The 140,676-nt window shown below is 34.5% G+C and overlaps 4 protein-coding genes and 2 pseudogenes across 11 annotated transcripts; 3 read left to right on the top strand and 3 right to left on the bottom strand.

The window, feature by feature from the left end:
- The first annotated feature begins 34,981 nt into the window (after nt 1-34,981).
- On the top strand, nt 34,982-63,775 carry LOC120163050 (nuclear exosome regulator NRDE2-like). Of its 2 annotated transcripts, XM_039173074.1 has the most exons (11): nt 34,982-35,545; nt 35,974-36,730; nt 47,674-48,292; nt 50,003-50,174; nt 52,172-52,532; nt 53,640-53,750; nt 54,480-54,831; nt 55,786-56,011; nt 56,470-56,691; nt 57,421-57,581; nt 63,765-63,775. In XM_039173074.1, exons 1-10 carry the CDS (start codon nt 35,049-35,051, stop codon nt 57,569-57,571), a joined length of 3,468 nt encoding a protein of 1,155 aa, XP_039029005.1. In that variant the 5' UTR covers nt 34,982-35,048; the 3' UTR covers nt 57,572-57,581; nt 63,765-63,775. The 2 variants fall into 2 exon arrangements, with proteins under 2 accessions (XP_039029005.1, XP_039029004.1); XM_039173073.1 differs by lacking the exon at nt 63,765-63,775 and having other exon boundaries at nt 57,421-57,707.
- LOC120163051 lies at nt 59,078-62,948 on the top strand. 2 transcript variants are annotated; one of them, XM_039173075.1, is made up of 4 exons: nt 59,078-59,287; nt 59,370-59,452; nt 62,611-62,666; nt 62,746-62,948. In XM_039173075.1, exons 1-4 carry the CDS (start codon nt 59,116-59,118, stop codon nt 62,822-62,824), a joined length of 390 nt encoding a protein of 129 aa, XP_039029006.1. In that variant the 5' UTR covers nt 59,078-59,115; the 3' UTR covers nt 62,825-62,948. The 2 variants fall into 2 exon arrangements, with proteins under 2 accessions (XP_039029006.1, XP_039029007.1); XM_039173076.1 differs by lacking the exon at nt 62,611-62,666 and having other exon boundaries at nt 62,746-62,829.
- A 4,775-nt stretch (nt 63,776-68,550) lies between the features above and the next one.
- On the top strand, nt 68,551-74,154 carry LOC120162982 (UV-B-induced protein At3g17800, chloroplastic-like). 3 transcript variants are annotated; one of them, XM_039173020.1, is made up of 4 exons: nt 68,551-68,708; nt 68,805-68,953; nt 69,379-69,674; nt 69,753-70,657. In XM_039173020.1, the coding sequence occupies exons 2-4, from the start codon at nt 68,813-68,815 to the stop codon at nt 70,573-70,575; spliced, it is 1,260 nt and encodes a 419-aa protein (XP_039028951.1). In that variant the 5' UTR covers nt 68,551-68,708; nt 68,805-68,812; the 3' UTR covers nt 70,576-70,657. The 3 variants fall into 3 exon arrangements, with proteins under 3 accessions (XP_039028951.1, XP_039028950.1, XP_039028949.1); XM_039173019.1 differs by lacking the exon at nt 68,551-68,708 and adding an exon at nt 74,141-74,154 and having other exon boundaries at nt 68,764-68,953; nt 69,753-70,584; XM_039173018.1 differs by lacking the exon at nt 68,551-68,708 and having other exon boundaries at nt 68,764-68,953.
- Nucleotides 71,625-75,987, bottom strand: LOC120162981 (protein FAR-RED ELONGATED HYPOCOTYL 3-like). 4 transcript variants are annotated; one of them, XM_039173015.1, is made up of 10 exons: nt 75,809-75,987; nt 75,286-75,331; nt 72,969-75,169; nt 72,810-72,866; nt 72,566-72,634; nt 72,425-72,490; nt 72,249-72,317; nt 72,121-72,162; nt 71,928-72,019; nt 71,625-71,816 (listed from the first exon to the last, which is right to left on the bottom strand). In XM_039173015.1, the coding sequence occupies exons 3-9, from the start codon at nt 75,123-75,125 to the stop codon at nt 71,963-71,965; spliced, it is 2,517 nt and encodes an 838-aa protein (XP_039028946.1). In that variant the 5' UTR covers nt 75,126-75,169; nt 75,286-75,331; nt 75,809-75,987; the 3' UTR covers nt 71,625-71,816; nt 71,928-71,962. The 4 variants fall into 4 exon arrangements, with proteins under 4 accessions (XP_039028946.1, XP_039028944.1, XP_039028948.1 ...); XM_039173013.1 differs by lacking the exon at nt 75,286-75,331 and having other exon boundaries at nt 72,969-75,177; XM_039173017.1 differs by lacking the exon at nt 75,286-75,331 and having other exon boundaries at nt 71,625-71,846; nt 71,941-72,019; nt 72,969-75,177.
- A 12,158-nt stretch (nt 75,988-88,145) lies between these two features.
- Nucleotides 88,146-91,264, bottom strand: LOC120162972 (annotated as a pseudogene).
- Nucleotides 91,265-116,804: 25,540 nt separating this feature from the next.
- Nucleotides 116,805-128,760, bottom strand: LOC120163187 (annotated as a pseudogene).
- Nucleotides 128,761-140,676: the final 11,916 nt, after the last annotated feature.

Genomic DNA, 140,676 nt, shown 5'->3' with positions numbered 1-140,676 from the left:
ATAAGTTATAGGAACTAATATGAATGATCTATATGATTACATAGGAATGTGAAATAGGTTATATGAAAGGTGACCATCCATGTTACATAGTATATGTGATCAATTATAAGAATCAGTATAATAGATTTATATGACTACATGAGAAGGGTGATGAGTTAAATAAGATTAGACTATAGAGTAATATGAGAATAATATATTAGTGAAGGGAATTGAGTATAAATGATGATACCAAACTATAAGATAAGTGTTATAGAGAAGAAATATACTTAAAGAAAACTATGGTATAGGAGTTATGTAAAATTAAACTAAATAAATAGATTAACTTAGTATACAAATAATATTAGATATGTGATATAAATTATATGTTATGGTATAAATAATTATGGGAATAAATGGAAAAGTGAGATAAGATAAGTATTTACTTATAGGATAATATGAGATTATATGAATATATTGTATAACTTTATGAGGAAGACTTAGGTGTTATATGATTTAGGTATGGAAATGATCTATGAGTAAGTAAATTACGTGAATATGTGACTATGTGTGAAATGGAGTAAACTAGGTAATTATAAGGTATGTGAATATAGGTATATAAGATAAGCCACATAACTATGAATTAAGTGAAATTAAGTGGTGGAAATGATATGACAGAAAGCTATAAGAGAATATGTTATGAGAAGATATAAGAACAAGTTATAAAATATGTGATATGTGAGTTTTATAAAGAAGTTCTACGTGCAAGTGATCTACGTGTATGTGTGATTTATATGGAAATGAACTACTTGACAACGTGTGATCTTATAAAAATGTAATAATGAGACTATGTGTATATATTTGAATATGTGATAACATAAATATTAGTTCATGTTATGTGTCACGAGAGCTAGAGGTATAGTTGGCATGCCAAGAGTCGAGGGTCTACGCGGTCCTTCGGGCATATATGTATTCTTGGGAACATGTATGAGGTCTTTTGAGACACATATTTGGTCATTAGCATATGTATATGATTCTTAAGGAATTTTCTACGTGGTCCTTAGGGACATCTTATATGGCACTTCGGTGCATTTTTACGAGGCACTACGGTGCAATTCTACGTGGCACTTCGGTGCATTTATACGAGCTGTGGTGACAACATTAGTGCACAACCTCTATAAACTCACATATCTATAGTTCTCACATGTGTACATGGGCTAATAAAAAGATAATTTTGAATACAACGTATGTAATATATACATATGATGTGTGATATGAATTGTACGATATGATATACGTGTGTTATGGGTGATTGCATCTGTTATATGATACACATGAATGTATGTTAATGTATATGTGAATGAATATAAATGACTTATATGATGATATAAGAATCTGTTATGAGATATAGAATATGAATGAAGAGACCATAGGAATAAAGAGATAAGAGATATAAAGGATAATAGTATAAGAGTATGATAAAGTTGTAAATGATGATATGTGTATATATGTAAATGTTTTATAAAAGAATATATGAGTTGGTATGAAGTGGATATATATGTATTTGTGTACTGGTGAATAATGTGTTAGACAATTTAGAAAAAATATATGAAATGTGCATATTAGGAATTAGTATGAAAATGATAGGTGTATATTTATGTGTGTATTATGCTTGTATATAATATGTTAGTAGAAATTGTTCATGCATGATCATGCATTAGAGTTCTATTATATGTTTTATGCCTCACTAAGTCATTGACTTAGCGTGTGAATGTTTCACACGTAGGTTCGGAGAAGAGGAAAAAGGGATCGAAGATAAACATGTCAGGTCAGCATCTCCTTCCTACAGTTCAGATCAGAAAAATCTTGAATTATATGTATTTTATTTTATGAAATGTAGTTGGCATGTAAGATAAAAGATTGGTGTCGAATACACTCTGATAAGTTTTGTAAAATCATATGTTTCATACAATAGAAATTATTTGGTTTATTAAAAATGTCAAACTGAATTTTTATTATATTTTGTCAAAGTAAATGTTTTGAAAAATCAATGTGACAACTCGGACTCGTATTCGGGTCGGGTACGGGTTGGGAGTGTTACATTTAATGGTATCAGAGCTAAGGTTTAGCCGATTCTAGGTTGAAACCGAAGGTAAAAGAGTTTTAAAGTTTGTACATGCCAACATAGAGTGAAAATTTTCTGATATGATAGTGTAAGGAGTATGATGTCTTGCTAATAGAATAAGATTAGTCTAATATAGTAGAAATCCGATCGTGAGAATTTTGAAGGAAAGTGAGAGGTAAACCTGATGGTGATAGCAATTCACTTGCCCTGGTCAGGAAGGATGAAGAGCGGACACATCAGGAAGTGCCTCGTAAGATCAAAGGTTGATTTCAGAAAGTTGAAATCATATTAGAATAGTAATAGAAGATCTTCATTGTTTTAAATCAGAAAAGTGATATAGATTAGTTTTGTTAGTACGTTGATAAGATAGAATATGGTGAACAAGTGTCACCATAAGAACGTTAAAAAGATCAAATGATGTGGTGAGTATTTGTAGAAGAGCTCAAGAATAAGTGCATCATTGATAAGTGTATAAAATATATGAAGATAGAGTTTATGAATTTGAAACAAGGGAATTATAACGTGTATGGATAAGACTGCATTTTAATAAGCTGAAGGAATTGTTGTTAGGCTAAATTAAATGAAAATGAGGTATGCAAGTGGTTTGTGAATAGTATATGCCTAGATGGAATGAGTGTTATAGTACTAAAGTTCTAAAGAGAGAGTTCAGAAGGATTAAGAAAATTGGTATTTTGGTTTCCAAATACAACCTTGGTTGGAATTAGCTCTATTCCATATCAAAGGATCAAATCTGATGAAAGATAGATACGCTTGAATAGTAGAGTCTGGTACTGGAAGATTAAATAAGGAGTTAAGAATGAATATGAAATTAAGTTTAGAAAGGAAAGTAATTGATTAGATTAAAAGTTCTGCTAGAAATTATGTAAAGTAAATTATTTTAAAAGGATCAATTGATATAGGTACTGTTTTGCAAGGGTTTAAGAATGGGTACATTTATGTTGATTTATAAGATAAAGGAAGTTGTAATGCTTGAGTTTGAACCCAGGAAATTTGCATTGTGAATGAGTAAGAATGTGAGTTGAATGAGTCAAATAAATTAATATTGAGTTAGTTTCGACTGGAAAGAGTGTATATGATTGGAAGAATTGTTGCTGACTGACAAGGTTAAGTTATGAATAATGTAGTTAAAAGATTAAAGATGATGTCAAGTAAAGCTAACAGAGTATGACGTAAAATTTATAAATGGTTATGTATTTGATTATGTAAATGTGATGTAGTGAAAGAGATAAGGAATAATATGTTTGAAGGAAGTTAAGGATATTGTATTGTGATTTGAACAAGGACTTTACAAATAATAAGATTTGTGCAAGGAGTGTTGATTATCAAAGTTATGAAGAGGTGATACAGATCAGTAATCGAGATGAGCATAAGTGATAGGAAAATAGTATATGAGCATGAAAAAAAAATATGATTTGTGTATAAGAAGATTTTGGTTTTGAATGAATAAAGGAATAATGAAATAAGGAAATGAAATGATAAAGTTTAAAGAATCAGATGTGATAAAGGTTATGTTTATTGGTCAAGCAGACTTAGTCAGAGAAATAAAGAATAATTTATATGTATTAAGGAAGTTTAAGAAGTAGTTAAGTGATGATGGAATGAAAGTTAGTTATTATTGCAAGGTAATTAAAGATTGATAAGGAATTTGATTGATTTATGATTGTGAGTTATAAGAACTGATGCTACTGGTTATATGATAAGTGATATGATAAGGATGTATAAAGGAAAAAGGTAGTTAAAGAACTAAAGGAATGAAATATTAAGTAAAGGAAACAACATAAAAACATTAGAATATATGTTCTTATTTTGTGTGCAGTGAAAATTCGAGGATAAATTTTCTTTAAAAGAGGGGAGATTTGTAACATCCCAAATCAGGGTCAGTGACTAAATTGCAAATTTTGAAAACTATGTGCTCGATTTTGAAACAAGTTAAAAGTTCAATGACTTAAATAGAAATAATTTCTTATTGGATTGGATGATAATTATGGAAATGTTGAAGGGTATAATAGTAATTTCACAAGAAATATTTATTTCATCCTTTATATAGGATATAACACGTGGAAATGAAGGGATACAAGGTTCCAGTTTCCAAAGTTCTCTTCTTCTCTTTTCTTCTTCACGTGTGGAAGCCAAGAGCAAAGGTAAGATTTCTTGTTGGTTGATATTTAGTTGAATTTAAGATTGGGTTATGATCATTAGATGATAGAAAAGCTTAAGGAAGGCTTAAGTTAGCTTTTAAACAAAGAATTAAAGAGTTATGGGAGATTAAAGATTTGGAGTTTTTGAATGAAATTTTGGAAAATAGTTGATAAGTAGAATTTGAAGTTAAATTTGACTTGTCAATAGTTGAATTAAGAGATTTGGAGTGATAGAATTAGATTTAGAACATATAGAAAATTTGGTATGATTCTTGAATGCTATGTGGAGGAGTGGATTTTTAAGTTAAAGAGGTATTGAATGAAAATTAATTGGTTTAAGTAAGTGTATGCAAGTTAAGGATACAAAAGGGATTGAAATATGAAGTGTTTGAGATAAAATGAAGTAATTTTCATACTGAAAATATGATTTCTGGGTTAGGGGTATCGTTACCCATTCAACAGGTACCAATACCCTCTTGAACGAAAAACTAACAGAATGCAATGAGGGTACCAATACCTTAAAAAGTGTATCGATACCCCCTAAAGGAAAAAGTGAATTATAGTTCCATAAATTAATTTAAGTTATTAATATCGAATTATAAGGTTTAGGCTTCTAATAATCGTCTTGGAAATTATATTTATGTAGATATTGAGCCTAAACAAGTTTCGGAACATTTGGCAAGTAAGATCGATCAAGGGAAAGATGAGAGATCGGTATTAACTAGTGAGGCCAGGTGAGTGCATACAAGTTAGTTTATGATGTTTAATGGACATAAGACTTGTGACGACTCTATTTCCTATATTAGAATGCATGAATTTATTATCATATGCATATGTTTGATTTGAGTATATGTGATTACAGCATGTGCTAAATGATTTGTGTGAATACATGTAGTGTGATAAGTTATAGGAACTAATATGAATGATCTATATTATTACATTGGAATGTGAAATAGGTTATATGATAGGTGACCATCCATGTTACATAGTATATGTGATCAATTATAAGAATCAATATAATAGATTTATATGACTACATGAGAAGGGTGATGAGTTAAATAAGATTAGACTATAGAGTAATATGAGAATAATATATTAGTGAAGGGAATTGAGTATAAATGATGATACCAAACTATAAGATAAGTGTTATAGAGAATAAATATACTTAAAGAAAAATATGGTATAAGAGTTATGTAAAATTAAACTAAATAAATAGATTAACTTAGTATACAAATAATATTATATATGTGATATAAATTATATGTTATGGTATAAATAATTATGGGAATAAATGAAAAAGTGATACAAGATAAGTATTTACTTACATGATAATATGATATTATATGAATATATAGTATAACTTTATGAGGAAGACTTAGGTGTTATATGATTTAGGTATGGAAATGATCTATGTGTAAGTAAATTACGTGAATATTTGACTATGTGTGAAATGGAGTAAACTAGGTAATTATAACGTATGTGAATATAGGTATATAAGATAAGCCATATAACTATGAATTAGGTGAAATTAAGTGGTGAGAATGATATGACAGAAAGCTATAAGAAAATATGTTATGAGAAGATATAAGAACAAGTTATAAGCTATGCAATATGTGAGTTTTATGAAGATGATCTACGTGCAAGTGATCTACGTGTATGTGTTATTTATATGGAAATGAACTACTTGAATACGCGTGATCTTATAAAAAATGTAATAATGAGACTATGTGTGTATATTTGAATTTGTGATAACATAAATATTAGTGCCATGTTATGTGTCACGAGAGCTAGAGGTATAGTTGGCATGCCAAGAGTCGAGGGTCTACGCGGTCCTTCGGGGCATATATGTATTATTTGGAATATGTATGAGGTCTTTTGAGACACATATTTGGTCCTTAGCATATGTATATGATTCTTAAGGAATTTTCTACGTGGTCCTTAAGGACATCTTTAACCACTCGAATCCTCTCGTTGAATCGAATCCTTAAGCCTAATTGGAGGAAAAGAGTACCCATGGTAGCATTTACAAAAATAAAACACGAGAAACTACTCGGCAAAACAAAATCAATAATCTTAATAAGAGAAAAAAACTCCACACCAATCATAGGACAACAAAGCACCTCAACAAACGTTAACTACTCGAATCCTCTTGCTGAATCGAATGGGAATTCCCAATCTCACTTCTTGTTTGGTTATGTTCACTAACACTTTGGGTCAAAAAGGAATCATGATATTGTTCTTTCCTAAGGAGCAAAACAACCTCTAGAGAAGGTTTATCAAAGCATAGCTCATCGATTGGCATCCCATGAGGCAAAGTTGCAAGGGGAGATGCTCTCATAGGTCTCGTTAAAAAACCTCTATAAGCCTAGTTGGAAGAAAATAGTACCTATGGTAGCATTTACAAGAATAAACCATGAGAAACTACTCGGTAAAACAAAACCAATAATCTAAATAAGAGCAAACAAACTCAACACAAACCGAGGACAAACAAAGCACCTCAACAAACTTTAACCACCCGAATCGTATGAGAATTTCCAGTCTCACTTCTTGCTTGGTTAGGTTCACTCACACTTTGGGTCAAAAAGGAATCATGATATTGTTGTTTTCTATGGAGAAAAACCACCTCAAGAGGAGGTTCCTCAAAGCATAGCTCATCGATTGAATTTCCATGAGACAAAGTTGCAAGTGTTTGTGCCCCTCATTCAAATTGCGACAGATAAAATTAATCTCCAAGTTGCATATTATTGTTGACAACTTTATCGAAATTGATTTTAATTGTCGACGAAATTACTTTATTTATTTTTACCTTTTGAGATCAAATTGTAAAAAGAAAAATAGAAAAAATAAAATAAGATTTTTTGTATAAATCAACACTAAAGAAATTCAGGACACATTTTCTTAAATTTATTATTTTATTTTACTTTTATTATTTTTATAATTTAGTCTAAAAAAAAGTAAAATCGTCGAGTAATGTGAATAATTTTACCAAATTAATTTCAACTACTAACGATTTACCTAGATACAATCAAAATGTCTCTAAACACTTAAATATTTCAAGTGTATTCCACATCCCTTCTTCTTTTTTATTAATTTTAGAGAAATATAAAATAATATATGTTCAAATATATCTCATACCCCTTGTATTCACAGTGTTTTTTATAATAAGAAAGGTCTCATTAAAAACCCGCTTCATATCCGTCAAGCAACAAGACTTAACGCAAATTGGAAAGAGGAAAAGAGCGCCTTAGAATTTTATTGCATAAGAAACAAGTACAATACGATTACAAGAACGCCAAAATTAGTGGGGCCCTACAACACTACGCAAAGATGCACTACAATTAAGCATAAAAATTACCCTACAGAAAACAACCTTCTAATAAGACTTAGCCCATAACACACTTAAACATAAACCTAAGCTGTCAAAAATTACCTAGAAACAAGACAACAAAAAATTAAATCCCCTCTACTTAACCAATCCCTAGTTTAGCGAATTTATCTACTTCCCAATTAACTGCTCTCACCACATGACGCACAATGACACCTTTATCTACCCCAATCTCTGCAATATCTTTTACTAAGGATAGGAACATCGGGGTGGAACTTAATAGATTTTTTATCCAATTAACTGCCACAAGACTACTTGTTTCCAAAATAAGCGTTCAGTTTACCGACAACCCCAAATCCAGAAATAAATTCAAGCCTCTTTTTATCGCTATCAACTCTGCCATAATAGGAGGTCCGGATACAATACCATCAGAGAATGAACCCAGCATCACTCATTTTTCATATCTAATCATCCCCCCAATGCCACCCTTCGACCACCATTTATACATCGCGCCGTCCACATTCTCTTTAACAAATCTTGACAGGGGAGGAGACCAAGTAACCGACTTTAAAGTCCTCTTAACGGAGCAAATCACACGATCAACTAACTCACGGTCCCCTACAAGGCTATCAAAGAAAATCATCAGATTTGGAAACTTCGAAGAAAACCAAGCTATCACTCTATACCTCGATAGAAAATATAGCATAACACAATCCAATTTCCCATTATTAAAAACAATATCATTTCTCATTTTCCAAATCGACCACAAAACGACTCATGGGATGAATCCCCAAACCCTTAATTTGGGTACAAGATCTGCCTAAACAGATAAAAAAACATATGACACTATGGAATTGCAAAGAAAACCTCCCACCAATGCAAAAAACTAGTCCATAACCCCAAGACACATTGCAAGAGAAGAAAAGATGGGAAATCGTTTCTTGAACCAACCCACAGAATGGACACAATGTGTCTTCTATACCTTGCACCCCACGTTTTATTAACTATACTTTGACAACAATTTTCTTGTGCACCACTTTCCAAACAAAAGATTCGACTCGAGGAGGAGCCACACCAGCCCAAACATTACTTCCCATTGAAAACAATCGACAACTCAACTAAGAAAAATTTTAAGGCAATGTTTCACTGAAAAGCACTTGATATGATCATCAATAGCAAAGACCCGGATAAGTACCCAAGTTACCCCATCACACGAGCAAGGGTTTAGGAGTTTCAAGCAGCCATATAGAGTATGTTCACATCATGTTTGGAACGTGATGAAGAAGGAATAATAAGGGAGGAACACTTTACTTTGCTTATGCATGAATTTGCATGAGAATTTAAAGTTTGCATAAAATTCATTGCATTTAATAAGTGTGATGTTCATTCAAGCATGTATTGCATTTAAATCATCTAGTTCATTCATCAAATTAGTTCATTTATTAGATTAAATCTTAATTGTTTTATGCATGTTTTCAATTAAATATTGAATAAAGTTCACCTTTGTGTCTAGGTGCATGAGAGAAGTTGAATGGTTTCATCATATGCAAGAATATTAGTCAGAATGTCTTCCAATTCTGGATGCAATAATTTGACATTATTCCTCTATCTCTTATCTTTCCAACACCTTTTGAATCACCTTAATCTGATATCGGGAGCTTGAGATATGATCGATTTATTGAAGACAGTGCAGGCTGGAATTGTTACGGGAATTTTATGCATGGATGATTTGGATGCGTTTGAGACAAGGGAGAGTCTTTTTAACTTCAGCCAAGTGACAAGCCATTGAAGGACTCTTAATTCACCTATTAAAGGCATTCATAGCTGATTATTATCATCTAAGTTCAAGGGTTGTTCATATTCTTCAAGGGAGCATGCAATGAAGGGTGATTTAATTCACTTATCAAGACAATTTTCAGCATGGAATAACAAGAGTCTTCCTCCCCTTGGACGAAATTAAGACCAAATTCAGCTTCAAATTGTATAGATTCATCCCAAAATGATCTAGAATATTCATCCAACTTTGAAGATAAGAGGACAAAGCATTCAAGTGCATTTTATTGCTAAATTGATGAGAATATTTTCATCTTTTGAGTCTTTTCATATGCTTCTTAGAAATACTATAAATAGGCACCTTTGGGATCATTTGTGGACACATTTTTGAATATATAAAACATCTTTGAGAGGTTGCTTTCATTCTTGTTCTCTTGTATAACTTTATCGGCTTCAAGATAGTCTTGTAGTCTTCATCCATTTCTTTTTGTTATAGCGTTGGTTCCTAGCTCATCTATAGCTAGTGGGTCATGTTCCATACCCTACCATTTCGATTCCATCTTTTATATTGTTGGTTCTTAGCTCCAAATAGTTAACGGGTCACAATCCGCTTTAACCTTACAATACTTACCACAAAACAACATTTGCCACGACAACACCATTCATACTTCACCATATATTTTCATTATCATTAAACCACAACAACCATCACTCTTCCATCACCTTCAAACAACTTCCTTATTCTTTTCATTCCACCATTTCAATTATTATTTCATATCATTTTCCTTCTTATGTTTATATTTATACAATTTTAGAGTTCAAGTTATCATTACAGGGTTTCTTACTAGAATCACGATCGGGCATTCTCATATATGACTCGAAACAAATAATCGAGATCATATCATTTGGCATCAGAGCTAGTCGATTCAGTAAGCGTGTCGTTTTTCTCTCTTCCGGGTTAGTAAAAAAAAGAAAGAAAGAAAAAAAAGTTTAAAGAGGGAGGGAGTAATTCTTTTTATCTTAAAAAATATTTACTTCATATTTATATTCAATTATTCAATTTTTACCTTTACTTGCCATCTCTTTTCCTTGTAGCCAATTTTCTTTCACTATCATTACTACCAAACCATAATTGTTTCAGCCGAAGTCCACTAGACCTTGTAAGCCTTGAGGAAGTTCCCAAAAGGACTTGAAATCAAAACACGAGTGGTAAAAGGCAAGAGTGATCATTAAGGGTAAAAGCCATCCCGAGTGAAACACGAGTGGGAGTGACTTTTCTTGGAGTGTTTGGTGAGGTTTTTTGTTGTGTGAGGTTATTTTTTATTATTAATTATGTCTCATCATTCGGGAGATAATTCTCAAGTTACAGGTATCATTGAACCAAACCTACAAATACAAGCCATGGTGCGTGAATTGACTAGGATTTTAAGGGAAGAGTTGGAACCTCTCCATGAACGTATTGACCGTATAGAAGAAGAGCATACTCAAGGATTTTAAGAGCAAGAATATGTCAATCAAGGAGAAAATGAAGAAGTGGAAAGACCAGAAGAAGATCGTGCATCACAACAAAGAATGGGAAATTAAGGTATAAGGCCCCAAAGGTTTCGTCCATTAATGGATGATAATCTTGTTAATATCAAGATTTCTATTCCACCATTCCAAGGCAAGACGGATCCCAAGGCTTACCTAGCATGGGAAAAATAAGGTAGAGCACATCTTCGGGTGCCATGATTATTCCAAACTCAAGAAGGTAAAACTCGTTGCCCTTGAGTTTATGGATTATGCACTAATATGGTGGGATCAATTGACATCAAGTAGGAGACGCAATGGAGAACATCCTATCATTACATGTGATGAAATAAAAGCAGTGATGTGAAGGCGATTTATTCCAACCCACTACAATCGGGAGTTATTCAACCGTCTTCAAAACCATTCACAAGGTAACCGAAGTGTTGAAGATTATCACAAAGAGATGGAGGTAGCCATGATTCGAGCCAACATCGATGAGGATCAAGAAGCCATAATGGCAAGATTCTTAACGGGACTTAATCCAGACATTGCGAACGTGGTTGAGTTGCAACATTATGTGGAGATGGATGACATGGTGCATATGGCTATGAAGGTGGAAAAATAACTCAAAAAGAAGGGTGCCACACGATCTTATTGGAGTGTAACTTCAAAATGGGGGCAAAGTTCATACAAGAAGACTCTTCCATTGTCATCCCATGAAAGATGAGGACCAATCAAAGGAAGTAAGCACATTGCCAAAACCAGCAAAGGTAAGACTGTCGCCACTCCAAATCGTTCTCGTGACATACAATGTTTTAAGTGTTTGGGGCGTTGACACATTGCAAGCCAATGTCCAAATCGCAACACCATGCTTCTTCGAGATGATGGAGAAGTTGAATCGGAATAAGAAGAGGATGAGAATGAAGATGCTACCATTGATATGGAAGAATTAGAGCATGCCGTGGAATGAGAGGTCCCTGTTGTCAAAAGGAGCCTAAACGTGCAATCCAATGGAGGAGATGAACAACGTGAAAATATCTTCCATACTCGCTGCCACATTGGAGGAAATGTATGCTTTGTTATTATTGATGGAGGTAGTTGCACTAATGTTACTAGTACCTTAATGGTAGATACACTTGGCTTGGCAACAACAAAGCATCCACAACCTTATAAACAGTAATGGCTCAACGATGGAGGAGAACTCAAGGTGACCAAGCAAGTTCGAATTGCTTTCTCCATAGGGAAGTACAAAGATGAAGTGTTATGTGATGTCGTACCAATTCACGTAAGCCATTTACTACTTGGAAGGCCTTGGTAATTTGATAGGCGAGTGATATGTTCGCTCTTTATGATTATTAAATATGGGTGTGGATATGTGGGCAAGTATACATAATCGAACAAGTAATACAGTGATAAGTTGAGTATCGTCTCCACAGGGATTAGAGGAAATCAAATAAGTTTGTCAAGGAACTTTACTCTATAACCTAAGTAAAGTTAGTGATGGTATGTACAAATGATAATGCTATGGCAAAATGAAATGAATGGTGTGGAAATGGAATGATGGTAATGTGGTAGCAAATGGATATGTCATGGCAAATTGGATAGTGTTGAATGCAAACAAATGGAAATGTCAAGGCAAAACAAAATGTAAATATAAGATTTAATTTATAGGACTTTGGCTTTCTCACACGACAAGCAACTATGGAAGTAAGTGGTAGGAGTCACTAAGGAAAATCTAAGTCTACTTCTCTGAATGGTCTTTCTTCTATGCCTAGTCTGCCCTACAGAGTCTACTAAGGTGCCCTATGCTATCTTTAGTAAGGGACTTGACAGATTAAAGATGCCCTGACAAAACCGATTGGCGTAAACCCCTGCAGTGATCCTATTGGTCCAGATAACAGGATATGTCTCAGCAATACCTTTTTACGGCAATATTAACATATAACCTATCGTTCATGCATAACTCCTTTTAGTCAAATGAAATCCTAGCCTTATCTCTAAGGTGGATTAGGCCTAGTTACTACCTAGAACCCTTTGTTTATGTAGTTCTTCCCTAGTTTCTCTCGAGCACTAAGGATATGTTACCTAGGTATTCTCTCAAACCCTAAGAATCTCCTAAGGAACGGCTACTCTCGTAGCTCCTATAACCTTAAGGCATTAAACTCCATAAACAAAACAGATTATAGCATAGAAAAATCAACCATTCATTGAAATAAAACTTAAACATCCAAAATGAACTCCCACCAAATAGGATTAGTTCATGGTGGGGTTCTAAATAAGCAAGCACAAAGCAAGTTTATCCGTTCCTTACAACCCAAATAATAAAATATGAAAGCAAAGAACTAAGGGAAGGAGAAAAAGCCTTCGACGTGCACTGCCGGAGCTTCCCTCGGCCAACACAAACTGCCCCCAGTGAACTAGCTCCTCTCGGATGTCTAGAACGCCACTCCCGCAGGCTTGTCACGGAGAAATGCCACGGCAAGTAGGATTGACGGAGAAAGATGAGACCTTCTCTCTCTAACTTTTTAAGCTAAAATCTGGGTGGAACCAAAGTCTTCATCAATGTGGTTTTATCCTCTATTTATAGGGGGAGAAATGCCATGGTTAAGTTACTTAGGAATCGGGCAGGACATGCTATAATACAGCCTGGGTAGCTGGCTGAGTGACCTGAAAAATCCCGTTGCAGGCGCCCAATGACAGACAGGATCTGCAGGGTCATGCGGTGTCATCAGCAGGACCGGCGGTTGCAGTGTTGATCCCTCCAGGTGGATCTTTGAGGTGGATTTCTCGGGCAGAGCTCACGGAAAGTCGGAGACAACTGCCTTCAAAAGTATCTTCTCGCACTTTAAGCGCTATCGAAATGCCAGCTGAACTTGGCAATTTCATTTTGCTCAGCAATCTCCTTATGTCACGGCATTTTCTTTCCCTTTCTCATTGCTTTCAATTCCTGCACATCATTAGACAAACACTTTCCCATAAGGTAGCACTGATGACAAATTAAAATACCGTGGCAAACCGAATTCTACCACATTCAACTAAATGCTTCTAAATGCATCTACATGGTCTTAAATGAGCTCTTAAACATTCAATAACTTAAGTGAAAAGGTCCCAAAATGTGACCTTTTACGGAGTTATCACACCCCCAAACTTAAGTTATTGCTTGTCCTCAAGCAATGGATAGTAATACAAGCAATGGATAGTAATAAGCAAAACAAAAATACCATGACAAGTTCAGAAGCAGAATAGTCTTATGGGATAAAATTTCAGCCCTCAACATATATGTCTTCAACATGCTAGACTAGGTTTGTGAAATCTAGTACTGTCCCCTAGGGCAAGATTCTTTTTGTGGGTGTATACGTGTTGTATCTAGACCATGCTTAACAAACTTAAAAATTTTATAAGCAAGCTTTCTTAATTTACCATCACATTTAGAAATTTTTACTCCCGCATTGCTTTCTTTTCTTTATTTCTACTACGAGAGGAGTCAACCCATCACTTTACCATCCCACACTCTAGGTGAAAGGGAGCATACCTTCCACCCCCGAGCTAGTCAGGTAGAGTCATCCCGTGACTACTTTTCTTCACTCATATGCCTTGGCATAGCGGAGTGTCCCTATAAAGATATACCGAGGCATTTATTCACAACTTCATTTTTTTCAAATTTTTTTCATTTTTAGTGGGTTTTTCATCATTCAAAATTTTATGCCACGACATTTTAAGAATTCTCTTATAAAAAATTTCTAAGTTTCTCAAGCATGGAAAACATACAATCATGTGTTCAAGGATTTCAAAGAAGCAAGTCCTAAAGTTAGCTCTATCATCCTCAACCAGTCATGTACATTCTATCATAGCCATCAAGATTCAACATCGTCGGGCATCCTTAACTAATTCCAAAAAACTATTCAAACCTTTAGTCATGTCATGGCATAATTATTTTACTACTACTATCATGCAATGATGCGAGAACCCTACTTCCCCCAAACTTGAGAGAAGCATTGTCTTCAATGCTTACTAAAACTAAGGAAAATAAACTACATACTATGAATGCAATGCAATGCAAGATACCTTGACTTCATGCGTGTGGTGGTGCAGCGTTCGTGCGACGAGTACGCTTTTTCAACTTGTCGGGCCTGGAATGTTCGAAGTCAGATGCGGGTGCGACTGGAGGTTGTATGGACCCTAACCATGCAAAGAAAAACAAAATAGTCAATTAAAAGGAATCTGGAAAAAAAGTAACAAAATAAATATTTATTTATGCACAGGAGTAAATCCCAAATGTAACGACATCCTCAATATGCTTAGCCAGTTTTGACATCATGCAAGAGAAGTGTAGATTTGTCGTGCTTGACTGGAGCACCAATGTAGACCAAAATGCCCCACACATATAATAGTTCTGCCTTCAAAATAGTTTGCGCTGGCATTTCGTGTCTTTCACATCTGATTTGTAGGACCTTTACAGTAGTCCTCTCTTCTTCAAAGTGCTCTTTTCCTGAAGCTGAATGATAATGGAATGAGATCTCTTTTTGCTCCTTTTTGTTGTGGCAACTTGAAATCATTTGGGCAGCAAATTCGTTAGAGAGGTCGAGGCCATCCTTATGCCAGTAGCCAACATCGTGTATGACCTTGTTCTTTCCTAGGCTAGTCAAGTAAGGAAGCAAAACAATACTAACGAGAAAATTGACAATATTAGCATGCCACAAAATTATAGCGGTAAATAATAATTTCTCATTAGGGAATTGTTTCTTAATCTATATTTCATTCCTTAGTTCTTTCACAATTTCTAGCCTAGAAAAATAAGCAGCTAATTGGGGTTTAGGATTAGTAAATTCAATAGGATTCAAAGGTTCAAATTTCATACCCAGTCTAGCTTTGGGTGAGCTAGACTTACTCATCTCCTTTGGAATATTCTCGAGCTCCTTCAAGTGATTATCAATGCATAAAAATTTGTTATGGCAAAATTCTGTAGCGTTTCTTTGGTCATCATCTTCTACTTATAGGAGTTTTTCTTTTGCCGTGGCAAAATTTTTCTTTTCTTCATTGGTTGCACTCTTCGAACCCTCATCATTGTTTTCCAACAAATATAAATCTTCTTGCACCTTCGGATCTTCGTGCACAATCTCATGATCGGGCTCTCTGAGTGTCTCCCCTCAAACTTAGCATATTTGTAGATTTTCATTCCACTCCTTAAGGTGAATGTACCATAATGTTCCCTGTCTTGAGCCTTAGTGACTTCAGTATCACTAGGTAGACTGCCATGTGGGCAAAAATGTAATGTCGTGGAAATTTGGCCAACATGACCCTCCAAGGCCCTCAAAGACAAGTTTTGACTTTGAAGCAAAGATTCTTGGCTTTTTATAGAGATCGCATGGTCATGCAACATGGTCTTCGTTGTTGCGATAAAATCTTGCATCGTGGCCTCCAAACAGCTTGTGTCAGATGAAGATGGTACTCCCTCGTTAGAATTATGCCATGGCATATTCGTTTGAAAACCCTGGGAGTCACTGAAGTTCTGCTGCCTAGCGGGCTGACTAGAGTTGCTGGTTCCTTGATTTCCCCACAAAAAGTTTGGATGTTGACGCCATCCAGGATTATATGTGTTAGAATAGGGGTTGTTGTTACCTCGATTGTAGTTACTCACATAGTTGATGGATTCTTGATTGATCAGGCACTCCCTCTCATTGTGATTGCCGTGACATAATAAACATGCTGAATTGGCTACCTTCACTTCTCTCACCTCACTTGGACTTTGTAAGTTCTTCAACATATTGGTGATAGCAGCAAGTTGGGCAAACACCGAATCCTTAGAATCTAGCTCAAAAGCTCCATGTGATTTTCGCCCAATGCCAAGCCTTGTAGATGAAAATTGGTAATCGTTGGTGGCAATCCTATCCAGAATGTCAAATGCCTCTACTGGTGATTTGTTAAGTAATGTCCCATTTGCCGAGGCATCTAGGATCATCCTCGTGGGGAGCATTAACTCCGTTATAGAATATCACAACTTGAGTCCAGTCGTGGAATCCATGATTGGGGAAATTGCGAAGCAAATTTTTCTATCGATCCCATCACTCATACATAGACTCTTCATCGCCTTGGTGAAAATATGCTATGGCATTTCTAAGATGGTTGTTCATATCGGGTTGATTATGCCATAGGAAATTTTTTTTGCACAAGTCAGCCCAAGACTTTATCGAGCTGGAAGGTAATCCATTGAGCCATGCCTTGGCGTGATCTTTTAAAGAATATGGAAATAACTTCAATTTTAGTACATCTTCATGCACACCTTGTTGTCAAAAGCAGTCACAAACCTCCAAAAATGCTCTAACATGTTGTCTTGCATCCTCATGAGGAGCACCACCGAATTGTCCAATAAAATCCAACATGTCGAACATAACCGGTTTGAGCTCAAAGTGGGCTGCCTGAATCATGGGTGCCATAATTTTGGGATTTAGATCGTCCATGATAGGGTTCAAATGATCTCGAATACTATGAGGCCTAGCTGTATTCCCAGCATTCGAAATTGCCTCGGTATTCTGATCTTCCACTTGACTCATTCCTTGATTTTCAATTTGGTACATCTTTGCTTGAGCACGTTGAGTATGTAAAATAAAAGCCTGAAAAAGACAAGGAAAATAACAAGTAAAACTATACAAAAAAAATTGAACAAGTAAAATAAAAATGCTATGACAAAACTAATTAACTTCCAGTTGTCAATCCCCGGCAACGGCGCCAAAAACTTGTCCGCTCTTTGTGAGTACTAAATATGGGTGCGGATATGTGTGCAAGTATACATAATCAAACAAGTAATACATTGATAAGTTGAGTAACGTCTCCAAAGGGATTGGAGGAAATCAAATAAGTTTGTCAAGGCACTTTACTCTGTCACCTAAGTAAAATTAGTGATGGTATGTACAAATGATAATGTTATGGCAAAATGAAATGACTGGTGTGGAAATGGAATGATGGTAATGTGGTAGCAAATGGATATGTCATGGCAAATTGGATAGTGTTGAATGCAAACAAATGGAAATGTCAAGGCAAAACAAAATGTAAATATAAGATTTAATTTATAGGACTTTGGCTTTCTCACACGACAAGCAACTATGAAGTGAGTGATAGGAGTCACTAAGGAAAATCTAAGTCTACTTCTCCGAATGGTCTTTCTTCTATGCCTAGTCTGCCCGACAGAGTCTACTAAGGTGCCCTATGCTATCTCTAGTAAGGGACTCGACAGATTAAAGATGCCCAGGCAAAACCGATTGGCATAAACCCTGCAGTGATCCTATTGGTCCAGATAACAGGATATGTCTCGGCAATACCTTTTTACGGCAACATTAACATCTAACCTATCGTTTATGCACAACTCCTTTTAGTCAAATGAAATCCTAGCCTTATCTCTAAGGTGGATTAGGCCTAGTTACTACCTAGAACCCTTTGTTTATGTAGTTCCTCCCTAGTTTCTCTCGAACACTAAGGATATGTTACCTAGGTATTCTCTCAAACCCTAAGAATCTCCTAAGGAACGGCTACTCTCGTAGCTCCTACAACCTTAAGGCATTAAACTCCATAAACAAAACAGATTATAGCATAGAAAAATCAACCATTCATTGAAATAAAACTTAAACATCCAAAATGAACTCCCACCAAATAGGATTAGTTCATGGTGGGGTTCGAAATAAGCAAGCACAAAGCAAGATTATCCGTTCCTTACAACCCAAATAACAAAATATGAAAGCAAAGAACTAAGGGGAGGAGAAAAAGCCTTCGATGTGCACTGTCGGAGCTTCCCTCGGCCAACACAAACTGCTCTCAGCGAACTAGCTCCTCTCAGATGCCTAGAACGCCACTCCCGCAGGCTTGTCACGGAGAAATGCCACGGCAAGTAGGATTGACGGAGAAAGATGAGACCTTCTCTCTCTAACATTTTAAGCTCAAATCTGGGTGGAACCAAAGTCTTCAACAATGTGGTTTTATCCTCTATTTATAGGGGAAAACAAATCATAGGACTTGGTGTTAACTTTCCTAGGAAACCCCATAACCATGGTTAAGTTTCTTGGGAATCGGGCAGGACAGGCTATAATACAGCCTGGGTAGTTAGCTGAGTGACCGGCATAATCCTGTTACAGGCGCCCAAGGACAAACATGATCTGCAGGGTCAGGTAGTGTCATCAGTAGGACCGACGGTTGCAGTGTTGATCCCTCCAGGTGGATCTTCGAGGTGGATTTCTCGGGCAGAGCTCACAGAAAGTCGGAGATAGTTGGCTTCAAAAATATCTTCTCGCACTTTAAGCGCTATCGAAATGCCAGTCGAACTTGGCAATTTCCTTTTGCTTAGCAATCTCCTTATGTCACAGCATTTTCTTTCCTTTTATCCTTGCTTTCAATTCCTGCACATCATTAGACAAACACCTTTCCATAAGGTAGCACTGATAACAAATTAAAATATCGTGGCAAACCGAATTCCACCACATGCAACTAAATTCTTCTAAATACATCTACATGGTCTTAAATGAGCTCTTAAAAATTCAATAACTTAAGTGAAAAGGTCCCAAAATGTGACCTTTTACGGATTTATCATGATCAATGATTGTTATACCAACATGTATACATTCACCCATGAGGCAAGGAAGATCACTTTAGTTCCACTTTTACCAAAGCAAATACATGAAGACCAAATTTAATTGAGAGGAAAATTTGAAAAAGCCAAAGAGAGAGAGACCAAAATGGAGGTGAAAGTAAAAGAGTGTGATCAAAATGAGGGAAGGAAAATTATCATTCTTTCTAAAGAGAGAGAGTTGAAAAAGTGTTTAATGACAGCAAAGGAAGCACTTGTGCTCATGTACAAGGAAAATTTTTTGAACACTAACTACCTTGATCAAAACTTGCCTGCTTTTGTTGTGTCTTTATTGCAGGAGTTTGATGACCTATTTTCGGAAGAAATACCAAGTGGGTTGCCACCTATTCGTGGCATAGAACATCAAATAGACTTTGTTCCTGGTGCAGTCATTCCAAACCGACCAGCATACCGAAGAAACCCCAAAAAAACTAAAGAATTACAAAGGCAAGTATCTGAGTTGATGGCAAAAGGCTACGTGAGGGAAAGCCTTAGCCCATGTGCTCTGCTGGTTCTACTTGTGCCAAAGAAGGATGGAACTTGGCACATGTGTGTAGAATGTCGAGCGGTAAACAAAATTACGGCAAAGTATCGTCACCCTATTCCTCTCTTAGATGACATGTTAGATAAGCTTAGCGGTTTTAACCTCTTTTCCAAGATTGATCTTAAGAGTGGTTACCACCAAATATGAATGCGAGAAGGTGATGAGTGAAAAACAACATTCAAAATGAAGCAAGGTCTTTATGAGTGGTTGGTTATGCCTTTTGGCTTAACTAATGCACCAAGCACATTTATGAGGTTCATGAATCATGTTCTTAGGCCATTCTTGGGTAAGTTTTGTGTTGTTTATTTTGACGACATTCTAATATATAGTAAAACCATGGAAGAACATATTCAACATTTGAGGTCAATTTTACTTATTTTGAGGAAGGAAAAACTGTTTGCTAATTTACAAAAATGTATATTTTGTGCTGACGGGGTTGTTTTCCTAGGTTTTGTTGTGAGTTCTGAAGGTTTGGAGGCTGACAAAGATAAGGTTAAAGCCATTGAAGAGTGGCCACGACCTACAAGCATTTCTTAAGTTAGAAGCTTCCATGGACTTGCAAGTTTTTATCAGAGATTCGTCTTAAACTTCAGCACCATAGTCGCCCCACTAACAAGTGTTATTAAGAAGAATTCTAAATTCTTTTGGGGGAAAGATCAAAAGAATTCATTTAATAGAATTAAAGATTGTTTAATACATGCCCCTTTACTTGCTCTTCGTGATTTTAATTTAACTTTTGAAATTGAATGTGATGCATCAGGTGTAGGAATTGGAGCAGTCTTGTCTCAAGGTGGATGTCCTATAGCCTATTTTAGTGAGAAATTAAGTGGAGCTATACTTAATTATCCTACCTATGACAAAGAGATGTATGCTCTTGTGAGGGCAATGGAAACATGGCAACACTACCTTTGGCCTAAGGATTTCATCATTCACACCGATCATGAGGCGTTGAAACATATTCGGGGGCAGCATAAACTCAATAAAAGGCATGCCAAATGGGTAGAATTTCTTGAAACTTTTCCATATGTTATCAAGTACAAGCAAGGTAAGGAGAATATAGTTGACGATGCATTGTCCCGAAGATATGTTCTTTTAAACACTTTGGAATCTAAGTTATTGGGTTTTACTTTTATTAAAGACTTATATGTTTCTGACTCTGATTTTGGGGAAATTTACAAAGCTTGTGATAAAGGAATGATTGATAAATACATTAAGCATGATGGTTTTCTATTCAAGGAAGGGAGACTATACATCCCTCAAGGTTCCATGCGAGAATTGCTCACTAAGGAAGCCCATGGAGGAGGATTAATGGAACATTTTCGGATATCAAAGACTTTGGCTATACTTCAAGAACATCTATATTGGCCCAAAATGAAATGAGATGTGGAAAGGTTATGTGAGCGTTGCATTACATGCAAGAAGGTAAAATCTAAAGTCATGCCACATGGACTTTACACACCACTACCCATACCAGAAGCACCATGGATGGATATTTCAATGGATTTTGTGCTAGGGCTTCAACGCACAAAGAACAACAAAGACTCCATATTTGTATTTGTTGATAGATTTTCCAAAATGGCTCATTTCATTCCCTGTGACAAAACTAATGATGCCTCACATATTGCTACTTTGTTTTTCAGGGAAATTTTAAGGCTACATGGTATACCAAGAACTATTGTGTCTGATCAGGATGTGAAGCTCTTAAGCCACTTTTAGAGAGCCCTATGGAGTAAGATTGGTACTAAGCTACTATTCTCCACCACTTACCACCCTCAAATGGATGGTCAAACTGAAGTGGTGAGTCGAGTACTTTCCATGTTACTTCGATCTATCATTCGGAAGAATTTGAGAACATGGGAGGAGAGTTTACCACATGTGGAGCTTGCATACAACCGTTCAATCCATACTACTATGGGGCGTACGCCTTTTGAAGTGGTGTATGGGTTCAATCCATTAACACCGATAGACTTGTTACCATTACCTGCTGATCAAATTGTGAATAAAGATGGACTTAACAAAGCTGAGTTTGTTAAGAAGCTTCATCAACAAGTAAGGGAGGACATTGAAAAACAAACTAAGCAATACGAGAAGCAAGCAAATAAGGGTCGTAAGCGAATCACTTTTGAGCCAGGTGATTGGTGTGGCTGCACATGAGGAAAGAAAGGTTTTTATCACAACAAAAGTCTAAATTAATGCCTCGGCGAGATGGACCATTCCAAATAGTCAAGAAGATCAATGACAACGCCTATCAATTAGATCTTCCAGGTGAGTTTAATGTCAATGCAACTTTCAACGTTGCTGACTTGTCTCCTTATGATATAGGTGACGATTTGGGGACAAATCGCCTTAAAGAGGGAGGGACTGATATGATCACCAATAGCAAAGACCCGGAGAAGTACCCAAGTGGCCCCATCACACTAGCAAGGGCTAAGGAGTTTCAAGCAGCCATGGAGAGTATGTTCACATCATGTTTGGAAAGTGATGAAGAAGGAATAATAAGGGAGGAACACTTTACTTTTCTTATGCATGAATTTGCATGAGAATTTAAAGTTTGCATAACATTCATTGCATGTAATAAGTGTGTTGTTCATTCAAGCATGTATTGCATTTAAATCATCTAGTTCATTCATCAAATTAGTTCATTATTAGATTAAATCTTAATTGTTTCATGCATGTTTTCAATTAAATATTGAATAAAGTTCACCTTTGTGTCTATGTGCATGAGAGAAGTTGAATGGTTTCATCATATGCAAGAATGTTAGTCAGAATGTCTTCCAATTCTGGATTATATACAGATGTGTTTGGTTCTAGAAATCAATTTGACATTATTCCTCTATCTCTTAGCTTTCCAACGCCTTTTGAATCACCTTAATCCGATATCGGGAGCTTGAGATATGATCGATTTATTGAAGACAGTGCAGGCTGGAATTATTACGGGAATTTTATGCATGGATGATTTGGATGAGTTTGAGACAAGGGAGAGTCTTTTCAACTTCATCCAAGTGACAAGCCATTGAAGGACTATTAATTCACCTATTAAAGGCATTCAAAGATGATTATTATCATCTAAGTTCAAGGGTTATTCATATTCTTCAAGGGAGCATGCAATGAAGGGTGATTTAATTCACTTATCAAGACAATTTTCAGCATGGAATAGCAAGAGTCTTCCTCCCCTTGGACGAAATTAAGGCCAAATTCAGCTTCAAAATGTCTAGATTCATCCCAAAATGATCTAGAATATTCATCCAACTTTGAAGATAAGAAGACAACGCATTCAAGTGCATTTTATTGCTAAATTGATGAGAATGCTTTCATCTTTTGAGTCTTTTCATATGCTTCTTAGAAATACTATAAATAGGCACCTTTGGGATCATTTGTGGACACATTTTTGAATATATAAAACATCTTTGAGAGGTTGCTTTCATTCTTGTTCTCTTGTAGAACTTTATCGGCTTCATGAAAGTCTTGTAGTCTTCATCCATTTCTTTTTGTTATAGCGTTGGTTTCTAGCTCATCTATAGCTAGTGGGTCACGTTCCATACCCTACCATTTCGATTCCATCTTTTATATTGTTGGTTCTTAGCTCCAAATAGCTAACGGGTCACAATCCGCTTTAACCTTAAAACACTTACCACGACAACACCATTCATACTTCACCATCTATTTTCATTATCATTAAACCACAACAACCATCACTCTTTCATCACCTTCAAACAACTTCCTCATTCTTTTCATTCCATCATTTCCATTATTATTTCATATCATTTTCCTTCTTATGTTTATTTTTATACAATTTCAGAGTTCAAGCTATCATTACGGGGTTTCTTACTAGAATCACGATCGAGCATTCTCATATATGACTCGAAACAAATAATCGAGATCATATCAGCACCCATCTCCTTCTTCTGTCCATACTAAACTATCATCAATTAAAGGCGTAGGATTTTTAGTTATACAACAAATCCATAAGCTCATTCTATTGCAACATCTCTCAATCAGCTAAGTATCTTCTCATGGCAATATCTCAAAAACAACCTGACGAGTTAACAGTCCTGAACTCTACAATATCCCCCTCCTTATTCTTTGATAGTATGAACAAACGAGGGAACCGAATCTTCAATGGAACTTTGTCCAACCAAGCATCGTGCCAGAACTTGATTGAGTCCTCCTTGCCCGCATTAAGTTGACAATTGCTCCATAAACATACTCCAAACTCATCTTCCAAGCAATAATTCTTCACAACCCCATTTCAAATCCAAGAAGCTTTAAAAGAGTTCAAACTATCCACCCTCATAGAATTCAGGTCAATATTATTTTTACAACAAATTACCCTTTTCCACCAGGAATTTTTCTCATTGGCAAACTTCTAAGTCCATTTACCCAATAAAGCTCTATTGATAAGATCGAGATTTGGAACCCCAAGTCCTCCCAAAGCCTTAGGCTTGCAAGCAGTCTCCCAACTTACCCAATGAATTCTATTTTTCGTTCCCGATTCCCCTCAAAGAAACCTTGCTATAATTGAATTAAGTCTTTTCAGAACACACCTCGGTAATCTGAAAATCGACATGAAGTATATTAGTAGAGAGCAAAGAACCGACTTTATCAACACAATTCTTCCAGCGATGGATAGTGTAGTTGTCTTCCACCCAGTCAATTTTTTATAAAACTTTTGAATAACCGGATCCCACAGAGAAACTGAATTTTCTTCGCCCCAAGTGGTAAACCCAAATAATCCGTTGTGAACAAACCCACAGAGTACCCAATAGCTGCAGCCCACTCACTTATTACATCGTTATTCACGTTAATACCAAATAATCTACTCTTCGAAAGATTTATCTGCAGACCCGACATCAACTCAAAAATCATAAGTACCATGCTCACATTTTCCAGTTCCCCAACTGAAGCATTACAAAAAAATTAACAGATCATCAATGAATTGAAAATGAGAAAGCTCAAAAGAATTTCCCTGGCTCCCAATCTGAAAACCTCTAATCAAGTCTAACCTCATAGCCTTTATCAACATCAAGCTCAATAGTTCACTAACCAAATTAAATAGAAGCGGAGAAAGAGAGCAACCCTGACGTAGACCCCTAGTGATCTGAAATTCATCTGAAGGAGAACCATTCACCAACACCGAGATGGTAGGTATATAAATGCGCATATTCATCCACGATCCCCACTTCTGACCAAATCTCATGCAATCCATTATTTTCAATAGTAAACTCCAATTAATTGAATCATACGCTCTTTTGAAGTCAACCTTAAACGCAACTCCTTAAGGCATTTTCTCCTCCAACAGTCAATCCCCTCATTTCCGATAATAGAGCAATCCGTAATTTGCTGACCTGGGATGAAAGCAAATTGGGAAGGGCCAACAACCACTTCCATGCATTGCCATAATCTCCTAGAAAGCACCTTTAACAAAATCTTGTACAATTCACCCACAAGGCTTATCGGTCTATAGTCTTCGATATTTTTTTGAACTGGACTTCTTTAAGATTAGGGTAATTTATCCCAACTTTTTCCTTTATAAAAATCACAGAAAAACTTCATCATGTCCTTTTTAAGATCCGGCCAAAACTTCTTGAAGAACCCCATTGTCAATCCATCCAGACTCGGTGCCTTGTTGCTATCGGAAGACGAAATTGCTTCCCATACTTCTTCCACGGAGAATGATCTTTCCATAAACGAATTTTGTTCCTCTGAAATCTTGGAAAAATTAAAATCCAATGCCTCAATCTCAATTGTAGGGTTCTTATTATATGTCTCTTTGAAGAAATTGATCACGTGCTCTTTAATATCGACAGACTCTGAAGTTAATTGAACCCTCACTTCCAGCTCTTTAATAGCATTCACCCTTCCTCTATTTGTTGCACACATGTGGAAAAATCTTGTGTTATGATCACCCTCTAAATTCCACTTGACTCGTGATTTCTGCAACCACACCGCCTCTTCTTTCTTGTATAATTCCTAGAGCTTCCTTCTAACCAAACCCAAAGATTCCATAGAGACATAAGTAAGACCTTGTTACATCCCCAGTTCTGAAACATGAATAAATTTCTCCAACTCCGAAATTGATCCTTGCATTTTACTATAAGTGCCTTTAGACTACTCATTCAATACCACTTTAGAGCTTTTAAGAATATTGTAAATCCATTTCCTTCTGTTGCCCAACCTTACTCGCTGCAATTCCTCTACCATTCTTTCCTTTAAACCCTCATCCTCTAGCATGTAATTAAATAATCTAAAAGGTTTCGGCCCCCAGTCCGTGCCTTTGCTTTCCAAACTAACTGCGTTGTGGTCCGATAATGATCTTATTAACAAACTCTGATTCAGATAAGAAATTACATATAAGAAGTTTGAATCAACTAGAAATCTATCTAGTCTGACGAAGGTTGGATTTTCCCTATTGTTACTTCAAGTGAAATTGCCCCCCGGCATTGGAAGATCATTCAAGCTAGCCTTCTGAACAAACTCATTAAAAATTCTCATAGATAACTTATTATGACCTCTTCCCGACTTCTCATCTTGAGTCAAATACGCATTAAAATCACATCCCAAACAAAAAGTACATTCCAATTGCAACACAAAAGCTAATAGCGACTCAAAGAATGATACTTTCTCTGAATCAACTGATGGCCCATACACAAAAATAAACCAGCATGACATAGAAAATTCTTTTAGATTACCTTTAACAACAATGAACCTCTCATACACATGATATTCCTCAACCTCCAATTTATTTTCATCCCAAAGCGTTATTAATCCTCATGCTGATGCAATCGTCGGAGAAACTACAAATCAATTCAAAAAATTCCCACCTAACCTCCTCCTTAAGGAAGGATTGATATTCTCCAACTTCGTTTCTTGAATGAACAATAGCGACTGCTTCCTCCCTTCTATAATGTTCCTCACTGCCCTAGACTTTTCTCTCATTCCCAATCATCTAACATTCCACGATATCATACTTAAACTCGATATAGAAATACATAATTAAAATACCACATTCCCTTAGACCTTCATATTCCACCCCTAACTACCTACCGTCAACCACATCTTTCACCTTGTCCATGAACGTTTTCTTCCCTCCTCAAGTTACACCTAATAATTTGCTTACTTCCTAACTTGCACGGATTTCTTTCACCTCATCTGAACAATCATCTGAAGACTTCGTTTTGTCCATCCGAGCCTCTCTCGAATTATTCCTCTCACTGTTTCTTCTATATACTCTCTTGAAAGATTTACCCCCGAATCTTCTATTTATCGCATTTTTTGTAATGTGCGACCACGATTTGGCGATAAACCCATTCCATTGGAACCAGCCCTTGACGGGGAAAATAGCTCATCACCAAATATTTCCAAACGCGAATCTTCTATGCTTCCTGAGTAATTCACATTTCTGCTTAGAGAGCCCAATGATTTGAACCTCATTTGAAACCACGATATGCTGGTTCTTCTTTACTAGTCCTTGAGCCAACATGTTGATTATTTTTGATACAGTTTCCAATCTGCTCATTAAACTCTTTATTCATACCTGATAGAGTTTGCATCGCTGACACTACACATATCTTTATCTTGTCTTTCTCCAACTCTACAGAATTGTCCCGTCTCGGGACCTCAGACTCAATAATTCTCGAAACAAAAGCCGCCACTCTACATGTCTGTGACTTTTGACTAGATGAAACATATATCTCCTTGGATATCTCTCCAACCTCCTGGGCTTTCCACTCCCTTAAAATCCCATCAACATTGCATTGGTTCTTCGGTGTATCTACAAACCATTCATCAGAAGAATCACCATCGCTCTCACCATTCCATACCTTTGAATGTTTGTTAGTCGACAATTCTACTTTAATTTTAATCACATACAATCTTTCATTGTAGTTAATAGAGATTATCTCCGGGATATCAAATGGGCTTCCCACCCGAATCACTATCTTCGCTACTCTGCAGTCTTGTTTCATCAATGTTTCCTTCTTAATCTATACTAACTCCCCCTACCAAGAGGCTAGACTAGAGAAGAATACCTCATTCCAACAATTTAAAGGAACTCCGATTAACAATACTTCACATAAAGCCAAAGGAACACCTCTTTCCGATGTGACTGGTCTCAACCAGTTGAACCAGTAGTTGAGCTCCAATGATTTTTCCTCCAGGGCTTTTAACATTTCCTCCTCCAACTGAAAGGACACTAAGCAAGAGTTTCTGGTGTAACCCCATCTGATAATGGTAGCGTTAATGTCATCACTATGTAAGGCTCTCTGGATTAATTACACATCATGATTCTGCTTATATATTCTGGTTAATGTCTTCTTTAACCAACTTATATCCTCTACCAGGATGTAAACATAAATTTGGACCTTATATGTAATACCTCAACCCGTACCCGACCCAGATACGAGTATGAGATGTCACATTAACTTTTAAAAATGATATTCTTACAAAATATCAAAACATTTGAACTCATTTTAAGAAAATACGATCATATATTATTGAATTGTGTTTGTTATAAAATTTTAAGGAAAAAATGTATTTATGAACAGTAAAATATAGTATGAATAATACCATATGAACAATATTGGACAGTACTGTGAACAGTAATGAACAATACAGTGAACAGTAATGAACAATATCTTGAATAGTACCCTAAATATTAAAATTTTCCAGATTGTCATAGGGGAACCGATTCCCCTGCTACAGGGAATCGATACCCTGCTACAGTACTTCCGTAAAGCATGTATAAAACTCATAAAATTTAAAACGTTCATCATTATACATTTACCATTTATAAAAATAAGTTTAAACATTACAAAATTTGTTCAGAGCATATCAGATTCAAATCTTTTATATTACATGCCAACTAAATTCTATATAACCAAATACAAGTAATTCAACTACATTTCTGATCTAATATTCGGTAAGGAGAATTAACCTGTCTTGTTCCTCTTTACTTCTCTTTTCGCTTTCCAAACCTACATGTGAAACAATCATACGTTAAGTCGATGACTTAATGAGACATATAAACATATAATGGAAACTATAAAACATTTCATAAAGAAATACACTTAAAATCATATAATTCATATCGAATGCATGAACATTTATTACGATCATATCATATAAAAACATATATCATTTCTGTAACATATACCCACATGCACATATATCCTTATCAACACGTTTAACATTTCATATTCATTATCATTAATCCTTATAATTTAACAATCTTATATATAACGTATAATGCATTAACCAAGCAATACACCATTACATAAATCTTGTGATCTATTCCATATAGCAAATCACATATACATATCATATTCAGTATACTTGTGTAGTCTCTTTATTATCCCATGTACACTGTTGAGAACTGAATGTATGTGAGTACATTGAGGTTGTGCACTAATGCTGTCACCACAGCTCGTATAAGTCCCATTGAGTGGCATATGAAATTTGTCTCGAAGGACCACTATATTATCCCGAATGACCGCTATATTGTCCCGAAGGACCGCGTAGACCCTCGACTCTTGGCATGCCAACTATACCTATAGCTCTCGTATCATATAACATGGGGCATTTTTCTTTTGCTTCATATATTCATGTACTCATATCATTGCTCTTATTATCACATATCACATGTGCGAATATTCACATAGTTTACTTTCATGTAATTCATGTTACTTTTCATATGAATTCATATTTATATGTCACATAGCTCATATCACTTTGCATGGATTCACATAAACATATATATCATTTAATCCATGTCTTATTATTATATTATCATATATATATATCATTTATGTTTCATCACTTAATCTCATATCATATAACATGCTCTATCCTCTTATGTTCACATGACATATAATGCATACAAATTATATTCACATATGCCTTTACTCATGAATTCATACATCATACAAATCATATCATCTCTTGTTCTCATATGTTTCCAATACATCACATATATCACTAGTGCATTTTCACGTAAACATGTAAATCATGTAGCATATAAGAATATATATCCATTTTTATATACTACTACACACATAATAATCACATAACATTTTAAAAGTTACTTCTTACCATAGTAACTCCATCATTGGCTCATCGCAAGCCAATGTTTGTTCAAGAACCTAATTACAAAATAAATTGCTCTCACCTTAGCCTTGCTTTGATTCAATCCTAATTCTTTGATTATTCCGGAACTTGTTTAGGCTCAATATCTACATAAATATTAGATTTCAAAACAATTATCAGAAGCCTAAACCTTAAACTTGATGTTAATAACTTAAGCCGGTTTAATGAACCAAATTTCCATTTTTTCTTTAGGGGGAATCGATACCCCCCAGAGAGTAATTGTTTCCTCTGCACAATCTGGAATTTTCGTTCAAGCCCAGAAAGCACTGTTCATTGCACGAAAATTCACTATTTCCACTTCAAATCTTCATGTTTCATTCACTTTTCTATTCTTAACTCAAATATACATACTTAAACTAATTTATATCCATTTAAATCATTTTTATCTTCCATATCTCATTATGATTCTTAATTTTAAGGATCATACCAAATTTTCAACATATTCTAATTTCAATTCTATCACTTCATATCTCTTAATTAAGCTGATGACAAGTCAAATTTAATTTCAAATTCAACTTATCAACTCTATTTCAAGATTTCACTCAAAAACTTCAAATCTTTAATCTTCTCTAACTCCTTTATCTTTTGATTTTAAGATAACTTAAGCTTAGTTATCATCTAATGATCAAAACCCAACCTTTAATTCAACAAATAATCAACAAAATAGAAAACTCACCTTTGCCTAGCTTCCACGGTTAGAGAAGAAGAAATGAAGAAAAAGATGAAATGTTTTCATCTCCCCACGTTTTATCTCCTATTAAAGGGGATAAAAATATCTTTCCTTGTCAATTGACCATTTTGCCATTTAATTCCTTGAATAATTACTAACAACTTTCCGAAAATATCTCCACATAAATCATTGAACTATTGAACTATTCTACTTTTATCCCCAAATTCCAAAATTTTATAATTTAATCACTAACTCGTAATTTGGGATGTTACATTAGAAGCTTATTCTCCCCTCTTTAACCTACTTACCACCCTTGCTGACAAACTCGTAATTCCCATCAATTTATCCCGATAAGAACTACCATCATGAAACTTATTATATAATTTATCTTTCTCATCAGATTTCAAAGTTTGAACCATCGTCTTCCTCTTTATATCATCCTCAGCATACCCATACAACTTCTTCCCAATTGTTGTTATAACACCCTCAACCCGTACCCGACCCAGATACGAGTATGAGGTGTCACATTGACTTTTCAAACTTTGACTATTGAAGAAAAAATAAAGAAAATTTAAAAACTTTCATTAAAATAAAAGCTGTTTATTTACATAAATTGACCAAAATAACCAAAATCGATCAAAGCATATTCAAATCAATCAATTAGTACATGCCAACTATATTTAGATTAACCAAACACATTTAAATCATTATTTTCTGATCTGAAACTTTGTAAGGAAAATGCTGACCTGTCTTGCTCCTCTTAGCTTCTCACTTTGCTTTCTAGAACCTACGTGTGAAACACTCACACGCTAAGTCTATGACTTAGTGAGGCATTAAACTTATAAGAGAAACTCTAACTTCTTAACCATGCATGAACATATCATACTATGCTATCACACAAAACAATATAACATTACGTATAATCAAATATACACAGAAACATACACTCATCATTTACTTCATTAATCTTATTTCACTATCCATATTATTATCATTTATATGTGTTGATCATATCCTCTTGAACCTAACCTTTTTAACCAACATATATCACAAAAGCATATTCTTCACATATATATTTATTGTTATATCTTTGTCTAGCCCATGTACATTTCTGAGAACTGTAGATATGTGAGTCTATGGAGGTTGTGCACTATGCTATCACCACAGCTCGTAAGGGGTCCCACTAGGGGCTATGAGATTTGTCTCGAATGACCTATGTATTGTATTTTTCCCGAAGACCACTCCTTAAGAACGATATATATATTCCAGTGGATCAAATCTGTCTCAAAAGACCCTGTAAATGTTCTAAAGGATACATATATATCCCGAAGGACCACGTAGACCCTCAACTCTTGGCATGCCAACTATACCTCTAGCTCTCTTTACACATAACATGGGCATTAACAACATATCATGTCACATATTCATATAATCACATAGTTCACTTTCACCTGTCTCTTATCTCTTGTGACCATATAATCACATCACTTTGTATTATATTTCACATATTTATATCACATAGTTCATATCACTTGCATAGTTTCTCATAAACATATATATCATATCTTATTCTTATATAATCCTGCATATCATCTATGGTCATTCCCTTAATCTCTTATATTCATATATCATATATGCATATTATTCATTATATAAACATATATTCATACAAGTCATATCATACCTACAACAACATATAATTCATAACAAACACATGTTCATGTTCATGAATTTATGCATAACACTATAGGAAATAGACTTGTCACAAGTCTTATTTCCATTTTATATCATATACGATCTAATATGCACTCACCTTGGCCTCACTTGCTATCAATTACTCCTATGGCTTTCTTTCTCTTCTAGATCAATTCTAATCTTTCAATTATTCCGAAACTTTCTCTCGATCAATATACACAATCATATATTTATACTATCAGTATACAATCGATATACTATAATCTATCACTGCTTAGACTAAGAGAAAAAAGCTAATTTCATCTTTAATGAAGGCATGCATCGATGCACTACCGGTGCATCGGTACACAAATCCCATTCGATGTTTGTATTTTAAACGGGTGCATCGATGCACTCCTTATGCATTGATGTACTATTGGCATTCGATGTTCAATATTTGAGAGTGCATCGATACACATCAAGATGCATCGATGCACACAACCCAGAATTTACATTTTACGCACAATTCACTCTCTTTCAGCTTAACTCTTCATCTTTCACCTTCATTAATATTCATAACTTTCATATACATACTTAAACTCATTTCTACTCTATAATCACTTTTTTAAACTCAAAATTCTATCTTCCATATGAAATCCAAGAATCATACTAAATTTTCTACTTGTTCTAAATTCAATTGCATCACTTCATATCCCTTAATTAAGTTGACAAGTCAAATTTGTCTTCCAATATGAGTAATGAACTTTATTCCAAGATTTCATTCAAGAACTCAAAATCTTTAATCTCTCATATATCTTTCATCTTGTTGTTTAAGAACAAATTAAGCTTTCCTTAAGCTTAATTATCATCTAGTGATCATAACCCAACCTCTAAATCAACAAATAATCAAGAAATCATAAACTTACCTTTGAGCTTGGAGATACGGGAGGAAGAAGAAGAAGAAGAGAGTTTCCAGATAACTCTTTCTTTTCCCCGACGTGATTCATTCTTATAAAAGGGGAAAAATATATTTCTTATCAAATGACCAATTTGCCCTTTAATTCATTCAATAATTACCAAACGACCTTCGACTATATTTCCAATAAGCCATTAAACTATTAAACTATTTTACTTTTATCACCAAATTTAAAAATTCTCATTTTAGTCACTGACCCAGATTTCGGGATGTTACAGTTGTTTTCTAATACTTCACCACCCTAACCACCACTCTCCTCCTATCAATCAGCGCATTGTCAACCTTTGTCACAACTTCCATAAGATCTTCATGACGTTCAAAGTGAACGAAAGCAAATGTTGAGTCCCTATATTTCGGTCTCCTATTGGCTCTAGGAATAAACACCTTAGTAACCTTACCATGAAGCTTGAATATTTCCCACAAAACACCCCTACTAACTCTTCTACTCAGATTATCGACAAAAGCAGACTAAGGGGCTCTAGTAGTAGGAGAACCCAAAAAAGAATTTTCGCTCATATTTTTTCCTTCGTCGTTTGTAATCTCTTCGTTACTAGTTTAGGTTGCTGGACGAAGCAAAAAATCCGACAGGGAAAAACCAGAGACGGCAGCAGTGTTCTGGAAATTTTCGAGCTAGTGAACAGTAACCTCCTGATACTTTATCTGGGTATGTCGAAAATTCCGACAGGGTATGATCGGAAATACCTAGAAAAAGTGGGAAAGAAATCGGCGGAGTAACTGGTCGTACACGTGCTCTCACGCGCCGACGCGTGATGAAGGTGCAAAAACTTATGGCGGCGCGTGTAAATCAAACGTTGGGCGTTCGGTGGCCGGAATTTCCAGATTCGACGATCAGTGCACAGACAACCTCTTGGTGTTGGCGGTGACGAGAGAGAGGTTTTCAAAAGTTGCTGTGTATAAAAAATACTCGAACTTCAACTGTAGATCTGCACCCAATGAAGGGTTTTCTTGCAAAACTAATCTCGAATTTAGAATCGCAGTGCCGAGACGATCTTCCCTGTGAAAAACGGCGACAAACGGAGGTCAGAATGTGACGGTGGACGGTGGGCAGCGAACGACAGATATCTTCTCCTTGACTCACTGTTGTTGGCGACTAACAATCGAGCTCGGAAATTTTGTGCATAACATGGTAAAGACGAGCATGAATGAACATGTTTCTTTTAATGTTACAATTAGAGTATAATTTGATTCTGAATTGCAGCATCTTGTATTCACAATGTTTGAACGATGTACCTCTAGGAGTAATAATAATTCATTTATTATCGAGATTATTTGGTTTGTGTTTATTAATGTAACTAATAAGAAAATAACAAAAAAGAGTATATAATTATATTATAAATTGAAAACTAAAAAAATGGTACCATTATAATTAAATAATTTTACTAAAATAAATATATTTTTTAAAAATAGTATACTGTATATAATTATATTCATGAATATATAAAGCAAGCCAACCAAAATGAATTTTATGATCCATTTAATCGAATTTTGTTTGTTTGTGAATGTTTAAAAGCATCGTGGAGGAGGTGACATGGAAGGAGAATAGGAATGGTAAATATGGATGGAAAGGGCGACGCAGTGGACGACCAACAAGACCCAAATCCCTCTCTGTTTCCTCTCTTTCCTGCTGCCGCTGTCCCCGCTTCTACAGTTGCTACTACTAGTAGCATCCCCCAATGGCTTTCCAACCCTAGCTTCAACGCCGACCTTTCCCTCATCAACGACGCCGTTTCCTCTCTTTCTCGCCCCCTCAACGTAGAAGAAGAAGAGGAGGAGGAAGAAGAGGAAAAAAGCAAAGCAGGCGGAGAATACCCACCATTTTACGAGCTACTTGAGGAGGAGGAAGAACAAGAAGATTCTGATGGAGCGAAGTACGACGAGAGGAAAAGGAAGAAAAGAAGTAAGAGGAGGAGCAAGAAGAAAACGATTTCGAAAGAAATTGGTGATTCCTTATCCAAATACAAATCCAAAACCTCTCATTCCAGTGATTATTATTTTGATTCTCATCCAGATCTTGATAACTTGGCCTACGGCTCTCTCTACAGGTTCTCTTCCTCTTTTCCATTCATCATTATTTAGTTTTTGTTGCTTTAGTTCCTTAGTTATTTCTCAGGTAAATATTTAATTTTGTTTTTCTTAAAATAAATTACACCGCAGGTACATATACATATACATCTTTAGTTCTAGATAACACATGGATAATATGAAAATCAGATATTGCCTTAATCTCGGCATATTTGACATTTCATTTTTGACTTAATTGTTCCTGCTGTCACCTATTCAACTTGTTTTGTTTTGGTATTGTTTCTGCTATCTCCTATTCGACTTGTTTTGTTTCATAATACTCCACTAAAGTCGATTCCGATGAAAAGCATAGGCAAAGTGTTCTAACAGTTCCCTTGGTTCCCCTTTACACTTAAATTACTGAATCTGAAATAGTCTGAATTGGCTGTCTAACATTATTCTACTGCAGGATGGATGTTCCGCGCTACAAACTTAGAAATCCTGAACAATTATCTGGATTTATGTACCGTCGGACTCACAGATTTTCAACATATGATAAGGATGCTGATATTGATGCTTTGGATCCTAAGCTAAAGTCTGCTGGTCGATACTGGTCTCCTAACAATGCTGCACTTGAACACCATAAGGACTTAAAGCGTCTTCGTCGTTATGCCCCCAAAAATTCTTCAGATGTAGTTCCTTCTGATTTCATTCCTTTGTCTGATATTCAATCATCTCCTCAACGTGGTGAAGAAAGTTCAATCTCAAACAATTCAGTCATTGAAGAATCTTGGGAGGATGAAGTGCTACGTAAAACACGGGAATTCAACAAATTGACCAGGGAGCACCCCCATGATGAAAAAGCATGGCTATCCTTCGCGGAGTTTCAGGACAAGGTTGCGAGTATGCAACGACAGAAAGGTGTTCGCTTACAAACTCTTGAGAAGAAGATTAGCATACTTGAGAAGGCAACTGAACTTAATCCAGATAACGAACAAATCTTGCTTTGTTTAATGAGGGCCTATCAAAAAAGAGATAATACTGATGTGCTGATTGGGAGATGGGAAAATGTGCTTATGTTGCATTCTGGGAGTTATATGCTGTGGAGAGAATTCTTGCATGTTGTTGAAGGGGAGTTCTCCAGGTTTAAAGTTTCAGATATGAGAAAAATGTATGCACATGCTATCCAAGCTCTATCTGCTACCTGCAACAAGCAGCTTAGACAGGTTCTTAATCTAGTGCATTTTATTTTTACCTTGGTTTCTCTGGTTTTAGTGGCAAACAATATTTTCTTTCTCATGTAGTCAAGTAATGCCTGGTGTATGTACGTTGTGAAGTTTTTTTTTTTTTTTGATAGAAAGTAGGCCTCATTAAAACCTCCTAAAAGCCCTGTCATGTTATGAAGGTAACATGACAGAACAAAGAAGGAGGAAAAGAGTGCCATGAAACTTTTATTCACAAGAGCTAAATTACAAAGACTGAACAAACTCCTAAACTTTCAACTGAAGAACATAAGACTTAAAACAACCCACCTAACAAACAAGAAAATACAATTCCTACTATTCAGCACGATCATATAACCCCCCATATTTAGCTAGTTTGTCAGCTTCCCAATTTGCCGCCCTCAAAATATGCCTAAATATAATATCTTTTCCGGTCAAACTCGAAACTATATCCTTCACCAAGGATAGATGCATAGGGGGGGATTAAACCCGGATTCTGGATCCACTTCAGAGCGTTAGATGAATCTGATTCCAGGATAAATCTCTGATTTGGGACAAAATCCAACTCCTCCATAAGACAAATCCCTCTTTTAATTGCCAACAACTCTGCCAAGATAGGAGGACCACCCTCTACTGATTCAGAGAACCACTGTAGCAATAGTCCACTGCTATCTCGAACCAGACCACCAATACCTCCTTTTTCCCACCCCGAAACCATCGCTCCATCAACATTTAACTTTAGAAATCCATCCGGTGGAGGAACCCAACAAGCTGATTGATAGCAACCCTTTCCTGATCTGCCTGCCGAATATGCAAGTTTCAAATCACCTACAAGAGAATCTAAAGGACTGCCCACATCCTTGAAACGAGCACTAAATCAGGAAGCCACTCTAAATCTAACAATGAAGGATAATCTGACCAAATCCAGCTTTCCTTCTGAAAGATAATCTCATTTCTACATTTCCTGACTGACTGCATCACTGCCCTAGGAATGAATTTCCAAATCAAAGAGTTAGTCATAAAATCATCCCACAAAATTATAAAGTCCATGGTACACTTTGGAATCACCAACGACACATTCCACATTTTCAAGAAGGAAGACCATAGACCCCACGCAACGCTGCAATGCAGAAATAAATGGGAAACTGATTCCACCTCCCGACCACACAAAACACAAAGTTGATCAACAATCTCTGCAACACCTCTCTTAGCTAACTCCTCTTTAACTGGTACTCTTTGCTGCATTAATTGCCAAACAAACATTTCCACCCTTGGAGGAGCTAAACCTGTCCAAAAATTCTTTTCCCAATTCACATGATTCTGCTCAAAACGACCTTGGTCAAAGAAAGAGTTTATACAAGACTTTGCTGTGAAAGTTCCTTCCCCATTCCTTAACCAAATCCAACAATCATCTTCAGTAGGAAAAATGGAGGTATTATTCAACATAGTGATCAACTGCAGCCACTGTTCAATTTCCCAATCAGCCAAGTTCCTTCTCATTTGGATGTCCCACACCCAACCCGAGGCATTCTTCACCATAAACTCCGTCACTTTGCCCGCTCTATTATTTGATAAAACAAAAAGTCTAGGAAACAAAATTTTCAAGGGAACATCACCCAACCATACATCATTCCAAAACTCCACAGCTTCCCCATTTCCAGCCTTCAAACGCATATTCCTTCTAAGACAATCTCCAAAATCATCATTGTTGAAGAAGTTTTTCACCACACCTTTCCAAATCCACGATGCACAAGCTGACCGCGAATTCCCCAAAATAATGGAACTCGGATCCAGATTGTAAACAGCACAAACTACTCTCTTCCACCAAGACTTTTTTTCAGAAGTAAACTTCCATACCCATTTCCCTAGTAAGGCTCGGTTCATTAGTGCTAGATTAGGGACCCCTAGACCCCCCAATTTCTTTGGTTTAGTAACCGACTTCTAGTTGACCCAATGGATTTTTTCCTTGTCCATCGAACCCCCCCACAGAAAAGAAGCGATGATAGAGTTAAGTTTAAGTAGCACAGTAGCTGGAATTCTGAACATAGACAGAAAATAGATCGGTAGAGAGCAAAGCACCGATTTGACCAATACCACCCTCCCCACTATCGACAACGATTTGGCTATCCAACCACTCAATTTAGCATGAAATCTCGCCACTATAGGATCCCACATAGCAGCCGAATTCCTCTTGTACCCCAAAGGCAGTCCTAAATATTCCAATGGAAGATATCCTACCGAGCAGCCAATAACGTCTGCCCAAGTAGCTAACTCCCCATCTTCAACATTTACTCCAAAAATCCTGCTTTTGCCTAGATTTAACTTCAACCCCACCAGAAGCTCATAAATGAGTAACACTCTTCTAACATTCCTTAACTCGTGAATAGAGCCTTTACTGAAAATTATAAGATCATCCGCAAATTGAAGATGTGACAGTTTGAATGCTCTGTCCTGCACTCCTAATTCAAACCCCGAAAACAATCTCAAATCCACTGCTTTAGTTAACAACAAATGCAGCAACTCAGCAGCCAAGTTGAAAAGCATAGGTGAAAGCGAACATCCTTGTCTCAGACCCCTGGATGAATGAAATTTCTCCGTAGGAGACCCATTTACTAAAACCGAAATCTCAGCAGTTGACATGCATTGATATATCCACTCCCTCCGCTTATCACCAAACCCCATTTTGCTCATTATTTGTATCAGGATTTTCCAATCCACCGAGTCATACGCTCTCTTGAAATCCACCTTGAAGACTGCTCCCTTCAGCCCTCTCTTTCTCCAAAAATCAATGCTCTCATTTGCAGTAAAAGAGCAGTCCAAGATGTTCCTCCCCGGAATAAAAGCAAATTGGGACGGACTCATAATATCATTAATACACAAACTCAGCCTTCTAGCTAAGACCTTAGAAATAACTTTATATAGACCTCCCACTAGGCTAATTGGCCTAAAGTCTTCCAACCCCTTCGGATTTGCCTTCTTTGGGATAAGAGAAATGAAGGAAAAATTCACCTCCGGCTCCCACTCCTTCCCCACATTGAAATCCCTAAAAAACTGCATCATATCATCCTTCAAAATAGTCCAGAACTTCTTAAAAAACCCTAAGTTCAAACCATCCGAACCCGGAGCTTTGTTGATATCCGAATGAACAATAGCTTCCCAAACTTCCTCTTCAGAAAAAGGCTTCTCCAATGCTAAACAATGACCTTCCGAGAGCCTAAGAAAGTCCAGATTTAATTCCTTTGCCTCCAGGGTGTTTTTTTGATTATACAGCCTCTTGAAGAACTCCATCACTGAAGCTTTAACTGACCTAGGATCTTCTATAACTTCCCCATCAACTTTGAGGGCTTTAATGCAGTTTACCCTCCCTCTAATTGCTGCACTGTTATGAAAAAACCTTGTGTTCTTATCACCCTCCAGACCCATTTCAATCTAGACTTTTGCATCCAGATTTATTAAATTGCATTGATTAATTAGAGTAATTAGAACTCCATCTCTTCTGAACTGATAATACAAGTTGACGACTAATTCAGTACAAAATAATAGGACATCATTAGGTTCCAATGTATTGAGAATGGATTTTATGACTTGATATCTTTCTTTGAACTTTTTAGTAGGGTAACCTTAATTTTTGTAGACATTGCAGGAAATAACATGTTTTTACTTGGAGATAAAGGCTTCCAGTTTGTTAAATTTTTTTTTTATAGGAATAGGAGGTCTCATTAAAAACCTCCCTCTTAGTGGACCTTATCTGTAAGGTAAGGCCCAACTAGCGGAAGGAGAAAAAGAGTACCTCAATTTATTAATGAAAGCCAAGTTACATAAGACTTAAAAACACTTTTACATACAACATAAGACCTCACACACTCCTCTAGCTTCTAGGCTCAGAAACAGATACCAACTAAAACAGACAAAAAAATCACCCGATCCCCTCTTTTGCTAGCTTGTCAGCCTCACAATTACAAGACCTTGGAATCCACCTGACAATAAAATTTCTAAAAGAAACAATAGATACAATTTCCTTAACAAAATTTGAAAGGGAAAGAGGAACCAATGCTTGATCTTTGATCCAATCCACGACCAGCTTGCAATCACATTCAATAATGAGTCTGCCCTTGAACAACCATTCTGAAGAAACAAAGATATCAATGCCTCTTTTAACAGCTTTCAATTCTGCTAAATAAGGATGAGAAGGACCAACATTTTCTGAAAAAGAGATAAGTATAACCCGATTCCAATCCCTGAGAAGACCCCCTATTCCAACAACTCTCCCAACTCTACTAAAAGCCCCATCCACATTCAATTTAAAAAAATCTACTGGAGGAGGAATCCACCAGCACCCAGGTCTGAGTAGTTCCTTAGAAGCAGAGATACTATCTTCCAAGGAAGGATCACCAATTAAAGAATCCACCTTAATATAAAGGAAAGAGGATATTTTGCTAGAAACCATCTTGCTAGCCTTAAGCGAACAGTGAAAAACAGTGAAAGCTTGTCTAGTTTACCATTATCAAAGATAATTTCATTTCTGATTCTCCAAATTGACCATAGCACTACACCCGGAATAAACTTCCAAATAACCGAAGAAGGCCTCAAATCTAAGTAAGGAAAGAGGGTCAACTGGAAAAGCTAGACTTATACCCCAATAACAAATTAATTTATTCCACAGCTCCCACGAAACTTGACAGAACAAAAAAATATGCTGGACTGATTCATCACTTAGGTTGCACAAAGGGCAGTTAGTCTCCCCAATAATAACCCCCCTTTTCATCAATTCCATCCTAACAACAACTTTTTGATGAGATAGCTGCCAAAGGAAAGTCTCCACTCTTGGAGGGACTAATCCCAGCCATACACAGTTTCTCCACTGAAATGTATCCTCATAAACAGTCTCTAGAGATTTCCTGTACTCTTTGACAGAAAACAGCCCGTCCCCCAAGCCATCCCACAGCAGGCAATCCTCCAAAGATTCAATCATTTAATGTCTTTAAGGCTATTCAATAACTCAACCAACTGCAACACTTCTCAATCACATAGATTCCTCCTCGTTTTTAATATTCTATTCCCATCTATTCAAGTCAAAACTACCAAAATCAGCCACATTCCCACCTTTGTTAGTAGAAAGTGCAAAAATCCTAGGAAAAAGAATTTTTAATGGACAATCCCCAAGCCAAGTATCCTTCCAAAAAGAGACAGATTTTCCATTCCCTATTTGTATTTTTGCATGAGATCTAAGGCACCCTCCAATGAAGTCATTCTTTGAGAAGTTATTGACAATTCCCCTCCAAATCCACGAGTCTTTATGAGATAGGGCCTTAGTGATATTCAAGGAAGGAATGACAACTCACATTATGTTTACTACAAAAGAATTTCTTCCATATGGAGTCTTTCTCATTTGCAAACTTCCATACCCACTTCCCCAACAACGCTCGATTGGTAAGATTCAAATCAACAACTCCTAAGCCTCCACCATTCAACGGCTTACAAATCTTTTTCCAACTAACCCAATGCATTCTCTTCTTCTTGCCCCCTCCATCCCAAAGAAAATTCGATATCAAAGAATTTAACTGTTGAGAAACAGTAGACGGCATCTTGAAAATAGATAGGTAAAAAATGGGTAAAGATGAAAGTACCGACTTTATAAGCACCAATCTGCCAGCCATGGATAAAGATGAAGCTTTCCACCCCGCCAATTTTCTACTAAAATTCTCAATGACCGGCTCTCACAACTTCTCTGAATTCTTTTTTGCACCCAAAGGGAGGCCTAAATAAACTGTCGAGAAAGAGCCAATAGAACAACCAATATCCCTCGCCCATTCTTCAAGTAAGTAATTCTCCATATTAATACCATAAAGTTTACTTTTGGCTAAATTGAGATGGATCCCCGTCATTAGGCTAAAAATCCTCAAAACTCTTCTAACATTCTTGATCTGGGTAATAGAGGCTCGACAGAATATAATTAAATCGTCCGCAAACTGTAGGTGTGATAAATTAAAGGAATTTTGATCATTGCCGAACGAAAACCCATGAAACAGACCCAAATCCACTGCTTTTGTAAGCATCTTGTGAAGCAATTCCCCAACAACATTGAACAAAATAGGAGAGAGGCTACATCCTTGCCTTAATCCTTTATCAATAAGAAATTCTTCTGTAGGGGACCCATTGACTAGGACCAATATAGAAGCTGTGGAAATACATTGTGTGGTCCAAGAACACCACCTGTCACCAAAACCCATCTCTTTCAATAATCTTATAACAATCTGCCATTTCACTGTGTCATACGCTCTGCTGAAGTCTACTTTAAAGACAACCCTTTTAAGCCCTTGTTTCCTCCAACTGTCAATTCCTTCATTGGCCACACAAGCACATTCCAACAATTGTCTCCCCGGAATAAATGCAAACTGATTAGGACTGATAATATCTTTGACACAAGAAATAAGTCTCTTTGAAAGCACTTTTGATAGAATTTTATATAGGCTGTCCACAAGACTAATGGGTCTATAGTCTTCTATACTCTCCGGATTACCTTTCTTTGGGATCAAGGTAATAAAAGCGTGGTTAACCCCGTGTACCCACTCCTTCAAAGAAATCTGAAAAAACTCCATAATGCTCTTCAATGATTCCAGTATTCTTATAAAAACCATGGTAAAACACCGGAGGGAGCTTTCACTATGAAGAAGAAATTGCATTCCACCTTCTTGCTCTGTAAATTCCTCCTCCATATTAGCCCTTTGAACTACTGATATTTCATAAAATCAAATCTAGACCCTCAACCTCAAAAGATGCTTTGTGTGTATGCAGTCCTGAAAAACTATCATAAACACTGTTTTTTCTTACTGGATCCGAAATTACCACCCCTTCAATTTTCAAAAGAATGAATGGTATGGACACTATTTCTTTTATAGCAGTAAGGTGAAAAAACCTCGTTTTTTGTCTCGTTTTATCCATCTATTTCTTGAATTCTGCCACCAAATTTTCCTCGATCCTTAACATCTCCACAGCTCATTTTGAATTCAATCAACTGATCCATTCCCCCTTAGACAACATTCACCTTGTGACTTAAATCCAATTCGTTATTTTCACTTCAAGCAGCGAAATAGAGTCTGCCAGCCCTAATGACTGCTACCAGGCCATTTGATCTTCTTCTTTGCATTTTGTAACAACCTGAAAATCTCCCCTCTATTCTCTTCTTCTTCTCATCAAACCAACAACCTTCAACCAAATCATCAAACCCTTTCCTCTAACAGAAAATTAAAAAGCCTAAAGGGTTTGGGGCCCAATTGTGACTAACATCCTCCAACAAAACGGATATGATCTAAAATTGATTTTGGTAAAAGCATTTTGAAATCCTAGGAAAACTGTTCAAAAATCTGCCACAAATTAGAAATCGATCTAGTCTAAACCCATGTTGACAACTCTCTGTTACTGCACCAGGTGAAAGTTCCTCCTGACATAGGCAGATCCATACGGTTAGCTTGTCTGTATAAATGATCTAAGAGTTTCAATAGCATGCCAATTTTGTGATCTCCCTTGCTTTTCTTCCGGAACAAGATACACATGAAATCACCCAATACAAAACTGGCAAATTCGTCAAATTAACATAACTCAGCAGCTCCCAAAGAATTCCTCCTTTTCAGCTTCAATAACAGATCCATAGATATTAATGAAGAAAACTCCTTTTGGCCATTCAAAAAATTCCCCACTAATGCGATAAACTACTATGAACATGCTGGTTAGTGACATTGAAACGTTTTCATTCCACATACTAATCAATCCACCTTAGACCCCTGTGCAGGAGAAACCACCACTCCCTTCAACAAATTTCCTCCAATACCTTATGATCGACGCATGACACTGATCAAGTTTAGATTCTTGAATAAAAATCATAACAGGTTTTAACTTCTTAACTTGTCTTGCCACACTAAAGATTTTTCCCTTCTCCTAAACCTCTAATGTTCCAAGTAAGGATACTAAATTTCTGCATATACCGACTTCAAAACCAAACACCAAATATTCCCTGCGAACCCGCATATCCCCTTCCTTCCTACCTCCAGACCATTTTCAAGACTCACAATTTTATCAATAAAAGCCTTCTTCCTTCCTTGAAAGAGATACCTAACATCTGACACATTCCCATGTGGCCAGCTTCTTCCTCTACCAGCTTCGAAAAATGAGATGAATAAGCAGTAGAAATATTAACCATTTCCAAAGCTTCACTGATTAGAGCTCTTCTCTTCCTTCTTTTATTAAATCGTGACCCTGAAGCAGTGTAAGAAGCTGCTGCCAGACTCTCTGAACGATTATGCAATTAATGGGACGTTCGGTGTCTGAACATCTGTTGAACAATTGATATCCTCTTCCTGTCCATTTCCCCTATATTCTGAAAAACTCTGCTGAAAATATCTGCTTTCAGTTGCCTTCTGTCCTTGATTCAGATTAACCTCTGAACAAAATAATTCTGTTTCGTTATTTGCACCTAACCAAATTCGTCTATTTCTTGACCTTCTATAGACTCTAGCATATCGACCTTTTTCTCTCCTACCACCGGGTGCACTTCTAATTGACAGGCTAGCATAATTTGAATGTCCCATTCTCCAACTTTTAGAGCCCTTCATAAATCCTACATTATTATCCTCCTGCATGAAACTTCCTTTTGCTATCTTACCACGAGCAAAAATTTCCTCACCCTGGCCTTCCTCATTATCCTCTTCTAGAATATTGCAACTATCATCCTCCATTAATTCATAAAGAGACTGGAACTTGTTATGTTTATCCAGTCCATCCCACTTAATTTTAACAGCGGGCCCAGCAGGAATTAGTTTAGAGACTGGTGAAGATGATTCCCCATCAGATTGGGCTTGATATAACTGATCCACTTCCTTTCGCAGCCCAAGCCCCGCATAATCTCTATAGGACTTAGACTCAAATTCAAATTCAAAATTATCTGACAGCCCATTAATGATAGGTTTCGTGTGGGACTTATGTTTCAGAGATTGTTCCCCGCCACCTTCTAACCTCCCTCTTTCTTGACCCTCCTGTAACCACGTGTCCATCTTTGACCCTACTTCCTCTACTGACTTCTCCCACTTGTCTTCTTCCTTCTCTAAGTAAACTCCTTCATCCTCCTTCGAAAAATCATCACTACTCCCATAATCAAAATACTTCTGCAGCTCATCTCTGATTCCAGCTTGGAAATTATTACACTTTGGTCCCGTATTGATTATGACTTTAAAAGATCTTCCATATTACCCTACATAAGTATATTCGGGTATATCAAAAGGACTTGCTACCCTTAACAGTAACCTCGCTGATGAAAGATCATCTCTATTCTTTGTCTCCTCCATGATACTCACAAGCTCTCCCCACATTCCTGCAAGTTTCTCCAGAAAAGGTGCAGACCAACTAAGAAATGGTAGCCCCACCAACTCTACCAAGCAGTACGCCAATGGAACTCCTTCTTCGTTTAACAATGGAGATAACCACTTAAACCAGAGGAACAACTTCTCTCTAATGTTTGACCAAGCCTTTAAGAAATCTTCATTAGAACTGAATATAACGATACAAGCATTCTTAACATAACCCCATCTTACTATTTTGACCTCATAACCCTCCTTCGCCAGGGCCTTTTTCACCATATCAGACTGAAGGGGATATTTCAAAACCCCCGTTAAAGAATTCTTCACCCAGCTTGAATCTTCAGAAGGAATGTGCATTTCCCATACATTCCTTATCCCATTAGCTTTCAAATTTTGTCCTCCCTTAATTCCGCTCTATCATGCTCCGCTCTTTCCTCCACATTCACCACCTCCTTATACGTTCTGCCGTCCCTCGGACTGCTCGGCTTTCCCATTACCACCTGCTGCCTACATTCCTCCCCTCGCACATGCTTATTTCCTTCCACCTGGAACTTTTTGTCATCAGTTGCTCTTCTCCTTTCCTTCTTATACTTTGCAACCCCCACTGAGACTCTCTTCCCATCTATCAGCGTTCCATTGACGTTCTGAATCGCTCTTCTACAACCTTCCTCCATCGCATATTGCACAAAGGCAAACGTTGATGACTTATAGTTTGGTTTCACCATAAAACTTGGAATGTAGACCCTTAAAACACGACCATAAATATCGAAGATCTCTCTTAACTCTCTTCTAGTAACTCTCTTACTAAGATTGTCTACGAAAACAGTCCATTCCTTATCGGAAGATGAACGACCTGTCACAAACTCTCTATTTCTCTCTCTGCCTTTCTCCCTCATGTTTTTTTTTTCTCGTGTTTAGAATTAATGGTTTTTGTCAATCCTATATGATTGAGTGAATCACTTTGCTACCAGGCTAACTTTGTTATGTTCCAGTTTGTTAAATTACATGATAAACGATATTAAAACTTGCCCTTCCATGGCTATTTCACTTGGATAAAAAATCTGTTCAAAACTGATCGTTCCACTTGTTGGCTTATGGCATTTGAATTGGCCCTTTTGTCCCATTTAATTTTAAAATTTCATAATCCTGCTTCAAAGGGCTAGCATAAAGTGTAGGAAACCAAAAAATATGAACTTTCAACAAACACCAATTGATCCATATCATCAAAATCTCCTCAAACTTATGTCCTGTAAAGTTGTCACTCCTCAGAAAAGCCTATAACTCTCAAGTGTTGTTGCTTGATGACTATGCTGGGAACTGATTAGACCTTGAAATATAGTACTATAGTTAAAAATTGGGAATACTCATCTCAATGTAATGTCCTCTGCAGTCCCATAAAAAATAACAGCTTATATTTCGTTGTTCATGCTCTTGTTGACACTGTTGGTTGATATGAACTAGAAATATTTTATAAGCAGTTGATTTTCCTTCCCTTCCTGTCTTTTACAATATATGGACTTTGAGATTGCTAAAAAACTATTCAAACTTAGACAAGTTTCTTTATCTTAGTGTTTATGCATGGTCAATTTCATGCAGATTCATGAAACTAGTAAACCCGCGGATTCTGCTATGGTTCATCTAGAGCTTGGTCTGGTTGATATATTTATTTCCCTTTGTAGGCTTGAGTGGCAGACTGGTCACCAGGAATTGGCCACTGCTTTATTTCAAGCTGAAATTGAGTTTACTTTGTTTTGTCCTTCTCTATTATTGAAAGAACATAGTAAACATAGACTGTTTGAGCACTTCTGGGATAGTGATGGTGCAAGAGTTGGAGAAGAGGGGGCTCTTGGTTGGTCCATATGGTTGGAGAAGGAAGAAGAAAATAGGCAGCGAGTTATGAAAGAAGAGAGTTCAGATAAGAATGATGAGGGTGGTTGGACTGGTTGGTCAGAACCATTATCGAAATGTAAGGAAAAAAGCACAAGTCTTGAAAATGTTGCTCATGATGATGCAATAGCTGAGGATTTCCATGAAAAAGTTGAGAACGAGGATATTGAGCAAGAAGATGATACAGAAGCATTGCTGAAACAGCTAGGCATTGATGTTGATGCTGGGGCCGGTGGTGAGGTTAAAGATACCTTGACTTGGGCTAGGTGGTCAGAAGAAGAGTCCTCAAGAGACTCTGATCAATGGATGCCTGTTCGTGCAAAATCTGGTCTCTCTCTCTCTCTCTATACAATTTTGCATGTGTCTTGTTCTGCTTTGTATGTTTGGATACTGTGGATGATTTTGAGGTTTACACCATATTTTGTTACATCAGTGAAGAGTTAAAATACTTTGTTTTATCTGGGTGAAAAGCTTTATAACATAAGCGTCAATCTAAAAGTATTCAACCATTGATTTGTATTCTCCAGTCTTAACATACTACTGGAGCTCATGTCAATTCTAAAATTTTCTGGAAATATGTTGAGAGCCTCTAAGTTAATACATTTTTGCACACTAGCTTTTATTTGATTGTAATATTTTAGGAAATTCTATTCTATTTTTTTATTCTCTTATCATATAGTTTTTTTTTAATTTGTTTATTCTCATTCTAGTGACCAAGAAACCTCAACTGTCATCCGGATGCCATATTTAGGACTAGGGATGCACTTTTCATTTGGTCTGTTTTGTTATTTGTTCGTAATTAATTTTTCTGGCTTTTAAACAATTTATTTTATTTTATGCAAAATTTAATAAAATGTATGGTATATGTGTATAAAAGCTTTTATTTTGTTGTTGATATACCCCGATAGGACTAATAGCATAACTAATTGCTTTGACCAAATGAAAAATTTCAACATACCATTGAAGAAGATGGAAGAAATAGGTTTTTCTGGTTTGAAGCCAATAATGCAGTTCCTACCCTAAATTTTATTTGCAGCTTTTGATTTTCTTGAAGCTTGAATAATTAGCTTTATAATTGATATAAGGTCTCTTCCTATATGAAATGATTTTTGCACATTATACGGATTAATATTTGTTGCTATTTGTATTGAACATGATGCAGTTCCTACCCTAAATTTTATTTGTATTATCGAGAGTGATAGCAGGGTGGCAGTGGATTGGATTAAGAATGTTGATTTATGTCCAGAAGTGTATGCTTTTATTGTTAAAGACATAGTTGATAGGCTTAGAGCTTTTGAGGGTATTGTTAGATGGGTTGCTAGGACAGCTAACTTAGAGGCTGATGCCTTAGCTAAGGCTGGAATAGGCTGATTTCTGTGTTGTTGTTTACGGTTGTCCTATGGTTTTTAGTTCCTGTAAAGGGTATTTTGGTGTGTTGTATTTCTATTGTAAGTTTCTTTATGTTTAATGAAATCTTAAGGCACTTTTCCTCCTTCCGCTTATGAGCTCCTTTAATTAGGAAGGGGGTTTTTAACGAGGCCTTCAATTCTTATCAAAAAATTTGAACATGATACTTTCTATGATCTATTTGTAAAATAATGATTATGTTGAACACAGTGACTAGAGTTGGCATTGTACAAATAAATGAAACTAATAAAAATGCGTATTAATGAAAATTTGCATGAAGATGAAATTTACTACGTCTGCAATATCTATCAGATTAACACAGTTGCTTTTTTTTTATTAATGTAAGATAAGCACTTTAATGTGAACTTTGATTTTTTTTATCAAATAAATCCACTAATGTAAGTCTTTCAATCGAATTATTTTTCTTATTTTTGAATTGGATAAATCATATTATAAAAAATTGAAATGTCAATTTAACGATATGATAAAGAAAGAATAGTTTTTGTTAAGAAAACACCAATATTCATTTGTTTGTTTTTTAAATATTTTTATATATTAAACTAGGCCTTGACTGTGATTTACAGTTATCTGAAGTAACCAGTTAAATATTACGATATTGGCTATCAAACAGGTGCAGTTGCTGATACTCATGGACTGCCCAATGAAGAAGCAGACGAGCAATTTTTGAGAGAGATATTATATGAAGATGTATGCGACTACTTGTTCTCATTGAGCTCTAACGTTGCTCGCTTATCTCTAGTATTCCAATTCATTGATTTTTATGGTGGGAAAATCTCCTCTTGGTAAGTTTCACTTTCCTAACGATGTCTATTTGTGTCAAATCCATCTTATGCTGTCTTACTCTCTCACTATTCCTTGATTGACTATTCATCTTGTCTGTTTGTCTATTTTTTAACTTGCATGTGTACTCTTGCACTCAACATATAAAAAATTGATTCTCATGTATGAGGCTGAAAAATATGTGGATAAATGATGGTTTGTACCAAGTATTTACATGTTTCCGGGATTCTTTTTCATCCAAAGCACCTTCATCTGTTATGGAATAAATTTCTAAAACGTATATTACAGAATTAGGGTTTGCATAGGTTTACAGAATGTGTAATGGCATGTGTACTCTTTTGCATAGGTTGGAGATAATGTAATCTATTAACAGATAACCACTAGACTTATGAAAGAGTCCATGCCTAATGAATAGGCTAAACTATGTTGCTGTTGTTCTGTAATTGAAAACTTGCAATCCCTTGCAATTATTTAGTTCGTTTGTATGATTTCAATCTTGCCAATCCATTTAGGTGGCGTTTGGTTCGCTGGAATCCCTTGGAATTAGGGGGAATTAGAATCTAATTCCACTTTCCAATGTTTGGTTCAAGTTTTCAAAGGGAGAATTGGAATCCAATTCCATCAAGGGAGGGAAAGTAAATTCCATCCATAACATCATGGAATTGAAATCCTTTGGAGGAGGGAATATGAAAATTTGACCATACTACCCTCATCAATCTTTTGGTATTCGGATCAGATTTTTTTTTAAAATTTCGGAATCGGGTTGGATTTTTTTTAAAATTTCAGGTTCGGGTCGGGTTTTTTTAAGTGTGATATTCAGGTCGGGTTCGGGTTTAGGGTGAAAAATATCCAACCCGACCCGAAAAAAATATATAATTTTACCTTATATATTTAGGAATAATTACAACAATATCCCTCTATATATAATTTTTTTCAATTAAGTCACTATTTTTATTGAATAAAAATCATTTTTTTATTATTTCGGGTCGGGTTTCTAATTCATATATTCGGGTCGGGTCGGATCTCGGGTGGAGGTTCCCTTGTTCTCGGGTCGAGTCAGGTGGACCAAAAACCCGACCCATGGCCATCCCTAATTGGGATGATTTTAACTTATGATGTTTATTAGTATGATTTTTATAATTTATTGAAATGAATAATCAATCAATAAAATGAAAATTTAATATTTTTTAAATTTTTATAATATATTGTTACATGTAATTTTATAAAACAAACTAAAATTAAGCAAAAAAATAAGAAGGACAATTCTGTCATTTTACATTACTGAAATCAAATTCATCTGACATGTCTGCGAACCAAACAGAATATGGAATTGGATTTCAATTCAATTTCCTACCAACCAAACATGCTTCAGATTCAGATTCCAATTCCTTCACAGATTCTAATTCTCTCATAAACATTCCAGCGAACCAAACGCCACCTTAGAGTATTTGAGTGTATTGGATTTTAAATCATATTTAATCATGTAGCTCACTTTGACAACTTTCCAAACATGGATTGAGTTTGAACTTCTCTTGGAAGCTTTGATGTAGTTAAAATGTTTAAATGGCAAATAATTCAAATTTGTTGAAGGATATTTTACTTAGAAAGTAGATGAAATGGTTAGGCTAACATTTATGTGTAACAATTTCCCATCTGTTTTGGAGGTTATGGATGGTCATAGTCTTTCCTCGAGATGCTTTCCACATGGAAAAACCCAAATGGAAATTGCATCTTCCTATCCTTCAAAGTTAGCCTAAATTTTTGTATAAGAACTTGACTGTATCTTTACCCTTCTCATTTAAGCTTATCAGGGCACGATGCCCCCGAGTAGAGCTACATTGTTTGGACAAAACATAACAGTGACCTGGTTTTAGGTGTTTAAGGGGTAGGGCTGTATGAGAGTGTTAAAATCTAACACCATGATCTGTTCATTAATATGTTAATGGTTTCATGTTTCAATGAATGAGTCACTTACAACAACCTTTTCCTCCTCTTCTAGGGTTTGTACCAACAGTTCCAGTTGGACTGAGAAAATTCTTAGCCTGGAGGGTATACCAGATTGTATTTGGCAAAATATGAGAAGGTTGTTGGATGATTTAAATAAATTACAGAGTAAGCCTGGTGAATTCAGTTTGGAATTCCTTTTGGATAGTGCCAGAGGCATCCTTCAGAGGACTGAAATGATGAAATTTCTTCGTAATGCTGTGTTACTTTGCTTAACTGCTTTTCCCCGTAACTATATATTGGAAGAAGCCGCTCTTTTGGCGGAAGAGCTCTTAGTGACAAGAATGAACTCTTCTAGCTGTTCAGGTGCTCCGAGTCAATCTTTAGCAAAACGCCTTCTCAAATGTGATCGGCAGGTATCTTTTATTTGTTCTACTTGTCTAAAGGTGTACATATACATGCCTGATTGAATCCTATACTTGCTTGACAGATATTCTTGATTTATTAACATGAAATTCATGATTTATTTTCTGTTTCACTTGAGCCTAAGTAAATATTTTAGATTGTTTCCCTTATTGACAAGCTATTGTGATGTTCTCCATGAAGTGTCTGTCTGATTTTCTGAGTCATTAGGAAGAAATAGTACAATAGCTAATAGAAAGACAAGTTTCCATCTGAGTTCTTTCACTTTGTAACAGAAGACAAGTTCACTTAGGTTTTTTATAGTTATTTCTCAAGTTATTTCTTTTGTTTGAATATAACCTTTTTGCTAAATTTGTGTGATACTCGGTGGAATATTTGGTTTAACCCACCTATAAATATGCTAAATTGTATGGCTGCTACTTTATCAGTGATGTAAATTTTGTTTTTGTTTTTGTTAATATTCTTTTAAAGCTATTTCTGCTATTGATTGGGATGATTTTACTTATAATTATTCATGCATGATATCTCTTTCCGTGTCACATTCTCACCTTTTGGTTTCATTTGTTTATTGCTTTTTCTTGCTTCACAAGAAAAATAAAATATTGGTTAATAAAGGCAATAATATCTTTGAGTAATTTAAATTTAATGTTATAATTTTTTGGGGAACAGAATGCATGCTTCCCTTCAATTTTATGTAAAAGAGTTTTAGATTGATATCACATTTTATTATTTGTTCATTTTAATCAATAATGGTTTCCATTTTCTAATTGCTTTTGCTTTTAGTAATTTCCTAGGAAGCAAAAGCAAAGAGCAAAAATCAAGTGGCAGAAATAACATCAAATGATGTCTAAATAAGTATATGGGCATTTGATTAAGGCCAGCATAGTAAAATCAGTAGAAAGTAATGCTGGAATAAGTTTAGGACAGTCTGGTTTTAATCATTTGCAGTGTCCAATTTGCTAATCTTTCTAAAACTAAATGAAAATAAATGTAATTTTGTCTTTTCAACTTTCTCTGTTGCAGTATGAAGCTTTTTATTCTGTTTTGTGCTTAATTTGCTTTATTTTTTATTTATTTTATTTATTTTTTTGCTGTTATAGGATCTCTTGCTTTGTGGAATTTATGCACGTAGGGAGGCCTTTTATGGGAATATGGATAATGCCAGAAGAGTTTTTGACATGGCATTGCTGTCACTTGCTGGGTTTCCAATGGTAAGCTCTTAATGCTCTGATGACTATTGACCCAATAGATTGGATGTAGTAGCTGAAAACGAAACTTCAATTCTTTTTAATAAACAAGATATAACCGCATGATCGGGTGAGTGTTTAAGTGTTACATATATGATGTTGAGTTCACCACTTTAAAGAAATAATTGATTTGCCTTCTATCAAGTGTAGTAAGGACTGTTTCTCCTTTTACTAGATTGAATTGTTTTTACTTCTGTATTTAACTGCTTATATCAGGAGCAACTAAATATTTTAGCCTTTGTTTTGGCTGTCACAAATTCATTTATTAGCTCTGGAAATTTCTAATTCATCTTCTTTGTCCCTGATCTTCTATGCTAATTTGCTGTTCTAAACTGTTCTTGATGTGTTTATTTCTCTGACTTACTTTCCTCCCTGTTGTGCTTAAAGAAATGCTTGAAGTTTACAATACATCTGACTCTTTGATTTTCTTGAAGTACTTGCATCTGATGCATATTCGGACATGGGTATGGGATATAATCATCCAATGACCTTCTAAATATATGAAAAATACTCTATTTTTTAAAAAAGAGCATACTCCTCTCAGACACATTCTATCTAACATTCATGTGTAAGTTCAAGTATCAGATTTGACATCTGAACATTTTCACTCAATTTGTGTGCTTCAATGCAATTGTTCAATTATCTTTTAGTTTTTTCAGTGTAATGTATTAAAAGTCTTATTTACTTGAGCAGGATCTACAGTCTAATTCATCTCTTCTATATTTGTGGTACGCTGAAGCCGAGCTCGGAAACAATCGTGGGAGTAAATTGGATTCATCATCACGGGCAATGCATATTCTCTCCTGCCTAGGTAGTAGTATGGCGTACAGTCCATTTAAAAGTCATCCATCAAGCTTGCAATTACTGAAAGCACGGCAGGGGTTCAAAGAAAAATTAAACACATTAAGATCAAAGTGGATGCGTGGTTCTGTTGATGATCAGTCAGTTGCCCTAGTTTGTGCAGCGGCTTTGTTTGAAGAGTTGGCTGCTGGATGGTCTGCGGGTATTGAAATTATAGATCATGTTTTTACAATGGTACTTCCAGGTATTCATTACTTCTTTTCCTCATTTTTTAATCAGTATGGTTGAAAGCTCTAGAGCACTTCACTTTTCTTAGTAAATTAGCTGATTTAGCCATGTTATTGTGTTCTTTTTATGTATGCATATACATATAAAATTTTCCCCTTCATCTAACTTTTACATTTACAAGTAACATTAGAAGCTAATAGTAAACTAGTTCCATGCTTTTTGAAATTAAAGTAAATAGTCGCAGCTTAGGTTCTTCTCTTCCTTCTTGAAACTATATAAATATACAATCATATACATACATATATTATCTGCCAACTCTGTTTGCCAGATGATATATATGTATATTGGCATTTTCTATTGCTGTCGAGGACATGGTAGTTTTAATCAACCTTTCATGATTGATAGGACTTTATGTTTGCACTCGTCACTATGAATTCTTTGGAATAGCATTCGTATTGTTTTAGACTTCTTACAACAATGTCGCTTATCTGTGCCTTGTTCCCTATGGCTCTGGATGTGTTGTGTTAGTTTGCCAGCAGCTTTATGCTAGAGTTTGGAAGGAGATAAGAATAACAAAAGAGAAAAAGAGGAATGGGTGAGAAAAAGAGGGCAAATTTCATGCTGCTGACTAGATGGAAGTTTTTTGCGGCCTTTTTATACACCATTCTTAATCCACTCTTTTTATTTCTGAAGTTCAATCTGGAGAAAAAGGGTGAATTGCGAAACCCACTTTTGATTAAAATTGGTTGTCTTTTTTCTTTTCCCTAAACTGAATGCGCGAGTATCTTGACACATCAAAATTTGTTGATGGTTCTACATGGTTTGTTTAATAAAATAAGTTAAATTTTTCCTTGTATTCAATCATAGAGAAAGAATATTATCAGTGAGGCAGTTGGCCCAATTGTTGCAGCTGCAATTTGATTGATATTGCTACATGGTTTGTTTAATACTAAATTCTTGTGTTTTGCAGAAAGAAGAAGCCAAAGTCACCATCTAGAATATCTTTTCAACTATTATGTTGGGATGCTTCAGAGACATCATGAGCAATTTACTTTGTCCAAAGCTTGGGAATCTGTCACACACGGGCTGCAGATATATCCATCCAGCCCAGAACTCTTTAAAGCTTTAGTGGAGATCAGCTGTCTTTACACGACTCCTAATAAATTACGGTGGATGTTCGACAACCACTGTCACAAGTAAGATCATCTTCCTTGTGGCTTTGCAAAATGTATAGTGTTGTTGCGCTTTTAGTTTTGGCCAAGTTTTAGAATTTATTTATTTATTATTGTTTTTTAAAGTTATGATTTCCTTTACATTGGGCCTGTTTTAACTGGAGATTGGCTTTTTCTGAAAACAAAGTGCAATTAATGTATTGTTTTCCCCTTAAATTTGACAAGCTGCGCAATCAATGCAACATATATTATATTTAAATAGTAATTAAATATTTGTTAACTAGTGCTGCTGCCTACAGGAATCCTCTAACAGGACCTTAAAATTGAGGTGTATTTTCAGTATTTTATGTTATTTGAGATTGTCATTTATTCTTTAATGAATTAGCATTTTGCTTTTTGGGTTTTCAAGAAATTTCATGGGCTTGATTTTTTCCCGATTTTCTTTGAACCTATATTGATTGTTATTCTGTAAATATTCTCAGGAGACCATCAGTAGTAGTTTGGCTTTTTGCATTAATATTTGAGATAAGTCGGAATGGCTCGCCGCATAGGATCCATGGATTATTTGAGAGGGCACTAGCAAACGATAAATTTCATAGTTCAGTTGTACTTTGGCGATTGTATGTTGCGTACGAGATTAACGTTGTCCACAATCCATCTGCTGCAAGGCGAATATTTTTTCGTGCTATTCATGCTTGTCCTTGGTAAGTGACTTCTCCCTCTGAAACCCTTTTGAATCAAATTACAAGAACCAATTATAGTCGTAATCAGCCTATTAAATGGATACCATGTGAGAGATATAGAGCAAAGATTTAGGAACCAAAATCTCAAAAATGCAGTTAATCCGCTTTAGTGATTCTCAAATTTGTGAGCCTAAGCTATTTTTTTTTTTTTAATTTGGGGAAAATTGGTGGAAGATGTAGGGCTGTATTTGTTACTAGGTTCCACTCTATATCATTAAAATGCTAGAAAAAATGCTTTCTTTTTGGAAATAAATGAACAATGTCAGTGGATATGCATGAACATTTAATACGATACTTGCCGAGGAATATAGCATAGGTGAAAAAACAAATAGAAAGTATAGCTTGTTTTGCAACTTACTTCATGGATTACATTGTACATATAGATACAAATGTCACCTAAATGAAGAAAACACAGTTACATCAATTTACAGCTATACAAGAAATCTGATAGTGATTTGCCTAATCTTCTTATTTTCCTTTAATGTACCCTAGAGTATCTATATTTACAGCTAGGCCATTATTTCTTATTCCAACAATATGTATATATCAATTAAGAGGAAAAAGAAGTTCGGTATGAATCAGTCAAGTCGGAATGGTGGGAATAGAATCGTTCTTCTATTATTTTTCATATGATATACTTTGGATTGGCTTACATTTCATAATTGCTGAATGTTGTTCCATAATCGGTAGGTCAAAAACGCTTTGGCTGGATGGTTTTCTGAGATTGAACTCCATCTTAACGGCGAAGGAGCTGTCGGACCTTCAAGAAGTGATGAGAGAAAAGGGGTTGAATCTGAGGACTGATATTTATGAAATTCTTTTACAAGATGAGATTCTGTGATGATGTAACTGTAAAAGATATTATGTTGTAGATATAAAATCTTGTTGCTGGTGCAGTATGGATGGCAAATCCAAGTCACTTGGTTCCGAAGGTTGCCGAATTGTCGGATAGGTATGGCACCTTGCTGCCTGGGTTAAACTAGGAAAAATATTGCACGGCTAGCAAGTTTTTTTTTTATGAAATCTGGTTTGTGAATCGGTCCATACTTAAAATGCTTGCAAATTTTGACATTAGATCAGATGTGGCTTTGGCATTTTGGGTGGTAGATTCTCAGCTATGGAATCTCCCACCATTTTAGCTTCTTCAAAGTCCTAAATCTTTGGTGCCTTTTTTGTCCTTATATTTTAGGAGAAAACCAAGTGTGTTCCGTTGGTCCGATTTCATTTCTATCAAAACTTAACTCATAAATCATTGGAACCTATTTTCAAAAGAAAAAATATTGCACGGCTAGCAAGTTTTAATTTTTTATTTCGATTTCGAGTGGAGATTTATAATGTTAAACTCGTGAGTTTTCAATTGAGTTGATTTCGGTTTACAATTTTCAAGTTGAGTTGAGTTCAACGTTGCCCAAGTTCGTTTGACTTATTACAACCTTAATGTGCACATTTTGACGATGCTTAAATAAAATTGATTCTAGTGATATTGTAGGTCGTCTAGAGAAATTAATTTAAGATTTTATGTTTGATCCCATGTGGTTGAAATTGGGTGGAGATTCGAATGAATTTCTTTTTTAAATAATTTAGTGATTATAAGATAATATATATTCAGAATTTTTTTAATCGTTGACAACCTACATAGTATTACATTATCTTTGTTAACTTCTAACATTGACATGTTAGGTAAAAATTTTAAAAAGAACATTATGATAATTAAAATTAAGTCCTCTCCACATCATAATTCTTCCACAAGATTTTTATTAGCGGGATTTTTTTATTTCGATGTTTTGAAACTTTTTTGGTGAAGATCTTCAATGATTTATTATAATATAATAAGTTTAAACTCACATTGATATACTCAATTGGAATAATGTGAGATGAATCTGAACGATATCTTTTCAACATTGACACATAAAAAGTATTTTGAATATCTTCATCTTCGACGGTGGTTAAGATTAAAAAAATTATTAGATGGATCCGACTCACCACGTCATCTATAATCTCATCTAATAAGATCTATCCATCTCAGTAACTTCCATATAATTATCTACTTATTTACATATAAGAAAATGTGAAATTCACCTTAAAAAAATAAGATTAATGGATTTTATTATCTGTGATCATGGATGACGTAGTGAGCCGAGTTCATATAATAATTTTTCATAAAGGCATTGGCAAGTAAAACACGTGTAAGTTCTCAAGCAATTTGGAGATCGAACGGCCAGGAACACGCTAAACATCTAGAATCATTGAATTTCAGCAAGCGGTTCCCTACACCGTTAAGCCAAGCACAAACGGTACAGGGAAAAATAAATATTAAATAGTCACACCAAATTACCAACAAAGAGAGAAAAATCGATACTAAAGAAAGCTCAAAGAAATCGAAAAATGGCGTTGCAGTGGATGATTCTAACCTACGTGGTCGCAGCAGAGGCCGCGCTGGCTCTTCTCTTGACCTTTCCCTATCCCAAGCTATTGAAGAACCGTTTGGTCTCTCTCATCTCTCTGATTCTTCAGCCTTCCCTCTTTATTGTCCCCTTTGCCGGATTCCAGCTCTTAGGTTTTCTCTCTTTTCTTTTTCTTTACTTTCTTAATCTTAAATGAAATGGGTTTCAAGGTTTTTTTTCATTTTCTTTGTGCAGATATCTACTGGAAGAACGAGCATCGCTTGAGTTGTACCTCTGAGATTTGCACTGCTTCCGAGAGAGATCGTTATGAGAAATCTGTAAGTATTATAATTTGTGAATTTTTTTTGATGATATATCTCCGACTTTAGGGAGATAGGCTGGATTTTATTTCAGGTGTGAATTTAAGAAGTTGTATTATAAATTAGTGAAATTATCAAATTTTAGGAGTATGAAATTAAATCATTAATAGAAAATACAAGAAAATATCTAAATTATATGAAAATTTGAACCTTTTAGAGGTGTGCCGCACCTAGCACCCTCTCGGTCCATCCCTGGCTGACTTTGCATATTGCTTCACTGATTTTTGAATTTTAGACTCCGTAATAATTCTAAGTATTTGACGTGGTTATAACTCCTACATGATTGATGCTGAAATCTGTTTATATTATTGCCAGTATCTGTAGGTGACTATTTTCAGATCTTAGTTTTTCTTTCTTCTTTCTAGGAAAGATGTTTCTACCGTGTTTTGGTTATTTTGTTCATTATCTTGGGCTTAGTCCACTCGGTCATATGTGAAGGGTTTTCTTATCTTTATTTAAGTCACCTATATCTTAGCACAATAAACAGTCAGGAGGATCTCTATATATATGATTTGTCTATATTTCCTTTTACTTTAGCATGAAGAAGGAATGGATTAGCAGCTTGGGAAAATACTGCAATTTATATATTTTATGCTAAAGGTCTTTGGATTCTTTTTAGCTGGTTGAAATAATGGGATGATTAAACACAGATCTCTATATTCTACTTAGGGTGATGACTTACTTGTAGATTTTGATATCTTCTCCTTATTTTAGGGGATTAATTATAGTTATCCTTCCTTGCAAATAACATAATCTCTTGGGTTTCCAGACAATAAATACACCAAGTTGTCTATAGCTTAGGGGCATGCTGAAATTGTATTGAGGAAGTTGTCTGTCCATACAAATTGCTTATTGGAGAAATAGAGCTCAACAATTATTGGCATCAAAGCCATTGGATCATCATGGTTAAAGACCGTCCAATTTCCAAAATGATCCAACCAACCCAAATTCTAATCCACCAGCCAATTCAAATTTTGATTCCATTGCTAGCAGCTAACCTCCATCACTTCCTCCAAAATGAAGGCTGTAGACTTGTTAGCAGCAAAAGTAGCAACACTCAAGTCCAAAGCCAATGACCCCCCCAAAACGGAAACCAGTGTCGGAGTATCCAGAAACAGAAAGGTCAAAGAAATTTTGGATTTCGTGAGAAAGTAAGATCAACATGGTCACAGAAGAAGATGAAAGTGACATGGAGAATCCTTGATGGCTTATGAGTCTTTCACACACCCTCATACGAAGATAGAATTTCCCAATTGTGAAGATGGTGATCCTCTAGATGGATCCGGAAACTGGAAAAATATTCACATTATAATCAAAACTTTGAACAAACTCAAAGTTGACAATGCCTCTATGCATCTTAAAAGTGATTCCCTCAACTAATTTTCCTGGATCAACTGGGAGAAAACTTTACTTCATTGAGAGGATTTTGTCCAAGCATTGGAGGAACACTATGGTCCATGGGAGTTCCAAGGTCCTAATGGCTGATGTTTGTGAGTCACAAGTTGGCCAGATTAGCCTAGGTGTGTTTCTGAATGACTTAAAAGAGGAGCTAATGACTTAAGTCACAGGTTGGCCAGATTAGTCTACAAAGCCATGAGTTTAGCCCTTCAGTTTGAATCCAAGCTAAGCCCAAACCTCAAGAATAAAAGATCAAACATTCAGCCGAACCTTCCCATGCAATTGTCTTGCCTTAATCATCACATGACTTCTACTCATTCTCCATTTGCGGTGCAGATTTGGTCTTAGGGATTAAGCGGTTGGCATATCTGAACATATTTCAGACAAATTGGAGTGAGATGTTAATGATTTTTCATCTCGATGGCTAGCTATATAAGCTACAGGGAGCTCAAACCAACCAATCAGATGATGCCTCTTTCCAAACGTTAGACAAAATTACCTAGCCGAGGACAATAGCTAACATGTTTGATCCCTCATCTCCCATGCAATCTCTTATCAAGAGTTTGTACTAGTTCTCATCGAACCCACATCCTTACCTCCCATCCATACTCCTGTATCGTTATCCTCACCATCAAAAATAAAAATAGAAACCAAGTATGTTGCTTTGTTAGCGTTGGGGTTTATTTGCCCTACCTCAAGATTGTTTGTTAGCTTTATCCTATTGATTAAAAGAAAGATAACTCTTGGGCATTTGTGTGCCAACTACAGGATCCTAAACATACCTGACAGCTCAGTTCCCAATATTGATTAGCTTGCTGATGAGTTACATGGGGCAACAAAATTTTCCAAAACTACTAGACGTAGGGGCATCCTGATATTACTGGTTTATTTGTAATGTGGGAGTTGCACGCTCCATACTGACTGCTTATTGGAGAAAGTGTTTAAGATTCTTGCATTATCTTCTTCAATAAATTATTTCTCTTTTCTGACTCTTTGCTGGATCTCATATTTACTCATCCAGCCCCTATCTTTTGGATTATATTTTAGCCAACTCCAGGAGACCAGAAAGCTAAAACCAAAGACAAGACATCTAGAGCATATCATACACAAATTGGAGTCCAGCTTTGGTTTTTCACCATGTAATGGGGTAGATGGGTCACATGTTACTACTCAAAGTAATGGGGGATTTATATAATTTAGCATTCCTCATCCCATAGATCCGGGGGATGCACAAAAGCATATTGTCTTTTTGTAGTGGCGTATCTCTCTGCTTTGCTATCTTTATTCTCTTATTGGTTTTGGTTTCTGACCTTTTTAGGGATGGGAAAATAACAGCTTGTTCGCAGCTTTAAATTTCAAAAATGGGGTGAATAGTAGTGCGCAATCACAAGGCTCAAAGACTAATATTTGCATTGACAAGGTTTAAAACCGTATGGTTAATGATGTTGAGTTTAGCAATTCCAGAAGTCTTTGGAGCAAGGATCCTTGCTTTTTTAAAACAATTCCTGTGTTTTGGGCTTTAGTGCATTTTATAGTCAGCTTATATAGAGCTTGTTTATGATTAATTAAATTATTTGGTCATTCTATTTCTTTTTATAAAGCGTTCCATTACACTAACATATGAAGAAGTAACACAGTTCTCTGGTTCTCTGAAATGTTCCCAAAATTCTTGTGAGCAACTTGATTTGGAAATAATACGAGTTTGTGATGCTATGTAGGTGTACAAAGCCCAAAGGAATGTGATTCTGTGTATAACTGCATGCTTCCTGTACTGGTATGTGCTGGTTGCTTGAGAAAGATAATTTAGGACTTGAAATATTGAAATAATTTGGGATGTTATGATGTATGTACAGGTGTATCTACAGGATTTGCAAGTATCACAAGGAAATAGAGCGTTTGGAGGAAGTAGAGAAGAGATACAAGAATGAATGAAGTTTAAAAACGCATGTACTTGGAGACTATGTTCTGTTATAAGCCTATATATTTGATATTGTTTGTGTTTTGAATACGCTTGTATGGAAGCTAGAACCCTATTTGGCGCTCTTTTGTTTGCTCATTTCAGCCGGTTTACTTGAGTTTTTATGCTTGTGTTGGTAGTGTTTGATAGGTGTCATTATATTGCCAAATGCCCTTCCTTCACTTTGTGTTTGGCCACACTATGCCTTGCTCAGATGCCTTCTCTTACTTCATCCTGTATTGATTCAAATTTAAATAACAATACTCGAAAGCAGTTGTCTAACTTGTTGGTTGTTATTACAAATTTTTCATTATCATCGGAACTTTCTGATCGATTGATTTGGAAAGGAACTGGGGATGGGAACTTTCTGATCGATTGATTTGGAAAGGAACTGGGGATGGGATTTTTACTGTTAGATCAGCTGTTAATCTATGTTCATCGGAGACCTTGGGATCGGAGGAGGTCTTTTACTGGAAGAAGTTTATTTGGAGAGGTTTATTGTCCCCAAGAGTAGAGTGTTTTCTTTGACAGATTGTTCATGGGAAGCTGGCTGTTAGGACAGAACTTGTCAAAAGAGGAGTTCAAGGAATAAAAGACGTGTTGTGTCCCCTATGCAAGATGTCGGAAGAGTCTTTCTCTCATTTGTTTTTCTCTTGTTCGGTGGTGTGGTCTCTTTGGAATAAGTTTTTAAATTTATGGAGGATTTGTTCTGTTTTACCAGCGGATGCTAAAAGCTTTTTTTTAGTTTGGGATGGTTTGAAGTCTAACTCTACGATATGGCCTTTTATTCCAAAGGTCGTTCTTTGGACCACTTGGAAAATAAGGGATTTTGTTGTGTTTGAAGGGGGAAAGTTTGACAAGGCAAAATACTTCTTTTTAGTAAGGTTTAGGCTTGTTTCTTGGTTCTTAGCAAAGCATAAAGAAGTGACTATTTCTAAGGATTCATTTCAGACCCTTTTTTAGAGGACTCTGTTTATCTCCACTCTAATCAGTTTGCAACTATTTTACCTTGGTCTCCTCCTCCTATGGGTTTTGTGAAGTTAAATGTTGATGATGCCATTACAAGGGATTGGAAGAAAAGCGGGTTATGAGGAGTTTTAAAAGATTCATCAGGTTCTACTTTAGGCTTTTTCAAGGAACCTACTGGTCCGGGGCCTCCTACTTTGATGGAATTAAAGGCTATTCTTAAAGGGTTGTCTTTCTATGCAAATTTTTGAGAGAAGATCAAGGACCGTTTGATTATTGAGAGTGATAGTAAAGCGGTTGTGGATTGGATTAAGGGGTTGAATTATGTCATGTTGTGTATGTCTTCTTGATTAAAGATATTGTTCATAGGCTTAATGCCTTTCAAGGTGTTGTTAGATGGGTTAATAGGATAGCCAATTTAGAGGCTGATTCCTTAGTTAAAGAAGGCATATGCTGAGTTAGTGTTGGTGATTATGGTTGTTTAGGTTTGTTTCTTCGTTTCCCGTGTTTTGTAAGGGGATTACTATTGTTGTTTCATTGTAATTTATTATGATGAATAATATATTTAGGCACTTTTCTCCTTCCGCTGATTAAGGAGCTTTCCTACAAAATTCATTAATCCAGAATGGGATTTTTAACAAGGCTTAGCATTCTTATAAAAAAAATTAGTTACCTTTAAATTTGAAGGTAAATTATCACTTAATTGTATCGTTTATAAAATTAAACATTTAGCTTATTTAATTATACTGCTAGATTTTAATTTTAACAATACTACTTGGGCTGGTAAAATTGGCCCAGTAAGATATATGAGTTTTTTTATTTATCCTATTAGGGCAAGTCAAAATTTATTTTGAGATCTATGGTCTTTTCTATAGTCACATAGAACTCGTCATGTCGAGGTAACAAGTTTTAATAAAAATATTTTTTTATTTTAACTTTTTATCTCGATGTGATAAATTTTAATATTTTTTTTTGGAGTTCATCATTTTAGTGTGACGAGTTTTAATAATAGTGTAGAAAATATCGTAAATTTCAAAATAAATTTTGATTTACTTTAATGAATTAAATAAAAAATTCGTTATTTTTATTGGGTTAAATCAACGATTGGGCTTCGGTCTTCAAATTTTAATCACTTGTGATATGTACGTCACTGTGATGATTAGAATGATAAAATGACGTTTTAATGTGATTGACTGATATTTTATATTTTTCTTAGAATTAATTTTGTTCTCAAGAGTTAAAGGATACTTTTTTTAGATTTTCATTGATTTTGAATGAATTTTACGAGAAAATTAATTTTATAAAAGAAAGATCGATAAAATATGATCACTTTAAGATCGATCTTCTAGTAAAAGATAATTAATGATAGATGGTGATTAATTGTTAACGGTAACTGAAAGAAAAATATAATATTAGAAAGGAAACTGATTAAATTTTTAGTGATAATCCAGTTAAATGTTTAAAACAACATTATTTTAAACATAAATAATTAAGTAAAAATTACGTTGTTTTATTTATGTTATCATATTATTTACATTTTAATGATATGATATAAATAATTAAGCAATTTGGTATCATTTAAGTAAGGTTTTGAGTTCAACTATTTATGTACGTAAAAAAAATTTGTTGGAAGATTTACTCATCAAAATTAAGTGTATGACGTGAATCCGTCCGAATTAATTAAAGCGTAACCTTGAAACTAAGATGAAAACAAAAATAAAAAATTAAAATTCTAATGTTAAAAATAATATACTACTTAAAACTTAATAATATCTAATATGATTTATCTTCAAATTTAAAATAAGCAAGTAACTGACAGTTACAGGTGTAGTTAGGGATGGGTATGGGTCGGGTTTCGGTCAACCTGACCCGACCTGAAAATTTAACATTCTTCACTCGATTCTAATCCGGCTTAAATTTTTGAGATAAAATTCGAATTCGATCTGACCCAATCCGAAATAATAATAAAATATTATTTTTATTCAATAAAAATAATAATTTAATTTAAAAAAAATAATATATATTGAGGTATTATTATAATTATTCATAAAAATTATTTTTTTCGACTCAAATATTTTTTCCTAAACTCGATTTCAACTCTACTTAAATATCACCTTTTAAAAATCTGACTGGACCCTAACGTATTCTTTTTTTTTAAATCTGACGGGTGAAGTTTAGATCAAAACACAATCGAGTTCGGATTCCATGCCTAGTGGGCTCCCTTCTTGTATGTTCCCGACTGTTCTGCTAAAAATGAGCTTAAAATTTAAAATAAATAAATGATTTGTAAAGAAAATGCAGAGCCACAGATTGAGTAGTCGGCAAAAAGGAGACACGTCAACTCTGAGAATCAATTACGTAGCCACCTTTGAATCCTCCCCCAACCATCAAAATTCAAAAATATCAAATATCTTCTGTACTGGAATTACCAAAACGACCCTTATCATTCCTATTAATAAAAAAATCGATAAATCCGGAACAAATACAAGATAATATATGTTAAAAGATTTTCAATCATTTAAAAATAAACACTCGTATCCTTTATATATACGATGCTCGAATCCGAGACATCAAGAGATAAAAATAAGATTAAATAAGAAAGAAATTAATAATAATAAAAAGAGATTAATAAAAATAAAAGAGTAAACTATATAAATGGTCCTTAAACTATACTGAAATGCTTTTCTATCCAATAGACTCTTGAGAGTTACAAAAGTTAATGGATTCCGGACAAAAGGCATTGGGCTGCAGTTGAAGTGATTTAGAACCCAAGTGTTGAACATATATGTATGAAATGTATATAAAAGACACTTTGATCTTTGAGCATACATCCATCCACTATGATTAGGGACGACAATCTAATCTGACATCAGTGAATTTTAATTTGATTTAACATGACATGGTCGATCTAATTTTTAAAAAGTTTCTAGTTCGAGTCAGATTTTGTATAAGATGAGGTCACGTCGGGTTCAAATGAAGGGTAAAAAACTTTCTATCCGACTTGAGGGTAATAGTATAATTTATTCATATAAATTTATGGATAATTGTTAAAATACATATTTTCTATATTTTTTTAATTAAGTCTTTATTTTATGTCGATCGGGTCAGATTAGATTTATACTCCAAAAATTAGGGTTGAATCACGTTCATGTAGAGATAATATACCCTTCGAATCGGGTTGAGTCAGGTGAAAGATAACTATTTTTCAAGTTGAATCAAATTCGAGTAATATATATATATATATATATATATATATATATATATATATATATATAGATATTTAAGTCAGATCATATCGACTAAAATTCCGACGTGTTGTCATCTCTAAATATGATAAAACAATGTATGAAATGAAGCACATAATTAAAATCAGGTATGGTGTGAATGGAATATAATTTTCTAACCTAGTTTTTCTATTTTCTTATTGATTGCGTCGTTTGTCTTCTTCTTTATCTTAATTGATCGGCAACGACATCAATATTGATATTGGTTATCATTCGTAATATTTATTATTATATTTTTTATATTTTGTCTTATTCTTTATCTTAATTGATCGATGACGACATCAATATTGATATTAGTTATCATTCGTAATATTTATTATTATTTTTTATATTGTACATTTGATTTTTTTTTAATTTTAATAATTATGTCTTTATAGTATGTTTTCTTTTACTTTATGACACATTTTTGTATATTTTTGACATGTTTCAGTCTTTTTATCAGTTGTTTGATTGATCTTACCATTAATTTTTTTAGGGTTATATTTGACATCGTCTCAACTAATCAAAAGATGACGCTTATGGTTATCCTGTTGATCTACCCTGCTTTGGACCTTCGAATGAATTTGGACATGTAGTTTGCGTTTTAAGATAGTTTTCTCACGACGTTCGATTCTAATTCCTGATTGTCGGTGGTCTTTTAATAGCATGATCTCTTATTATAGTTCGTTATCGATGCAATCATATATATTCACATCTTTATTATGTTCGAGTTTTTTGAATGTATTTTTAACAATTTGCTTGTATGATCCTTATAAGATCATAATTGACTAGTTTCATGTTAATGATTATAGAAAATGTTATAATTATGTATTTAGTTTACACTTATGATTGTAAATTGTCATTATAATTTTAAATATTTTTTAAAATAAAACTAACGCTTCTATTTGCATAAAAATTAAGGCTTGAATGGTTTTGTATTTAAGGTCCATTTAATTTATTGTAAATGATTTTTTGAAAAAACAATTTACATAAAATGAGTTATATTTTTAAAAAATAATTTTATTAGATTTAGATGATATTGTGTAAATCATTTTTCACTCATTAATAAAATTTTAAAAAATTATTTATTATAAATCCTTAACAGTAATTTAGTTAATATTATTTTTAAGATATTTTTTTTACAATTTTATAAATAAGAATATTAAGATTAATATTTTTTTACAATCTAAGAAGCAAATAAGAAGTTCAATGATTAAATTGAAAAATTATTTTATTTTAGTGGCCAAAACAAGAGTGAAAATAAAGGTGAGTGATGAAATATCTAATTGACCCTGAATTAAAATGAAGGCAATACAGTAATTTGCAGAAAAAATAGGGTATAAGTTTTAGGGATAGCAAAACTAGGCGAGCTGTTAAAACCATTTTATTTGATAATGATATTTTAATGAAAAGTATAAATAATGAACGGAGAAATGGTAGAGCACTAAACCCCATTTGCCATTGAATTTTCCTGGAAAATCACGGAACACCGAACACCCACAGGAAAACAAACCCTAATACGAAGCTGGTCGTTTCCCCCACGCAACAACCCACTTCGAACAGGCAAGAGAACCAATAATCAAAAGCTAGGAATCTTGCTTCATTTGTTCCCCCTTCTTCAAGCTCAAAGGTAACTCTTTTGTTCCAAACAACTTGTCTTCTGCTGGGTTTTTGTTTTATCTTCTTTATTTGGTTCTTTTATTCTGATGGAAATGGTCTTCTCCAGCGCTGAAGATGGAAGCAGCCACTGTGGTTGGGTCTTCTATGACTCTACATCGACCTTCATGCCCGGCTGCCAGATCGGCTGCTTTAGCTGCCAATTGCCCACTTTTCCCACGTTTTGCTGCCAGTCTTCGTAGCCCCTCCCCGATTAAGGTATCGGTTTAGCTTCTACCCCTTTTTTAGAGGTGAAAAAGATTCTCGCTTTTGGGTTTTTGTTTACTTTTTAACATCTGTTTGGGGTGTGTTAGATCCTTTTCTTCTTAAAGTTATGTGGTAATTTATGAGAGGAAAAGGGAAATCCTGATGCTTGCAGACCCTATTATTAGCCTCTAAGTACTAAGGCTCTTTTTAAGCTTATTTTGATTTATTGTTTTTGTTTTCATTGTTATTGAATGGAATATGTGGGTAGATTTTTTTATGTTTCCATTTCTTAAAAAAACAGAGGTTTTTTTTCCTATTAATTTAAAATTGTTTTGTTTGGAAGTAAATTTTATGATTGATACTGTGTTTTGCGTATTCAATTTATTCGGGAACTCTGTATTTGATTTGGTGTTTTCTCTTTTTAAATTTTGTTTCAGCTTTATTCTTCTGTTTCATATTCGAAATCGTGGAATAGGAGAATGCCTTTGGGGATTAGAAGAGGCATGGTTGTGAAGGCGTCGGCGTCTCCTGACTCTGCTGAACCCAATGCTCAAGTTGCACCACTTCGGATGGAATCTCCGATCGGTCAGTTTTTGTCTCAAATTTTGGTAAGTCATCCACATCTTGTTCCTGCCGCAGTTGAGCAGCAGCTTGAACAACTTCAAACCGACCGTGATGCTGAAGAAAAGAAGGAAGAGCCATCTGCTTCAGGCACAGATTTAATATTGTATAGGTTAGCCTCTCGCCTGAGTGAGAATTTTTAGACTTGATCTGAAATTGTCTCATGGGAAATTTTTTGAATTTGTTGCAGGAGAATTGCCGAGGTCAAGGCTAATGAGCGAAAAAGGGCATTAGAAGAGATCCTCTACGCATTGGTTGTGCAAAAGTTTATGGATGCCAATATTTCCTTGGTGCCTGCAATAACTTCATCTTCTGCAGATCCTTCAGGTCGAGTGGACACATGGCCTAGTCAAGAAGATAGGCTTGAGCAGCTTCACTCAGATGAGGCCTACGAGATGATTCAAAACCACCTAGCGCTCATCCTGGGAAACCGATTGGGTGATTCAACATCTGTAGCGCAGATAAGTAAACTTAGGGTCGGGCAGGTCTATGCCGCGTCGGTGATGTATGGATACTTCCTGAGGCGGGTTGATCAACGATTTCAGCTTGAGAAGTCCATGAAAATCCTTCCAAATGCTTCAGATGGTGAAGAGAGTAGTATTGAGCAAACTGTGGGGGATGACACGAGACCTTCCTATCAAGCTGTTTCATCACACCCTGAAGTTTCATCTTGGTCTGCAGGCGGCATCAGTCCCGGAGGTTTTGGTAATGAGATAAAGCCCTCTCGATTAAGGACTTATGTGATGTCTTTTGATGGGGAGACACTTCAGAGATATTCTACAATCAGATCAAAAGAAGCTGTTGGCATTATTGAGAAGCACACAGAGGCTCTATTCGAAAGACCCGAGATTGGTATAACTCCTCAAGGGACGGTTGATTCTTCCAATGATGAGCTTATTAAGATTAGCTTTGGTGGTTTGAAGAGACTTGTATTGGAGGCTGTCACCTTTGGTTCTTTCCTATGGGATGTTGAACGTTTCGTGGACTCGAGGTACCATTTCGTTACGAATTAACTGTGTCGAGTGTAAATTTGGTGATTGTTGTTTAGTAATTTGCAGACACTATTCTGTATATATCTATGTTTTACTGTTGAAACTTGCATCTTAAACGTACACGTTTTCTTCTGAAATATACCTTTTTCTATTCCTCTTTGATTTACAACTGGAATGCATGTATTCATCTTGGTTCCGAATATTTCATTTTACAATAAAAAGGTCATAATGTTTAACTAAAATAATCATTTTAGTCTATATTCTTTTATTTTATTTTATTTTTACTTTTTGTCCTGCGAGGGTCGAGGTGGTTTTTTTCTTTAGAAATTTTAGATTCTCGTAAATTTTAAATATAATTTTATATTTTTATTGATAATTTACTCTCGTCTTCTGAAACTATAAATTTATTTCTTAAAATCATACATTTAATGATTTTAAGCATCATCATCTTAGTTGTATTGGTTTTGTACGGATAATTTAGTTATTGACACCCCGTTATTATAAAATAAATAAATAATCCAAAGAAATCGAAAATAGCTCAATGAATTTTCAATTTTAAAAATCAAATGAAGCACGTATTGCAAACATGGTCAAATACACATTGCCAAAATTCAAATTACAAACCCACATTAAACTTTAAAAAATAAACTACAAATCTTTATATGAACGTATAGTACATGACAATTTCATTTCATTGACCGTATAGTTCTTTCTATGAATCATAATCTCATAATTCTGAATCAAGATAAACCAACATTTACTCAACTTCATCCATAAACTTTTCCTCGTCCACACTAGTTCCCGGACTTTAAAACTTTTTTCCAACTTAATAATTGAAATTATAATTTTTGTTATTTTGACGAAATTATGCCACTTCATTAGCCGAAAGTTTTTTAACGGCAGATAACCGAAACGAAACAAAAATGTAGCATTAGGTATGATTTTGAAATAAAATTATGTTCGATGACCAAAACGGAACCGCAGAAATATTTGGGTGAGTAATACGTAGTTTACCCTATAATAATACATAAATAAATAAATAAAAATGCGCATCTATAATTGGGATTCAATTCACCCTAATTAGGGGGTAACAATCACAAATAATAATACAACAGAGTTTACACAACTCGATTTCTATCTTACATCTTACAGACACCAAAAAGAGAGACATCATTGTTTCTAACACTAATCCAATATTCCATATCTTACCTTCTCCTTTCTTCACAATCAAGTTAGCTTCAAAACAATCTTCCATCTATCCATCATTTTCAATATATTATTCCATCCTCGACCTACAAAGTAAGACATTCTTCTTCAACCCATACATCATTAAATTAATAATAATAATAACCAACCGACCGACCGACAAGAAGCCTAAAGCACCACCTCCACTGTGAGAAAAGCACCGTCATGTGGGTCTTGATGCATCATCATGTAACTGTGTCACTCTCACATTAGGGTCATCCTGTCATGGGGAAGACCATATAGATGTAAGAAATCCCCGAAACAAAACCAAACCAGTTTGACCATGTTATGTTTGCACTTTGCACTGTGTGGAAGACTCACCCGAATGTAGAAACTAGGAGATCGAAAGAAATCCATCGGTCCCTGTTGAACAAAAGATGAGAATTTATGCAAAGTTACCATTTGAATTCAGTAATATAAAGAAAATATTGCACAAAGAGATACTATACCATCCCAGGCATGGTTTGCTGTGTGCCATAGTATCCATCATGGCTCGTTGCTATGGTGTTTAAGTGTCCCTATGAATGCAAAAGCCAAAATTGATAATTAATCCCCTTAATGCAGTACATATTGCATGAATAAAGCTATCTAATTGACTCAATATGGCTATAAAATATGAGAATACCAGCCCCTGAATTGCCTGTTGATTCCCATAATAATTATCACGAGGTGCCATTAAATTAAGTTGAACCTGCAAAAGGCATATAACATGTATCTGAATATAACTGACAGAAAGGATAAAGATAATCAACTGTAATAATCTAACCATTCCTTGGACACTTGGTTGAGCACCAAAGTAACCATCTAGGGCTACTGATCTTGAGCTTAATTTATCCTACAAAAGAAAATCGAGTGACCAGATTCAAACCAACTTTATTCTAAAAGCCTGAGAAAATTTTCTTGATTGCAAAGGCTACAATAATCTCATTGTTGTGCTATTACTTAATGCAGGTCTTGCAAATCATTAAAACATCTATCACTAGTCTGCTAATTTATAAAACAAGACTAACCATTTGTTGCAAACCATCTGTTGCTGCAACAGTCATTACCTCCTGCTCTGAGTTTCCCTGGACAAAAAAGAAATGAGAAAAAAAAAGAACCCTAAGTATGGGACGGGAATAGAATCTTCCAACAATTTATTGACATGAGAAACACTATTTATAACTAACCTTTCGTTTTTTAGTTGAGTTCTTTTTCTTATTTGTCTTGCTTGTGCTTCTGCTTTGATTGTCTTCTTCAATACATATCATTCCCTGAGTGGGAGATGCCGCAGCTTCTGCAAGGCTCTTGTAAGAAATATTTGCACTCAAACAGTTCCCAAATGCTTCTTCCAGGCTTTGGAATGCAATATAGTAGCTTTCTTGAGACAATGAACCCTCCTCAATCAGCTTCATGGCTCGTTGAAACAGATCATTATATCTCTGCGCCCTAGATTGCACCTGTTCAGATTCTTCTCCCATGAAATTCCTGCTCTTTGCCTCTTTCGTCCATCGTTTCAAAATATATTGAGACGGGATGGCCGAGTGGCCATTTATTTGGAGAACTACCATAGCATGCCTGCAGAGATACCCTTTGTATTCATATAAGCGGCATATGCACGAAACTTCTGCCTTCATCTCATTCAAAGTAACAATAAAATCCAGATTCTTTTCAAGATCTTGAACTCTAAAAATGCTGCATGTTGAATCATGATTTTCCTGCTTTGGATGACAAGCAATCGCACCCACAACCTCGATTTGAAACTTTTTTAATAATGTATGTGTATATATCCCTGCAACACTCTTCTCAAAAGGTGATGGGGATTTTAAGGTAGGCACTTTGCTCCATGAATCAGAATTTGCTTTGGCTTCCTCTTCATACCTATCTTGTAAAATTGCTTCATAATGTTTCAAAAAATCTTGCACTGAGGTCTTCTTATGTACATACTTGTCGAAGAATGAGTTCACACTCTCACTTCTCTGAATTGTAGACATCCCAGCCAACAAAACATTCATTATATAGGTTGGCACCCACATTTTACGGTCTTCATACAATGATTTCATCCATTCATCATCTTTGAGTTCAAATCTATCAAGAATTTTCCACCACCTTTTGGCAAACTCTTCATCTGTCCATGACCTGTAGATGCATTTCTCAAATTTTGCCATAAAATTCCCATACTGTTTGATTACATGACCAAGATTCTCAGATACCTTTCCTATTATGTGCCACAGAAAGAAGCAATGATGAGTATTTGGGAAGATTTCCGAAACAACTGATTTCAGAGTTCTGCCTTGGTCAGTTATTAGGACTCTAGGATATTGGCCACCCATTGCTTTCAGCCATGTCTGCATTATCCAAGAGTATGTCGCAGCACTCTCATCTGATACAAATGCGCATCCAAGTGGAATGCACTGGTAATGGTGGTTCACTCCAATAAATAGTGCAAGAGGCATCTTATATTTGTTTGTGATAAAAGTGGTATCAAAAGACACAGCATCACAAAAATAATTGTAGTCATGCCTACTCTTTGAATCAACCCAAAATAAACTTTTCAGTCGCTGATCTTCACCCACATCTACTGCATAAAAGAAGTTTGAATTTATGTTCTGCATGTGTGTAAAAAATTCGAGCAAAATCTTAACATCTCCAGCTTCTAATGCCAAATTTCGACCTTTATCAAAAGGATTTTTGGGATCATTCTTCAGACCAAAAACATTTTTATATTCAGCAAATTGTCTAGCCATTGCAGCATACATCCTTCTTGTCTGTTCACTGACAGCTTGGGCTGGTAAAAGTTCATGGTTATGTTCTTTCACAAAATTATGTATAACCCATTTTCCATCAGACCTTCTCTTCACATGCATACTTGCTTTACAGTCTGTCTTCGAACATGATCGGCGACCAGTTACATTTTCAGGGTCTTGCTTGCTTTGTCTAGAACGTGGACGATTAATGGATTTGTCAGACTCCCTTTTGGTCCCATACCTAGAACAGGCAAACTTTGCATCAATAAATTCTCTTGAAGTTTTCGAACGTCGGCTATTTTGTATAGCAGTGTTGAATCCCATAGACCGAGCATATTCTTGATAAAAAGAATATGCTTCTCCATGCGATTCAAACTCCATACCAGAAAGTGGCTCAAGATTCGTGTCCCCCTTGAAGGTCATCATATCCACAGCAGAAGAATGCATTTCTCCACCATCTTCAGCATGTATATCCTCTCCTACAACCTGAACCATTCCATTATGCAGTGCTTCATCGCCATGTAACATATTATCAATTCCATTTGCATCTTCATCTTCCTTACACTGTTCACCAGAGGGTAACCTAAGATCTATGTCCATGATTGAAACTAGTTTACGACAACCAACTGTTTTGCTGAGTGAACCTGAAAAAATAAAATGTGGAAGGATGACATCATGTCAACATAAAAAACCAGAGCAAAGAACAATGCACAATAGCCAAATCTGATTACTAAAAAGAGAAGGGAAAAAAAAAACTAACTCAATTCCTCTTTAGCTCTTGACCAATCCTGGACATATATACATACCTACATAAACATAAAATAAGTTAATTCCCAAGCTAAATATATGACCGGAATTCCAAAATTCCTAAACCGTATGTTGAATATGTGAGGAGTTTTTCCCTAATACCAACATTCCAAACAAACAAAAAGGCTACAATTCTAATAAAGTTAAGAGTTTTAGCCACAAATTTGTTCATAAGATCCCGGAGGCAACTGATAACACCTGAAAGCTAAGATTAACGGGACAAAATAATTTCGAATGAGATGAACCCAGAAAATTCATCAGGCAAAAACAACATCAATACAACAAGATAATCGGGCAGGTTTCAATCATATATTGTTTTTCATATTAAAACAGCAGAAAAGAGAAAAAGAAAAGGCATTTGGTAGAAGGGAATCGAAATCAAGAAAAAGAACAGGGAAATAGGAAAAAATTAAAAAGCGGAATCGGAAAGCAAATAGTTGACGAAGGGAATTTAAAAATAGGAAGAAAAAAAACACCTGAAGTGGAGGTGAAATAGCACGAGAGAGTGATGATCCTGCGAAAACCAAAGGCGAGTGGGCTAAGGCGCGTAGGGGATTGGGGGTTTGGGAGATTTAGGGTTTCTTTCCTTTCGTTTCCACTCGCTTTTCTCTCACACTCGCCAATTCGGGGATCTCAGCTCTGTTCTCAGCTTCACTCGCCTCTTCTATGAGTAAAGTATGATCTTCCCATTGTTATTAGGTTTAATATAAAAGTTCTTATTTAAATATTTAAATAATTTTTTTGTCAATTTAAGTTTCTAATATTATAAATATGATCATTTTAAATATATATAATAACCATTAAAAAAATCCCGTTAAAGGAAACTTGTTGCATTTATATATTTAAAAAAAAGTTATGATGAAAAATTTTAAGAGATTTAGAGGTTGTATTTAAATAGTTGGTTGCTGGTGTCTTGCGTGGCTGTGTCGTCGGTTGGTTGTAGATGAATTTAAAAAAATATTTTTTTAAATTAATAATATTAAGTTTTTTTAAAAGAAAAAAAAAATTTAAAAATATAAACATGACGCATATCACTTAATAGTATTTTAAAGATCATTGTTACGTATGCATCTAAATGTGTAACGTTTGAAACGTTAGTATCAAACCAAAATATAAATATAACACATGTCGCTTAATGATATTTTTAACGACAATTACTGCGTAGACAGCTAAAAGTATAACAGAATAAACGTTAGGTGCCTAAAAGTGTAATGTCGAAAACATTATACACCTATTTTTAACAAAAAAATTCTTTAGACACCTAAAGTTAACTTAGTTTCGAGCGCTTAATTTTACATTAAGCCTTTTAATAATTTATATGTATCATTATATAGCTTGTGATATATTTTTAGTGTTTTAATATATTTGTTTAAAATTTTTAGTAATTAATTTTTATTTTTTGTTTTTTCCTTCATGATTTCAAGGTTTTGTCTTGACTAATCCGAACCGACCCGGGTCGCATATCTAGCTTTGATGAGTGAGTCTCCCACAGGGATTTGCTGCATATACAAGGACTCGAGACCTTACTTAAGCAATATCAAGCTGATTACCAGTTAAACCAACCTCTGTTGGCTATTTTTAGTTTTTTTTTTAAATTTGAATATTTTTATATTTTAAATTTAAATTTAAAATATTTTTATTTTTTAAAAAATTAAATAAGTCTCTAAACTTAAAAAAATGGCAATCGAATTAGATAAAAAAAATCAATTTAGTTCATCAGTCACAGTGGACCCATACGTTAGCATTGTGAATCACCACGTCATCACTATGAACTGTCATGTCAGCATCATAACAATTAATGACGAAAATCATCAGTCAAAGGGTCACATTAATTTTTTTTATGAATTTAATGGTCACATTATATGCAAAAACAATTCAAGTATCATATTAGTGTTTTTCAAAAAGTACATGAACTTCGTATACCTTTTTTTTTGCATATATTAAATGAGTCAATTGTAAATTTTATCATATTTTTATTCTAGTCATTAAAATTTAAAAATTTCAATTTATTCTCGAATTATTTTATTTAATTTTAGTTTGATCACTCGAGCATTAAATAAGAAATGGAAGGATAAGATGAAAGCTCCATATTCTGATGGGGACTACTTTTTTATGATATGGCATGTATGTATAATCCATGTCATTTTTTTTCTTTTTCTTTTATCTTTCCTTTTAAAAATAAAAGTTTTACAGTTTTATTTATGTATTACACCAACATTGACATCACCATTCTTTGGATTTTTTTTACTACTCAAGATATCGACAAACTTAACTCATCATCTTTTATCACTCTATAGTTTATATTTTTTTTCTTCTTTCAAAATCACTTTAAAATTCGGAAACTCAACCAAAAAATTAAGATCATATTGATTCACAGTATCCACCATCCGTCAACATGGAATCAAGATATATGTAACACTCTCAACCCGTATCCGACCCGGATCCGAGTCCGAGGTGTCACATCAACTTTTAACCCTTTGTTCAAAATACTGAGAAAACAAAATCTCCGTTAAAGAAAACTTCATATTATTTCAAAATAAAGTTTTCACACTTATCAGAGCATATACAATTCAAATCGTTTATATTACATGCCAACTACATCTAAAAGAATAAAATACATATCAACCATTTCTTTTCTGATATGAACTTTGTAAGGAAGATGCTGACCTGTCTTGTTCCTCTCAGCTTCTCTTTTCACTTTCCATAACCTGCGTGTGAAACACTCACACGCTAAGTCGATGACTTAGTGAGGCATAAAAATACATCTAATGAAATTCATATCTACTAATCATGCATGACTGTTTTATGCTATCAAATCATACAACTCATATACTTTTTTTATATAACAATTATATACTTGTACACATACATGTCATCACTTATGTTTTTATTATACTCTTATACTCTTATACTTCTTATCTCTTATTTCTTGTTCATATGATCTCTTACGTTCATATTTATATCTTATAACAAATTATTATATCATCATATAAATCATTTATACTTATTCGCATATACATCAACATATATTCATGTATATCATGTAACAGATACAATAACCCATTTCACACATATATCATGTCATGCAATTCATATCACACACCATATACATATATTACATACATTATTTTCACAATTATCTCTTTATTAGCCAATGTACACATGTGAGAACCATAGATATTTGAGTCTATAGAGGTTGTGCACTAATGTTGTCACCAGAGCTCGTATAAATGCACCGAAGTGCCACGTAGAATTGCATCGTAGTGCTGCGTAGAAATGCACCGAAGTGCCATATAAGGTTGTCCCTAAGGACCACATAGAAAATTCCTTAAGAATCATATACATATGCCAAATATCAAGTATGTGTCTCGAAAGACCTCACACATGTTCCAAAGAATACATATATGACCCGAAGGACCGCGTAGACCCTCGACTCTTGGCATGCCAACTATACCTCTAGCTCTCATGTCACATAACATGGGCATTAATATTTATGTTAGCATACATTCACATATATACATAGTCTCATAGTTCTTTCACGTAGCTCATTGTCATATAAATCATATATCACATATATACATATAGACACATGATTCACTTACGCGTAGAACATTTTCATATGATTCACATATCATAGAGCTTATCACATATAATTGTATTCTTTTTCATATAATTACATAGTCATATAATATTTCATATGACATATGTTTTCTCTTTCATATATCTCATGTCAAGTATCATATCTTGTGATCATGTAATCATGTTACTTATAATCACATAACTTCTACTCATAAGGTTCAACATCATTAAACTTAGTTCACTTTTTCATATTATCATATATTTATATAACCTTATATGTCCTATCAATAACTTATAAACTTACTCATATACTCATATATACTCTTTAATATAATTGGCATAGCAATGCTCTATAATTGTATCATATAATGAGTTTACCTAATTCTTCCTTTATAAAGTTTATACTACAAGTTCAAATAGTCTCATTCTATCATATACATAGTTTCTACTTATCTTATCTCACTTCCCTTTTCACTCACATAAATCATCTATATACTAGTTTTATCTATTTATTTAGTTCAATTTCCCATGACTTCTATAATACTCTTTCATAAAGTTTTGTAATTCTTCACTTTATAACTCATAAATTATAGTTTCCTTTAAGTATATAAATCTTCCCTATAAAACTTATGTAACATTACTTATGTTTATACCATATAATATGACTTATACTTAGTTATCTTATGTTCATATATATATGTCAATGATTCATTAACTTGTAGCTTATTTCATATGTTCATTTGAGTCCTTATGTCTTTATCATATAACTTATTTCTTGTTCTTCTATTATTACATAATAGTGTTTTGCACAAATCATTTAATATATACCAAGCATATCAATATCTTTAGTCATGCATACATACAATTAATATAATACATAATTTCTAACAAACACATAATCATGTTCATGACTTCATGCATATTACTCTAGGAAATGGACTCATCACAAGTCTTATTTCCATTAAACACTACATTTTACTAGTATGCACTCACTTGGCCTCACTAGTCAATACAAATATCTTATCTTTCCCCTTGATCGATCTTACTTGTCAATGATTCTGAAACTCGTTTAGGCTCTGTATCTACATAATTATACATTTTCAAGACAATTATTAGATATCTACATCTTGTAATTCGATACTAACAACTTAAACGAACCTAATAAACCAATATTCATTTCTTCCTTTAGGGGGAATCAGTTCCCTACTGTGGGGGTATCGATTCCCCCATGACATTCTGTAAATTATGGTTCGTTTGAGGGGGTATCGGTTCCCCTTGAATGGGTACCGATTCCCCTAGCCCAGAAATCACATGTTGAGCTCGAAAATCACTTCATTTTTAGCTCAACACTTCATATTTCACTCCCTTTAATATTCTTAACTTTCATATACATACTTAAACTAATTAATTTTCATTCAATACCTCTTTAACTTAAGAATTCACTCCTCCACATAGCATTCAAGAATCATACCAAATTTTCTATATGTTCTAAATCCAATTCTATCACTCCAAATCTCTTAATTTAACCATTGACAAGTCAAATTCAACTTCACAATATATTAACTCCCTCTATTGCAATAATTCACTTAAAAACTCTTCACATTTAATCCTTCATAACTCATTCATTTTGGAGTTTCAACATACTTTAATCTCTAAATAATCTTTCTTATCACCCCAAGAATCAAAACTAAGTTTAAAACTCAAGAATTAACCAGTTGAAATTAAACCTACCTTTTCCATGGAGCTTACGGGAAGAGAAGAAGAAGAAGAAGAAGGTTGAACCAAAGTCTCCAGACTTTTCTATTTTCTTTCCTCATTTTCCAAGTGACATCTCCTATATAAAGGAGAAATAAAAATCTTTCTTATGGAATTACCATTATACCCTTCAAACTTTCCAAAAAGTACCATTTAATCTAACACTGATTTTTTTTCTATTTAAATCCTTAAACTTTTAACTTGTTTCGAAATCGAGCACATAGTTTTCAAAATTTACAATTTAGTCACTGACCCTGATTTGGGATGTTACAAATCTCCCCTCCTTTAAAGAAAATTTGTCCTCGAATTTTCACTGCATACCTTTATAATATCATGTCTTCTAATATTTTCATGTTGCTTCCCTTAATCTTTCCTGTTACCGCTAGCAAACTGACCATTTTCCCATACTTAATTTTTCATATACGTTCACATCTTTATAAGTCCATATAATTTCATTCATTATATAAACAACAGCCCTAAATCCTTATTTCTCAATATTATGGATCAATTGATCTTTTCATCATTCTCTATGTGTTTTGCACATAAATCAAGCTTTTGCTCATTTCTTAATCATTGTCTGTATTACTATACACACAATCTTTCATATAACCCTTACGTATTTGTAAAAAAAAATCACTCATTCTCGTTCTTCTAATAATTGAAAATTGTATCATTTCAATATCAAACTTATAACTTATATCTCAATATACCTCTTGTCTTACTTGATCTTTTAAACTCCATCTTTGTCTTTTCCTATCCCTTTATTCTTTCATTCCGTCAAAATCAAAATCTTCTTATACACATATCATATCTTTTCTTTAATGTTCACATACTCTTTTCTTATCATTTATAATCATCTCTGATTACCGATCTTCATCGCATCTTCATAACTTTGATAACCCGCTTTACTTATACAGAACCTCATTCTTTACCATCCCTTGTACTTGTATTTTCTTCCTTAAAGCCCCTTTTTAAACATACAAATACTTATTTCCTTGCCTACATCATATTTATATGATCGAAACCATTTCCAAATCCACATCATACTTGATTAACTTAACTTTATATTTTCTTCAAATCTTATAACTTTATTATTCGTACTATTACAATTAATCAGTAACAACTTTTCCAATTTAGGGCATAAGCCCTAATCATACTAATCATATTCATCTTCTCAGTTGAAATCCAACCAGTGCAATTTACTCACTTATCCAACACACACTCTTATTCATATACATTACTATTCTCTTGTCTCTTCCATTACCTTACATTTCCATGATCAAAATACATAATCTTGTCTCAATTCACACCATACTTAGTTAATTTACCCTGACATCATGTTCTAATCCTTTAACTTTAATACACTTACCATCACATAATTATGTTAGTCAGCACTAATTATTCCAATCTAAAGCATAAACCTTCATTGAACCATTCATATACATTCATTCCAGTCAGAATTATCTCAGCAATAGTTTACTTAACTTATCAAATCCACATTTATTCTCATACACCATGAAATTTTTGTTGTTCCAACTCAACATTCTAACTTCCTTTATCTTATAAACTGATCACTGATGTACCCATTCTTAAACTCTTCTTATCAATCCTTAGCTTTACTCAAACATACGAATCCTCACCTTCTTCATTATGTCACATTATTATGATCAAAATACAACTGTATCCCGATCCACCTCATCTTTGGTTGTCTTATCCCGACAACATCTCAAAATATTAAATTTCTATACATTTTCCATCACATAATTTGGTTAGCCAACGCTAACTCTTTCCATATAAAATGCAAACCCTTATCGTATCCATATTCTTGCTTAAACATAGTACTATCCTTTTGTCTTAAATTCATAAACTCTATCTCCATATCTCTTATACACTTGTCACTGATGTATCTATTCTTGAATTCTTATACAAATACTCACCACATCCTTTGATCTTTTTAACATTCTTATGGTGACACTTGTTCACCATATTCTATTTTATCCACGTAATAACAAAACTACTCCATACCGTGTTTCCGATTCAAAACAATGAAAACTTTGTATCATCATTCATATATGATTTCAGCTTTCTGAAATCAACCTTTGATCTTACTAGGCACTTCCTGAGATGTCCGCTCTTCATCCTGTCTAACCATAGCAGGTGAATAGCTATCACAATCAAAAATATTGCCTTTCACTTTACTTCAAAAAAAAATCATACTTCTATTATAACTTAGCAATCTAATTCTATTAGCAAGACAACACACTCCTTACACTATCAGATCAGAAATTTTCACTTTATGTTGGCATGTACACATTTTTAAAACTCATTTGACTCCAGTTTAAGCCTAGAATCGGCTAAACCTTAGCTATGATACCATAAAATGTAACACCCCCAACCCGTATCTGACCCGAATCCGAGTTCGAGGTGTCACATAAACTTTTAACCCTTTGTTCAAAATACTGAAAAACAAATCTCCATTAAAGAAAATTTCATATTATTTCAAAATAAAAGTTTTCACACTTATCAGAGCATATACAATTCAAATCGTTTATATTACATGTCAACTACATCTAAAAGAATAAAATACATATCAACAATTTCTTTTCTGATCTGAACTTTGTAAGGAAGATGCTGACCTGTCTTGCTCCTCTCAGCTTCTCTTTTCACTTTCCGTAACCTGCGTGTGAAACACTCACATGCTAAGTCGATGACTTAGTGAGGCATAAAAATATATCTAATGAAATTCATATCCACTAATCATGCATGACTGTTTTATGCTATCAAATCATACAACTCATATACTTTTCTTTATATAACAATTACATACTTGTACACATATATATCATCACTTATGTTTTTATTATACTCTTATACTATTATACTTCCTATCTCTTATTTCTTGTTCATATGATCTCTTACGTTCATATTTTATATCTTATAACAAATTCTTATATCATCATATAAATCATTTATACTCATTCGCATATACATCAACATATATTCATGTATATCATGTAACAGATACAATAACCCATATCACACATATATCATGTCATGCAATTCATATCACATATCATATACATATATTACATACATTGTTTTCACAATTATCTCTTTCTTAGCCCATGTACACATGTGAGAACCATAGATATGTGAGTCTATAGAGGTTATGCACTAATGTTGTCACCATAGCTCGTATAAATGCACCGAAGTGCCATGTAGAATTGCACCGTAGTGCCGCGTAGAAATGCATCGAAGTGCCATATAAGGTTTTCCCTAAGGACCACGTAGAAAATTCCTTAAAAATCATATACATATGCCAAGGATCAAGTATGTGTCTCAAAAGACCTCACACATGTTCCAAAGAATACATATATGTCCCGAAGGACCGCGTAGACCCTCGACTCTTGGCATGCCAACTATACCTCTAGCTCTCATGTCATGGGCATTAATATTTATGTTAGCATACATTCACATATACACATAGTCTCATAGTTCTTTCACGTAGCTCATTGTCATATAAATCATATATCACATATACATATAGACACATGATTTACTTACGCGTAGAACATTTTCATATGATTCACATATCATAGAGTTTATCACATATAATTGTATTCTTTTTCATATAATTACATAGTCATATAATATTTCATATGACATATGCTTTCTCTATCATATATCTCATTTCAAGTATCATATCTTGTGATCATGTAATCATGTTACTTATAATCACATAACTTCTACTCATAAGGTTCAACATCATTAAACTTAGTTCACTTTTTCATATTATCATACATTTATATAACCTTATATGTCCTATCAATAACCTATAAACTTACTCATATACTCATATATACTCTTAATATAATTGGCATAACAATGCTCTATAATTGTATCATATAATGAGTTTACCTAAGTCTTCCTTTATAAAGTTTATACTACAAGTTCAAATAGTCTCATTCTATCCTATACATAGTTTCTACTTATCTTATCTCACTTCCCTTTTCACTCATATAAATCATCTATATACTAGTTTTATCTATTTATTTAGTTCAATTTCCCATGACTTCTATAATACTCTTTCATAAAGTGTTGTAATTCTTCACTTTATAACTCATAAACTATAGTTTCTTTTAAGTATATAAATCTTCCCTATAAAACTTATGTATCATTAGTTATGTTTATGCCCTCAAATTTATACTATCCTCATAGAGTCTCTTAACCTTTCTCGTGTAATCACTTATACCATATAATATGACTTATACTTAGTTATCTTATGTTCATATATATATGTCAATGATTCATTAACTTGTAGCTTATTTCATATGTTCATTTGAGTCCTTATGTCTTTATCATATAACTTATTTCATGTTCTTCTATTATTACATAATAGTGTTTTACACAAATAATTTAATGTATACCAAGCATATCAATATCTTTAGTCATGCATACATACAATTAATATAATACATAACTTCTAACAAACACATAATCATGTTCATGACTTCATGCATATTACTCTAGGAAATGGACTCATCACAAGTGTTATTTCCATTAAACACTACATGTTACTAGTATGCACTCACCTAGCCTCATTAGTCAATACAAATCTCTTATCTTTCCCCTTGATCGATCTTACTTGTCAATAATTCTGAAACTCGTTTAGGCTCTGTATCTACATAATTATACATTTTCAAGACAATTATTAGATATCTACATCTTGTAATTCGATACTAACAACTTAAATGAACCTAATAAACCAATATTCATTTCTTCCTTTAGGGGGGAATCGGTTCCCTACTGTGGGGGTATCGATTCCCCCATGACATTCTGTAAATTCTGGTTCGTTTGAGGGGGTATCGGTTCCCCTTGAATGGGTACCGATTCCCCTAGCCCAGAAATCACATGTTGAGCTCGAAAATCACTTTATTTTCAGCTCAACACTTCATATTTCACTCCCTTTAATATTCCTAACTTTCATATACATACTTAAACTAATTAATTTTCATTCAATCCTCTTTAACTTAAGAATTCACTCCTCCACATAGCATTCAAGAGTCATACCGAATTTTCTATATGTTCTAAATCCAATTCTATCACTCCAAATCTCTTAATTTAACCATTGACAAGTCAAATTCAACTTCACAATATATTAACTCCCTCTATTTCAATAATTTACTTAAAAACTCTTCACATTTAATCCTTCATAACTCATTCATTTTGGAGTTTCAACATACTTTAATCTCTAAATAATCTTTCTTATCACCCCAAGAATCAAAACTAAGTTTAAAACTCAAGAATTAACAGTTGAAATTAAACTTACCTTTTCCATGGAGCTTACGGGAAGAGAAGAAGAAGAAGAAGGTTGAACCAAAGTCTCCAAACTTTTCTATTTTCTTTCCTCATTTTCCAAGTGACATCTCCTATATAAAGGAGAAATAAAAATATTTCTTATGGAATTACCATTATAAATAAAAATCTTTCTTATGGAATTATCATTATACTCTTCAAACTTTCCAAAAAGTACCATTTAATCTAACACTAAATTTTTTTTCTATTTAAATCCTTGAGCTTTTAACTTGTTTCGAAATCGAGCACATAGTTTTCAAAATTTACAATTTAATCACTGACCTTGATTTGGGATGTTACAATATATAAGTCACTTGAGGTTACTAAGATAACCTGAAATGCTGATGTGGAGTGTTAAGTGAGTTGACTTGGCTGTCCAACGATCAAAATAATCGGTCAAAACCCGTTAACATTGTCTTCTTCTTCTTCACAGCTTCATTCATAGCCATTCATCTCTCTGACATCACCATTTTTCTTCGGCTATAACTTCATGGATAAAGGAAGATGACAAAGAAATTTAATTATTTGCCTCTCAATACTAATTGTTAACCCCACACATATATATCTTCCCCTTCTTCTTTCAGCACCCAGGTTTGAGTTTTATAGTCGCAGCAACTTGTAACTGTAAATACATACACGAAAATGCTTAAACAAACCTCTGATTCTGCATGCAACTTTTGTATCATGTCCATTTTTATGCAAAACAATCTATTTTCTTAGGAAGAAAAAGATTATTCATTTTATCACAACACTCACCATGAATCAATGATACCATTATACAGTATATGTGCACCGTTCATTAAGCCTTGATATTACCAACATCTTAATTACAACTAAAAGTATATCATTGCCTGTGCACATAAAATGGTCACATTATCAAGCTTTGAAGAAAAGGAATACAAGACATAATGAAACCTAGAATGCATACATTGGTGTTTCAAAGCAGATCAAAGGAGCACAATGCTGTTGTATATTAGGCAGTGATAAAAATGAAAAAAAGGTAACCACAGATCATACATAATGGTCACTTATTTACCTTTTTGCATTCAGTTCCATATTCAGCAGGCAACTTTCTCTCAGGCTTTTGCACTTAGAAAATCATATTTATCCGGTCAACTTCATCTTTAACAGGTAATCCCAATTTATCTTCCTGTATCGGATCTGGCTTTGTAAGCCGATCATCGCTTTCCAAAACCGACTTACCCTTACACTTTTTTCACAGCAAAGCAAGTTTTGCCTTTTGCACTGGTTTCAGGAACTTCATGTATAACTGCAACTTCAAAGATTGTGGGGCTAATTTCATCATCCTTGGTAGGAATGGCGAGAATAGAGCTAGTGCTGGGGAACGAGATAGCGAGTGGTGAAGATGGTGTTCATAGTGTCGGACCAGGAAGAGTGAGAGCGTGGTTAACTCGTTGACGAAGATATGTGGGGAATCAGTGGAAGCGAGGGAAAAAGCAATATTGGGTGGAGCTTTGACTCAGTTGCTGTTGCAATGTGTTGAAGCGTCGGTCAACAGGAGTCTAACGGGCTCTCCAGGTAAGCGTTTGACGATCCAGGTAAGCGCTTAACGTTCCAACTCAATATTCTGTCATCGAGATTAACAAGTGTTTATCAATTTAAAGCCGGAGCTAAAATATTTATTTTGGGTGTCAAATTTAGAAGTTATATAAAGATGGGATGAAAATGAATAATAAGTGTCAATTTATATTTAAGGGTGTCAATATTATTTTAAAAACATATTAATTTTATTAATTTTTAAATATTTTTATTTAAAATTCATATTAATTTTTTTCCCATAAGTTTGTGGGGGTGTCAGTACAACCTGGCTCCGCCCGTGATCAAATTAAAAGTTTAATGAGACCACGATAACATATAAACCCGATCATAACCTCACGACGCGGATACGACTAGCCCGGGGCCTATCAAATGGTGATGGGTCTCTTGACACACTGTACCCTATCGTTTGCATCAAAACTGAAATATGATTTTAGAAGCATGAAAGCAATAAGTGGTCACGATGCTTGTATCTTTCCATGGTTCCCTTCTGTAATATATATATATATATATTAACTTCAAAGTCATAATACAGATTGGTGCATGTATGTATATATGTATTACATTTTCTGAAGGAAAATGCTTTATACCTAGATCAAGTAACTAAAGCATAAGGTTTAAATGTTAAAAACTGAGGTCGTCATATCTGACAGGACTCAAAGCTGATATGATCGCATTGAAAATCGAGATTTCTTGCTGCATGGACACCATGTCTCTACCTTTTAGCTGTTCCGACGTAATTCCTCAACGAAGGTGATTGCGAGAGACGGTCTGCCGCAACCGTCGTATTTAGAGTTGCATTCTTCTGTTGCATTCTTCTCCTAGCCACGAAACCTCTGATCCAAGGGGTAACATCCTCGCTGATCTTTATCATTAAGAAGAACACGATGCGGTAGATTACGATCATGCTGAATATCACACTCAGATCAATCCATTTTGACCGCCCCACGTTGATTTGGAACACATTCTCCAGGATGTATTCCCCGGGAATCTTGGGGAGCTCTGGTGATTGGTTATCAAACAACAAGCCCCTCAGATCATTTTGGTATTGTCCCTGAAAACAAAACAGAAAAATGCATTGTCTCTTTTTTAGTCCTCGATGATGAGCCGATATGGCATCTTTCTGCAATTGTTTTTAATTTGACATGTTTCATCACCTGCAAAGCCCAGAAATGGAAGCTGATGTATGACATTGGGTAACGCCACACAGGTTTTGGGATGTCATTTGGGAGCCTGAAGAAGCCAGAAACAAGCATGAATATTCCCTGGAACAAAGACAACCAGATCGCGATATCAGTCATCGAAACGGTGTTGAACATATATATCAGAGTTGGATTTGGACGTCCGTATGTGTCGGTTTCAGACTTCAAGAAAAAATGAAGAGCCTAAGGAGCAGCATAGACTATGTAATACTTTCAAATGCTAGTGCATACTATAGGAATGATGCAGAGAAAGAAACCTGAATCCCTGCTCCTATGATGATCCCCATGAGGAAATTCGGGACGATACTGGCGATTGCCATCATCAAGCTCTCCACCACTGTAACACTTGCATAAAGGCACAACACGAAGAACAAATAATGCTGAAATCCAGGGTGAAGATGAACCATGAAGTAACATATAGTTCCAGAGATGAAGGTTATCACAATTAGGAATGGCATAGCAGAGAGTGTGTTCCCTAATACAAATGCAGTTACACCATAGTGGCCATTTAACCTCTCCCTTTGGAATACCTGCAACAAACAAACAGTCAAAAGATGTTGGCACCTCCGTGGCCGGTAAGTTAACCTGCGAGTCCTTAACTTACCTTCATGTCCTCTACAAAGGAAGGGAACCCACCGATCGACATGAACGTGACGAATCCGAACACAAAAGAAGCACATGATCCCCTTGCCTGTTTCACAAGATATACAATCTTAAATATGATACTTCCAAATGAAACTTTGGACTAGTGTTTTCTGAGAGATAAGTAGAAGGAATACCAAGATGGCATTGTAGCTGGTTCCAACATTGAAATAAATGGTTCCAATGCAAATGGTGACTACAACATATATTAGCAGCCTCAGCCAGTAATAACCAAAGTCCCGGGACATGTTCACAAACGAACGCTTGGTTAACGTATAAGACTGCATCAAGAAACTAGCTTGACTGCCCCCGGAATCGAGAACGGTTCCCTTCTGCAACATATGGAAAGTGGTGGTAAATGCAATTCAGTTAATGAGGATTAAGATAACAACAGAGGATTGGCTGGTGAAGCACTTACAACTTTGGATATCTCATCAACCTTCTCCTTTGAAGCGTAACATTGCTGTGATGTACGATAGAAGCTAATAAGAGCTTGGATAGCTTCGGCCGTCGTTATCTTCTCCAGCGGATCATCACTCGCCTCAAACTGATTACATTGAAAGCAATGTGTTTCCAGTCATGCAAATGCAGTGTACCAAAGTAAGAGGGAAAATTAAACAAAGAGGGAATGAAGGGGATACCCTTAATTTCATTGATCCTTTTAGAGTAGCCTTAACTTTATCAAAGTCAGAATTGATGCATCTGAGAAAATGATCTGATGGATTTCTCAATGCAGGGCATGGAAATCCTGCTTGTGCAAAGAACTGCATTCACAATCCAAGAAACATTACATACATACATACATATATAGAATTGAATCTGAAACTGAACTGTAATGAAAGAAAAGGCACTTGCTTCGTATGCTTCAGAAGCCTGGCCGAAATAAATGGTTTTGCCATCAGAGAGCAAATATAGCTGATCAAATAGCTCAAACACTTCACTGCTGGGCTGATGAACCGAGGCTATTACGGTTCTACCATCTCTTGACAGGCCACGTAAGGTCTGGGTTACAAAAAATGCAGAAGCACTGCCCATATGCAATCTCAAGTCAGAAACATACTCATGATTTTATGTTAAGCGTCGAATTTACAAGGAGATATGAACTTATGAAACAAAGTTGCTAAAAAGAAACACTAAATCTGAGAATCAAAATCATAAATTGATGTGAAGAAAACCTGTCAAGTCCACTGGTTGGCTCATCAAGGAAGAGCAATCTTGGCCTCATCAAGATTTCAAGAGCAATGCTGACCCTCCTCTTTTCTCCTCCACTGATCCCACGCAAATGCCAGTTCCCAACAACAGTATCAGCGCAATCTTGGAGCCCCATCTCGATGATCGTGCTTTCAACGAGCGCCCGTTTCTCGGACCGAGGCATGCTATCAGGGAGACGGAGTCGAGCGGAGTAGGAAATCGTTTCCCGAACAGTGAGTGTGCCGATCAAGTTATCATCTTGAGTCACGTAGGCAGCTGTTCCGAAAGAAAGCTTGGTTTTACGACCATTGAGAAGAATGGTCCCGGAGAGAAAAGCGTTGGCAGCCAAACGACCGGAGAGGGCATCGAGAAGCGTGGACTTCCCGGAGCCGGAAGGTCCCATGAGGGCGGTTAGAGTGCCCGGCTCGGCGTAACCGGTGAGTCCTTCCAAAACCCTTTGGGTGTTCCCGTTGCTGAGAGTCACCATTACCGTCAGGTCCTTCCATGTGAGCCTGGCGGATACGTCTCCCATTAACTCGGTGTTGGTCTTCTCTCTCCACAATGTCTCACTCAGGGGACTCAAACCTCCGACCACCGTACCGTTAACCTCCGGTTTATTAGCCTGTATCTCCATTATTAAAGAATTTGAAGCGGAACTCTTCACGGAGATGATGACTAACCGAGTATAACTATTAAAAAGAGAAAGAGAAAAATGGGATTCGTATGAAGAGATGAAGCGTGGAATGGATTTGTTAGTAGGTTAAGAGTTATCTCCCATGCAAAATGAGCCGACTCTCCCACTCATCAACTTTGAGCAGTTTCCTTTTTATATCTTCCTTTTATGCTTTGTGGGTGCGTGACGCAGCTGAGTTGATAAGCAAATCAATTCCACCGCCAAAAAACAATCATCATGCATAATCAAATATTAATTCTCAGGAGGTGAGGGACTCGAAAAAAATATCTACTTTTTTTATTTGATTTGAAATTTTATAAATTTAATTTAAAAATATTTTAATTTTTTTAATAATCAGTATTTGATCTTTAACCTTGAATTGAGTCCCTCAACAATGTATAATATATATATATATATCGTATGTAGTTATAGAAAACTTTTAAATTAAAATTAGATAGTATCGTAATATTATAAATATTTATAATTAAATTTAATCAAAATCTCAAACAACTCGGATTTTATTAACTCAATTCAACTTTGAATTTTTTTTAAAATAAAATTTAAATTATAAAATAAGAATCAACAACTTTATTTACTCGAAATTCTTTTTATTTCACTTAATCTAATACTCATTCCTTATTTTTACGCAGTAGATCTGAAATATGAGCAAGTATGAAAATTGTGGGTACTTTAAAATGTTTAAGAGGAAATCATTAAACTGGTGTCGGGTGGTCGTTGTTGCATTAAACAGGAGAACCGACTCAATTATAATGCCTACCCATAATTAGATGGGGAGTTCATACACACGTTAACCCTACCAATTCTTCTTTTCTTTCTTATACTAATAATTTTCTATAAATAAATTATATAAAGCAATTATGGGATAATGAATCTAATTTTAGCCTTTATATATAGGTAATAATATTTTAATTTAATCATTAATCTTTAATATTTTTATAAATGATTTTTTATACATATTATGCTTTTTAAGAATCTTAATTTTTACACGAATTAACTTACTTTAGTGGTTAAAGGAATCGTTGTTGTTCCTAGAGGTCATGAGTTCAAGCATCAGTGACTGCAAGGGTAATTGAACGTTCATTGTCAAATGATTGAGAGTACTTAAAACAAATACTTATTTGTAATTACCTTAGTTTAATAAAAAAATCTTAATTTTAACGTTTTAATTTTTAGTCTATGTTAGGTGGAAATCGTTAGTTGACTAAAAGTAAACGTATATTATTGATGTGATATTTTTACATATGTTTAATTAGTGATGTGGTATGTGTCACGTCATCTAAAGTGATGAAATTATTTATACAATATCACTCAATGTGATGATATATCGTCGTATCATCAAAATGATGGTACTACCAATTTATGATCTATTGATCGACTAATCCAGATCAGATACTGTAGAGGCGAAGACAAACGTTAGGATTCGAACTTCTAACATTGGTTAAGAGATATAATGCCTCATCCCACTAGACCAACTGATTATTGATTATTTTTTTTATTACTTTAATAAATATTTTTAAAGAAAAAATAAAATGAACATTTTATTTCAACATATTTTACTTGTTTTTAATTTGAGTAAATTTTAAGAAAACAAAACAAAGATTTCTAATTTACAACAATAAACTTTTATATTTTATTTTTATGTTATTTTTCAATGTGGATGAATAGAAATTTAAATATACTAAAATTATAAATAAAATTATATGATGCAAATTAAGCTTGGACCATCTAAAAGAATTTTCTTCGGAAGAATACAACAATTTCTGATCATTTGTCAATTAAACAAATTTATTTTCTCAACAAGTTGAAATGGGATTATCTTCTTTTCACATATTCTCATAGTTATAACATAGAAACCTATAGTTTTCTTTTAATTTTATATCTAAACTAAAAACTTTGTTTAATTTATTTAAAGGGTTAATCGCATCATATGTCCCTAAACTATAAGGTGGTGTTTATTTTTACTGTGTAAGGTCTGCAAAGCTTTTATGTCTGTGCCACGCAGACCACGCGTAGACATTGGGCTTCGCAGACCGTTTGTTTTTTTAGAAGACAGAAGCTCTTCTAATGTCTGTGCGTGGTCTGCGCGGCGCAGACGTGATCTTATGTCTGCATACGTCTTTTAACCTCTTCAAAGAGGTTTTATACTTAATTTTATATTATATTTGATTTTAATTTTAATATTAATTTTTTAAATAAATTAAATATTAATTTTTTAATATTATATTATAGATATTAATTTTAATATTAATTTTTAAATAAATTAAATATTAATTTTTAATATTATATTATAAATATTTAATTTTATATCATATAAATTATTTTATATATTATTAAAATTTTATATTTATTTTAATTATTCTGATTTAAGAGTTTAAATATAATATTTTTTTGGATTTGTTATTTTTAAATTATATTTAAACTTTTTATACAAAATGTAAGTATTTAAACCACATTGCTTAATAAAAAGAGAAAATAACTTCAGTGACCGAAAATGCCTTATAATATACGATTTTAACCAACTTTTTTTTGATTTACGAAAATGACCAACAAATTCGCAACATGAACTCTAATTTCGCAACTCAGTTTCCAAATTCGTATTGCGATTTTCCAAATTCGCAACGCGAATATGTAAATCGCAACACAGAAGTCAAATTCGCAAAACACGTTTATTTTCGTGACGCGAATTTTATTTTCGAATTCGAAACACAATATTTATTTCGTAACACAAATGTAAAAAATATAATCGCAAATCATAACCTAAAACCCTAAATCACAACTCAGTCTCATCTTCATCTCTCACTCTCTACGGCGACATCCGTCCCCATCTCCGACAAAATCCGTCCCCATCTCCGGCAAAATCCGTCTATCTCCATCTCTTAGAGCCACCCTCACAACCATTCACGGTCAGAAATGGAAAATCAACCACCGATGGTTAGTTTTTTTTAATTATTTTTCTTTTGAAAATTTTGTATTATTATTAGATTTTTCATATTTAAATTGATGATAAATTTACTGGTAATTTCAGTAATAGATTAACCATTTCACTTAGATTGCTTAGTAAATTCATTCGGTTGCTGCCAATACTGCTAAACTGTTTAGTCTTTAACCCTGCGAAGTTAGTATTTGTCTTTGTTTTGTCTTTTGGTTGAAGTAATACAATTCATTCAAGTTTCAATTTGCAGAAGACTATTTGAAACTTAAATTCGCAACGCGATTTTCATTTCGCGTTGCGATTTTAAGTTTCAGAAAATATTATTCTTCTGCAAATTGAAACTTGAATGAATTGCATTACTTCAACCAAAAAACAAAGACAAATACTAACTTCACAGTGTTGCGAATTTAAGTTTCAAGAATAAACTACTACTATTTATGTTGTCCTTGAACATGCACTAAACCTATATGTTGTCCTTTTAAATGTTTATATAAGTGCTTACTTCTGGAATGTTATATGATACATTTTGTGAACTATGATAGAATAATGACTTGGGTGAATATCGTGCAAGTTTGAAACATATTTGGCTTTGTTTTCATTGTTTAATATCATGTCTGTTTAGAGTGTATAATTTGTAGTTTTTAGTATATCTAACTTGGTATATTTATTGTTTTTGTATAAAATTTTTTCCGGCTTCATTGACCTTAAGGAATAAATTAAGCCTAGCCACTACAATTGCGTCGACGCTTACACCTGTACAAAGAAATTTGTTTGAGGATACTTGCTTCGGGCCATGGCTGAAAGTACAACATCCGGGTGAAGATGCTATGTTGACCCATTTCTTTCTTCAAACCATGACTAACGATCTACCCGAGGGGATACAACGTGGTGATGAAGAGATATTGTTTCATTTTCCTCCGGCGTATACTTGTTTTGGGCGGGAGGAGTTTTGCTTAATCACTGGTCTACGCTTCAGACACGACGATGTAGGTCGGTATACTAGTCATATCACACGCCCATCATGGTTATCTCGAGTTTTTCCTGAGCTGGCAAAGACGAATCCGAGTTTACACGTAGATGACTTGAAAAGATTATTTGTTAAAGATGGTTTTACTCGGATGGATGACCTCGCTGTTGTCCGAGTATGCCATTTATTACTTTTGTATGCCAGTTTTTTAGGCAAAGAGGCCAGACATCCTATTTCTGAGGACCTAATATTATTGGTAGAGGACCTAAATGCATGGAACCTATTTCTGTGGGGTTTATATCTATGGAAAGCTACCTGGAAAAAGTTTTCGTCTGCCTTTGAGGACCGAAATTACTTTGGCAGGCTTTATTTGGGCCTTTAAGGTAAGAATTTCTATATAATGTTTCCAAAATTATAATTAATTATTTAACAATTACTAATGTTTGTGTATTATATTGTTTATAGATTTGGACATTTGAGGCTTTTCCCAGCATGCAGACATATGCAATCAAAAATTCAAATGATATTTCTAGGGCTATTTCCTGGAGGAGGATCCGCCTGTTGGATTGGGAAGAGTTACTACCATATACGACGATGAATGATGTAAGTTAACACAAATACTACCATATATAAACAAGTTATTACTAGTAGACGTTTAACTTTGTTTGAGCTTTTATATTTTTAGGAGGCCAACTATCCATTACAGAGGCTGACACCCACAGAGGCTGAGCTTGCCACTGATTGGTGGCAAGCTAGTAAGCATTTTTTTGATGACACGGATGATGAGAAGCCCCCACTTCGAGAGCCATCACCTCACCCAGAGCCATCACCTGATCGAGCCGATTATACGCCTCCACAACGAGAGCTATTACCTATTCAATCACATTATCGAGCCTCTTCTCCACCATCACCTCATGATAGGCGACCGGCAAAGATGCCATGACATTTATCTCACTTTTCTCCACCTCCACAGGATAAGTTAGGGGAGTTATGTGATGAGATCAATGCTTTGCGTGAGGAGGTCGGTATTTTACGTGAAGACAATGGTGCATGGCATGATGAGGTACGGTCCTTACGTGGTGAGGTAGAGGTTTTACGCGATGACAATGATGCTTTACATGGTGAGGTATCTACTTTATGTGATGAGGTAGCCTCTCTACGTGAGATTATTGCATCGTTACAGAATGAGGTTCATACTCTACACAATAAGGTAAGTTTGTTTAATACTATACTAAAAATGCAAATAATCTTTTTTCGGCATTATTTATTTATTTATTTACTGATTTATGTATTAATTTATTTTAGCGGCCCGATAAGGTAGATGCTTTATGTCGGGTTTTTCTTGCACGACGGGTTCACGCATAAGACGTCGTACACGTGCCATTACGTCTCCGTTCACCCCAATAGTGCCAAGACTCTGTAAGAAGAAGCCCGATTCACCTATCATCGTTCAAGAGGCCTCTCCTATCATTCAAGAGGCCCATATCATCCTTCAAGAGGCCCCTGTTATCGTTTAAGAGGTCCCTCCCAATGTTCAAGAGCCCGATTCACATGGCATAATATGTCGACATATTGATAAACCCCCTCACGTGCCAGACATAATGGATGAGAGTTGGCTTTCGTATAAGTTACCGGTCAGTACCATTCCGGTATCTGAAGTAGAGAGGAGAACACTACCGGACACAATTCTGGATAATACCCTTTGGGCTAAGACCTCAATTGATTTTTATCTATATGAGCGGAGCCAGGGGTGTTACGCTGACATATGCAAACTCGACGATGATGTGCATTTGTTTCTTGACGGTCTTGGTGGGGTGTGTTATTAGGGGTTGAAGATATTGGATATTTCGACCGGGGGGTAAGTCTTATATTATTCTTATATTTCATTTTGATTATTTTTTTAAAATTTATGAAATTCACTAATATATGTATTTTTTTATAAAACAACATATTGATGCATGGGTGTCACGTCTTTTGATAATAAGGAAATTGAAGAAAATAAAAAATACGCGATGAATTATTATACCGATGTCTTTTCACGTAGCTCACTTGAAGGATCAGAGAGACACTTCATATGTGTTGGGTAATGGAAAAGCTAAACTTTATCCTGCGTGGTGGGAGGTCGATAAGGTTAGTATTTATTTTTGAATATTTTAAAGGTGTTCATAAATAAAAATTTAATGTGCGCAATTGAATTATTATTTATGATTGTAGGTGTTTATCCATGTTTTGGAACGTCGTCATTGGATATGACAGCATGTTGAATTACATACCATTGTCTGATTTGAGAGATATTATTTGTAAGGGATGGGGCACTCATTTGTCTAAATACTTGGATGCGATTGATTATTGGACTAATTCTAGAAACAAGAAGACAAAGAAGTTCAAAGTTACAATGATCAGAGACGAGACCGCGCCACAACAAACGCAGAGAGCCAGAGGGGAATGTGGTCCTCTCGTATGCATGTGATTGGAACGTTTGTCGACAGGAAGTAAACAGTTTCTACCTCCCACAGATAGAGATAGAGGTGCAGTAGGCTTGTGGTTTCGGCATTTTATGGCTAGAGCGATATATGCGAGACGCTGCCTACCTGCATCCGTGTGCTGAAAGTGTGCATAAACAATTGGTAAGTTTGAGCAAGTGTTGTTAACATATATACTCTTTGTTGGTTTGAAAATGTTTGGTTAAGTACCTAGAATTCAATAATTTTCTGTTTGTTGGTTTTAGATGTGTAGAAAGTGTTGTTTGAGCAAATGTTTGGTTTCTGCAGGTTAATCCTGAAGTGAGCTGAGTGAAATTGATGTATTTGTGAATAAACAACTATCTGCGTGAAATTGATGTATTTGTAAAAGTTGATTTGTAAAGTTGATTTGTAAAGTTGATTTGTTTAATTGATGAGGAAATAAGAATTATTTTTTGCTTGTTTAATTAATTTGTAAAAGTTGATTTGTAAATGTTGATTTGTTTAATTGATGTGTAAATAATTCTTATTTTTTGCTTGTTTAATTGATTTGTAAAAGTTGATTTGTTGTTTTAAATTTCAATATGCATTATGTTGAAGGCAAAAATGATCTGTTTAATGTATACTTTCGCAACGCGAAAGTCAAATTCGCGTTACGATTTTCGCGTTGCGATTTCTCGTTTCGAATTTGACTTTCGCAACAATCACAACAAAAAATCTGATAAGTGATAACAACTGAACAGATCATAGCAATGTTCAAACTCAAGTTACTAATGAATGTCTAACTGAAATGTATGCATTTACACATAAAATACACATAATACAACGTTTGCATTTAAAAATCACCTAAGTTAATAAGTCTCAAATGGTGAAGCCGGTTGTGATTGGGATTTTGATTACGATTTTGATTTTGATTACCTTTTGCTTTGAACCATATGAGCTTTGGATTTTGATGAGGATCCATATTTTGGTAGAGGAAAAGATGATTGTGATGGCACTGGTGATCCACAGGTCAACCTTGTATGACCACTTTCCTTGCACCGACTACATGTCGATATCCTCTTCTCTTCACCCTTAGACGGTATACGATCGTGATGTGGAATGATGTGGAAAAACTATTTGTAAGTCATCTGGTATGTCCCACTCAGAATGATGTGGAATAGGGTAGACATTCTCGACATAAGTCTGTCGATATACTTCTGTAGTGTAGCAATCCATAGCGTATGCGCTTGAATCATCTTGGTTTAGATGAAGAGTAACTTTTATAACATGGCCACACGGATAACCAGATGTTTATCATTTCATACAACTACACGTCTTTGCATTTAGATCGACAAGCCCATTTAAGTTATTATCCAATACTTCAAATAAAGTGTTTGAACATGGTTCAACTCTCCCATTGACTTCACAACACGTTTCGTTATCTTTTTTTCAGTCCGTGGTGTAACACGACGTTCCAATGTTCCTGTAAATTTAAATAAATAATACTTAGTAAAATATATGATAAGTTACGAATTTAAAGAAATAATACTTGCATGGTTTCTTTTCTTGTAGTACCACTGTTGAATAGAGGCTCGAAAAAACTCCATTAACATAGTAATGAGTAATTTCCGGGAATGACGACTTAGAGCGTTGATTGATTCTGCACTATTAGATGTCATGAAACCATATCTTGCCCCAAGTTGATATACTCTTGACCATCTTTCAAACCCGACATCTTCTAGTGTTTGAGCACATTGAGGCAAAACATGTCTTAAACAAATTATATGCTTATTAAAATACATTTCCCGATAAGCTTTTACAGCCTTCCAGTATGTCTATTTCTGATTTTTTATACCAGCAAACCTTGATTTTAGATTTCTGTACAAATGAACACCACAAAGTCCATGAAAAGCATATGGGAAACACCTTCTAACAACGTTGAGTTTGCCTTATCGGATATGTTTGTCAGATTGCTAATAGGACCTATATAATCCCTAAGATGCCCCATAAACCATGTCCATGAATCAGAGGTTTCAGATTTGCCAGCCCCATAAGCTATTGGCAATATCCCATTGTTAGTATCCATGGCTACTGCTAATAAGTTTACTCCAAGGTATCGACCTTTCAAATGTGCTCCGTCAACTATAATAATTGGGCGCATACAAGTAATAAACGAACGAATCTACAAAATAATATACACAAGACATAATCATTTAAATGTGAAATGTATGTAACTAACAAAAATGAGTCAACAAAATTATATTGGTTTACTAACCGCAACACCAATGGCGATAAACAATAACTCAAAGCGTCCATCTCCATCTATTTTGATATGAGTTACCGACCTAGGATTTTTTAGCTTTAAATTGTGACAATAAGCCGACAGTTGGGAAAACGATGTTTCTGGAGACCCCCTCTACAATTCCAAGGCATAACATTTGGCTCTCCAAGATTGAGAATATGAGATACTAATCTTGAACCGAGCATTCATATCAGTCATAATTTCATTTCCCCGATATACCCTGCCATTCAAAAACATTAACTCAGCCAGAAAACCACCCAACACCTTTTTGTTTGCATGTCTATGGTGAGGAAAAACTTGGGTTCTTGAACATGTATGTTTATTAATAAAAGTCCTAACTTGAAACATTTCGCAATCTTTTATCCTCTTTGCAATCATACGCCACGTACAGTTTTTGTCAATCATACACTTTGTTTCGAAACGATCTTTGCTTGATTTGTTAACTTTTAGTTGATAGTCATCTTCCACATATTTCGTATACAAAGTTATCTTCAAGTCTTCCTTTGTATCAAAACAATCATGTTTCTTGATACGAATAATTTTTGTGTAACAATCAACTGCTATCTTTACCAACTCTTCTTCCGGTATCTGAAGTAATTCTGGCATATTCCAGTTATACTCCCGTGGTATTTTCTTCTTTTTCTTTTCTTCGGGGAATTCTTCTTCTTCTTTTTCTTCTTCAGGGTTATATGAATTACAAAATGGATGTTCAACATGTTCATTCATAGTCGTAACTTCCTCCTCATTATTATCAACAACATCTTCCTCGGCAGCGGATGTTTCATCATCAAAATTCGGGTATTGACCATTATCAAAATCATTACACGCAGGGTCTGTTTCTTCTTATGAAACATCATCAAAATCCGAGTATTGACCAAGATCAAATTTCAAATGCTGACCAGTACTCACAATTTTTTCTGTTGGCTCATAATCGTCTAACTGGTCAATACGAAAATCGAAATTTGGTGCGGAAAGTTGATTGGGATTTAGCTTAGGAAAAGGTTGTGGGTTTTGAGATTGTGTTTGGTATTGGAAATGTGGTGAAACAAAATTTTCTTGGTGATGAAATTGTGGTGGAACCATTAAATTTTGAGGTTGATAACAACGTTGTACATTGTGAGCACCATAAATTGGGGTTGAAGAACTTAGTTGATTACTACCCGCTACTGACCCAACTTCACTACTTCTAGGTTCAACAACATACAATTTAACATTATCTTCTTGCGAAACACTAATGTAAGCAATGAATCGTTCAACATCTTCATTGTCGGTTAACAAATAAACTTTACCTTTTCTCTGATAAGATAGCCTAAATCCACTTAGAGGCTCTAAATTCAATTTATTTGCAACACGTAATATTAGAGTTTCATAAGTTAACTTTTTTTAATGATAGTTTTAGTTGAAGATTCATGGGTAAAGGCATATATTGTAAAACACCATGAACATTCTCCCATGACCCTCCAAAACACAAATCTATCCAAACATGATCAACATTATATGATTTCATTCGACAAATTGTAAATTAATTTACTAAACAAACGAGCTATAAACTACATATCATCACTAACTTAGAGAAAAATATACCTTTATTAAGTTGATAGTTGATAATTTGGGAGAGAAATCATTGAAAAATTATATAGAAATAAAATTATGTAAAAAAATTAGAGATGGGGAAGGATGTCGTTGGATATAGGAACGGATGTCGCCGGAAAGAGTGATAGATGGAGATGGAATGAGTTGTGATTTAGGGATTTAGGTTATGAGTTGCTGCTGTTGCGTAGTTATATACCCAAAACATTTGTGTTACGAAACTAAAACCTGTTGCGAATTCGAAAATCGAGTTGCGAAAACAAAATTCGCGTTGCAAATTCAGAAATCGAGTTACGAATTTGAAATTCAGTGTTGCGAATTTGGAAATCGCGTTGCGAATTTGGAAAATCGCAATGCGATTTACATATTCGCGTTGCGAATTTGGAAACTGAGTTGTGAAATTGGAGTTCGCGTTGCGAATTCGAGATCACGTTGTGAATTTGTTGGTCATTTTCGCAAATCCAAAAAAAGTTGGTTAAAATCGTATATTATAAGGTATTTTCGGTCACTGAAGTTATTTTCTCTAATAAAAAATGATTTCATTGTTTGATAATTAAGATACAAAATTATAAATTATGTTTTTAAAATTTTAAAATATAATCACAATTAAATTAAAAAATAATCATAAAATAATTTGATAAATTAAAAAAATATTTTCTAAAAATATAATATAATTATAAAAATAAATTATGAATATATATTTAAAAAAATCAAAAGTATTACATAATTGCATATTTAAAAAAATCATATAATTTAATGATCATTTATAAATTTTTTTCTATAAAACTTATAAAACTAATAATACATGTGATTATGTGAGACTTATAATAGAATTAATAAGGTGGTGTTTGTTTTTGTAAAAAAATTATTATTGTGGTTGTATGAATTATTTAAATTTCAGTATTGTAAAACTAAAATTATTGAAATCTCAGTATTGCAAAACTCTTTTAAATTTAAAAATTAGTTTATTTATATTTCAGTTTATTTTAGCAGTCTGCAGACGTTAAAAAACAAACAATCTTCTTCTTTCAGACTGCAGACTTTTGGTCTACCTCTTCTGCTGTAGATGCATGCAGATGTGGTCCGTAGACTGCAGACCTTTTACCTCTGCAAAAACAAACACCACCTAACTTTCATTTTAAATTGGTCCTTAAACTTTTAAAGATTTCAATTCCATCCCCAAACTATAACTTTCATTCTAAATTAGTCCTTAAACATTTGAAAATTATAATTTACCCCATAAACTACGACCTTCTTTCTAGATTGGTCCTTAAACTTTTAAATATTTCAACTTCATCTCCAAATTCATGCAAATATGTAATTAATTCCAACCATGATTTAACCTAAATTTGGTTTTTTCAAACATGTAATAATATAATTTGGCCTAACGATTGTATTGACAATGGATGTGATTAGTATATATATATAGTTTGGGATGAAATTGGAATATTTAAAAAGTTTAGGGACCAATTAAGAATGAATGCCATAGTTTGGGATGAAATTGAAATGTTTAAAAGTTTGAGGACTAATTTAGGATGATAGTCATAGTTTGGGGATGAAATTTGAATATTTAAAAGTTTAGGGACCAATTTAAAATAAGGGCCCTACTTTAAGGACGTATTATGCAATTAACTCTTATTTAAATGAAAGGTTTGAAAAATTCTTTAATTTTTTTAAAAGTTTTAATTAAATATTATTTGATAGTGATACGTAAAAAAGGATAAAGTAAAAGTGTTAATTTAATTTTTTTTTCGTTAAAATTATTTAACGATGTTAGTGTAATTGGTTTAATTATATAAGATTAAACTTAGGAAATATATTTAGGAAATACTCTCGGCGTAAAATAGTGGGTCTATTGCTCAGCCAAAATTTTTCTTATTTCTTTCTTCAAATTTTATTAATTTTGTCTGATTTTGTTTGTACTGGCTCTTGATTTTTCATTCTTTCTTTGTTTTCTTCCGTTTTATTTTTTTTTATTAATTTGGGATAAGTATAAGACAGTTCATGCTTAAAAATAACTCTCAACATTGAATTCTCGTACCTCTGACATCTAAAGGTGGAGCTAGAATATTTATTTTGGGTGTCAAATTTAGAGATTTAGGGTGTCAAATTTAAAAGTTGTATGAATATTTTTTTTTCTTGAGCGATTAAATTGAATAATGGGTGTCCATTTATGTTTAATGGTGTCAATATTCTTTTAAAAGTAATTAATTTTATTAAATTTTAAATATTTTTATATAAAATTCATATTAAATTTTTTCCCAAAAGTTTGTGAAGGTTTCATATAACCTGCCTCCGCCCATGCTGGTATCTATGCGTTAATCCTTAAAGAATAATAATAATTACTATCATATAGCTCACATTGGATGAATTTTTGTAATAGCAATTAATGGACTGGGAAAAGTTATTCGAGGTAAATCAAAAGCAACTTAATGAGAGTGAAACTTGAAAGGTTAAAGTTCAACCTAAATCTTATTTTTGTTTGAATTCAACTTGATTATTCTCGTCTAGAGTTTTTTTTACACAGAAAGGCTTAAGCTACATGACAAGTGTATTGAGGAACCCTCTGTATAGGAACAACCAGAGCAAAGTTAGGATCAAGCATTAAAAAAGGCTAAATTCTTTTATATCAAAAGAATAAAGTTCTACTGAATATCTAAATTTAAAAATTGTAAAGGAAAAAATCTCATTTGTCTCCTCTAGGTAAGAATTAGTTTAAAACAATGTTCAAACAAAGGTGTAAAACTCCAAAAATCAAAAATCAAAATGAATTTTTCATAAACGATTCTATAACATATAAAATTATTCTAGATGATAAAGAAATAGATATATCTGAAGAATGTTGTATTGTTGATATTAATTATATTAAAATTGTGAAGGGAAAAGATGTTGCTAATGGCATTTCTTCTATAGTTAACGACGATGAAATTGATAAAGGGCTGAATATTAGTGTGATCTCTATTAGTTATTTTTAGGGTTTAAGATTTAGGGTTTAGACTGAAGATGTGTATATTATGTAAATACAACTATTCGAACCCAAAACTCTAAAAATTATATTTTCTAAAAAAATATTCAACGAGTTCAATTCTACTGTCAATGTGAATTACTCGAATAAGTATTATTATAGTTTTAAAATTTATATAAAAATAAAAGAGAAATAAAGTCAATGTTTAGGTGATGCTTGGATGATAAGGAATGGATGAAAATTGGGGCAGTCAACTTTGAATATCATTAATGGTTAGTGAAGTGCAGGTAGCTGTGCCAGTTACTCCATTTAATAGGCCGGTAATGCCTTCACCAACCAGTATTCAATTCACACTTTCCGTTTTCCTAAAATTTATTTATTTATTTATTAAAGTATGTGATTTTTTAATTGTAAAATTATTTTGATGTTTGGAAGATTTAGTAAAGGGTGATTTCTATTTTTTTTTTATTTTTTGAAAAGTAAATTTTCCAATAATAATGTAGGAAGATACATCTAGATAATTAAAGTATTATTAAAATATTAATGTTTTTGTATAATTTAAAAAGAGCGTATGATTTGAATTTTGAATAAAAGAGTTTCAATATCATTTAACCATTTATATGATATGATTATTGGTTAAATTATTAATACTTTAATAATATATTGTTTTAATATTAATTATTTGAAATAAAACATTTTTTTAGATAATCTGTAGGTCAATATCTGAAATATTATAATTTGATAAAATTTTAATTTTATCAAATTATTATTTAGTATATTATTTATATTTTTCTCTAATGAAACAAGTACATAAATATTAAATCATTAATTATTAAAATATTATTAAGTTGTTTGTTAAGAAAAATTATGAGTCGATGATATATGCATTGATTTTCGTCAACTTAATAAGGCGATAGTAAAGAATAAGTATCTCCGAATAGACGACTTGTTCGATCAGTTGAGGTGGTACTTGTGTGTTTTTAAGATTAACTTGATATCATAATATTATCAATTGAAGGTTAAAGAAGTAGATATTTCAAGAACAATCTTTTGGTTCATATATGGCCATTAAGAGTTCACAGTGATGTTGTTTGGTCTCACTAATGCACCCATGAATGGACCAAGGGTGCAAGAAATTTTAAATTTCATTATATTTTACGTATTGAATATCTAATTTTGTACCATTGATATTTTATAATTTCACACCCATTAAATTTATAATATAATTCGAACCTCAAACATAAATTTCTGCGTCCGTCCATGAATTTTACATCCGTCCTTGAATACACTAGAGGCATTCATGGATTTGATGAATAGAATCTTTCAACCTTATTTAGATCAACTCGTGGTGATCATCTTTGATAATATATTGGTATAATCGCAATTAGAGGGCGAGCATGATCATTATCTCCAAGAATTTTTTTGTCAAAATTAGCAAGTGTAAGTTTTGATTATCTAACCTTTTCAAGGTCACGTAGTTGCATCGGATGGTATCCAAGTTGACCCACAAAAGATTCGGAATGTGATAGATTGAAAATCGTCGAGGAATGTTATTGAGGTTCACAATTTTCTTAGGATTATTGGATATTATCGCTGCTTTGTTAAAGAAATTTCAATAATTACAGTCTCTATGAACAAATTGTGGACACTAATTTTCAACCAACCATATATATATATATATAAATTTATTTTATTATTTTCATTATTATGGTATAATATATATATATATATGTTATATTTATTCTATGTTTTTATTTATTTACAAGCCCAACAGTCAATTACACCCACAACCCATTACACAGCAGCCCAAACTCAAGTTGTAACCCAGCAGAACACTTGGAGCACCCGAACCGGCCTCAGCTCCACAACCCGAACCGGTCTACTGTGCTGACCCGACTTGGAAAACTAGGCTTTCCAGAACCCAAGTTCACTCTTCTTACCCTTGGCGTCGCACTTCACCCCTGAAGACTCCACGCCGCTCACGTCTCCGCAACGTTCGACGCAATAAAAGCAAACAACACAAATCAACAAGCATTAGACTTCTAATTCAATTAGGAGTCTAAAAATAGTAGTTTGGTTTACTATAAATAAATGTAACATTTACATTCAAAATATAGAGAATATTACGCACGAAATACAAGCAAAAATCGATACTAGAAGCACTTGTACTCTTCGAAACAAGAAATAAATAAAAAAGCATTTTTGTTACCTATTTTCGTTCGGTCCTTGTTCGCATGTGGTCTTGGTTTTTTGTGTTTGATTCGAAAAAGCAAAAAAAAAAAAAGTTTGGCTGATGAACTTTAGGGGAGGGTTCGAGATTTTAAATCTCAGATCTAGTCTCCCCTGAGGCAGATTTGCAAAAACCGATTCAATATTTGCACTGGGGGTACGAAAAAGTTTTCAAAAACTAAAAAATAATTTAGACGGAGAGTGGTCGGATTCTGGGTTCATGCGACGATTGTTCTTCAAAATGAAGAACAACCCAAGAACTTAAAGAGAAAACAATGGGGGGCATTTGATCCATTTGAGAGGTGAATGAAAAATAAATAAGTGTTTAAAAGGTTGGGCTTTATACCCAACCCACGGATCGACCCACGAGTGTGTTTTTAAAAGAAAAGAGGATAACCCCCATTTGGTCCCTCATCATTTTTAATGCCTTAATTTTGCCCCCTAAATCTAATTTACACACCGAATTTTCTTTTAAATTCACCCCCAATTTTGTTTTCCTTTCAATTTAATCCTTTTATTATTTTTTTATTTTTTATTTGTTCATTTTATTTTTATTTTATTTCTTATTATTTTTTATATTTTGTTTATACGTTATTATATATATATATATATTGTTTTTCTTTGTTTTTATTCTTGTTTCATTTTTAATTTCATTTTTATTCTTTTTATTCTTTTTTATTGGTATATTTTTACTCATTTTACCATTTTATTTATTTTGTTTTATTTTTATTTCTACTTACTTTATTATTTTTTTCTGTTTTGTTTATTATTCTCATATTTACACACATTTTATCTTAATTCGACTCTGTACTTCACTATAAATATAATATCACAATCTTTGGGTCTTTGTTCAAATCTATCAGAGGTAAGTGATTCAGATCAATTTTTACCTTTTTAATTAAACTTGCAATTTTCTTAAGTAAGACAACTGGAAATTTATTAGTACCGAAAGGGCAGTTGAAGGGTGCTAATCCTTCATTGACTGTAATCGACTCCTGAATCTGACATATCTTTGGTAAGATGCAAATCCGATAAGAAATTAAGGTATCCGATCAACCCGTTTTATTTTTAAAATAAATGATCGGTGGCGACTCTAACTTATTTATTCACGTCGAAGCCCAATTCTGGGCCCAACCGAAAAACGGCCGTGATAGCTTGGCACTTCATTGGGGACATGTAAGTGAGTCAGGCTAAGGTAATTTCCAGTTGTCTTTTTAATGAAAATGGTAAGTTTAAATTGTAAGGTAATTTTTAATCTTTTTTACTTACTTTTGATTATTTTTTCAAATAAATAGTTGTATTGACGGTTTATTTCAATGATTTCAGTCTTTAAAGCTTTTTCCCATCTAAGGCTCTAAACCCCTTTTTAAGTGGGGGTGAAAGCGACACATTCGTGAGAATTTATTCTCCGTACAGGCCTAGCAAGTATCCTTTGGGATTATATACCTTATGTCTTCGCGTGAATTTATTCACCACACAAACATAAGAGAATGTATCCTCTCGAGTTTAACTTAGTCTACACAAGCTTGTAATGGGCTTAGGACTAAGGGTCCGGTAAGCCCAAGGGGGCACCAACAAGGAGAACTAGGGTACCTTCTTTAGAATCTAAACCGGGAGACTACAAGGAATTAGAGCCCACCCCAAAACCTCATTGCAAACCCTAGGCTATTTTAAGTTCATTTCCAGCCTTATTTTATGTTCAAAACATGTGAACTAGAAATTTATGCGGTTAGGACTGGTTCAAAATTAACTTACGAGATATAGATCATGTCCGGGTAGGAATAATAAGCATGTGGGGTAGATATCATGTGGGGTAGGACTTTTATTTTCATGATCGTTTTTATTATTATCTTTACCTCACTAACTCTTTTCATTTTTTGTTCTCTTTTATTTTATTTTCATCATTTGCATCATTCAAAAGAGGTGTTGATCCACCAAAAACATGTTTGTTAAACGTAAATAATATGCATTAATGGAAAAAGACGTTATAATACAAGAGATGAAAAGTTCAAAAGTCCAGCTATGGTCAGAAAAGACTCGGAAGGGACCGGGTTTACACCAAGCACGCCAAAAGTCAACTTTTCCAAAACGGGATGGCGAAAGTTGCAGGGGCAAGACAAGAAAAATGTTACTGACCCGGAGAGTCCTTTCGAAGACTACGAGAACAAGATGGTGAAACCCTAGATGAGCTGGATACCATTGCTGACAAATTCAAGAAATAAGCAAATGAAATTCAGATAGCTCTTAACGATGGAGGGCTTCAATGGCATTTCCGTTATGGAACAGACTCTAAAGTAAAAGTCGAAGATGCATTCATTCGAGACTTTTTGGAGCAAGCAGCTCGTCACCTGTACAGTTTAGCCAGAGAAGCCGGAACGATTTGACAGGGTATTCAACCGGTGACAGAAAAAAGGCGGAAGATGAATCAATCTGTTAGGAGTTGTTCGGGGTTTAGAAGAATATGCCTTTAAAATATTTTTTTGCCTCTTAAGAAATAACACTTTTGTTCCCAATAAGGATTATTTATAATAACATATGTGTTTTTGGATTAATGCCTCGAACATTTCATGCATCGTGCATTCAAACATATTTTGCATTTTTGTTATTTTATTACATTCACGATAACTAACGAGGGATGTCTCATAAAAAGGAACCAAAACTGGACACATCGAGTTCGTTCAAAGAAAAGGAAAATTGAAATTACCTGAAGTGTGTCTGTAAGAAGATCCAAAGTAATGAATGAGATACTAGTGTGTGTTGGTAGGATTGAGAAAATTCAGGAGCAACTTATAAAAAACCAACGGGAGATGATCGATCAAGCGAGAAGATTTTAGGATGAATCCAGAGAACAAATAAACAAGTTAATGTATATGGTAGATACATGATCTATGGATAAAAGCCTCTAGTGGATCCCATTTAGGATGGGACTATGAATGTTGGTGCTGAAACTGAAACAACAATGACCAGAGGACCTGTTAAGGAGCCAGATACTTCAGGTCATCCCCAAAAACCAAATATGGTTGTAGAAGTTTTCACTGGGCCAACAATGGAGGATGAGTTAATGAGGGATGAAGTTTCCCTTATGAGAGATAAGCTTCACTCAAAGAAGAGGGTCATAGAAGATGCCCAAATGTTGACCAAGAAAGCTAAGAAGGATAAACCTCTTATGATTAGAGGTACTTTACAATCATCAAATTAGGACACTCAATTTCTATCTATAAAGTCATTTCCAAGTAGTCTCTTGTCATAGGGACTAGATGAGAAAAAAAAGATAGTGCAAGGCTTTCAATTCCCTTGCTTCCATTTTTCGCTTGAAAAATTATGTTCAGAAATGCTCACAACCGGATTAGTTACACCAGGATATGTTCGGCTATAGTGACCCCCGAATGAGAACTGGACCTATAAAGAGCTTTCTTGGATAAACCAGGATAGAACCCTAATTTGTTCCGTTAAAGTTCTTAGCAACCCTAAAGATTCTTTAGAATAAGTAATTTAGGGCTCTAAAACTCGGAAGTCATCGATTTAACCGAGAATACCTATTAAGAACATAAGAGGCAAAAAAATGAAAAAGTAAATTTAAGTAGAAGGACCTCCGTGAATGTAATCCGAGACTGGCCCGTGGGTTTAAGAATGGTTGAGGCAGATGTAGCCAAGAAGACACCTCAAACTGTTTCAACAGAGGATTCCTACGAAAAACATAAGGCACAAGAGGATCGAAAAAGAAATCTAAGCAAAAGGCCTTCCTTGGATGTAGTCCGAGACTGACCCGTGGGTTTAAGAATCAATGGGACAGACGCAGCTTCGAAGACACCTCAAACACCTATATCAGTTTTCCTGAAGGTAGGAGGGGTTCTGGGCAGCTTAGAAGGTCTGACGAATATTACGACAATCACAGCTGTAATATGCATTCGAGATCCAACCAAAACTATCACCGCCGAGGAAAATCGTTTTGGATCTAAATTTGGGCCTAATTTCCACCTAGGAAAGGAAAAACTGATAAATCGCAAGGAAGTAGGATCTTCCCAAGAAGTTTCTCGAGAAGAAGCGGAAGTTTGTGTGTCTGAGGGTATATCAAAAAGAGCTCCGATAAGTGAAATAATTGAGAAATGGGGAGCAAGTGCAGATGAATGCCCTAATCCAACTAGTGGGGCATCCTGATGAGGCCTTATTACATTTTGTGGCATCCTGTTTGAATTTGTTTTTGAACTTTCTCATATTTGGAACTTATTTTTTGAACTTTCTTTTTATAAGGATATCTAAATGAATTTATGTTGAATGTTGAACCAAATTTACAACTTGAAATTCTTTGAATATCAACTGAATCAAAAACTCTGTAAATGATCGGAGTTACAGATCTTTGACATTGTGACATGATTAAAAATAATGACCTTTGATTTTACCCCAGAAGGAACACTCGAACGCCATACCCTTCTCTTTTAAGAACCGATATAACCTTCTCCTTTCATAAGGGAATGAACAAGAGGCTTGGTATTAGGTATGCATAAGAGCGGACAACATGGGGCATCTCTTGTGTATGACATTACTATACTTTTTTTGAAGACGTTCAATGATTATCATGATATTTACGAATGGGATAGTCGAGTAAGTGAATCTAGTTTAGGTCAGTTGCTTGGAAATTGAACTCTAAAGATGAGATTCATTGACTTTCAAAAACACCTAGACTATAACAGGTTCTTCTTGACAAACTTAAGAAATTGGATCCGTATACCCAGATTATAATATTATATATATACAATAAAGCTTGAGCCGTCCCTCTAGAGCAATTGGTTAAACGCCCAGCTTTATGGATAAGTTTCAGCTAGCCTGATAAAGGTGATTATAATATCTATACAATCAAGCTTGAACCGTCCCTCTAGAGCAGTTGGTTAAACGCCCTGGCTTTATGGATAAGCTTCAGCTAGCCTGATAAAGGTGATTATAATATCTATACAATAAAACTTGAACAGTCCCTCTAGAGCAATTGGTTAAACGCCCCGACTTTATGGATAAGCTTCAGCTAGCTTGATAAAGGTGATTATAAAATCTATACAATAAAGCTTGAACCGTCCCTCTAGAGAAATTAGTTAAACGTCCCGACTTTATGGATAAGATTCAGCTAGCCTGATAAAGGTGATTATAATAATAAAGTTGTCCCTCTAGGGCAATTGATTAAACGCCCCGACTTTATGGATTCAGCTAGCCAGATAATGGTAAATTAAATTTATTTAAATAAATGAGTTTCGGTAAAGATGGAATAAGGGAGTTAAGGAACACTTGATATAGTCAATTTCATACTATAACTCAGGAATTTCATTTTTAGGCCGATATTTTCGCACTACCTTTGTTAAAAGAGCCTATGAAGCTTGAAAAATTGGAAGATTTCAAGAGGACTGAAATAGAAGGTCTAGTAATTGATTATGCTAGTTGCGTCATTTTGTCCGCATCCGATTAAAATGCCAAGCCAAGAAATAGAGGCATGTTTCGATGTTCAAAAAGGATCGAGAAAGAAATGACATTCTGGTGGCCAAAACCTTACAAAATAGTAAGCCAACCTGAAACCAACTCATCAATTTTGGACATTTTTCAAAGAGCTATAACTCTGAAAGATAAAGAGCTGTTGATTCTATTGATATTCTTTGAACTCATGTTTACGATTTGATTCGATTGCGAGCCTAAATTAAGGGGCAATGTTTTACAGAATTCTTACATTTTATATCTTTTTTTATTCCCTCCTAAAATAAGAGAAATGAGAACAACATTTTCAAACAGGACAATTTCAAATGTGAAAAGTCCTGAAAGTTGTTGAGGCTCATTTTGCCTCTATTGAAGAAACAACGAACAATGCCAAATTTTGAGCATTTCACACTCTTGAAAACAATCAGTTCGAGAGACCATATAGAACTTGTGACATCGTCAACAACCTGAGAAGAAAATGGGGTATGGTCGATTCCAAGGACAAGACCAACAGACAAAAATGAGACTCCATCCAGAAGATAAAATAACCAATTCATGTTGCATGCATCTTAGACATACTTAAGACCATCGCATTTATCATTTTTTGCATACATTATTTTTTGCATCTTTTAGAGTCAATTTCAAATTCACAGCGAATGATATTGGACTCAGCAAACAACTTTCCAATTTCATTCAGAGTCAATTTCAACTTCACAGTGAAGGTTATTAGACTCAACAAAAAAATTTCCAGTTTCATTCAGAGTCAATTTCAATTTCACAGCGAAGGGTATTGGACTCAACAAACAACTTTCCAGTTTCATTCAGAGTCAATTTCAACTTCACTGTGAAGGATATTGGACTCAACAAACAACTTTCCAGTTTCATTCATAATCAATTTCAACTTCACAGCAAAGGATATTGGACTCGAAGTGATACAATTTACTCGAGATTGGATTTCAACATCACGACGAAGGATATCAAACTCAAAGCTAATTTGGTGAAACTTACTCAAGATTGGATTTCAACTTCACGACGAAGGATATCCAACTCAAAACCAATTTGGTGAAACAATACTTTGATTTCAACTTCACGACGAAGTATATCCAATTCAAAGCTCAACTTCACTACGAAGGAGCCATCCACGATTTCAACTTCATGATGAACAATATCGTGCCCACAAGAAGCATCCATCTCTAGATTGGATTTCAACTTCACAACGAAGGATATCCAATTCAAAGCTCAACTTCACAATGAAGGAGCCATCCACGATTTCAACTTCACGGCGAAGGATATCGTGCCCACAAGCATCATCCATCTCTAGATTGGATTTCAACTTCACAATGAAGGATATCCAATTCAAAGCTCAACTTCACAACGAATGAGCCATCCATGATTTCAACTTCACGACAAAGGATATCATGCCCATTGGATTTCAACTTCACGACGAAGGATATCGTGCCCATTGGATTTCAACTTCACGACGAAGGATATCCAACTCAAAGCCAATTTGGTGAAACTTACTCAAGATTGGATTTCAACTTCATGACGAAGGATATCTAGCTCAAAACAAATTTGGTAAAACAATCCTTGGATTTCAACTTCACAACGAAGGATATCCAATTAAAAGCTCAACTTCACAACGAATGAGTCATCCACGATTTCAACTTCACGACGAATGATATTGTGCTCAACAGATTGACTTGATTTCACAACAAATAAGTCATCAAAAACAACAAGGATTCATTCCCAGCCCAATGCAGTATAACTCAAGGCGAGAAAGGTTATATGTCATCAAAGACCTTCGAGTTCGATTACATTCAGCTCAAAGGCACATCAAATTTACAACATAACTCAAGGCGAGAAGAGTTATCTGTCAGCAAAGACCTTTGAGCTCGACTACACACAGATCAAAGGCACATCAAATTTACAACATAAATCAAGGCGAGAAGGGTTATCTATCAACAAATACATTCGAGTTCGGTTTCATTCAGCTCGATGCAACGTCAACCACATGGTAGCATCGAGAAACTACTTTCTGGTTGAAGTCGAGGTCTTCAGGTCAAGAAGAAGATCTGGGGCAATCTCTCAACTCATTACAACATAACTCAAGGCGAGAAGGGTTATCTGTCAATGATAAAGAAGAAGACCGAAGTGAACTATAATTTGGCAACGAGAAGCCACATTTTGATTCAAATTCCGAACTACGGCTTCAATTCCATTTCAAGATGGACTTGACTTCTCGATAGAGGAGTTATCCACAACTCAATTCGACAGGGAGTTATTCTTAATTGAAATATCAGAGTCAATTTTCAACTCCATCGAACAAAAAATTGTGTCATTTTATCTTTGTCTTATTTTTCGTTCCACGAAAAAAGACAAAGAGGGGCGGCTGTGGACACTAATATTCAACCAGCCATATATATATAAATTTATTTTATTATTTTCATTATTATGGTATAATATATATATGTTATATTTATTCTATGTTTTTATTTATTTACAGGCCCAACAGTCAATTACACCCACAACCTCTTACACAGTAGCCCAAACCCAAGTTGTAACCCAACAGAATACTTGGAGCACCTGAATCGGCCTCAACTCCACAACCCGAACCGGTCCACTTACGCTGATCCGACCCAAAAAACTAGGGTTTCCAGAACATTAGTTTACTTTTCTCACCCTTGGCGCTGCACTTCACCCCCGAAGACTCCATGCCTCTTACGTCTCCGCAACGTCCGGCGCAAGGAAAGCAAACAACACAAATCAACAAGCATTAGACTTCTAGTTCGATTAAGAGTCTAAAAATAGTATTTTTGTTTCCTATAAATAAATGTAACATTTACGTTCGAAATACAGAGAATATTACGCACGAAATACAAGAAAAAATTGATAAAAAAAAGCTAGAAGCACTTGTACTCTTCGAAACAAGAAATAAAGAAGAAATGTATTTTTGTTACCTATTTCCGTTCGGTCCTTGTTCGCATGTGGTCTTGGTTCTTTGTGTTTGATTCGAAAAAAGGAAAAAATGTTTGGCCGATGAACTTTAGGGGAGGGTTCGAGATTTTAAATCTCAGATCTAACCTCCCCTGAGGTCGATTTGTAAAAACCGATTTGATATTAGCACTGGGGTATGAAAAAGTTTTCAAAAACTAAAAAAAAAAAATTTAGCCGCTGGCAAGGCTGTGAGTGGCCGGATTCTGGGTTCGTACATTGACTATTCTTCAAAATGAATAACAACCCAAGAACTTTGAGAGAAAACGATAGGGGGATTTGATCCATTTGAGGGGTGAATGAAAAATGAATAAATGTTTAAAAGGTTGGGCTTTATACCCAACCCACGGATCGACCCACGTCCCGAGCGGATCCCTTAGGGGATCCGTGTGTTTTTAAAGGAAAAGGGGATAATCCCCATTCGATCCCTCATCATTTTTAATGCCTTAATTTTACCCCCTAAATCTAATTTGCACCAAATTTCATTTTAAATTCACCCTCAATTTTGTTTTCCTTTCAATTTAATCCTTTTATTATTCCTTTTTATTATTTTTTATTTATTCATTTTATTTTTATTTTATTTCTTATTATTTTTTATATTTTGTTTATACGTTATTATATATTTTTTATTATTTTTATTTTATTCTAATCATTTTATTATTATTATTTTATTATTATTTTTTATTTGTTTGTTTTATTTTTATTTTATATCTTATTTTATATATTTATTTTTATTTTTATTATTAATATTATTATTATTATTCCTATTATTATTTTCTTTTTATTCAACTTATTTATATATGTACTTTTTTTATTTTTCTTTGTTTTTATTCTTGTTTCATTTTTTGTTTTATTTTTACTTTTATCTTTATTTTTATTATTTTTTTGTTTTGTTATATTTTTACTCATGTTATCATTTTTTTATTTCTACTTATTTTATTATTATTATTATTATTTTTTTGTTTATTATTATCATATTTACATATTTTTTATCTTAATTCGACTCTGTACTTCTCTATAAATCTAACATCACTAACTTTTTAAGGGTCTTTTTTCAAATCTATCAGAGGTAAGTAATTCGGATCAATTTTTACCTTTTTAACTTGCAATTTTGTTATTTAAGACAACTGGAAATTAATTAGTACCGAAAGGTCAGTTCAAGGGTGTTAATCCTTCCTTGACTGTAACCGACTCCCGAATCCGACATATCTTTGGTAAGATGCAGGTCAGGTAAGAAATTAAGGTATCCGATCAACCCGTGTTATTTTTAAAATAAATTATCTATAGCGACTTTAACCCATTTATTCACGTCGAAGCCCAATTCTGGCTTCAACCAAAAGACGGCCGCGACACAAGATACTTTATAAAAGAGTTCCATTTGAGTGTAACGAGAAGTGTCAATAGAGTTTCAACTTTGTTTCTATTGTTGCAGTTACTTCTCTGCTATCGCAATCTTCTCCCACTTTTCACCAATTTCTTTTTAAAAAATCCAATTCTCATATGTTTAATATTCTTTATTACGGTATACGAAGAAAATTGCTCAATTAATTTATTTCCTTTTAATTTTATTCCCATTGCTAATATGTTTGTTTTGCAACAGTATATTTACCAACATATATTTGGGATTTGGTTTTAAAATTCAATGACATATTGTGTGTAATGTATGTGTATAAAACTGCCTCTCTCGGTTTGATGCATCCAAAAAATAAAAGGGAAAAAGCATAAGCGGAAAGCCAATTAGTAAACAAAACTCAACAAAGGTAGAATGAATGTTGAAAGATGGGAGTTCAAGAAGCTTCGTATTTAGCCTTCACGGCCAAAGCAGCTGCCGCCATCGCCCCCGGATCTGGAACTGTCGCAAGTATAGCCGCCGACACGTAGCTTGACCGGCCTGCCTGCAACATCCCAACAACAGCTTCCTGCTTTTAATCAAGTTTTCTAGCCAACAACAGCCGACCAAAAGAAACAGCCCGATGCAATCAAATCAAAATCCTAAATACTAAACTATGTGAAGGAAAGATGATACAGAACCTGTGCCTGCATGTCTTTAGTTGATTCAGCTCCCGCCAATGCTGCTTCGGATGAAAGAACAAATGCAGTAGAAGAATCATCACCGGCTGATAATCTCTGCTTGCAAAACAAAACTATTACCATGAAATCTTAGGACTGGATCAACGAAAAGGAGCAAACGGAAATTGATCTATACAACCTCCTTAAGAACTGCTGATGCAGGAATAAGGGCATCTAATAATGTACGATAACCAGCTCTAGTCCCACCATATTTACTGACTGCAGCGATCGCAGCTTCAAGTGCTTCAGCCCCTGAAATAAAATGTCAGTAAGACAAGGTGCCTGAGCATCATCTCACATTGCTTTGCTGTGACAGCTGAATCTGAGTTAGCTTTCAACTTTGCACATGCTGCCTTACAAAATATATTATCTGTTCAGAGAGAAATGCCAAGTGTTCTATATTTATAGTTATCTGTAAGTAAAAATCAAGCAGAGAACAGGCAAGTAAATTACAAGACTCCACTTGTTCCTCCCATAGCTCTTATAACAGACGATCCAATTTCATTCACTGTTTCTGCAGCATCATTCAGAGGATAACTGGGACAGATGAAGATGATTCGTCAAGTAAGATTCAAATATACAACAAAAATAGATATTATATAATATTAATCACCGAGGTAAAAAAGGATTGTTGTAAAAAATTTAAAACCACATAACCAAAAATGACAGCCATCAATCAATACATTACACTAGCAAATCACTGCAGAAATGATAATGGAGGAAAAACAAGTTACACTGGAGCTAACAAACGGAGCTATAACATCATGCTCCAAACACCAGTGACCTGTTTGACTAGAACTGTTTTATACATTAAAATATCTCCTATCAGAAATATTCTTAGGAGAGTTATGGGCATTCAAGTCTCTGAAGCATCAATGGGATTCTTCTTGCAATTGCAATGACACTAATACAAAGTGTATAATAAAATGAAATCAAGTATATCTATGACCAAGAAAAATATCTATAAGTGGGCCTTGGCAAGCCCCACATTGAAAGAGGAGTCCTAAAATAATACATTATAGACGGTACTACAGGAAAGCATTACGAATAAGACAAATATACCCCTTCCGTGTCTAAAGATAATGACTCGTCAAAACCAACGACACTTCATCAAAAAGCTACAGATATACGGCAAACATAAAACCAATTACAATGGTGGGAAACAGCTTGCATAAGTAAATATATCTTAGTAATCTGGCCAGGGATTGCCAAAGCTACTATGATAGAAGAATTCCCCCAACTAAATTACAAAAGAAAATAATAAAAATAATGGACAAAGTGCATGCTATTTTTTCATATCATCAAGGATTGCTGTTGCACCTCTATACATCTGCAGAAGCAAGTTAATCATGAATATCAGACAATAAATTGTGAATCAAAAGGCATAAATGATAATTAACACAGTTTGAGTACACAACTTACTGTTGACCCACAGTCACCGTCACCAACTTTGCCATCCCAGTCATTCAAACTGTCCCTCGTATCGATTACTGCATTTACTGCTGCTTCGATAGCAGTTTCAAGAATTCGGCCATGTTCACTAAGCTGAAGTGGCCGACTTAATGACTACCAAGAACAAACATGAATGAAGATGCCGGTCAAGCACAACAAGAAACTGTCTTTTCCTCAAACCCAACAAGGTATGAACAATGTCATGTGCCCAAAAATTCATTTAACAATATTAACAACCCCTGCCCGCTATTCACATTACCGAAAAGGATGTAATTTAAGGATCTAGTTCCAAGGAATTGAATTTCATCTATCAATGTACATTTGTGTTATTTTCTATATATATATATATATATATATATATATATATATATATCTTCTTTGGACAACAAAACATCTGATGCTATTCGTGAAATTATTTTATTTTTCAAGTGAAAAATGCCTAACGTCAGCTACATGAGTTTCTTAGACAATTTATGTAACCCATATTACTTTTTGTTATTCTGGAACAATGGGAACAAAAAGGCACCTTTGACCAATTTGTATTCATCAACAGAACACAAAAAACGGTGATTAAACTTTACATTATTTTTTAGTACATGAGTGCTTAAATATGATGTCATTTCATACTCTTCTATTGATAGCAGTACTGCTAAAATATCGTCCTAACCTAACTGGCAAGTATAATTTTGTTCAGGTTGTGATATATTTGTTGCATTAAGTTTGTTGTATTTTGGGGAAGTTCTGGTTATATTTGTCAATTGTGTTATGCTTGCGTTTGATTGATTGTTTTTAGGATATAGTTTTCTTGAGTTGGATTTGGTCATTGTTGTGTTTATGTAGTTTAATGTTGTTCATTGTTGAGGTGGTAGTCATGTTGTGTTTAGTGGTATTGTACTCTTCTTGTACTTGGTATCAATGCAATAAAATTTTGAGGCACTTTTTTCCTCCTTCTGATGTCCGTTGAGCCACTCTTGTAACTTGACGGTTATGAAGGAGTTTTTTAACGAGGCCTCCTTTTTTATTAAAAATAAAAAACTACAACCTACAAGTAAACAAGATGTAACATGTTCAGAAATAAAGATCGATGAGCATAAACAAAACCATAAATGTAAAACATCAGTGGCTACATGGGAGAAACAAATTTCAAGAAGTGTAGAGACCAGTAAAAAAAGACTAATGCATGCTCCCAAAGTTTATGCCAAATGATAGAAGCTAGTCCATAGTGGGTCCTGGACTGTCAAGGTAGTAACTAATATATTTTGTTAAGATCGGAGAGTAACATTTTGAGCATACATGCTAAGGGAAACATAAACTTTGACCCCCAAAATTGCCTAACAAAGGGCATATTAAACTATTTGGTCGTAAAAGTCAGTAGAAACACAAAAGCCAAAAGGTGACTGAAGCTTTAAAAGCTTTCTAGAAATCGTTGTAGCTAAAGCGAGTGTCAAGATAACAATGTATAGAATTTCAATTTCTAATTTGAGCACACGAAGACAGATATCAAGTGTTAGCAGATTTGCAGGGTCCGAACCTGATATGACCGCAACTTTGTCGTATGTTGTGCCTGAAGCATCAGCACGAATTACAACTTTCACCTGCAAACGAACAAGTCAGAAATTGGTGTTTATAAAGTCTAATTCACCAACTTAACATAAGCAAAGCAGAAAACAAAATCACCTCCGGGAAACCATCTAAGTACTGGAGTCCTGGATATGTTTCCACAAGACCCTCAACAAATTCAGTCACCACATCTGCCACCATCATAACAAAAGAACTTCAAAATGGCTTTTCATAAAGCAGAAAACTAGAACAGGAAACTCAACGGAGGAAAGAGCATAGTAAAGTAATGCATTCGAGAAACAAGAGTAAATAAAGCTTGATACAGCTCTAACACAGTGCAATCGATGCAGAAAATCTAGGAAGCGAAACAGAGACTTCTTTGTTTTCCTAAATTTTAGCAATAGCCTTGCTTCTTTACTAGGTTCATTTTCTCAGACCAAATGAAGGAAAGTATAGAAACAAACAATAGCTGCTACTGAAACAAAATACATAAATTACATATATCAAGCATTTTCTAACCGCTAATTAGAGGGCAAATCACAAAAACAATTAAAAAAATTCCAAAATAACCCGATACGAACACAAATGAACATGAAATTAGGAAATGCATGCCAATACCATCCTAATTATTGTCATTTTTGTGAAGACAGACGAGTAAAAGATAAGTAAATGAATATTGTTGGTTTTTCTGATGAGAAAGTGGGGGGAAGGAGGAGGAATAAGATTATCATTAGCGTTTGGTTCATGGAATGTAGCATTACCTCTGGAAATATAATTACTTGAATGTAACATTACTTAACACGTTATTAAGAAGAGAAAATAACTTCAGTGACCGAAAATGCCTTATATATACGATTTTAACCATTTTTTTTTGGATTTGCGAAAATGACCAACAAATTCGACTCCAATTCCGCAACTCAGTTTCCAAATTCGCAACGCGAATATGTAAATCGCAACGCGAATCTGTAATTCGCAACGCAAAAGTCAAATTCGCAAAGCGCTTTTATTTTCGCAACGCGAATTTTATTTTCGAATTCGAAACACAATATTAGTTTCGCAACACAAATGTAAACAGTATAATCGCAAATCATAGCCTAAAACCCTAAATCATAACTCAGTCCCATCTCCATCTCTCACTCTCTACGGCGACATCCGTCCCCATCTCCGACAAAATCTGTCCTCATCTCCTGCGAAATCCGTCTATCTCCATCTCTCAGAGCCACCCTCACAACCATTCACGGTCAGAAATGGAAAATCAATCACCGAGGGTTAGTTTTTTTAATTATTTTTATTTTGATTTTTTTTTATTATTATTAGATTTTTCATATTTAAATTAATGATAAATTTACTGGTAATTTCAGTAATAGATTAACCATTTCACTTAGATTGCTTAGTAAATTCATTCGGTTGCTGTCAATACTGCTAAATTGTTTAGTCTTTAACCCTGTGAAGTTAGTATTTGTCTTTGTTTTGTCTTTTGGTTGAAGTAATGCAATTCATTCAAGTTTCAATTTGCAGAAAACTATTTGAAACTTAAATTCGCAACACGAAAATGAAAACAACAACGCGATTTTAGTTTCGCGTTGCGATTTTCATTTTCGCATTGCAATTTTAAGTTTCAGAAACTATTCTTCTTCTGCAAATTGAAACTTGAATGAATTGCATTACTCCAACCAAAAAACAAAGACAAATACTAACTTCACAGTGTTGCAAATTTAAGTTTCAAGAATAAACTACTACTCTTTATGTTGTCCTTGAACCTGCACTAAACCTATATGTTGTCCTTTTAAATGTTTATATAAGTGCTTACTTCTGGAATGTTATCTGATGCATTTTGTGAACTATGATAGAATAATGACTTGGGTGAATACCGTGCAAGTTTGAAACATATTTGGCTTTGTTTTCACTGTTTAATATCATGTCTATTTATAGTGTATAATTTGTAGTTTTTGGTATATCTAACTTTGTATGTTTATTGTTTTTGTAGAAATTTTTTTCGGCTTCATTGACCTTAAGGAATAAATTAAGCCTAGCCACTACAATTGCGTCGACGCTTACACCTGTACAAAAAAAATTGTTTGAGGATACTTGCTTCGGGCCATGACTGAAAGTACAACATTCGGCTGGAGATGCTATGTTGCCCCATTTGTTTCTTCAGACCATGACTAACGATCTACCCGAGAGGATACAACGTGGTGATGAAGAGATATGGTTTCATTTTCCTCTGACGTATACTTGTTTTGGGCGGGAGGAGTTTTGCTTAATCACTGATCTACGCTTCAGACACGATGATGTAGGTCGGTACACTAGTCATATCACCCGCCCATCATGGTTATCTCGGGTTTTTCCTGAGCTGGCAAAGGCCAAGCCGAGTTTACACGTCGATGACTTGAAGAGATTATTTGTTAAAGATGGTTTTACTTGGACGGATGACCTCGATGTTGTCTGAGTATGCTATTTATTACTTTTGCATGCCGTCTTTTTAGGCAAAGAGGCCAGACAACCTATTTCTGAGGACCTAATATTATTGGTAGAGAACCTAAATGCATGGAACCTATTTCCGTGGGGTTCACCGTGGGGTTCATATCTATGGAAAGCTACCTGGATAACCGTTAACCTTTAACTGAAACAGTCTGAGAGAAACATAGTTGATGTAGAAGCAACTGCATATTTAAAATCTCGAAGGTAATCCATTTGGTTCTCAAAATTTAAAGCATCAGAAGCATTTCAGACTTATGAGTTGGGTGGTACAAGGGTAATGCAACAAAATGCATCAAAATATTCTCGAGATTTTTAGTTGCCATTTGTTGCATTTCCCGTATACCACCCATATCATATGTCCGAAACGTTTCTGACGCTTTAGCTGTTTGAGAACCAAATGCATCACCATTGAGATTTTAAATCTGCAGCTGCTTCTACATCAAGTATGTTTGGCTAAGATAGTTTTAATTTAGGGTTAACCTACCTCAGTGAGCTGACTGAAATGGATAGTATCCGAAAGACATTCTTCGGATATCCAATCTTCCTGCTTGTTAACCAAAAATTACGATAGTCGGGATTTCCCTCGCGTTTAAAGTTGGAAAAAACAATGGAAATTAGGAATAATCAATGATAACATGCATATTGGCTAAGTTATTCTATTGAGTAAGTTGTTGTTTGGATGGAACAAAAGATCGGCCTTATAGTGGAGCTGAAATTTATATTGAAATTCAAACTCAAATTGAAATTTAAATTCAAACTACAATTACATATGAAATGAATTTGAAATGCAATGTTAAATTGAACATGGAAATTGCATAATTGATTCATACTGTTCAAGTAACATGCTTTATGAACCATCAAGTTAAAAGACAATATTGATTGAGTTCAAAGCTGAGTTGTGAGTTGATGGGGTTGTCACACTTGTCACATGGTGGGAATAAAGTACTCACATGGAAGAGATAGATTGTTTTGTTATGCACAGCCCATCCCATCTGAATGAAAATATACATACAATATAATCAAACCAAAACATACATACACAATAAATTTAGACATAACAATGTTCAAATAATGTACCCACATCAACGAAATTAATCCGATGAAAAAGGGTTATTTCTAACGAAGTCCGGAACATTATTTTCCAAATAATATACACATAACAATGTTCAAATAATGTACCCACAACAATGTTTAATTGATTTGTTGTTTAATTTTCAATCTGCATTATGTTGAAGGTAAAAAAGACCTGTTGAAGGTACACTTTCGTAACACAAAATTGAAATTCGCATTGCGATTTTCTCGTTTCGATTGTTGCGATAGTCAAATTCGCAACGAGAAAGTAAAAATTGCGTTGTGATTGTTGCGAAAGTCAAATTTGCAACGCGAAAGTCAAATTCGCATTACGATTTTTGCGTTACGAATTTGATTTTCACATTGCATATTTGACTACATAAAATACAACTGAAAAAGATAAAAGACAACAATCTGATAAGTGATAACAACTGACCAGATCATAGCAATGTTCAAACTCAAGTTACTAATACATTTCTAGCTGAAAATGTATGCATTCACACATAAAATACACATAATACAATGTTTGCATTTAAAAATCACCTAAGTTAATAAGTCCCAAAAGGTGAAGTCGGTTGTGATTGAGATTTTGATTTTAATTGCGATTTTGATTTCCTTTTGCTTGGCACCATATGAGGTTTGTATTTTGATGAGGATCCATATTTTGGTAGAGGAAAAGATGATTATGATGGCACTGGTGATCCACAGGTCAACCTTGTATGACTATTTTCCTTTCACCAACTACATGTTGATATCCTTTTCTCTTCACCCTTAGACGGTATACGATCGTGATTTTTTGGTCGGCTAGGTAGCCTGCTGTCCATGACTGGTGGCAAAACTATTTGTAAGTCATATGGTATGTCACACTCAGAATGATGTGGAATAGGGTAGACAATCTCGACATAAGTCTGTCGATATACTTCTGTAGTGTAGCAATACATAGCGTATGCGATTGAATCATCTTGGTTTAGATGAATAGCAACTTTAATAACATGGCCACACGGATAACCAAATGTTTGTCATTTCATACAACTACACGTCTTTGCATTTAGATCGATAAGCCCATTTAAGTTATTATCCAATACTTCAAACAAAGTGATTGAACATGGTTTAACTCTCTATGACGTTGACTTCACAACACGTTTCGTTATCTTTTTTTCAGTCCATAGTGTAACACGACGTTCCAATGTTCCTGTAAATTTAAATAAATAATACTTAGTAAAAAATATATTAAATATGATAAGTTACGAATTTAAAGAAATAATACCTGTATGTTTTTTTTCTTGTAGTACCACTGTTGAATAGAGGCTCGAAAAAACTCCATTAACATAGTAATGGGTAATTTTCGGGAATGACGACTTAGAGCGTTGATTGATTCTGCACTATTAGACATCATGAAACCATATCTTGCTCCAAGTTGATGTACTCTTGACCATCTTTCAAACCCGACATCTTTTAGTGTTTGAGCACATTGAGGCAAAACACGTCTTAAACAATTTATATGCTTATTAAAATCCACTTCCCGATAAGTTTTTACAACCTTCCAGTATGTCCATTTGTGATTTTTTATACCAGCAGACCTTGATTTTAGATTTATGTACAAATGAACACCACAAAGTCCATGAAAAGCATATGGGAAACACCTTCTAACAGCGTTGTCAATTGAGTTTGCCCTATCGGATATGATTGTCAGATTGCTAATAGGACCTATACAATCCCTAAGATGCCCCATAAACCATGTGCATAAAATAGAGGTTTCAGATTTACCAACCCCGTAAGCTATTGGCAGTATCTCATTGTTAGCATCCATGACTACTTCTAATAGGTTTACTCCAAGGTATCAACCTTTCAAATGTGCTCTGTCAACTATAATAATTGGGCGCATGCAAGTAATAAACGAACGAATCTACAAAATAATATACACAAGAAATATAATCATTTAAATGTGAAATGCATGTACTAACAAAAATGAGTCAACAAAATTATATTAATTTACTAACCGCAGCACCAATGGCGATAAACAGCAACTCAAAGCGTCCATCTCTATCTGTTTTGATATGAGTTACCGACCCAGGATTTTTTAGCTTTAAATTGTGACAATAAGCCGACAGTTGGGCAAACGATGCTTCTGACGACCCTCTCAACAATTCCAAGGCATAACATTTGGCTCTCCAAGCTTGAGAATATGAGATACTAATATTAAACCGAGCATTCATGTCAGTCATAATTTCATGTCCCCGATATACCCTGCCATTCAAAAATATTAACTCAGCCAGAAAACCACCCAACATCTTTTTGTTTGCATGTCTATGGTGAGGAAAAACTTGGGTTCTTGAACATGTATGTTTATCAATAAAAGTCCTAACTTGAAACATTTCACAATCTTTTATCCTCTTTGCAATCATACGCCACATACAGTTTTTGTCAATCATACACCTTGTTTCGAAACGATCTTTGCTTGATTTGTTAACTTTTAATTGATAGCCATCTTCCACACATTTCGTATACAAAGCTATCTTCAAGTCTTCCTTTGTACCAAAACAATCATCTTTCTTGATACAAATAACTTTTATGTAACAATCAACTGCTATTTTTACCAACTCTTCTTCCGGTATCTGAAGTAATTCTGGTATATTTCATTTATACTCCCGTGGCATTTTCTTCTTTTTCTTTTCTTCGAGGACTTCTTCTTCTTCTTTTTCTTCTTCATGGTTATATGAATTATAGAATGGATGTTCAACATTTCCATTCAAAGTCGTAACTTCCTCCTCATTATCATCAACAACATTTTCCTCGGCAGTGGCTGTTTCATCATCAAAATTCGGGTATTGACCAATATCAAAATCATTACACACATGGTATGTTTCTTCTTCTGAAACATCATCAAAATCCGAGTATTGACCAAGATCAAAGTCTGGGTATTGACCAAGATCAAATTTTGAATATTGACTAGTACTCACAATTTTTTCTGTTGGCTCATAATCGTCTAACTGGTCAATACGAAAACCGAAATTTGGTGCTGAAAGTTGATTGAGATTTGGATTAGGAAAAGGTTGTGGGGTTTGAGATTGTGTTTGGTATTGGAAATGTGGTGAAACAAAATTTTCTTGGTGATGAAATTGTGGTAGAACCATTAAATTTTGAGGTTGATAATAACGTTGTACATTGTGAGCACCATAAACTGGAGTTGAAGAACTTAGTTGATTACTACCTGCTACTGACCCAAATTCACTACTTCTAGGTTCAACAACATACAATGTAACATCATCTTCTTGCGAAACACTAATGTAAGCAATGAATCGTTCAACATCTTCATTGTCGGTTAACAAATAAACTTTACCTTTTCTCTGATAAGATAGCCTAAATCCACTTAGAGACTCTAAATTCAATTTCTTTGCAACACATAACATTAGAGTTTCATAAGTTAACTTTTTTAATGACAATTTTAGTTGAAGATTCATGGATAAAGACATATATCGTAAAACACCATGAACATTCTCCCATGACCCTCCAAAACACAAATCTATCCAAACATGATCAACATTAGATGATTTCATTCTACAAATTGTAAATTAATTTACTAAACAAACGAGCTATAAACTACATATCATCACTAACTTAGAGAATAACATACCTTTACTAAGTTGATAGTTGATAGTTGATAATTTGGGAGAGAAATCATTGAAAAATTATATAGAAATAAAATTATGTAAAAAAAATTAGAGATGGGGAAGGATGTCATTGGATATAGGAACAGATGTCGCCGGAGAGAGTGATAGATGGAGATGGAATGATTTGCGATTTAGGGATTTAGGTTATGAGTTGTTGTTGTTGCGTAGTTATATACCCAAAACATTTGTTTTGCAAAAATAAAACCTGTTGCGAAATTAAAATTCGTGTTGCGAATTCGAAAATCGAGTTGCGAATTTAGAAATCGAGTTGCGAATTTGAAATTCAGTGTTGCGAATTTGTAAATCACGTTGCGAATTTGGAAATCGCAATGCAAATTTGGAAATCGCATTGCAAATTTGGAAATCGCGTTGCAAATTTGACTTATGTGTTGCGATTCACATATTCGCGTTGCGAATTTGGAAACTGAGTTACGAAATTGGAGTTCGCGTGGCGAATTTGTTGGTCATTTTTGCAAATCCAAAAAAAGTTTCACTAAAGTTATTTTCTCTATTAAGAATGTTGCATTGTTGTGTTTGGTTTATTTAGCAATAATATAAGATTATAATGTTTGGTTAAAAGAATAATAGATTACTGGAATGTATATTTTACCAAATTGTCATTGTTATATATTTATTTTTTAAACAAGTTGAATTCTAAATATTCATAAGAAAATATTTGTATAAAATATCATAGAAAATATATAATTTTATTATTTTTAATTTATATATTTTCTTTAAAAATTTTAAATTCATAAAATTATATAATTATTTTTACAAAATTTAAAAATAAATTAGTTTAATGAAAGAGTTTAATTTTATTTTATTCCATGAACGTCATATAAAAGTCTAATTGTGAATTTTTTTTGTAAATCTAAAATAGTTTAAGGATAAATTTGCAATTTACCCTTCGTAGAATATTTTTATTCAACGGTTAGGAGAATGATATTTTTGAAAAAAAAATGTTTTAAGGGCATTTTAGTCCAAAGTCATGAAAAAATATTAATACCTAAGGAATTAGGGGAAATGACATTCCCGGTATTAAGCTCCAAAAATGCCACTATTGAGAATGACTTATTACCTCTTGTTGAGAATCTTTGCAATCCAAACATGAGTATCACATTCTATAAAAAAATTTCTCCCTCGGTAATCTTATTTTCCCCCGTCCAAACTCACCCTTAAGATTGTTGATGACCTTATTCCCTCGAAAAGCCATAATCGAAGACTGAGGGATAACAGGAAAATCAGATTTGAGGTGTGTTTAATTTTGGTGGACTATTTGGAAGTGTATAGGGTTGTAAATGAGACGAGACGAGACAGATCGCGAGCTACTCGAGATCGACTCGATCAAGGCTCGATAAATACTCGGATCGAATGGACTTGACTAGAGTTCGAGCTCCACTCGAGTTCTTAACGAGCCGAAACGAGCTACTCGATATTCGACTCGAAAAGCTCGTGAACTGCTCAAAAATATAATATATTAAGATTTTATTTTTTTAAAAAAAATTATTCATAATATTAATATTTATGTATTAATTTTTTTTTAAAAAAATACAGTAAGATTTCATGTATTTAAGGTTCATGTTTGAGTTTGAAGCTTCAATTAAGTTAAGTTTAAGATTTTTTTTCATTTCGAGCCTTTTCGAGCTGCTCACGAGCTTCAGTTCAGGATTTTGAGTTCGAGTCGAGCTTGAAAATTTTAAGCTCGCGAGTTTTTGAGTCGAGTCGAGCTCAATTTCAGAGTTTTCGAGTCGAGTCGAGCTCAATTTCAAAGTTTTCGAGTCGAGTCGAGCTCAGCAATACTCGAGCTTGACTCGGCTCGTTTACACCCCTAGTGGAGTGTCTCTCGAGATTTTCACAATTCAACCATTCTGCTACTGTTTTACTTCTCCTCCCGGACAAGAAATTCCACCTCCAATTACCAAAATATCCTTTTTCTATAACATTTCTTAGTTGATTTTTGGGTAAACTACAAGTTTAGTACCTTAACTATCACTTTCTTCTGTTTTGGTCACCTAACTATATTTTTAAAAAAATTATACCTAAGTTTAGTTTTTGTTTCACTTTAGTCACCCTCCATTAAAAAATTAATAGAACTGCTAACATGATTTTTTTTCAATGATGATGTGGCATTACCTTATGGTGACACGTCATTATCACCGTTAATTTTTTAATGGCAAATGACCAAAATGAAATCAAAACTAAACGTTAGGTGTGATTTCGAAAATAATAATTGAGTGATCAAGAAAAAGGGAAAGCTGAGATACTAAACATGTATTTACCCTTAATTTTCCTATATCAAATCTTAATAGTTGATTTTGTTTTAGTACAAGAGAAGAGATCCAAGGTTTAATACATCATTTGATATTTGAATTTATTAATTTTTATAAATGTAATATTTATATTTTTTAATTTAATTTGTTATTTATATTTATCAAATATTATATATATGATATATAAATTTATCACTTTTATAAATATAGTGTGTTTTCTTTTTAACCAATTTGATGCATATATTTATCAAACTTTATATATTTAATATATAAATTTTTTAATTTTATAAATATAGTACATGTCTTTTCTTTTTAACCAATGTGATACATATATTTATTAAATACTATATGTTTGATATATTAAGCCACTTATTATTAATAGTGTTATATTCATGTATATGGTTCAAAACAAGATATAAGTACCAAATTGGTTCAAAACAATACATAGATATCACATTCGTAAAAAAGTGACAAATTCAGGTACCAAATTATTATTGAGTCACTTAATATTAAGAGAAAATAACCTCAATGACCGAAAATTCCTTATAATATACGATTTTGACCAACTTTTTTTCGATTTGCCAAAATGACCAAGAAAATCGCAATGCGATCTCTAAATCGCAACGCGATCTCCTGTATCGCAAATCAGTTTCCAGATTCGCAACGCGATTTTCCAAATTCGCGTTGCGATTTTAGAAAATCGCAATGCGAATATGTAAATTGCAACGCGATTCTGACTATCGCAACGCGATTCTGACTATCGCGTTGCAATAATACAAAATCGTAATGTGATTTTCAAAGCGCCATTAGTATCGCAACGCGTATTTTATTTTCAAATTCCAAACACGAATATTAATACATCCTGTAATCGCAACTCTTAACCTAAAACCCTAAATCACAACTCAGTCTCATCTCCATCCTCACTCTCTACGACGACATCCATCCCCATCTCCGACGAAATCCATCCTATCTCCGGCGAAATCCATCTATCTCCATCTCTCAGAGCCACCCTCACAATAATTCACGATCAGAAATGGAAAATCAACCAAATCAACCACCGAGGGTTAGTTTTTTTTATTATTTTTATTTTGAAATTTTTGCATTATTATTAGGTTTTTCATATTGAAATTGATGATAAGTTTACTGGTAATTTCAATAATAGATTAACCATTTCACTTAGATTGCTTATTAAATTCATTCGATTGTTTACAATACTACTAAACTGTTTAGTCTTTAACCCTGTAAAGTTAGTATTTGTCTTTGTTTTGTCTTTTGGTTGAAGTAATGCAATTCATTCAAGTTTCAATTTTAGACAATGACTATTTGAAACTGAAAATCGCAACGCGAAATGAAAATCGCAACGATAGTCAAATTCGCGTTGCGATAGTCATTTTCGTGTTGTGATTTTCATTTCGCGTTGTGATTATCTCGTTGCGATAGTCAAATTAGCGTTGCGATAGTCATTTTCGTGTTGCGATTTTCATTTTCGTGTTGCGATTTTAAGTTTCAGAAACTATTATTCTTCTGCAAATTGAAACTTGAATGAATTGCATTACTTCAACCAAAAAACAAAGACAAATACGAAATTCACAGTGTTGCAAATTTAAGTTTGAAGAATAAACTACTACTACTCTTTATGTTTATTAATGTTTTTGGTATATCTTCACAGTGTAGTTTTTAATCTAACTTGGTATGTTTATTGTTTTTGTAGAACTTTTTTTCAGCTCAATTGACCTTAAGGAATAAAATAAGCCTAGTCGCTACAATTGCGTCGAAGCTTTCACCTGTACAAAGAAAATTGTTTGAGGATACTTGCTTCGGGCCATGGCTGAAAGTATAACATCCGGGTGGAGATGCTATGTTGACCTATTTGTGGCTTCAGACCATGACTAGCGATCTACCCGAGAGTATAAAACGTGGTAATGAAGAGATATGGTTTCATTTTCCACCGGCGTATACGTGTTTTGGGCGGGAGGAGTTTTGCTTAATCACTGGTCTACGCTTCGGACACGATGATGTAGGTCGATACACTAGTCATATTACCCGCCCATCATGGTTATCCCGGGTTTTTCCTGAGTTGTCAATGGAGAAGCCGAATTTACAAGTCGACGACTTGACGAGATTATTGAATAAGAAAGATGGTTTTACTCGGATGGATGACATCGATGTTGTCCGAGTATGCCTTTTAGTACTTTTGCATGCCGGATTTTTAGGCAGAGAGGCCAGACAACCTATTCTTAAGGACCTAATACTATTGGTAGAGGACCTAAATGCATGGAACCTGTTTCCGTAGGGTTCGTATCTATGGAAAGCTACCTGGAATAAGTTGTCGTCTGCCTTTGATGACCGCAAAAGTTTGCGTGGCGATAGTTCCAAATACACTTTGTCAGCCTTTATTTGGGCCTTTAAGGTAAGAATTTCTATATAATGTTTCCAAAATTATAATTAATTATTTAACAATTACTAATGTTTGTGTATTATATTGTTTTTGTAGATTTGGATATTTGAGGCTTTTCCCGACATGTAGACATATGCATTAAAAACTTCAAATGATATTCCTAGAGCTATTTCCTGGAAGAGGAAACGGCGGCTGTTGATTTGGGAAGAGTTACTACGGTATACGACAATAAATGATGTAAGTTAACACAAATACTACCATATATAAACAAGTTTACTAGTACACGTTTAATTTTGTTTGAGTTTTTATATTGTTAGGAGGCCAACACTCCATTACAGAGGCTGACACCCACGGAGGCTGAGCTTGCCACTGATTGGTGACAAGTTAGTAAGCATTTTTTTGATGGCACAGATGATGAGCAGCCTCCATTTCGAGAGCCATCACCTCACCCAGAGCCATCACCTGATCGACCACACTATATACCTCTACAACGAGAGCCATCACCTATTCTGTCACATCATCGAGCCTCTTCTCCACCATCACCTCATGATAGGCGACCAACAAAGATGCCACGACATTTATCTCCCTATTCTCCACCTCCACCTCCACGGGATGAGTTAGGGGAGTTACGTGATGAGGTCAATGCCTTGCGTGAGGAGGTCGGTACTTTACGCGATGACAAAGGTGCATGGCGTGACGAGGTATCTACTTTACGTGGTGAGGTAGCGGCTCTACGTGAGATGGTAGCATCGTTGCAGAATGAGGTTCATACTCTACGCAACAAGGTAAGTTTAAGATTTTTCATATTTAACTTGATTTACTCGTAATTTCACTTAGATTAACTATTTCACTTAGATTGCTTAGTAAATTCATTCGGTTGCTGCCAATACTGCTAAACAGTTCTAAAATAACCCTGTGAAGTTAGTATTTGTCTTTGTTTTGTCTTTTGGTTGAAGTAATGCAATCCATTCAAGTTTCAATTTGCAGAAGAAGAATAGTCGCAACACGAAACTTAAAAATCGCAACGCGAAAATGACTATCGCTACGCGAATTTGATTATCGCAACGGGATAATCGCAATGCGAAATAAAAATCGCAATGCGAAAATGAAAATCGCAACGCGAATTTAGTTTTGCGTTGCGATTTTTATTTCGAATTACGATTATCCCGTTGCGATAGTCAAAATTCAAGATGCGATAGTCATTTCCGCGTTGTGATAGTCATTTTCGCTTTGCGATTTAAGTTTCGTGTTGCGATTTTAAGTTTTAGAAACTATTCTTCTTCTACAAATTGAAACTTGAATGGATTGCATTACTTCAACCAAAAGACAAAGACAAATACTAAATTCACAGTGTTGCAAATTTAAGTTTCAAGAATAAACTACTACTCTTTATGTTGTCCTTGAACTTGCACTAAACCTATATGATGTCCTTTTAAATGTTTATATATATAAGTGCTTACTTCCGGAATGTTATCTAATGCATTTTGTGAACTATGATAGAGTGCAAGTTTGAAACATATTTGTCTTTGTTTTCACTATTTAATATCATGTCCATTTATTTACTGATTTATGTTTTAATTTATTTATTTTTAGCGGTCCGATAAGGTGGATGCTTTACGTCGGGTTTTTCTTGCACGACGAGGTTCACACATCAGACGGCGTGCACGTGTCATTACGTCTCCGTTCACCCCAATAGTGCGAAGACTCCGTAAGAAGAAGCCCGACTCACCTGTCATCATTCAAGAGGCCTCTCCTATCATTCAAGAGGCCCCTATCATCCCTCAAGAGTCCCCTCCCACTGTTCAAGAGGCCCCTATCATCGTTGAAGAGGTCCCTCCCATCATTCAAGAGCCCGATTCATACGACGTAATATGTCGAATTATTGAGAAACCCCCTCACGTACCAGACATGATGGATGACTGTTGGCTTTCGTATGAGTTACCAGCCAGTACCATTCGGCAGATGAAGTGGAGAGGAGACAACTACCGAAAACAATTATGAATAATACCCTTTGGGCTAAGACCGCAGTTGATTTTTATCTACATGAGCGGGAGCCAGGGGTGTTACGCTGACATATACAAACTCAACGATGATATGTATTTGTTGATTGATCGGTCTTGGTGGGGTGTGTTATTAGGGGTTGAAGATAAAAGCTATTTCGAAGGGGGTAAGTCTTATATTTCTTCTTATATTTCATTTTGATTAATTTTTTTTAAATTTATGTAATTCACTAATATATGTCTTTTTTTTTTGTAAAACAGCATATTGATGCATGGGTGTCACATCTTCTAATAGTAAGGAAATTGAGGAAAAAAATATACGCGATATACAATTATGCCGATGTCTTTTCACGTAGTTCACTTGAAGAATCAACGATATGAATCATATGTGTTGGCTAATGGACAAGCTAAACTTTATCCTGCATGGTGGGAGGTTGATAAGGTTAGTATTTATTTTTTAAATATTTTAAAGGTGTTCATAAATAAGTGCGCAATTTGAATTATTACTTATGATTGCAGGTGTTTATCCCTGTTTTGGAACGTACTCATTAGCTTCTCGTCGAGCTTCAGTTCCCATCCCTGAAGACAATAGTATATGACAGCATGATAAATTACATATCATTGTCTGATTTGAGAGATATTATTAAGGGATGGAGCTCTCATTTGGCTAAATTCTTGGATGCGATTAATTATTGGACTTATTCTGGAAATAAGAAGCCAGAGAAGTTCAATGTTACAGTTATCAGAGACGAGACCGCGCAACAACAAACGCAGGAAGCCAGAGGGGATTATGGTCCTCTCGTATGCATGTGCTTGGAGCGTTTGACGACAGGAAGTACACAGTTTCTACCTCCCATCGATAGAGATAGAGGGCTTGTGGTTTTGGTATTTTATGGCTAGAGCGATATATGCGAGACACTGCCTACCTGCATCCGCGTTATAAAAGTGTCCATAAACAATTTGTAAGTCAAATGAAAGTGTTTATAAGTACCTAGAATTCAATAATAATTTGTTGTTTGTTGGTTTTAGATGTGTAGAAAGTTTTGTTTGAGCAAATGTTTGGTTTCTGCAGGTTAATCCTGAAGTGAGCTGCGTGAAATTGATGTATGGGTGCATAAACAACTGTCTGGGGTATACTTGTTTTTATTGTTTAATTGATTCTTAAAAGTCTGATTTGTTTAATTGATGAGGAAAATAAGAATTATTAGCATTTTTTGCTTGTTTAATTAATTTGTAAAAGTTGATTTGTAAAAGTTGATTTATTTAATTGATGTGTAAATAATTCTTATTTGTGCTTGTTTAATTGATTTGTAAAAGTTGATTTGTTTAATTGATGTGTAAATAATTCTTATTTGTGCTTATTTAATTGATTGAAATATAAAAGTTGATTTGTTGATTTCAATCTGCATCATATTGAAGGAAAAAGACTTGTTGAAGGTACACTTTCGCAACGCTAAACTCAAAATCGCAATGCGAAAGTCAAAATCGCAATGAAAAAGCCAAAATCGCAAGCGTTGCGATAGTCTAATACGCTTTGCGATTTTCTCGTTGCGATAGTCAAATTCCCATTGCGATAATCAAATTCACGTTGCGATAGTCAAATTCGCGTTGCGATTTTTGCGTTGCGATAGTCAAATTCGTGTTGCGATAGTCAAATTCGCGTTCCGATATTCAAATGAATGTGTAATAAGTGATAACAACTGAACATATCATAGCAATGTTCAAACTCAAGTTACTAATACATGCCTAACTGAAAATGTTAAAAGTTTACACATAAATTACACATAATACAACGTTTGCATTTAAAAATCACCTAAGTTAATAGTCCCAAAAGGTGAAGCCGGTTGTGATTGGGATTTTGATTTTGATTGTCTTTTTCTTGACACCATATGAGCTTTGGATTTTGATGAGGATCCATATTTTGGTAGAGGAAAAGATGATTGTGATGATACTGGTGATCCACATATCAACCTTGTATGACCACTTTCCTTGTACCGACTACATGTCGATCTCTTCTTCTCTTCACCCTTAGACGGTATACGATCGTGACTTTTTGGTCGGCCAGGTAGCCTTCTGTCCATGGCTGGTGGTAAAACTGTTTGTAAGTCATCTGGTATGTCCCACTTAGAAGGATATGGAATAGGGAAGATAATCTCGGCATAAGTCTGTCGATATACTTCTGTAGTGTAGTAATCCATAGTGTATGCGCTTGAATCATCTTGGTTTAGATGAAGAGAAACTTTTATAACATGGCCACACGGATAACCAGATGTTTGCCATTTCATACAACTACACGTCTTTGCATTTAGATCGACAAGCCCATTTAAGTTATTATCCAATACTTCAAACAAAGTGTTTGAACATGGTTCAACTCTCCATGACGTTGACTTCACAACACGTTTCGTTATCTTTTTTTCAGTCCATGGTGTAACACGATGTTCCAATGTTCCTGTAAATTTAAATGAACAATACTTAGTAAAATATATGATAAGTTACGAATTTAAAGGAATAATACATGCATGGTTTCTTTTCTTGTAGTACCACTATTGAATAGAGGCTCGAAAAAACTCCATTAACATAGTAATGGGTAATTTCTGGGAATGACGACTTAGAGCGTTGATTGATTCTGCACTATTTGATGTCATGAAACCAAATCATGCTCCAAGTTGATGTACTCTTGACCATCTTTCAAACCCGACATCTTCTAGTGTTTGAGCACACTGAGGCAAAACACGTCTTAAACAGTTTATATGCTTATTAAAATCCACTTCCCGATAAGCTTTTACAACCTTCCAATATGTCCATTTGTGATTTTTTATATCAGCAAACATTGATTTTAGATTTCTATACAAATGAACACCACAAAGTCCATGAAAAGCATCTGGGAAACACCTTCTAACAGCGTTGTCAATTGAGTTTGCTCTATCGGATATGATTGTCAGATTGCTAATAGGACCTATGCAATCCCTAAGATGCCCCATAAACCATGTTCATGAATCAGAGGTTTCAGATTTGCCAACCCCATAAGCTATTGGCAGTATCCCATTGTTAGCATCCATGGCTACTACTAATAAGTTTACTCCAAGGTATCGACCTTTTAAATGTGCCCCGTCAACTATAATAACTGGGCGCATGCAAGTAATAAACGAACGAATCTACAAAATCATATACACAAGAAATATAATCATTTAAATGTGAAATGCATATAACTAACAAAAATGAGTCAACAAAATTATATTGATTTACTAACCGCAGCACCAATGGCGATAAACAGTAACTCAAAGCATCCATCTCTATCTGTTTTGATATGAGTTACCGACCCAGGATTTTTCAGCTTTAAATTGTGACAATAAGCTGGAAGTTGGGCAAATGATGCTTTTGGCGACCCCCTCAACAATTCCAAGGCATAACATTTGGCTCTCTAAGCTTGAGAATATGAGATACTAATCTTGAACCAAGCATTCATGTCAGTCATAATTTCATGTCCTCGATATACCCTGCCATTCAAAAACATTAACTCAGCCAGAAAACCACCCAACACCTTTTTGTTTGCCTGTCTATGGTGAGGAAAAACTTGGGTTCTTGAACATGTATGTTTATCAATAAAAGTCCTAACTTGAAACATTTCGCAATCTTTTATCCTCTTTACAATCATACGCCACGTATAGTTTTTGTCAATCATACACCTTGTTTCAAAACGATCTTTGCTTGATTTGTTAACTTTTAGTTGATAGCCATCTTCCACACATTTCGTATACAAAGCTATCTTCAAGTCTTCCTTTGTATCAAAACAATCATCTTTCTTGATACGAATAATTTTTGTGTAACAATCAACTGCTATTTTTACCAACTCTTCTTCCGGTATCTGAAGTAATTCTGTCATATTCCAGTTATACTCCCGTGGCATTTTCTTCGGGGACTTTTCTTCGGGGATTTCGTCTTCTTCTTTTTCTTCTTCAGGGTTATATGAATTACATAATGAATGTTCAACATGTTCATTCACAGTCGTAACTTCCTCCTCATTATCATCAACAACATCTTCCTCGGCAGTGGCTGTTTCATCATCAAAATTCGGGTATTGATCAATATCAAAATCATTACATGCAGGGTCTGTTTCTTCTTCTGAAACATCATCAAAATCCGAGTATTGACCAAGATCAAAGTCCGAGTATTGACCAAGATCAAATTTCGAATACTGACTAGTACTCACAATTTTTTCTATTGGCTCGTCATCGTCTAACTGGTCAATACGAAAACCATAATTTGGTGCTAAAAATTGATTGGGATTTGGATTAGGGAAAGGTTGTGGGTTTTAAGATTGTGTTTGGTATTGGAAATGTGGTGAAACAAAATTTGCTTGGTGATGAAATTGTGGTGGAACCATTAAATTTTGAGCACCATAAACTGGGGTTGAAAAACTTAGTTGATTACTACCCGCTACTGACCCAACTGCACTACTTCTAGGTTCAACAACATACAATGTAACATCATCTTGCGAAATACTAATGTAAACAATGAATCGTTCAACATCTTCATTGTCGGTTAACAAATAAACTTTACCTTTTCTCTGATAAGATAGCCTAAATCCACTTAAGGACTCTAAATTCAATTTATTTGCAACATATAACATTAGAGTTTCATAAGTTAACTTTTTTAATGACAGTTTTAGTTGAAGATTCATGGGTAAAGGCATATATTGTAAAACACCATGAACATTCTTCCATGACCCTCCAAAACACAAATCTATCCAAACATGATCAACATTAGATGATTTCATTATTGTAAATTAATTTACTAAACAAACGAGCTGCGAAACTAAAACCTGTTGCCGGATGGGGAAGGATGTCATTGGATATAGGAACGGATGTCGCCGGAGAGAGTGATAGATGGAGATGGAATGAGTTACGATTTAGGGATTTAGGTTATGAGTTGATGCTGCTGCGTAGTTATATACCCAAAATATTTGTGTTGCGAAACTAAAACCTGTTGCGAATTTGAAATTCAGCGTTGCGACAGTCAGAATCGCGTTGCGATTATGTATTATCGCGTTGCGATTTACATATTCGCATTGCGATAGTCAAAATCGCGTTGCGAATCTGGAAACTGATTTGCGATACTGGAGATCGCGTTGCGATTTAGAGATCGCATTGCGATTTTGTTGGTCATTTTGACAAATCGAAAAAAAGTTGGTCAAAATCGTATATTATAAAGAATTTTCGATCACTGATTGTATATGTGTATCATTATATGTACTTGTGGCTTACTGTTCGTTTTGGCCCCTGAATTATGTTTGTTTTTTCAATTTTGTTATCCAATTTTTTACCCCACTTTGGTACTTGAAATGTTATTTTCATCTCATTTTATCTTAAAAATTTATTGATATTCAATAATACTATTTCTCATGTCATGTTTTTATTGGCTTTTTCTTATGTTGAGTAAATTGGAAAGGAAATAATAATTTCGGTACCAAAATAAGACAAAAATGGATAAATAACCCTTTTGGTCATTTTTGTTTCATTTTTATGATTTCAATCACTAAACTATCAAAAGTTATATTATTGCCACTTATGTTATCATTTAATCATAAAATGATCACTCAAATATTAAAATTATTGTTATATTAATTACACAGTATGTTGACATTCCAATTTAACCCTTAAATCTTAGTATTCGAACAATAAACCTTACAAAATAAAATCTACAAACAAAATTCTATTTCTTTGATTACCTCTCTTTAACCTCATCGCTCTTTAGTTTGCACTAATCTTTTTTTATATAAGCTGCTATTTTTATTAAAAATAAAAAATATTCAAATTACAATGAAAGTTTACAACCACAATTATAAACTAAACATATAATAAGAATATTTTTCTAAACACAAAAAAACTAGCCACTTAAGATCACACAAGGATCGTATAAGGAAAAGGTTAAAAAACCTAACCAAATAAACTCAGACAAGTAGATCTGACTGCATCGACAAACGAACCACAAAAGAAAATAAAGATATTGAAAGACCATCGACATACAGCAAATCGGAATCGAGCGATGTGAAAATATTATCCACAAATGCAAATCGCATATCCAAATTCAATCTGAGGGTTCAAAGCAAGGAAGATCATCATGATAGCAAATAAGTGTCATTTTAATCAGTCGCGACAATGTCAAATACAACCCTAAAAAAATGAAAAAAAGACCAAACAATCGAAAACGTGCCATAGAAGTAGAGAAAATGTGACATAAAGACAGAAGAATATATACAAAAAAGGTAGAATTATTAAGAATAAAAAATAAGAAAAAATAAGATATGTTATAATATAGCAAAGAAAAATAATGAATATTGGCAACCAGTACAAATAATGGTGTTGCCGCCGATCATAATAATAAAAAAGAATAGAGACTATTGATGACTATGAAAAAAGAGAGAAAAATAAAAGAAACCCTAATTAGGAAATTGGATATTATTTTGCTCTAATCTTTATGTTTGAATGACTTTATATTTATTAAATATTTTTAAAAAAAATA

Source organism: Hibiscus syriacus, unplaced genomic scaffold, assembly GCF_006381635.1.
Source record: "Hibiscus syriacus cultivar Baekdansim isolate YM2019G1 unplaced genomic scaffold, ASM638163v2 tig00111427_pilon, whole genome shotgun sequence".
NCBI lineage: Eukaryota > Viridiplantae > Streptophyta > Magnoliopsida > Malvales > Malvaceae > Hibiscus > Hibiscus syriacus.
The sequence above is the reverse complement of the archived record's forward strand: the minus strand, read 5'-3'. Positions and strand labels throughout refer to the sequence as shown.

Excerpts from the sequence above, each read along its gene's own strand:
- LOC120163051 (XM_039173075.1), top strand. The coding sequence starts at position 59,116 with ATGGCGTTGCAGTGGATGATTCTAACCTACGTGGTCGCAGCAGAGGCC. Across the intron at positions 59,288-59,369 it reads TGCCGGATTCCAGCTCTTAG|ATATCTACTGGAAGAACGAG; the intron begins GTTTTCTCTCTT and ends TTCTTTGTGCAG. Across the intron at positions 62,667-62,745 it reads ACTGCATGCTTCCTGTACTG|GTGTATCTACAGGATTTGCA; the intron begins GTATGTGCTGGT and ends ATGTATGTACAG.
- LOC120163050 (XM_039173074.1), top strand. The coding sequence starts at position 35,049 with ATGGTAAATATGGATGGAAAGGGCGACGCAGTGGACGACCAACAAGAC. Across the intron at positions 35,546-35,973 it reads GCCTACGGCTCTCTCTACAG|GATGGATGTTCCGCGCTACA; the intron begins GTTCTCTTCCTC and ends ATTCTACTGCAG. Across the intron at positions 50,175-52,171 it reads GGTGGGAAAATCTCCTCTTG|GGTTTGTACCAACAGTTCCA; the intron begins GTAAGTTTCACT and ends CTCCTCTTCTAG.
- LOC120162982 (XM_039173019.1), top strand. The coding sequence starts at position 68,813 with ATGGAAGCAGCCACTGTGGTTGGGTCTTCTATGACTCTACATCGACCT. Across the intron at positions 68,954-69,378 it reads GTAGCCCCTCCCCGATTAAG|CTTTATTCTTCTGTTTCATA; the intron begins GTATCGGTTTAG and ends ATTTTGTTTCAG. Across the intron at positions 69,675-69,752 it reads ACAGATTTAATATTGTATAG|GAGAATTGCCGAGGTCAAGG; the intron begins GTTAGCCTCTCG and ends AATTTGTTGCAG.
- LOC120162981 (XM_039173015.1), bottom strand. The coding sequence starts at position 75,125 with ATGGACATAGATCTTAGGTTACCCTCTGGTGAACAGTGTAAGGAAGAT. Across the intron at positions 72,635-72,809 it reads CAGATGGTTTGCAACAAATG|GATAAATTAAGCTCAAGATC; the intron begins GTTAGTCTTGTT and ends TTTCTTTTGTAG. Across the intron at positions 72,163-72,248 it reads AGCAAACCATGCCTGGGATG|GGACCGATGGATTTCTTTCG; the intron begins GTATAGTATCTC and ends TTTGTTCAACAG.